Source organism: Arachis hypogaea, chromosome 15 (assembly GCF_003086295.3).
Source record: "Arachis hypogaea cultivar Tifrunner chromosome 15, arahy.Tifrunner.gnm2.J5K5, whole genome shotgun sequence".
NCBI classification, from domain to species: Eukaryota; Viridiplantae; Streptophyta; class Magnoliopsida; order Fabales; family Fabaceae; genus Arachis; species Arachis hypogaea.
Genome location: NC_092050.1, coordinates 5,187,956 through 5,330,558, shown reverse-complemented (window position 1 = coordinate 5,330,558; position 142,603 = coordinate 5,187,956). Strand labels below are relative to the sequence as shown.

General features: G+C 31.6%; 14 protein-coding genes and 1 non-coding gene across 33 annotated transcripts; 5 read left to right on the top strand and 10 right to left on the bottom strand.

Moving 5' to 3' along the window:
* Positions 1–14,091: 14,091 nt before the first annotated feature.
* LOC112747863 (uncharacterized) lies at positions 14,092–17,740 on the bottom strand. Of its 2 annotated transcripts, none has more exons than XM_025796069.3 (5): positions 17,445–17,740; positions 17,136–17,197; positions 15,417–15,507; positions 15,010–15,112; positions 14,092–14,934 (listed from the first exon to the last, which is right to left on the bottom strand). In XM_025796069.3, exons 1-5 carry the CDS (start codon positions 17,579–17,581, stop codon positions 14,221–14,223), a joined length of 1,107 nt encoding a protein of 368 aa, XP_025651854.1. In that variant the 5' UTR covers positions 17,582–17,740; the 3' UTR covers positions 14,092–14,220. The 2 variants fall into 2 exon arrangements, with proteins under 2 accessions (XP_025651854.1, XP_025651855.1); XM_025796070.3 differs by having other exon boundaries at positions 14,092–14,916.
* Positions 17,741–22,423: 4,683 nt separating this feature from the next.
* LOC112747861 (probable serine/threonine-protein kinase PBL19) lies at positions 22,424–24,901 on the bottom strand. The gene is made up of 4 exons (XM_025796066.3): positions 24,342–24,901; positions 23,992–24,252; positions 23,593–23,715; positions 22,424–23,341 (listed from the first exon to the last, which is right to left on the bottom strand). The coding sequence occupies exons 1-4, from the start codon at positions 24,897–24,899 to the stop codon at positions 22,958–22,960; spliced, it is 1,326 nt and encodes a 441-aa protein (XP_025651851.2). The 5' UTR covers positions 24,900–24,901; the 3' UTR covers positions 22,424–22,957.
* A 23,056-nt stretch (positions 24,902–47,957) lies between these two features.
* Positions 47,958–52,197, bottom strand: LOC112747854 (novel plant SNARE 11-like). Its single transcript, XM_025796059.3, has 10 exons — positions 51,876–52,197; positions 51,505–51,597; positions 51,275–51,368; positions 51,141–51,178; positions 50,959–51,047; positions 50,529–50,608; positions 50,393–50,449; positions 50,202–50,294; positions 50,028–50,102; positions 47,958–48,265 (listed from the first exon to the last, which is right to left on the bottom strand). The coding sequence occupies exons 1-10, from the start codon at positions 51,950–51,952 to the stop codon at positions 48,161–48,163; spliced, it is 801 nt and encodes a 266-aa protein (XP_025651844.1). The 5' UTR covers positions 51,953–52,197; the 3' UTR covers positions 47,958–48,160.
* Positions 52,198–62,881: 10,684 nt separating this feature from the next.
* Positions 62,882–67,375, top strand: LOC112747767 (SNF2 domain-containing protein CLASSY 3-like). 2 transcript variants are annotated; one of them, XM_029293192.2, is made up of 3 exons: positions 62,882–64,435; positions 64,529–64,708; positions 65,158–67,375. In XM_029293192.2, exons 1-3 carry the CDS (start codon positions 63,230–63,232, stop codon positions 66,973–66,975), a joined length of 3,204 nt encoding a protein of 1,067 aa, XP_029149025.1. In that variant the 5' UTR covers positions 62,882–63,229; the 3' UTR covers positions 66,976–67,375. The 2 variants fall into 2 exon arrangements, with proteins under 2 accessions (XP_029149025.1, XP_029149024.1); XM_029293191.2 differs by having other exon boundaries at positions 64,526–64,708.
* Positions 67,376–67,913: 538 nt separating this feature from the next.
* TRNAE-CUC (transfer RNA glutamic acid (anticodon CUC)) lies at positions 67,914–67,986 on the bottom strand. Its single transcript has one exon. It is a non-coding gene; the product is annotated as a tRNA-Glu (tRNA).
* Positions 67,987–68,025: 39 nt separating this feature from the next.
* Positions 68,026–69,011, top strand: LOC112747849 (large ribosomal subunit protein eL43). The gene is made up of 5 exons (XM_025796055.3): positions 68,026–68,156; positions 68,255–68,294; positions 68,452–68,540; positions 68,631–68,713; positions 68,805–69,011. Exons 1-5 carry the CDS (start codon positions 68,154–68,156, stop codon positions 68,866–68,868), a joined length of 279 nt encoding a protein of 92 aa, XP_025651840.1. The 5' UTR covers positions 68,026–68,153; the 3' UTR covers positions 68,869–69,011.
* Positions 69,012–70,599: 1,588 nt separating this feature from the next.
* LOC112747847 (casein kinase II subunit beta-1-like) lies at positions 70,600–73,567 on the bottom strand. The gene is made up of 5 exons (XM_025796053.3): positions 72,873–73,567; positions 72,375–72,593; positions 72,132–72,241; positions 71,876–72,041; positions 70,600–71,118 (listed from the first exon to the last, which is right to left on the bottom strand). The coding sequence occupies exons 1-5, from the start codon at positions 73,123–73,125 to the stop codon at positions 70,988–70,990; spliced, it is 879 nt and encodes a 292-aa protein (XP_025651838.1). The 5' UTR covers positions 73,126–73,567; the 3' UTR covers positions 70,600–70,987.
* Positions 73,568–75,280: 1,713 nt separating this feature from the next.
* LOC112747841 (putative casein kinase II subunit beta-4) lies at positions 75,281–78,296 on the bottom strand. Of its 6 annotated transcripts, none has more exons than XM_025796045.3 (4): positions 76,992–78,296; positions 76,797–76,906; positions 76,427–76,592; positions 75,281–75,803 (listed from the first exon to the last, which is right to left on the bottom strand). In XM_025796045.3, the coding sequence occupies exons 1-4, from the start codon at positions 77,389–77,391 to the stop codon at positions 75,673–75,675; spliced, it is 807 nt and encodes a 268-aa protein (XP_025651830.1). In that variant the 5' UTR covers positions 77,392–78,296; the 3' UTR covers positions 75,281–75,672. The 6 variants fall into 6 exon arrangements, with proteins under 6 accessions (XP_025651830.1, XP_025651834.1, XP_025651831.1 ...); XM_025796049.3 differs by having other exon boundaries at positions 75,281–75,823; positions 76,430–76,592; XM_025796046.3 differs by having other exon boundaries at positions 76,430–76,592.
* A 6,898-nt stretch (positions 78,297–85,194) lies between these two features.
* LOC112747836 (NAD-capped RNA hydrolase DXO1-like) lies at positions 85,195–90,216 on the bottom strand. Of its 2 annotated transcripts, none has more exons than XM_025796040.2 (13): positions 89,725–90,216; positions 88,597–88,853; positions 88,177–88,242; positions 87,992–88,070; positions 87,760–87,842; positions 87,633–87,656; positions 87,358–87,482; positions 86,856–87,072; positions 86,699–86,752; positions 86,548–86,594; positions 86,231–86,315; positions 85,874–85,937; positions 85,195–85,713 (listed from the first exon to the last, which is right to left on the bottom strand). In XM_025796040.2, exons 1-13 carry the CDS (start codon positions 90,098–90,100, stop codon positions 85,610–85,612), a joined length of 1,581 nt encoding a protein of 526 aa, XP_025651825.1. In that variant the 5' UTR covers positions 90,101–90,216; the 3' UTR covers positions 85,195–85,609. The 2 variants fall into 2 exon arrangements, 1 of the variants encoding a protein (XP_025651825.1); XR_011872738.1 differs by having other exon boundaries at positions 85,554–85,713; positions 86,102–86,315.
* Positions 90,217–95,428: 5,212 nt separating this feature from the next.
* On the bottom strand, positions 95,429–97,913 carry LOC112747831 (calcineurin B-like protein 1). The gene is made up of 8 exons (XM_025796036.3): positions 97,642–97,913; positions 97,014–97,148; positions 96,721–96,803; positions 96,561–96,620; positions 96,367–96,475; positions 96,212–96,264; positions 95,880–95,960; positions 95,429–95,743 (listed from the first exon to the last, which is right to left on the bottom strand). The coding sequence occupies exons 2-8, from the start codon at positions 97,093–97,095 to the stop codon at positions 95,564–95,566; spliced, it is 648 nt and encodes a 215-aa protein (XP_025651821.1). The 5' UTR covers positions 97,096–97,148; positions 97,642–97,913; the 3' UTR covers positions 95,429–95,563.
* Positions 97,914–103,610: 5,697 nt separating this feature from the next.
* On the top strand, positions 103,611–105,984 carry LOC112747828 (serine/threonine-protein kinase SRK2A). 9 transcript variants are annotated; one of them, XR_003174970.3, is made up of 10 exons: positions 103,611–103,888; positions 103,984–104,112; positions 104,201–104,275; positions 104,353–104,454; positions 104,539–104,592; positions 104,708–104,800; positions 104,906–104,998; positions 105,126–105,235; positions 105,323–105,421; positions 105,555–105,984. XR_003174970.3 is itself a non-coding variant. In XM_025796031.3 (10 exons), the coding sequence occupies exons 2-10, from the start codon at positions 103,990–103,992 to the stop codon at positions 105,574–105,576; spliced, it is 714 nt and encodes a 237-aa protein (XP_025651816.1). In that variant the 5' UTR covers positions 103,611–103,888; positions 103,984–103,989; the 3' UTR covers positions 105,577–105,984. The 9 variants fall into 9 exon arrangements, 8 of the variants coding, with proteins under 8 accessions (XP_025651816.1, XP_025651811.1, XP_025651818.1 ...); XM_025796031.3 differs by having other exon boundaries at positions 105,126–105,230; positions 105,375–105,421; XM_025796026.3 differs by having other exon boundaries at positions 105,126–105,230.
* A 142-nt stretch (positions 105,985–106,126) lies between these two features.
* LOC112747829 (uncharacterized) lies at positions 106,127–109,341 on the top strand. Its single transcript, XM_025796034.3, has 5 exons — positions 106,127–106,809; positions 107,549–107,656; positions 108,160–108,204; positions 108,446–108,583; positions 108,844–109,341. Exons 1-5 carry the CDS (start codon positions 106,435–106,437, stop codon positions 109,180–109,182), a joined length of 1,005 nt encoding a protein of 334 aa, XP_025651819.1. The 5' UTR covers positions 106,127–106,434; the 3' UTR covers positions 109,183–109,341.
* LOC112747830 (protein TIFY 10b-like) lies at positions 108,200–110,921 on the bottom strand. Of its 2 annotated transcripts, XR_011872737.1 has the most exons (5): positions 110,671–110,921; positions 110,178–110,557; positions 110,037–110,094; positions 109,578–109,736; positions 108,200–109,271 (listed from the first exon to the last, which is right to left on the bottom strand). XR_011872737.1 is itself a non-coding variant. In XM_025796035.3 (4 exons), the coding sequence occupies exons 1-4, from the start codon at positions 110,772–110,774 to the stop codon at positions 109,631–109,633; spliced, it is 648 nt and encodes a 215-aa protein (XP_025651820.1). In that variant the 5' UTR covers positions 110,775–110,921; the 3' UTR covers positions 109,426–109,630. The 2 variants fall into 2 exon arrangements, 1 of the variants encoding a protein (XP_025651820.1); XM_025796035.3 differs by lacking the exon at positions 108,200–109,271 and having other exon boundaries at positions 109,426–109,736.
* Positions 110,922–132,482: 21,561 nt separating this feature from the next.
* LOC112747825 (DNA repair endonuclease UVH1-like) lies at positions 132,483–137,592 on the top strand. Of its 2 annotated transcripts, none has more exons than XM_025796022.2 (9): positions 132,483–133,541; positions 133,953–134,176; positions 134,384–134,466; positions 134,668–134,835; positions 135,023–135,742; positions 135,917–136,027; positions 136,106–136,366; positions 136,732–136,955; positions 137,186–137,592. In XM_025796022.2, the coding sequence occupies exons 1-9, from the start codon at positions 132,673–132,675 to the stop codon at positions 137,394–137,396; spliced, it is 2,871 nt and encodes a 956-aa protein (XP_025651807.1). In that variant the 5' UTR covers positions 132,483–132,672; the 3' UTR covers positions 137,397–137,592. The 2 variants fall into 2 exon arrangements, with proteins under 2 accessions (XP_025651807.1, XP_025651806.1); XM_025796021.2 differs by having other exon boundaries at positions 134,381–134,466.
* A 2,579-nt stretch (positions 137,593–140,171) lies between these two features.
* Positions 140,172–141,919, bottom strand: LOC112747822 (light-harvesting complex-like protein 3 isotype 2, chloroplastic). Its single transcript, XM_025796018.3, has 3 exons — positions 141,451–141,919; positions 140,820–140,957; positions 140,172–140,728 (listed from the first exon to the last, which is right to left on the bottom strand). The coding sequence occupies exons 1-3, from the start codon at positions 141,767–141,769 to the stop codon at positions 140,478–140,480; spliced, it is 708 nt and encodes a 235-aa protein (XP_025651803.1). The 5' UTR covers positions 141,770–141,919; the 3' UTR covers positions 140,172–140,477.
* Between the last annotated feature and the right edge of the window lie 684 nt (positions 141,920–142,603).

The following is a 142,603-nucleotide window of genomic DNA, read 5'->3' as shown; positions in this document are numbered from 1 at the left end:
CCATACTTGCGAAAAATCTTATCTCCATAGGTTTGTTGGAGAAAAATGGTTGCAAAATAGTTGCGAAAATTGGGGTACTAAAAGTTGTTCGTGGTTCTTTGGTAGTGATGAAGGGAGTTCGTCACGGTAATCTTTATTCTCTTTTGGGGACAACAGTCACAGGTGAGTTAGCAGTTGGAATCGGTGGAAGTAGAGATCAAACAAATTGCACAAGAATATGACACATGCGGCTTGGACATATGTCAGAAAAAGGTCTATCATTGTTTTGTGGACAAGGTTTGCTGAAGAATATGAAGAAACAACAAATGAAATTTTTTGAACATTGTGTGTATGGAAAGGCACACAGGGTGAAATTTTCTACAAGCAAGCACAAAAGTAGAGAGTTGTTAGACTACGTGCATACTGATGTTTGGGACCCGTCTAAAGTTACTTCAAAGGGTGGTTCCAGTTATTTTGTTACTTTTGTTGATGATTATTCCAGGTATGTTTGGGTTTACTTCCTCAAGCATATGAATTAGGTATTCGACACTTTTAAGCGATAGAGAGCAATGGTTGAAAACCGAAAAGGTAGAAAGCTAAAAACTCTACGATCAGATAATGGCACAGAGTACATGGATGGTGCTTTCAAGGAGTTCTATGATCGAGAAGGCATTGTGAGACACTGGACAATTAGAGAAACACCACAACAGAATGGAGTCGCAAAATGACTGAATCGTACGCTACTTGAGAATGCACGGTGTATGTGCTCAAATTCTGGGTTAGGCAGAGAGTGGTGGGCGGAGTCAGTTGCTACAGCTTGCTACTTAGTGAACCAATCCCCACATTCTTCTTTAGATGGAGACACACCTTATAAGGTGTGGTCAGAAGAACATGCAGATTACGAGAAACTCAGAGTTTTTGGATGCACAACCTATTATCATGTCAAAGATAATAAGCTTGATGATAGAGCTAAAAAGGCAATCTTTTTGGGGTATCCAAGAGGGGTTCAAGGGTATCATCTTTGGAGCATAAATAATTCTAAATTTGTAATTAGCAGGGATGTTATCTTTGATGAACGAATATGGTAGCTTTGCCTAAAGATACGATGCCAGATGATGGTGATGTTAGAAAAACTTCAAATACTCAAGTGGTGAAAATAGAGTCTAAATACCAACAAACAGATTCTAATAATGTTCAGGTGGAGCATCCTAATGCTACTCGAGATGATGCTGAGGATGAACTTGATCATGAAGAGATTCAGCGAGAAAATGCACATGCATTACAATAGCAGCAGCATGATTCTTTGGCATCCACTAGGCCAGAGAGAAATTATAAATTCGTTCAAAAGTTTGAGTTAGACAAGCCTCTGAGACATTATGGTCAGGTAAACTTGGTAGATTATACAGTCTCGGTGGAGGATGATGAGCCGGTCACCTTCAAACTTGCTATCAAAGATAAAGATAGAGAAAGTTGGTTGGTCTCCATGGAAGAAGAGATGTAATCTCTTCATAAGAACAAGACATGGGAGGTGGTCCCGTTGCCCATGAAAAGATTGCAATTGGTTGTAAATGGGTGTATAAAAGAAAAGAAGATCGTACTAAGTCAGATGGTACAAGATTCAAAGCTAGGTTAGTAGCAAAGGGATTTGCACAAAAAGAAAGTGTTGATTACAACGATATATTTTTTCCTGTGGTGAAGCACACTTCCATAAGGGTGCTTTTGAGTCTTGTTGCTCAGGGTGATCTTGAGTTGGAACAGCTATATGTAAAGATAGTTTTCTTGCATGGTGACTTAGAGGAAGAAATTTACATGTATCAACCTGAGGGTTTCAAGGTTGAGGGTAAAGAAAATTAGGTAAGTCACTTAAAGAAATCGCTATATGGATTGAAACAATCTCCTCGACAGTGGTATAAGCGATTTGACTCCTTTATTTTAAAACAAGGTTTTTTCAGAAGTAATTATGATCGTTGTATATACATTCATAAGCTTTCTGGAAGTGATTATATCTATCTTCTATTATATGTGGATGACATGCTTATTGCTTTTAAGAGCAAAGCGAAGATAGATAGGTTAAAGGTTCAACTTGGTAAAGAATTTGAAACAAAAGATTTAGGTGTTGCACGAAAAATATTAGGCATGAAAATTAAAAGAAAGAGATCAAACCGAAAATTGTTCTTGAGCCAGAGAGGGTACATTGAGCGCGTTATTGAAAGGTTCGAAATGAAAAATGCTAAGCCAGTAGTAACACCGTTGGCTCCACATTTCAAGCTCTCTAGTAAACAATCTCCCACAACAACAGAAGATAAGGCTTATATGGAAAATGTACCTTATGCTAGTGCAGTCGGTAGCCTAATGTATGTTATAGTGTGTACACGCCCAGATATTTCACAAGCAGTCAGTATTGTTAGCAGGTTCATGGCAAATTCGGGTAAGGCACATTGGGAAGCAGTCAAGTGGATATTAAAGTAATTGAAGGGTACCATTGACATAGGTTTATGCTTGAGTAGAAAATCATGTCAAATCAGCGGCTTTGTTGATTCTGATTATGGTGATCTAGGCAGAAGACGTTCTTCGACCGGTTATGTATATAAAATACAAGGTGCTCCAGTTAGTTGGCGATCGATGTTACAAGGTACAGTGACACTATCCACTACAAAGGCTGAGTACATGGCTGTAGCAAAAGGGGTGAAAGAAGCATTGTGGCTAAGGGGTCTTCTAGATGATTTGGGGTTTCAACAAGATTGTGTGAATCTGAGTTGTGATAGTCAAAGTGCAATTCATTTAGCTAAAAATCAGGTTTATCATGCTCATACCAAGCATATTGATGTAAGATATCATGTCGTGCGTGATATTATAGAGAAAGGCAACATTTCTCTTGTAAAAGTACACATAGATGAAAATTCTGCAGACATGCTGACTAAAGTAGTGTCAGAAAGCAAATTCCAACACTGTTTGGAATTGGTCAATATTGTTTCATGTTAGGCATGGGGATACGAATACCATACTTTGATCGTCTAAATTTTGAGTAGATTTCAAATTGTGACCGAGGTGGAGAATTGTGAGAATAAAAGAAGGATAAGAGTAATTTTAAGAAGTAAAATAATTGAGTTTTAATAGGAGAGAACTCAAAATGTTTAGTAAGGAATTTTTTTTGGAGAATTTTATTCTTATTCGTTGAAGTTATAGCATAGAGATACTATATATACGTCTCTAGAATTGTAATAGAATAACAATAACAATATCCTTATTCACATCATCTTATATATAGAGTTAGTTAGAAGAAATCTTTCATGTTGTTTTTCCTCTTTACAAAATATATAGCGAGTGCATTATTGTGAGTAGTGTTCAATTTCATATTACTTTATATCTATTAGAAGTCAAAATTCCGCTATAGACTCAACAACAACATGCATATTAACTATTTGTAAAAATGTCTCAATACATCCCAAATTGGGTTCTTAGTCTTTTGTGTGATTTGGTAAAATAAAGATGGATTTGTTAAACTAATATTTATTTCATTTCACAATTTTTTGTTAATTAAAGGAATTATTTTTGTATTGAAATATAACTAACAGCATCATTCCAAAATTAACATTTGGTTAAAATTATCAAACAGAACCAAATTTTGATGGTTACAAAGTTAGTTTAAATCTTCAGTAATTAATTTTATCAGCGTTCAGATCTTTTATGATTAGAAATAATTATTTACTCCTCATTCTATTCGATATATGTAACTTATTCACCTACTTTAGCAAACCAATCTTAAAATTAAAGCACAAAGAGAGTTGATACATTTAATCATAATTTTAAAGATGAGCGATGTATAATTAGTAATAGTAGTTCGTCTTAGTGTTAACATATACATCAACCGTTTGTGAAAATGTCTCAATGTATTTCAAATTTGGTTCTTAATTTTTTGTGTGATTTGGTAAGACAAAGATGGATTTGTTAAACAAATATTTATTTCATTTCACAAATTTTTATTGATTAAATGAATTATTTTAATATTGGAATGTAACTAACGCGTCACTCCAAACTTAACATTTGTTTAGAATTGTCAAACGGAGTTTAATTTTGATGATTACTAATAAAATTGTGAAAGAATAGGAAAAGAAAAGATGATGAAATTTTATTGATTGTTGATTGATTGAATTGTATTGAAGTGTTGTAAACTATGAGAGTAAAACTAAATATATATAGAGTATTGTCGTATGAAAAATAAAAGTAAAGATAAGATAAAAAGAGAAGATAACATAAAGATAAGATAAGATAAAATAATAAAGATTAAAATTAGAACTGAATTTATGTATTCTATTGGATTGAATTTGTAGACCACAAAACTTTTTTATTGTTGTCATGGACTAATATAAAAAAGTAGTTTAATAATTACAAAGTTAGTTTAAATCTTTGGTAATTACTTTTGTAAACGTTCAGGTCTTTTATGATTAAAAATAATTGTTTATGATATGTGTAACTTCTTCACCTACTTTAGCAAACCGGTCTTGAAATTAAGGCACAAAGAAGATTGATATAATTAATCACAATTTTAAAGACGAGCAATGTATATAGATACAATGTATTATCATAGTAATTTTCTCCTTCTCCTTCTCCTTGGTGACAGTAAAAGTTATAGCAACAACAACAATGACGACAACTTAGAAGTCCCCACCAGCTTCATCTCTTTCTCTCGGCAGCTTCTTCCTCATTTTCTTTCATTGGCTTCCTCCACGCTGTTAGGGTTTAGGTTTCGCCACCACCAATGTCCTTGTTTTGTTTTGTTGCCCTATTTTTCTTTATTATTGAATTTAATGGAGAAGCTCTTTGTTGTTATTTAGGTTGAATTTAAAAGATTTAAAGTATGATATTGTTGGTATTGATAACCATAGAGAGAAGGGGAGAAAAATGCAGTGGATGCAACTAAAATAAAACAATGAGTATTTTTGTTATTTAAAAAGTTATTATATTTAAAAAATATTTTAATATTAAATGTGACGTTGATGACCATTTTAAAAAAATTATGAACGATTTTAATTTTGATTTCAAATTTTAAAAACTAAAATAATATTTATTCCTATTATATATGAAATATATATTTTTTTTAAATAATTTTTTATTATTTTAAATCAACTATTATTTATAAAAAATATCAAATAAATTCAATTAGTTTTTTTTATTGTTTTTTTTCTACCGATTCTTAATAACTATTCTTTTCCCTTAAACCAAACTTGTCTCATTTTGACTCGATCCAATTCTCAAAACTATACTCAATATAATATAATTTTTTAATGTCACACTTCCAAATTAACGCTAAGGTAGCTTTTAAAAAAGAGACAGAGAGACCGAGAAACTGAGAGATTAAGACGGAGAGATAGAAATTAAAATAAGTCTCAAGATTGTATTTGGTATAAAATAAGAGATAGAAACGGAAAAAAGAATGAAGCTTTAATTTAATTAAAAAAAAGATAAAATTAGAATTAATTGAAATGAGGTATTTTAGATATAAAATATTATTAAATTTTCAGTCTTCATCTCCAAAAATTTCAGTCTCCTGTGTCTCCACTTTTTAGAGAGTATTGAAATTTTAGAGATAGAGACTAAAATTTTAGTACCAATTTTTGGACCAATAAACATAATACTGAGTCTCAATCTTCCAATTTTTGTCCTAATACCTCAAAACAAACGCTATCTAAACTCCTCCATTTCTAACAATGCACTTGTAGTCAACAAATCCAATAATATTCTCAGCTACACACTTCTGTAAAATAAACTACTATTTTTACTTATAAATTTTTTTATAAATAAATAAGATTAGTTTTGCACTAATAATTCTCTATTTGCGTCACAAAAATATTCAAATATTAATTTTATTATGAATAAATTTATCAATATTTTAAATATTTTATAAATAAAAATACTAATTTATTAGTGTTAAAAAATTATTAATTTCTTAATTTATTTATGAACAATACATATATCAATTATAATTATAAATTAAATTATTTTACACTAAATAATTTATATAATTGTGATTTTATTTATTTAAAATTACTTTTAGACTTTATAGTTTAATAAGTGTTACATTCAAATAGCTAAGGAGTTATAACTCAAATGGCATAATCTTCCCATACTCACTTAAAAGTTGTTTCAACCCTATAAAAAAAATATATAAAAGACTTTGATAAAAAAAAAAAAAAAAACAAATTCTTTCAGTTATACTCGCAATTTTAAGAATCCTAAAATTTTCGACCATTAGACCTTTTTAAATACAAATCTAATTTCATTTATTCATGATATGTAAAAATGGCAATCCATTCCTTCCAAGTTCAATCGTGTTAATTAACTTTGGCAAAGTAGGAGGACGAGGCTCTCAAAATGAAGTATACTCAATTTTCTTGATTTTTTTCTATTTTGACTCTTAACTTTTAAAATCAAGAGACAAACATATTTGTTTTTCAAAATGGTTCGGTACAAACTCGACCTAAAAAGGAAGAAACAAAACCAATTTATGACAGTTATGTATCTTTTCGACATTGTCATAAAAAATAACAAAACCTTTAAAAAAAATTCAGACAAAAAAAAAAAAAAACAGAAACTTAGTCTAACAACAATAAAATCATACATCTAAAATAAAACATAATATAATAACAATCAATTTTATTTTTTTGTCTCCAAATGATATCATGGTACCATTGCTATAATCGTCAAATAATTTACTATAAAATCGTTAATCGTGACTATATATAACAATATTGTATGCCATTATTTATAGAAACACAAAGTAAATTGAAGCAATAAAGCAAGTAGTACTAGAGAGTTCCTAGAGGACTCTAAAAAAATGAGAAATATCAGAGAGAAAAACAAAGTTGAAATGCCGATAATATCCTTTTCTTTTTGCATTGTCGGTGTTGGACGGTCATCATGAGAAGAAGCCAATAATAAAGGTAGGGCTATGTTTCAATAATTTTTTAGTAGCTAACATAAACCTTGTTCGTTTCCAATTTCAGGTCATTTAATTTTCGTGAAAATAAATAACTTAATCAAGATAGGACCTACGTAGAACATCCATGGATTATTCATGGGATAACTCATAACATACATATTAACATATATAACCATAAAACTTACACATATATTTGTTTTAAAAATAAATAAATAAAAACATAAAAATAGGGTTAATACAATTAATCAAAACTTTAAAGATGAGTGATGCATGTAGATACAATGTATTATCATAGTAATATTTAAGTTACCCAACTTCTATTATTCCATTATTTATAACAAAAAAAAAAGCTAATAATTATGCATAAAGAAATTCAAATATTAGACATGTATATAATGAATTCATCTCAAGTAAAAGAGTTTAGCTAGAACATTAATTATTTTTCAGTCATTATCAATTTTTTTTTCAGATTATACTTTTGTTTTAAATCTTAATTTCTAAACTCTAAATTTTAAATCCTACACACTAAATTTTAATACTAAACTATCCAAAAAGTGAGGGTCAAAAAGCAATAATTTTATAATAAAAAAGTTAATTGGTATTAACAGAATAGTTGCAGCAAGAGTATGAACAAAAGCAGAAAAGAAAAAATAGATTGCTAAAGAAAGAAGAAAGTTATTGGAATTATCACTGAATTGTAGAATACAAAAGCCTACTTATGCCTAACTATTATGGTGCTTATTATATAGGACTAAAGAATTGCTACAAGAATCACTAACAAACCATAACTGACTCAATAGATTCTTGTTTCTTGAATGCTATGTTACTACACTAGCTAATCTGCTAATGGTTCTAATCTAATTCCATTATTAAATATTAATTATAAATTAAAAAAGTCTAGTTTTTTAAGTAAAATTAATGAAACTTGCTTTATTTATAGTATCTTTTATATATAATTAAAAATAAATCAGTAATATTAGAGAAACAATAAAAAAAATAATTACAACTTATTTTATTTGTCATTCATTCATTATTATTAAAATTAATAAATATTAAATAAGATTAATTCTCACCATTTTTATTTAATTTTTTTTATTATCAAATATTTCATAAAAAATTAAAATGACATATATGTTAATATTTGGGGTGCCCTTATTTTTTATTATGATTATGCATGTGTACGAGTTGGATATTTTTTCAGGACATTATTACTACTGAAATTATATATGGAGGTGACAGTTCTTGTGCATAACATGTGACTAATACGGAACATGGATTCCAAACGCACTATATGTACAAACTTCTGGCCAGATCAGAACAGGGTACATTATTATTATTATTATACTTAATGTTCGTCTAATTAATAATATTTACTTTTGACTTTGATCAATGATTCATCCACACCAACAGTTGCCTTTCTTTCTTCTTTTTTCTTTTAATAGAATAGTATAAGATTTTACAAATAATTCCTATGAGTTTATAAATTAATTTACTAAGAAGTAGCGTAGACCATGACATGCATTATTCTCAATTAGAAGTATATAGTGATGAATAGAGAATGCATATCCACTCATTTATGTGATGGAACTTAAACTATATAGATTCACATTACAATTACAACTAATTAACTGAATAATATATATTCCACACTAAGCCTTGAGCATTAATCTGGAGAATCTTGACATATCTAGCTAGTCCATTATATCGTGCCATAAGAAGAATAAAAAATTAAAAATAGATAGAATGATTGAGTACTTTATTGTATGCACGGTTAGCTTAAAAGCATCATTCCAATATTAGTGACTGAAAAAACAATACACAAAATTGTCTAGTTGCTCCAACTCGTGCAAATTCTTTTTAACTTAAAGGGTGTTGCCAAGTCGTTATCTCAATCCAAACATCATAGCTTGCCAACTTTTTTTCTTTTTTCTCTTTTGTTTTTGATGTACAAATAATTCAGGTTTGATTCTCTGTAGCTAAAGTTAAAAACAACCAATTCTCTTTATAGATAATAGATCCTTAATTAATTCCTTTATGTTTCTTTAATTAATAAAAATATAATTCCTTTTTGTAATTCATAAGACATAATAAACATCGAGCAATGATACGGTTAATATACGCAAATTAAAGGAGAAAGAAAAAAGCTTAGAGAAAAGAATGAACTTGGAATTATTAGATTCAATGATGTCATTATTGCCATAATATCTAGTATAGATTTGTGTATGTCTCCGATATAAAATTAAAGGGATATTGATGGTGCCATTTTCTTCATTTGGACTAGGTAAAAAAAAAATTGTGAAAGCTAAGGTTGAATTGTGCTTGGAATTTCTTGAAACATTAGATATATCGTGATGAATAATAACGATGTGTTTCGTGGAATGAGTTTTCTAGTGCTTAATATAAGTCGCCTTCTTTGACTTAACCCCTCAACTCCTCGAGCTTTAGGCTGGGGCAATGAAGAATATATATATTTTGATAAAACTACGAAAGAATGAGATAAGAAAAGATAAAGAATATTGTATTTTTTTTAAGAAAAAATCTATTTGAAATAGAATGGTATAAATATAGAAGTTAAACTAATTGTTCCATTATATATAGTTATAATTTTAATAGCATAAAAATTTAACTATTAGTTATTAACACAGATTCGAACACATCACAACACTTAAACATTATATAAATCTAGAGCTTAAGATATGAAAAAAGCGAACTCTAAAGCCACGATCGGCATTGACTTTCACCATTCCCTGTTGTTCTTGTAATCGTCGAAGGGTAAGACCACATTGGGTTTTTTTTTGTGGTTTGGTAACAACAATCTCGTTGTGGTCGACGCTGCTATCACGACGATCCTTCGTGATGCAGCCACTGGACAGTGAAAACTTCGATAGCTTTTTCTTATTAGTAGTTGGACGTGGACAGTAGCATAATTTTAATTTGATAAAGAACTTTTTCATCTTCAAACGTGGAATTGAATTGTTTGTGAACAGTAGCTCTGATACTATGATAAAATTATGAAAGAATGAGATAAGAAAAGATGAAGAATATTGTATTTTGTATTTTTTAATTGATTGAATTAAATTGAATTGTATTGTAACTTATGAAGGTAAAACTAAATATATATAGAGTATTGGCCTATAAATAAAAACAAAAACAAATAAAAATAAGATAAGAACACATAAATATAAGATAAAGATAAGATAAGATAAAAGAATAAAAACTAAAATTATAACTAAATTTATGTATTCTATTGGGTTAAATTTGTAGATTACAAAAATTTTTTATTCTCATCATGGGCTAAAACTAAAGAGTAGTTTAATATATATATGTCAATACACCAAAATATTGTATATATAATGATCATTGATATTTGATAGATATGATTAAGCCATCAGCCACTGTTTTTTTTAATACATGTTTAGTTGTAACTGTTCGAGGGTGGTAGGGTATATAGTTGGGACATGAATGCAATTTAATGATATGTAAAATAAAAATTTTTGTTGAATATACTTTTTAATTTAAACTCATTAGGTTTGGGTTATTATTGTCTTCCTCTAAGTCGTTATTTTCACTTAAAAAGAATGATGGCATGGTTAACAACGATAAATACGTTTTTCTTTATACGTATTTATTCGTAATATAAAAAAATTAAGTATTATTTAAAAATTATTAAATTATATTTTAAAATATTTAATTTAATTTGATATATTTATTTTTATTTATTTAATTATTAAATTAGACTTTGTTATAGGCTTAATTTTTTTTAATTTTAATTTAATAAAAAATTATAAATATCTTATAAATTATGGTAGTCGATTCAGAGATTAGAGATGTGAAAACCTCCCTTCTGATTTCGTGATAAAACCATAGTGTGGACAATAGAGGTTGAGTGAGTCCCTCTCTTATCTCATCGGAAAATTGAGTAAAAAATTGAAGAGTCCTTTCGATTCAATTCTTAAATAAACTATGGCGTGTACAAGTTAGATTGAGGAGTCTTTTTTTTATTACGTCAAAAAATTGGATAAAAAGTAGAGTGATTTTTTTTGTATTTAATTTCAATATATCCATTTTAATTTCTATTACAGTTTCAATTTGAATGTATTTTTTTTTTAATTCGGTTTGAATTCCTATATTCTTGTTTACCCTCTTTTTCTTTATCATTCCCCCCCAAACTACAAACATAAACAAATTTGAAGAAGTTTGGCTCAGTTTGGTTGGAAACAAATATATACTTCAGGATTAGGTTAGGTTTCTTTTTTAAAATGTGCATTCCTAGATCGGTTTAGATTTAGTTTAATTAGTATGGTTAATTTTTTAGAGTATTCTTATTTATGAAAACTATGATTTTTTTTTCCAATTTTATAAATAAATTAAAAACAAATCCTAATTTTAAAAGTCACTTAGTGTAATGTTTTAAGTGCCCACTTCACAAAATAATTTAGTTTATATAGAATGGGCTATTTTCTTTTGTTATTGAAGATATCACTATTTACAGCAAGGGCAAATTTATAAAATGAGTCATCTTTTATTTAATAATTTATTAAAGGATAAATTATTCTATTTAATATTCATATGTATTATATCTAAGATTAGAATAATTTTATCAAATATTATTCTTATAGTTTTTGCTTGTTGAAAATAAATTTGAATAATTTAGGAAATATAAAGAGTTCAGCAACTATAGGGAAATTAAAAAACATATATCTTTAGCAAACCAAACCATTATGCTGAATCATAAGTTTCAGTATTCTTCTACAAGCATATACTTTCAATTGGTTCTTCATCATGATTGTGACTTACATATATAACATTGAACAAAATCGTTCTGACTTCCTAATCACAAAAATGATGAACAACAATTTATATGTATATATAAAGAAATTAAAACATGTTTGTAGTTGAGAAAAAAAATATAGAATACAATTAAAAATTAGTTATGAATGTAATGTAATAATGTTTACCAGCTATGCTTATACAATTAAAAATTAGTTATGAATGTAATAATGTTTACATATATAAGCATTGACCCATTTTTCTTTAAATGAAACTTATGCAATCATACCTCATCATCTGGTTTCACAAGTTGATGTATCAAATCCTTCAAGTTCGATTAAATTTAAAATATTATTTGAACATAATATTCCATTTTTCTAAAAATTAATATTTATCTAATTTGTAGATATTATTATCTTGGTTTAGTTAAGACACATGATAACAAATTAAAAAAGTCTTTATTTAAAATGATGTCAAATTTAAATTCTTAACATATTTATTATGTATTTATTTAAGTAAAATATTTATCTATTATGCTTTTAGGACACATATTACCTAAACTCTATTATCTTTGACGTGTGTATCTTAAAAAAGTTTTGATATTTAAGTCAAAACAAAAATGTCATAATAACAAAACAAATCACATAGCCAAATACAATTATAAGTCTATAATTGATATTGCTTATAGCATGTAAAAGATGTTTTAAATTAAGCAATCAATTATATATATCCTTTGAGTGACTACATTAATTACGATATTAGATTTCCATTCATTCATAATTTTTTCTTAAATTATTTTATTTTCTATTTAATCATCACCCCCCCCCCCCCCTTTTCTTTTGGTTTAATGTGAAAGCTAAACTACTGGCTGTGTTTTGTTTGACCAGATAATAGTGTCAGCATCAATCACAGTCCTAACACACTAAGACTTTACAAATCACAATTATAGAGAAGCCATGATTCATATATGAACAAGACCCCACGATTCTTGGCTGCACCATACACATGGGACTGACATGTTCATCAAAAGAGGAATATTTATATATTAACCAAACCATGATGCTCTCTCTACTGAATCCCAACTCTTATTATCAAAGCCATACTTTTAATTAATACCCTCTTGGGAAAACACCATTTCCATGTGATATGCTTAACTTTTCCTCCATCACTATCGATTTATCACCAACATAATCATAGTTTTGTGGAAGCAAGATGCAAAGTCCTAGAGAGGGGTGGAAATTGAATTTTTAATTAGATTTATTTATATGTATTTTTGAATCTTAAGAATTAAATAATGTGATTGGAAGGGTGACTACTTATGTATGTTATTTTTGCACCACACATCATATTACCTATGTTCAAAAGTAAAATAAAGCATATATTATGTCAATTACGTGATGAACACTTAATTCCCACTTTGATAGGCTCCTTTACTTTCTTTTTTGTGTAGGTTGATGAATCAAAGTCTTATCAGAGAATCATTATCATCACAAGTTAAAGGGGATAGAGAAGCATTGAGCATGATGAATAGATTAATTAGCAAAAACTACAAAGTTGACATTGAAATGAGTATAGCCATTGAAGCTTATTAATAACATTGAGATTTGAGTCTATTGAAAGCCTTGCTTTAAGGGGAAAATGGGTTACATTAACAAGAAAGTTTATGCCACCTCTCAAGAAACCTAACAAAAACTTGTAAACATTTGTTTGGCTGCGGGAAAATGATATCTTCTCCTAATCACAATAGCGATGGATGAATAATAATTAATCATATTAAAACTCATAGCTCTTAAGTGAAACACACAAAACTTGGTTGCTTAAGATTCTATGTATATAATTAAATCTTCAAGAAGAAACATAAAGACCTGCCTAACCCTATCTAATTCCATTTTGAGGTAATTGACAACAGTTCAAATCAATTGATGAAGTCTTTGATTCAAAGATAAATTGTAAATAGGATTATCAACTTCAATAGGTAGTTGAAACACAAATTTCAAGTGAATCAAATTAATATGCTAATGTAAACTATAATCTGTTTATCAGTTGTTAAACCACTAAGCGTTGAGTGACTCATGCATGCTGTTTTATTAAGCATTTTATCACCAAAATATTCTTCTCTTTAGTTATATCAGTTGGAAGTTGGATGCTTATTGTTGCCGGAATAATAATTTACTAATTAATGAAAATGATATCAAGGGAAAGAATATATACGATTTGGTTTCTTCACTGATAAGGTGGTGCATAGTGCAATAAATTTATATGGCAGGAATATGTACCTGTATAGTTCTTTTTCTTTTTGGTCAATGGCTCTGATATTCCTTAGAAATCTGAGGAATGTGTAACTATCAATTGTCATTCATCTCATAAACACATTAGCGGATAAGAATAACTTGCACAAAATATAGCAAGAACAATTATATATAAATAAATATTGCTGTCTGATACAAAATGTGGAAGCTGCATTCTGTCATTGTATAATCAAGACTCACTAAAACAACAGAACATATAAATTTATATTGATGTCAAGAACCTCATAACTCTAAATACTCAAGGGAAGAAAAATGATTGTCGATGGTGTTTAGAGTTTCTTGATCAATATCAGTAGTTCCAACCAATTTTGGTAAAGAATATTCCAATTCTTCTCCTGATGTTGAATCACCTTGATCAATTTCTTTTCCATGTGTCTCGTTGTCTTGAGGTTGAGGGTCTACTATGCTGGAGCCCCCATCCATATTGAAGAGTTGGGACTTTATCTCCAAGCATGACTTCAAATCCTCCTCACTTCGGGCCTTGTTAATTTTATCGATAAGATCGCTTATAGCAGACAACCTTTCAGTCCTCAAACTTTTCGCTGCTCCTGAAGTGTTATTGGGATCTTCACTAAGTGCTTCAGTGGCGGCACCATTGACTGCAGACATCTTAAGCTTCTTTAGTCCCCTGTCTACAATTTGTTGCATTCTCATTCTCGCAGCATCACTTCCCACGGAGTTGGATCGTATTTGCAATTTTAGCTTTGTTATCATTAGATCATTGTTTGCCTCCATTGACGAAGCATTTGACTCGGACTCAGAAGACACATTGTCTTCCATAGACTTAACTGCCAATACTTCCTCTAGTAGATCTATATTCTGCATGTATCTGTCAAATGTTTCATTTTCCAGTTCAATATTTCGTTCCTTGTATTCCTTTAACTTTGAAAATCTCCATTCATTTATAGCTGCAGCATCCTGTAATAACTCCCAACACTTTCACTTTCACTTTCACGAAAAATGATATTCAAAAAATCACTTTAAACAACCATTGTTTGTGTATATCTTTACCTTTCTAGTTAGTGGTTTCCTTGAGCGAAATGAAATGTTCAAATTATTGAACTGGGCAAAACTGTTGGAAAGTTGTCGAAGTGATGCAACTCTACTTGCCGTTCTGAAATACATGACTAAAGATTAATGACTATTTGACGTAATACTTTTACAGTTTTAGATGAGACAAAACACGAATAAACAATTGTTCACTACAGAGTTCACCCCTGTTTCTAGAAGGAAACAGCAGACCTATTTTTAGAGGATAAAAATCCTGCATCTGTTTGTCAAAAAATAGACTTTAAATAACTTTTTTGTTTGTTCCTTCTAGTTTTAAGTTTTTAAGTTTGAAAGAATAAAACTGTGAGATGATCAGATGAACAAGATCAAAATGTGGAATGATTATCCTTGAAACTTATATAACTCACGATGATTGAGATGGCTCTACAGATTGCTGCTCAATTGGAGTAGCACTGGAAGATGGTGCCTTGTCAGGCAAAGTTGTACTTGTCTTCAAAACTGCATTCACCATAAGACACATAATATGGGGCTTAGAATGGAGTAAAAAAGATGTTAGAATCTTCACATTATAGACAAATTTAAGAAAATTAATAGAATTATACATAGATAATCTCAAAGTTATCAAATGAAAAACGCATTTATGCAACTAGTTTTGTGCCTTCTTTCAGCTTTTCAAGTAGTGGAAAAGAGTTTTTATTAATGATGCAACTGGTTAGTAGTCCTTGCACAAAATCAAACAAAGAACTTAACATGAAACTCATTGAACAATATTTTTGTAATTAAGTTATTCTATCATATTTAACATATATACTAGAAAGAAATCACCACCAAAGATGTGATTAAAATTTTCCGTTTTTCCTTTGTCTTGTAGAAAAAAAAAACTTGTTAATTGTTTAATTCAACTTTAGAAATTGTATGTATTGTACAACTTAGTTAATAACTTAATATAAAACTATTATAGTTAAACAACAACAACAGCAACAACAAAAATTTTTTTTTTCAGAAAAAAAAAAACAAATATATGTCAATCATATGTTTGCATTGGGATTTATGACAAGATAATATGACATTGCCTAATCCATGTAACTTATCTCACCAAGTGAAACAAGGCTTAGATATTTGATATGTTCCACTGATATCATCTCCCAAAAAGAAGACCGACCTCACCAATAGCAGGAATTGAAAAGGAAAGGAAGAATAAATAAATCTTTTACTCTCAACACCAAAATATACATGCATTTGCATTGTTTCTCAAATACTCATTTTAGTCATGGTTTCCCTAGGAAATGAAATTGGAAACCTATTTCCTAATAGCATAAACAAGTGACAGGAACTTCTAAGGTTTCTGAACTAGCTAGACTAGTCCAAAAAATTTTAACAGGAGAGCTTCTTTGCTAGAGCAGAACTGTAAGGCTTCCATTTGACCTCTTCTACGTTGAATATGTTAACAGTGAAGGATCTTAGGATGTCAATAAACTTCACTCTTTCAAATTGAACATCAAACCTAGTACGGATGGACATACTATAGAATATTACTAGTACAAGAAATCAATGCCCAAACCCGAACATAGCAATTTTTTTCGTCCCCAATTGTTGGGCCTCTGAATAGGATAATTGAATTCCTAATGTGTATTTTACTATTTACTATATTCTTTTCTTCTATTTATTGAACAATTTCTTCTAGACTGCTTCTACATGAGCACTACTAATACTGGCAAGTTTTCAAGAACTCTAATGTCTGCAAATCGCTATGCTCGAAACAAAATATGGAGTAATATTTTAATATCACTCAACTAGAAAGTTTTGCGAAGGGAGAAACTATTCTATCTATTTAGCTGGAATCCTTAAGTTACAAACTAACCTGTGGTCTAACCGAGGATAAATAGTGAATGAACTAAGCCAAATATATGCTCCTTTTAAGTAGCTTAAGAGCATATTAATTATAGGGCTCACAACATAGCGATTGAACTTCATTAAAGCATCAATTTTTTTAACCTCAAAATCATGAGCTAACAATGTGTACACAAGTAAAAGGAAGCTCTCAGCACACAAAAAATCAAAGGAAAACGGATACAAAAAATATATTCAAGAAAATCACGAAATCAGTGTTTGAAAAGTTAGCAGACCGTGAATATGGCAGGGATTTTGATTCCTTGAACAGCAACTCTTGCATGATTCGAACGGACACCTGCAATATTTGATTAAACACAAAAATCAAAATCAATACGAATATGACGCACGAGATGCAGTACATGGTAGAAACCCTTTTGTAATTCCCAAAAAGTAACTAAATTTCAGTTTTTTAAATAATTTTCATTAACCTACCAGAAGAGCATACATCATCAACAACAACAACAAAGATTGAGAGCCATAAAAGCGAGAATAAGAAATCAATAAACAAAGAAGATGATAGGAAGAAAGGAGGGAGAAGGAACCTAGAGCGAGCAACATTGCCGCACTGCTTGCACTTTGGCTTGTTCTGACCACGTTGCGATTTTGGAGGGTTTGCTCCACCGCTCAACGACACTGCCTTCTGGTTGTTGTTGTTCGGCGCCGGCGAAAGCGCCGCCATAGCTTGCCGCACTTCGTTATTCGAGTTCCGATTCGATGGAACCACGCGGATTTCAGCTCAAGAAGCGCCACTGCTCAAGTCCCGAGCTTTTTCTTTCTTCTTTTTTTTTTTCTCTTTCTTTTTTTCCGACGACTTTTCTTCGGCGTAATTTCCTTAATTTTGATTAATACGGTAGATATTTATATTGGGCCGAGCCTGATTCAAAATGCGGCCCAACTTCTTGAAGATAGATTGGTATTATTTATTGGTCCATAGTTTTGAGCCCATTCATTTTTTTCTGCCTGGGTGGACTTTGAAAGAACGATGGAGATCCATGCGCTAGAAAAGAGAACGATGGAGATTGTCCTGAAAAAATAACAACAATAGAGAATTTTGGTCCAAGAAAAGTTCACCAATTAAAATAAGGTTATAGCCAGGTCCAAAAAAAAAAAATGAAAAATTAGGGTATTGCTAGAAGCTATAATATGATCATTTTTAAAAAATAATTATAATTAATGAACCTAATATCAAACAATATATATATATACACTCCAAGTTTTGTGATGCTAACTGCTAAACAAGTCAAACCTTTTATCATTATTTTATTGGTCTTTTTTTTTTCCCCACATGGGCTTGGATTTGTGTTTTCAGTGTTGAGTTTTGTGTCTGGACCAAGGCACCTAGTCTTAAACGAAAAAAAAGATTTTTTAGACAAATTCTTTTAAGATAAAAAAAAACGAATTTGAGTGTGAACGATTTTATCCATCAAATATATAAATTAATTTGATAATCACCAAAAATTGTATTAATTTGAAAAAACATAAATCTAATCTTTTAAGGATATTAAGTTATTTAATATTTTTCTATTATTAAATTATTTGCATTGAAAATTTTATGATAAAAATAATACTTTATTTTAAGAAAAATTTTCCTTTCCCTTTTTTGTAAAATGCTAAAATGACACTCTCCTCTCTCTATTTATAAAATATACATTCTCCTCCCTTCTAACTTTTAAGAAACCTCCTCTTTAATCCATTTTAAATTTTTTGTATTAACTAATGTTAATTTTATCTATTTTTCAAGAAAAATAAATTATTTTTTAGAAAAATATCCTTTAGAGAAAATTTTATTTTTTTATCATTAAATTTTTCTTACCAATTTAATAAATTATTTTTTTATTAATTAAATTGTATTTTTACCCAAAATATTTTTAAAACATTTAATAATTAAATTATTTTTTTCTAAAATACCTTTCAATAATTTTTTAATTAATTATGATTTTACCAAAATTTTTGTTAACAATTTTTAATATTTTACTATTAATTTTTTTATATCAATATATATTATTTTAATATTAAAAAAATCTTAGTAAGATTATTTTTCAATATCAATATATATTAATTGTTATATATATTAACAATGGTAAGATTTTTTTATTTAATGTTAATATACATTGATATCAAAAAATTAATAGTAAAATATAAAAAAATTATTAACAAAAATTTTGGTAAAATCATAATTTAATCATTAAAAATTTATTAAGGATATTTTAGAAAAAAATAATTTAATTATTAAATTTTTTATAAAATATTTTTGTAAAAATATAATTTAATCAATAAAAAATAATTTATTAAAGGATATTTTGGTAAGCAATATTTAATAATAAAAAAATAAATTTTTGCTAAAGAGTATTTTTGTAAAAAATAATTTTTTTAAAAAAAATAGATAAATTTAACATTAATTAACACAAAAGATTTAAAATAGATTAAAGAGAAGGTTTTTTAAAAATGATAAGGGAGAAAAATGTACATTTTATAAATAAAAGGGAGGGGAGTGTCATTTTAGTATCTCGTAAAAAAAGGGAAGTGGAATTTTCTCTTATTTTAAAAATATAATTATTTTAGATATATACCAATCAAATTTCGGCACTAATAAACAGAAATATGAGAATAAATTTATGCTTGGCAACAAAAAAAAGCTAAATAAACATATATGGTACTATCCATCTATCTCAACACTAATTTAATAGTCTTGTGCTACAAATTAAAACCTAAGTTATTTATATTAATTATTGTAACTGTAATATATTATGAACTTGCATTATTGCATTCATAATGCATAGAAGTGGCCACATTTTGGAGCAGTAACGATCGAAGTAAATTGCAAGAAAATGGATGAGGGTCTGTGTCTTTAACCATCTCTCTCAGATTTGATATTTACCGGAAGATAAAAATAAAATTTGCTTGTTTGAAAAGGTGGTCCACTTTATGCCTTCGAATAATTAGTCATTAGGTTTCCGCCTTAATAGATACCCTGGTGTAAACAAAAAAAATTGCAAGAAGCTCAGCATATTTATTTAAGGCCAAATCATCGATCATTGCTAAAAACAAGTCATTAACACTAAGAGTTTTCCTCCCTTCAAAGATTTGTGCATGTGATGGTAGAACCTGTCGCATGATATCTACCACCGTATTAGGTGGCAATAAGCATTGATCTTCTTCACTACGTGCATTATTATTATCATTGTTCTTGTTTGAACCTATATATACAGCAATAGACTCAATAAGTTTGTGTTTGTTAATTAGTACATAGCTTTTTAAAATAAAAGAAAAGAAGTGTATTTATGTTTTCGTAGTGGCCTTACCAGAAGAATTTAATTGCTTCTCGTTGCTGGAAATTTTGAAAGATGAAACGTCCTTGACGTTCCATTATACCTAACTGAAAATAATTCAATGAATCAATGCAAATTTAAGTGACTTATATATATTCATTAGCTTTACACACTGTTCTTGATATATATATATATATATATATATATATATATATATATATATATATATATATATATAGTTCTAATAGCACGCATGAGTGAAATATATTTAATTTATATCGATTTACTTGCAATTTATTCTTATTATTATGTGGCAACATGATTTGGAATAAATGTAAATGTAACTAAATGCTGTTAAATATATGTATTGCAATAATTTACAAGGCATTTCAACGGAAATGCTTACGATGGAATCCAATTTAACAGATTATTTTTTGTATAATGGTGCCTAATGAATTTTGATAACATGTATGCATGCATCGTAATACTATTCCCTTTTTCTCTACTTTAAATTTATTATTGAGGAACAATTGGTGACATTATACAGATAAATTAGGGTGGAGAAATCCTGAGTGCATACCGTTAGGGTGTGATTTAATTAGTCCCTGTTCTTAGAGGAAGGAGCCCCATTCAGGTCTACTCTGATTACATGAGGGGCTTCCATGGCACATTCAGAGATTAATTATTTGGGCAGTGTTATCATTGTAAGCAGGACATGATACATGCATGTATGTTGCCATGTTTTTTGAACAAGTTCTAAAACAATAATTCAAATTTTGCAGGAAATTCAAGTTGGGTTGGGTCCTTGAGGGGAACTGGAGAATTCCAATGCTATATCATAAGGTAATTTATAGGTGATTCGAATTAAATACAAATATTTTCGTATGAAAATGACGTGAAAAGAAGAATACTTCTTCTTTTTAATTTGAAGTCAATAAAAATAGTTAGAAGTTACAAGTGGTATAAGTAGAGTAAGTTAAAATTCGAAGAAAATTAAAGAATGTTATAGAATTTTAACTAGAATCGAAGTATGATACCATAACTTGATCAACTTGAAGACGATACATATATATAATATATGAAAGTCTAGAATATCTAGTGATAATTTTTTATTATAGTTAAAATTAGATAAGCTAGCTTAGTTGCAATCTTTAACTTAGTCAAAAAATAAATTGTTACCTAATCACGTGTTGAAAACAAGTGGTAATTTATTTTTTTTCTAGTATTATAATTTTTAAAAAGCTATATACAGATGGTTAAGGTATTTGTTAATGTATGTCATGTATCGCATAGAATTAGTAAATAAAAATAAAAAAAGTAAGATTTCTTATATATGTAATTTCTTTGCATAAATTTTCATAATATATAAAAAAACATCATAAATTTTTCTATATATTTTAAGAAATTGTAATTTCACTATTTTATTATATTATTTTTACTATTGTCTAAATTCTTGTTCATATCCATCCATTTTTCGTCGACAAATTTTAATTGCGTTATTTTGTCCAAATTAAATCTAATACCATACAAATAATAGTTAACAATTATTTTACTACACCGTAAATTTTCAACTATTATTTTTACATTAATAAAACTACATGTGAAATTTTTTTCTTACTTTAAATATATCTAGTTTCTACTCTGGTATCTGTTGGTTAAAGGCGGCCCCTATAACCAATACCCTGAGGAAACTGATTTCTTTAGAAGAGAATGAAGATGGAACTCAGAATACGCCAAAGGAATATTCCAAGAATCCCGAGTTTCATTGGCATTACAAGACAAGATTTCGCGACGGTTATGTTCCAATAGCTAAGATGCTAGCAAAGCAAGAACGGGCAGGGGAGAATGCATTGGAGAGATATGATGTTGAAAGTGCATATGAACAAGTAGGTCTCATTGTTCCATGGCGAAAACTGAAGGACACAGAGGCTTCCTTATGATGATTCCAATGGAACTCATGTTTATGTTGCCCACAACAAGGGGTTTCTCTTGTTTCAAGTGAACACATTATATATTATATAAGATTGAAGGTTCATGAAAAAATAATTTACTTATTCAGAACTTATTCAGAACAATTAAAAAAAAAGAATCCTACATAAAGGAAAGACAACTTATTCAGAACAGCTGTCCCAAAAAAAAAAAATTTCAGAACAATCGCAGTCTTGCCTCAATATCTAAAGTTGAAATCTTATCAAAAGCTTTTTCTATCTCAACTCCAGTGGTTGACCAAAAAGAAGTCAATGCAAATATGCTTTCAAAAAATATTCAATTCAATTAATGGACTTAAGACTTCAGAGACAGTGACAATTAATTCCTTAGAAATTCTGAAGAATCTAATCTCAACTCTCATTATTAACTACAAGTCTACAACCAAGACTTTAGTAAGAATAAAGAGGTGAAGGGTGTGGCCAAGATGAAGTTGAAAGGTCAAATTAGACCCCAAAATATTGAAAGCCGTCTTAGGCAGTGGTGGTGATAGATTTTCAAATGGCATAATCTATCAACACTACTTTCAGGCTTTCAGCAAAAAAGGAATTGAAGAAAACAAAAGAATAAAAATGTTTATGTTCCCCTTATTGCTTTACAAGATTTTAACTTTCCACTTTACTATTTCTGATCAAAATGGACTGCTACATATTCCAATTTCCAAACAACTTTAGAAAATATTGACAAACTATAACACATAACTCTAAATCCCTCAGGTTGACCTCAATATAACACATAGATTGTCAAATTGTTGGTCCTACAGAAGGTCACTAAATTTGGCATTTCCTGAACTGCCTCTATTAACCTTTTTGAAAATTGTTTGAGGTTTCTGAAAGCTGCAATGCTTGCTTCAAGCTTTCCACTATCTCACTCATGGATGGCCTGTCCTCGGCATTCTTCTTCAAGCAATTATCTGCCAACTTGGCGATCTTTCGAGCCGAAACAAGGGAGTATTGGTTCCTGAGGCGAGGGTCTACTATGGTGCTGAATCTGCTAGTATCAGCAGGGTACTTCTTGACCCACTCTAGAAGCTTCTGTTCTCCTGTGGGACGATCTCTTTCCAGTACCCTCCTGCCTGTGAGAATCTCGTAGAGCACCACGCCGAAACTCCATATGTCACTCTTAGCTTTGAGATGTCCTGTTCCAACATACTCCGGCGCTGCATATCCCTGTGTTCCAACTACCTGATGATAAGAGAATTTTTAGAATGTTAAATTAGTTCAAGAATGCTGATTGTAAACAAAGAACCAAGAATGCATAATCCGCTATGTATCAAAGAATCCAATCTAGTTGGCAAACCATGGAAACTTGGATTTTCAATGATGCATAACAATTGCTATATGAAAAGCCATGCATTTAACACTTAAAAGTTGTAATGTTGGAAAATACATAAACTAGAGATTGAGAATAAATAGACTGTCTGAAATCAACTTACTGCAGTAGATACATGAGTCTGATCACCGGTTGGGCCCTCCCTAGCTAGACCGAAATCCGAGAGCTTGGGATGGAAACTTTTGTCCAACAGCACATTTGAAGATTTGAAATCTCTGTAGATCACCTACAAAATGAAATAAATGTAATGATCATCAACCATCTATATACAGAATCATCTGCATAATTATTTTTAAGCTTTGAATTGCCATTTAATTCCCCATATTAAGCAAGTTGATCTAAACCTTTACATAGCATATTCTATACACATTCTTTAAGTACTATGGATATCTTCATAACACAATAAGCAGGCTCAAGTGAACATATTATTATAGAAAATGACATGTAGATAAACTAATAGATATTGTCAACAAAATCCGAATCCTTTGCCAAGACAAGGTACCTGAACTTCCAATCCCTCATGTAAGTAATCCAATCCTTCAGCAGCACCAAGCATGATCTGCAATCTAGTTTTCCAAGGCAAGTGAGGTAAAGAATGGTTGAAAAGATGATCCTCTAGGCTCCTATTTGGCATGAATTCATACACCAATAGCCTTTGAATTCCTCTCTCGGTGTCTACAGAGCAGTATCCCAATAACTTAACTAAATTGGGGTGGTTAACGATGCCGAGAAATTGAACTTCAGCAAGCCATTCTTTGTGCCCCTATACAAGGAATTAGAGAGCAACAACATGAGAACTTAGCAAAAGTGTGACATAGCTATGGATCCAAAACCAAAAGCATAAAAAGTTACCTGAAAGCCACGAGTGTTGAGCTTTTTGATAGCAACGAGAATTGGATCCTCATGTCGATGTAGAGGTGGAATGGTTCCTCTATAAACACTTCCGAAACCACCTTCACCGATCTTGAGCGTTCTATTGAAACCATTGGTTGCATCTACGAGCTCCCTGAGAGTGAAGACCCTGAAATTGTGCTGGTTCTCCTTATACAATTCATTAACACTCCTTGGCGATGGCGATAACGATCGCGAGTTGGTGGACTTCACCTTGCTGTTCCTGGTTGTTTTTTGCAGCTGTGGCTCGGATTTGGATTTTCGTTTGAAGAATAAACACATCATATTGTAAGCATGAATTCGGTTGAACTTAACCGAATATTCTGAAGAATGAAATGATGGATGAAAAAGGCGCGTGGGAAATGGTGCAAGTTGCAGAAGAGAAATAGAAAGAGAAGCCGCGTGAATTCGTTGCAGAAATAAATATTTTATAAAATAATGGATAGAAATGGACAGAAGTGAGACCCAGTTGTCATCAGTCATCAGCTCACGTAAGACATTACACCCATTCATATTCATATTTAGATTTTGTGTGCCTCTTAATAAACCGCATTCGGTTTGAAATATAAGCAGGTTAAGATTTTATATAAAAATATAATTTGTATCAAAATTAATTATTAATATAAAATATATACTAAAAATAAATTTAATAATAAAAATATTATTTATACATAAAAAATCAAACATTATATATTTATATTAATTTTAATATATATTTAATATAATTAATTAAATAATATATATTTATATACAAATTTATTGATATTAATTTTGATATATAAATAATATTTTAATAATTAACATGTAAGATGCACTAACTGTATTAGTTGTATATTAAAATTTGTTATTAACGTAAAATATATATTAAAATATAAAATAAATATTACAATTAAATTAAATTTTATATATTTATATATAAATAAATAATAATTAATTTTTTGAGTAAATAATTCTTTTAAAAATATATTATATTAAATAATTTAGTTAAAATTATTAAATTATTTAATAAATTTTATTTTGACAATGGAAAAAATTCACTAACAACGATGTATATACATGAAAAAGTATATATACATGTGTTTACACTCATATTTCAGCTAAATTACTTTTTGTTCATCATGAATTATTCTGATAAATAGCCCCGGCGATCTAATTAGCAACTAACAACCATATAACTGATAAAATTGATAAACTCGAAATCAATGTGAAATGGAGAAAATAGTTGGAAGTCATTTATTTTTCTTTCCCTTTGACGGGCTTTATTTTCCCACGGTGTTTCTTTGCATTATTTTTTGATTTGGTCATAAACCTAAGCATGCATTTGAATTCCGCATCTGTCACCAATAGCATCACATAAGCGTCACACTTATTATCTTATTTTTTAATTTAGGTCAACGTGTAATATCCTTGTAAGACTATGGTGGACTAATGCTGGTCAAAATAATGTTGACGATAATGTACAAAAATAATGCTAATTGTTTGCCGATGAAAGGAACATTTCATCCATATGTATATAGCCATAGATAAGGATTGCTGCGTTGATTAAAATAGTGTTACCTTTAATTTCTATGGAATTATATATTTGTATGTATGTGTGTTAAAATATTTTATTCACTTACGGTGGAACCTGCACATGCGAATGCGATTCGGTATAACTAGGGTTTTCAAGTTTCAATATTTCATTATGTTGACCAGAAAAGGTTTTCAACGTAACCCTTGCATGCATAATTCGACTGGCATTACATCACTCCTTTGTAAACTAGTAAGAATAGAAAAAAAAAATTTAGAGATGCTAAAAAAGAGGTTCAAGAGAAAATTTTTTAAAGATATAAATAGAAGAGTATATACATTTCACAAATAGAAAAAAAAAATCATTTTATTAGTATTTTTGAGAAGAAAATAGTAAAATTTTCTCTAAGAATATTATTAAATCAGTCTATAATAAATTCCTTTATTTGTATCTCTTCATGGTAAGAAAAAATTATATGTAATATTCATGATTCTTTGTATCATATAATTTCTAAAAATATTATTTACACATTAAAATCAGTTATTAAAATTAGTTACTAATATATTTGTATATGAATATATATGTAATTTAATTTATTTTTAACATGTATTTTATACTAGTAGTCGAATTTAATAACTAATTTGGTGTGCATGTAACATGGTCGTATAATTTCTTTTGTAAAATGAATGCTTAGCTTTAATAAAAAATTATTTGACAAGAATATAGTTTAAAATAGATATAATTACAATTAATAAAAAATATATTTTCCGTCACTTTTATTTAATATGTATATAATATCTGTCATTCCTTTTTCGTGTTTTGCTGGTTGAAATAAATTAGAATGATAGTTTATTTCAAAAAAAAAAAGGAATGATAGTTAAAATTTAATTTGACTTAGTGAATTATTTGATTTATATAGATTAATTTATTATATCTTTTGGTCATCACTTTTATAACAAGTACAGTGAATTAAATTAATCAGGTGTATTTGTTATTTTTTTATATGTTATACAAATTTAAAAGTATTATTTCCTTTAAAATAATTATTATATTTTAAAAATATAATGTTTTTTATAAAAAATCAACTATTATGTATAAATATTATTATTTAGTCTTTTTTCTATAAATTCAAATATAATAATATAATATTATTGTAATGGTATCGGTAACTCAGAGTGTTGTGTGAGAGAGAGATGGAGCTTAGATGAATGAATAAGGGAATGAGAATGTGATTATTGTGTAGCAGTTACAGCTGATAAGAGTTTATATACATATGTTGAGACACGTGACTTGCTGCACCTGCTACCACTAATTAGTTGCTAACTAATTGCTAAGTGACTCTAACAAACTTCTGTTATTCTGTTCTATTATCCTGTCATCCCCCCTCAAACTCAACGATTGAGGTTGCTCAATCTTGAGTTTGGATTGAAAAGTTGCAAACCGTGAGGAGCTGACTGCCTTAGTCATGACATCGGCAATTTGAGCATCTCCAGGGATATGATGAATCTGGACTCGCCCTTTGGCTACATGGTCTCGCACCAAATGGAGATCAATCTCAAAATGCTTTGAGCGAGAATGAAGCACAGGATTTGCGGACATTAACACAGCACCTGCATTGTCACAATATACTTTGGGGGTAGGTACAAGAATGTGAATTTCACCAACTAGATTTCGAATCCAGAGCAGCTCGGCTACCACATTGGCAATGCCACGGTACTCAGCCTCTGTGCTGGAACGAGATACTGCAGCCTGCTTCTTTGAGCACCAAGAAATAGGGTTCGGCCCAAACATGACACAATAGCCAGCAGTGGATTTGCGATCCTCAATGTCTGAGGCCCAATCAGAGTCAGTATATCCTGTAAGGATCAACTCAGTAGGTTTGCGCAGATGAAGCCCCATGGTCCTTGTGCCTTGCAGATACCTGAGGATACGTTTTACCGCCTTCCAATGCTTGTCCAGCGGAGTTTGCATAAATTGGCAGACTTTGTTGACGCAGAACGCAATTTCAGGCCTGGTGACAGTGAGGTATTGGAGGCTTCCAACAACAGATCTGTACAGACTCACATGCTCAAATGGCACACCATCTGTGGATGTCAACTTCAAGTTAGAAGTCATAGGGGTAGCAGCAGCCTTAGAGTTTCCCATGTTAGCCTTCTTTAGCAAATCATTAATGTACTTCGTCTGGGACAGTAGTAGGCCCCCACAAGATGTTCGAGTGACTTCAATGCCCAAAAAATACTTTAATTCTCCCATATCTCGAAGTGAGAACTTGGAGTGAAGTTGTTGCACTAATTTGGCAATGGCCTCTTTTGAAGTTCCAGTCACGATAATATCGTCCACATACACAAGGAGGAACACTATGGCTTCACTGGTGTGTTTGAAGAACAGGGAGACATCTGATTTGGTAGAGGAGAATCCCAGAGTGTATAGTGCTGCCCTTAGAGTATTAAACCAGGATCTGGGTGCCTGCTTTAGACCATAAAGCGACCTAGTTAGTTTGCACACAACCTCCGAGCCACCAATTTCAAAGCCTTGCGGCTGTCTCATATATACTTCTTCTTGCAGGCTTCCATTCAAGAATGCATTATTCACATCAAGTTGAGTTAGGGGCCAGTGATTTTGCAATGCTAGAGTGAGAATAACCCGAATAGTGACTGGCTTGACAACAGGGCTAAAGGTCTCCTTGAAGTCTATGCCTGGCCTTTGATTGAAGCCCTGAGCAACAAGTCGGGCTTTAAATTTGTTGATGGAACCATCTGGATTCTGTTTAACATGAAACACCCATTTGCTACCAATTGCACGCCTGTTCGGAGGCAGAGCAGTGAGCTGCCAGGTACTGTTCTTCATCAATGCTGCATATTCGTCTTCCATTGCTTGTCGCCAATGTGGTATTGTCATGGCTTCTTTGGCTGTTTTGGGTAAAGGGAAGGAGTGTAGTTCAGAATTGAAGAGTTTTGGTTTGGTGATGCCGTTCTTGGCACGGGTAGTCATGGAATGAGTGTTAGATGGTGCAGAGAGTGTGGAGACAGCTGCAGGTCTTGAAGGGTTGATGGAATTAGTGGTGTTGGCATGTGAATTGCTGACTTGATAGGCCAAATCTGTATATTGGGGATCTGAGTTAATAGATTGGTGAGGAGGAACTGAACTAGGCAAGGTGGAATGAATGAGAGGGATAGTTGGGAGGGTGGAGGATAAGGGTGATTTTGGAGAAGGTAATGAACGAGGAGTAAAGCCAAGAGTTGGGTCTTTGAAGGGAAAATGAACTTCTTGAAATGTGACATTTCTTGTGATAAGAATCTTGCCATCTGTTTTGAGGCTTTTGAACCCCTTGTGGTGAATTGCTGGGCCAAGATAGACACAGGGCTCAGACCTGAATTGCAGCTTGTGTTTGTTGTAAGGACGAGTGTTAGGGAAGCATAAGCAGCCAAATACTTTCACCATTTGAAGAGAGGGAGCTTTGCCAAACAATTTGCAGCTTGGAGATTAGAAATTTAACACTGGTGTAGGTAGTAAGTTTATTAAGGTTGCAGCAGTCATGAAGGCATCAGGCCAATACTGAATAGGCACTGCTGCTTCTGCCAACAATGTGAGCCCCATGGTTGTGATGTGCTTGTGCTTTTTTTCTGCTACACCATTCTGTTGGTGAACGTGTGGACAAGAGAACCTATGCACAATTCCTTCAGACCTCAAGTAGTTAGATAAACACAAAAATTCTTTTGCATTATCAGATTGTAATGCTTTTATCCTAGTACCTAATTGGAGTTCCACCATTTTCTTAAAAGCAAGGAAGACAGAATAAATTTGTGATCTACTTTGAAGAATATAAATCCATGTAAATTTGGAAAAGGCATCAATAAAGTGAATGTAATAACATGAGCCATTTATTGAAGGGACAGGGGAGGGACCCCAAATGTCTGTGTACAACAATTCTAAAGGCACAGAAAAAATTGAGGAAGAAGTGGGGAAAGGAAGCTGTTGGGATTTCCCCATACAGCAAGAGCTACAAAGTGATGAGGGAATTTGATAGGGTATTTTACAATTATTAAGAATCTTGGACAGAATTTGAGAAGAAGGGTGACCTAATCTCCTGTGCCACAGCTTGAAGTTGGATAATTTTTGCACATGGGCAGTGAGTGCAGCTGGGCTTAGGCTTTGTGCTTTAGCTTGGCCAAAACTATATAGACCCTGCTTAACAGTTCCTTGGAGGAGCGTCTCCTTGGAATCCTGACATTTCACCAAACACTTGTTAGGATGAAATTCAAGCCATACATTATTATCACAAACGAATTGATGAACACTTAAAAGATTCTTCGTGAGTTCAGGAACGTGTAGCAATTTGTTTAGCGTAAAAACGTGCTTTGAAGAAAATGGTTTTAAGACGGAACTTCCAATATTAGATATTTGTAAGGCATTACCATCACCCACAATTACTTGCTCATTGCCATTGTAGCATGTAAATTTAGAGAAGATGCTTCTGTCAGGAGTCATGTGGTGTGTTGCACCAGAATCCAGGTACCAATTTGGGTCATAAACTGTTGCTTGATCTAGAGGAATGTTGCTCGTAGCAATATTAGCACTAGTTCTGCCAGTTGACTGAGTGCTTCCACCTCCACTACTGTTCTGATTATTGTATATATACCAACAATCACGAGCACTGTGACCTGCCTTGTCGCACACTTGACAGACTATTCTATCATAATTTCTTCCATAGCTGCCATAGTTTCCTCTTCCTCGTTGCGGATTTGCTCGACCAGAGTTCATTCTGCCATTTCCTCGTCCTCTTTGCAAGAAACTGCCTCTATTGCTTGAAAAATTCCTATATCCTTCTCTATCACCATAGATAGATTCAGAATTGTATCTGCGCTGTTGAGACGGATGAAACTGTGCAACATTTGCCATCATTGATTCTGCTTTCTTGAATTTCTCTAACCATTCTTCTTGTGCCATCAGCATTGCTTCTAACGCTCCAATTTGAAGAGGCGTGTCTCTAATGTTGATTGATGTGATAAAGGAGCTATATTCTTCAGAGAGGCCTTCAAGAATGGCTTAAACATGTGCTGATTCATCAATTTGAGCTCCTACTGACACTAATGCATCCACAGTTTTCTTTATTTCTAACAAGTAATTTGCCATTGTACCTTCTTTCTTTGTGTTGCTGAGCTTTGCTCTCAATTGCCTGACCTTGGCTTTCATTTGTGCAGCGAAAAAGCCCTGAAGTCTCTGCCAGATCTGATGAGAGGTTGTATATCCTACCATTCTTGCTGCAAATGACGGAGTCATTGAGGCTAGGAGCCAGGTTTTCAAGAAAGAATCTTGCCTCTTCCAGATCTTGAATTCTGCAGTTACTATGCCATTTCTTTTATCTTCTTCTGATCGAAATTGTGTTGGAACATTCACTCCATTGATGAAATCCACAAGCTCATGAGCTTCGATGGAGGCTTCAGCTTGATCCTTCCAAGGAAAATAGTTTTCCTCATCTAACTTGATTGAAATCGGAATTGAAAAATTGTGCACCACTGCTGCTGGTTGATTTATTGCAATGCTTCCACTTACTGGTGGTGGAATAGCCATGGCTTGAGACGTTTCTGCCATTGAACCCTAGAGCTCTGATACCATGTAATGGTATCGGTAACTCAGAGTGTTGTGTGTGAGAGAGAGAGATGAAGCTTAGATGAATGAATAAGGGAATGAGAATGTGATTATTGTGTAGCAGTTACAGCTGATAAGAGTTTATATACATATGTTGAGACACGTGACTTACTGCACCTGCTACCACTAATTAATTGCTAACTAATTGCTAAGTGACTCTAACAAACTTCTGTTATTCTGTTCTATTATCCTGTCAATTATAATAACTTTATTTATTATTGTTACTAATGATTTAATTTTTATAATACGCGTTCCTTACAACATCCGTACGATCTCTGTGCGATTTTTGTACATCGCACGGACATAGACACTAGTTAGTAGTTACATGATAATAATGAAGTATATATGAATCTAAAATTTTATAATATGTATTATTCAAAATTTTTATTTTTTTTGTTACTAAAATACGGAGATTCAAATTTGTGACCTCTTAGATGAATATTGGGAGACTATGCTATTTGAGTTGTAACTTATTGGGCTCAAAATTTTCATTCAAGACTTTATAGAAAAAAAAAATTAAAACATTGAATCTAAAATTTCGTAATATGTATTACTCAAAATTTTCATTCTAGACTTTATAGAAAAAAATTAAAACATTTTAGGAAGTTATATTAAGTTTTACTTTTTTCGTGGTTTCTACTGTATTGACTGCTATGTTATTATGTATGGGGTTTCAAGTTACGTTCACGTTAAGAAATAATTAAATCAAAGTTATAATAAGGTGAATTCTAGTATGTTTATTATTTAGTATTTAATTTTTATTTAATTTATTTTTATATTTTTAAAATTAAATATTAATTTTTAATATTTTTTATAAGTTAGACAATATTTTTTGACATTATATTAATCACCTCAAACTAATAATAGTTACCAATAATGTATCATTTTCCACGTTGCACAGTTGTTGTCGTGTTTGCATTGTGTGTCTTCATTCAACCTGGGATATTGAAAAAGTTAAAACCTATATTGAATTGCATCTCAGATTAAGAGGAAGCAACATACTCTCATCAATTCGTATATTTTGGAGAAGTTTTTCTCTTGATACATTGTCTTCATTCTATATAAAGGTATTTTATAATTTATTTCTTTTAATTATTTAAATCTTTAAATCAAATCGATTATAACTATTTAATAAAGTCAATTAATTAATATAATGAGATATTTAAATCTAACACAATTAATTGTACAAATTAATTAGTTTGACTACCTTGATCAATTATATCAATTATTTTAATTAATCAGAATAAATAATTATATTAACGGCTAGTTATGTGTTTAGGCCTCTAACATTGTCGTCGTCTCCTCCTCTTTCACATCCTTCGTCATTTCTTAAAGTTATTCGAGTAAGAATAAGAAAGAAGCGTAGGAATTGTCTTGTGAACATTAGTTTTTGTATATTGTACAAGATGTCGTTGGTACGGCCGGGTTGTGAAATAGATCGGGGACTCGTTGGCCAAGGGGGTGATGGGATCGAACTTCTGGAGCGACAAAGGGTGACACCTGCAAAGACACTCCGATACTCAAGTCAGAATGAGTCTAAAAGGTGAAAGTGGGAATTGGGAGTGAGTAATGTACATGAGGGAGTTGGCTCCCTTTATATAGTTTGTCATGCCTATCTTATCTTATTTAGTTGGCTATTACTAGTGGTTTGTGGTTATTGGGCCTATCTGGGCCGTGAAGGTGGCCCAAGTCCGGATAACCGAGTTTGGTGGTTGCTTCGAAGAAGGACCCGGAGATCGGGTCCGGAACAGTTGCCCCTGAAGCGCGACAGGAGGATCCTTTGACTGGTCATGCGGCCGTGTGCTTGGTGTGTTGGGCATCGTCTGGATTCTACGATCGAGATTGGGAAACCGTGGAGTGCCAGGACATCCCATCACTTGTTCGTTGCTTTTTCCGAAGGGGATTTCGCCAGTTGCAGTACATTTTTAATGCAAGGAAAAGTTTGGATTTTCTTTCCATTTTTGCCCTTCGACCCTTCGTGTTTTGTTTGAAACGTTAAGGATTTTATTTGTAACCGCCTGTCTTGTTATATATCTCTTTTGCTCGTAACTCCCTCTTCTTCATGTGATGCTTGCTTTTTTTGCTGGTTCATCCAGGCGTTGTGCGCTCGCTCATCCTGCTTTTCGTGCTGCATTTTTCTCTTTGCTTACTTCAGACAATCAGGTTGGTGTTTGCTCTACCTCTAACGCATATTTTACTTGTCTTTTCTCTGTTTTTCTTTCGATCGTCTTATTTTTGCATTTGTCTATTTGGGGTTTTTTTCTGGGTAGAAATGGTAGAAAATTAGGAAGTGTGCACCACTGTTTTTGGTGTAGCTTTGTGATTGTGCTTGTGATAGATAGATGGGGAAGATGCCATAGTCTTTTGGGTTTCCTTTAGGCGCGTTAGTGAAAATATTTGCATCGCTTTTCCTTTTCCAGGGAGTGGGCTAATGGTGGTGTCCCCTTTTCTAGGTTTGGTCCGACGTAGAAGTAAGGGTGCTATGGCTCTCATTGTCCAGACCGACAGCGTCCCTAACGCTTACTACTATGTGACTTCTGATGTGTGGGGGACGCCGTCCCGAGTTATGGAGGCAGACCTCTAAAGACTCCGTAATGAAGGGGCGATTTACGGGGGTGGTGAGACGGAGTGTCAATACAAGCTCGTGATCCCAGGGGGGACGAGAGGATCTGTTATATAAACCCTGAATCCCCCTAAGTTGCCGATCGGATGGGGTTTATGAATCCATTTTCACATGAGTGGGGATGCGGTTCCCGTTTCCAGAGTATATGCAGACGCTACTTAATTGTTGTTTGGTAGTGTCGTCTCAGCTGCATCCCAACACTTAGGTGGCCATACCTTTGAATTGGTTTGTGATTATTTGGAGCTTCCAGCTCAGGTGGAAGTTTTTCTCTTTTTCTTTTTGTGCACTCTCCCTACTGAGGAGGTGAAGCACAAAATGGGTTATGTATCGTTTCGGACCTAGCCAAATCAGCAAATTGTTGGGCTATTTGAGGATTCTTTTAATGATTTTAAAGGGGAGTATTTCAAGGTGTGCCATGCTCGGGGGCACCATCCATTCTGGCTGACTCTAGAGGGGGAGAATAGGTTTGCGACATACTGAAATTTTGGGGCCGGTGCATCGTATTTGACGTGAGTTACTTACAAGGGCCTGTCTTCTGAAAAAAGACATTACTGACGTTTCATGGTCGGTTTTCGGAGATCGGCCATTGAATCCTTGGGACATCATGGGTGATCTGGGGACGTGCCAGAGTTATATTGGGTGTATAATTTGGTGTTTCCTCTATTTTCTGTTTTATTTTGTTTTGCGAGTTTGAGACTTGACATTATCCTCTTCTTTTTTTCAGTCTAAATGGCCGGCGATTTGACCATCCTAGCAAGGTTGAACGCTGCTATGTCCCAGGATGCTGGGAGCGAAGGTGGTGGGGCTTCACTATCAAGACCTCAGGTCTAGCCTTGCTCAGATTCCCGAACCGTTTCTCAGGACATGGTTTTGACTGGGGCAACCGACGTTGGGGTTGAAGAGGAGGTTGTGGTGGTCCCGGCCCCCGACGCTAGTTAGAAGCGGAGGAGGGTGGTGGAGGGGAGCAGCGGGGAGAACATGGAAGAGGAAGGACTAATGCCGTCCGTGATGGACTAGAGTTTTGACACTTCAACCTTCATTGACCAGCACCTTCTCCTAAGAATGGAGGAGTTCTTTGATGACTGTGATGTTGCTGGTCAGGTGAAGTTCATGTATCGGGCTCATTTTCATTCCACTGTTATCGTCTGTAAGGTGGAGCCGGTGCTGACTCAGGTTGGGCTTTTGGATGGTAAGCTCTGTTAGTCTCAAGCGGAAGCCAGGAAGCTGAAAGAGAAGTTGGAGGTAGCAGAGACAGCTCGTTTGAAGGCCGTGAAGAATGCTAAAGATTCCGGCACCGAGATTCTCCGTCTTTCCGAGTAGGAGACTTTGCTTCTCTTCCAGCTTTCTGGCGAACGCAAGCGATCGTCCGATGTCGAGTCTTCGGCTGCTTCTCTGCTAGCCAGGGCAGGGACTTTGAGGGCCGAGGTAGCTAAGCTGAAGAAAGAGAAGGAGGAGTTGCTGAATGACGCCAAGGCCGCTATCTCGGCTACTGAGGAAACCATGAAAGCCCATGTCTGTGTGTTGGCACTCGAAGTGAATGTATCAGTTATGCAGGCTTTTCGGACTGCTAAGGATAGAGAGATCATGGACGTGGAGTGGATTTTTTATATTTTTATGTGGACATTTCCCTAAGTTTGTAAGCGTGTTTGGCATAACATTATTTCTTTTGGTTTGCAAGCCATCTGTTTGGTAAGTATATTTTGTGAACAATTTTCTTTTTGAAACTGGCATACCATTTTCTCGGCTTTTTGAACGATTTTGTGGTCTCTTGGTGGGCCATTTTGTGTATGAATAGTTGGCCTCTTGGTGGGCCGCGTTAAATACTTTTTTAATTTTATGGATATCTGTTTGCATTTGCCTCGAGGGTGATTGGCCCCAGTGTAACCGTTTATATTCTATTGTACCATGTGTTTGGTGAGGGTGCGAGGAGGGTAACAAGATAACAAATGTTAAAGTGATTTTTTATTGAAGGTTAGGTCTCGTTAAAACCTCTATTTTTGGTAGGAAAGAGTGCCTGAAAAACAAGAATGTGAAATAAAAGAAAGAGGAATACCGAAAAAGAAAACTAAGAGAGACTAAACTAAGAGATTAAAAATTTGACAAAGTTACCAAACTGGTGAGGTTTCCTTACGAGTAGAAGTGTCATAGGTTTCTTGCGTTCCATGACCTCGGTATCTCGTCCCCGCTAAGTCGTTAGAGCTTGTAAGCTCCTTTTCCAATTACTGATTTGATTTGATAGGGCTCTTCCCAGTTAGGTGTGAGTTTCCCTTCTCCCAAGGTAGGGGGCCATGTCGTTGCGTCGCAACTAGGTCTCCCTTTGAGGTCCCATTTTACTATGCCTTTTATTGTACCTTTGGCTCATTCGTTGTTTCAAGGCTAGTTCTCGTAGGTGGGCTATGCTTCTAACCTCCTCCGTGAGGTCCCGTTCTGTGCCCTCCAACGATTTTTCGTGGGTTGGGATGTCTGACCTCTACCAGTATGATGGCATTCAGGCCGTATGTTAACCAAAAAGAGGTCTCTTTGGTTGAGGTTTGAGAGGATGTTCGGTACGACTAGAGGACAGATCTAAGCTTGTCGGCCCAAAGGCCTTTGGCCTCGTCTAGTCATTTCTTGAGGCCCTTCACAATGATCTTGTTGGCTGATTCTATTTGTCTATTGGTTTAATTTGCAGGTGTTCCACTGACCTTAACCGCTGGGAGATACCGAGGGCTTCTAGAAACTCCTTAAATTGTTTGTCCGCAAATTGGATTCTTTTGTCTAAGATTACAATTTCGGGGATTCCGAAGCGGGTTATGACTTGCCTGTAGAAAAATTTTTGGCATTGAGTGGCCGTAATGGTGGCCAGCACCTGGGCTTCAATCTATTTTGTGTAATAGTTGATGGCGACTATAAGGTATCAGAATTTGGCTTTGGCGATCTTAATGGTGAATTGCGCCATGAACTTTATGGAGATATCGTCAAAACAGGCGATCGAATCATTCGGGAGAGTGTTGAACCACTTGATGACTGGGCCGACTATCATTACCGAAAAAGTCCTGCATCGAACTGCATCGACAGCTCCTTCCAGGTTCATTCCGGCCTCAAAGGCTTGAACGAAAAAATCCGACAGTGATTAATTATCGGCAAAATTTATACCGTCAAATTTATTTTGCCGCTAAATTCGATAATAAATCCGACGATATTCAACATTTTTCATACAATAAAAATTACGTATAATATTCATGATTTGCATCACATAATTTCTTTTGTAAAATGAATGCTTAGCTTTAATTAAATGTTAATTGACAAGAATATGGTTGTTTAAAATAAATATATTTACAATTAATGAAAAAGTATTTTTCGTCACTTATTTAATATGTATACAATAACTGTTATTCTTTTTTCATGTTCTGGTTGAAACAAATCAGAATGTTAGTTAAAATTTAATTCGACATAGTGACTTATTTAATTTATGTAGTTTAATTTATTATATCTTTTGGTCATCACTTTTATAACAAATGCAATGAATTAAATTAATCAAGTGTATTTGTTATTTTGTATATGTTATACAAATTTAACAATATCATTTAAAATAATTATTATATTTTAAAATATAACTTTTTACTATAAAAATTAAACTGTTATTTATAAATATTTTTAATTAATTTTTTTCTATAAATTCAAATATAATAATATAATGTCATAATAATTTTATTATTTTACTAATGATTTAATTTTTATAATATGCATTCTGTACAATGAATTATTCTCCACATCCAAACAATTTTAGCATTCAAGTTTATCCAAGTAATTTAGAGGCATGCGCTTCTTCTCTCCTGCGCTTCTTCTTCTTCTCCTTCTCCTTGTTTCAAATCTACGTACGCGTGGAGCTTCTTCTTCTTCTTCGCCTTCTTCTTCGTGTTCCTTCTCCTCCTCCTCATTCTTTTTCGCATTCCTTCTTCTTTACATGTTTTTTTCTTATCGTCATTCTTTTGTTGTTGCTGCTGTATCTTTTTTTCTTTTCCTCCTTTTCTCCTTGGTGAAGAAGCAGTAGGAGGTGAAGAGGAAGAGTTTTGAATTATACAAAATAGAAATAAACCAAAATTATATTTAGAAATGAACTGAAATTATAAGTAGAATGAACTGAAATCATTAAGTAATTTCAGCACATTCTAAATATAATTTTAGTTCATTTCTAAGTGAATTATTTTGTTATGATTCTTCTTATTTCACTATCTTGAGAGGAATAAAACCAAGAAAGAGAGAAGAAAAATCAAACAAAAAAAATAAGAAGAAAAAATTCCTCAAAACTTCTTATCATGTTCTTCTTTTCTTGTCTTGTTCATCTAATCAAATAAAGAAGAAGAAACACATAATGCTGTAAAATCACTTGATGGATTTGAATGTGTGTTTTGTTCATAATTCAATTTTGTTTGTGTGTTTGTTTTCGAATTAAGTTTGTGTGTCGCAATCATTAAGTAATTTTGATTTATTCTGGATTTAAATAAGGTGCATTTTGTCCGTGATTGTTTTGAAACGAGTTTACGTTCTGAATTTAATTTTCAATTCATTCTAAATATAATTTCAGTTAATTTCTGAATATAATTTTGGTTCATTTCTGTTCTACACAATTTAAAACTCTTCCTCTTCACCTTCTACTACTTCTTCACTAAGGAGAGAAGAAAGAAAAGAAAAAAAACACAACAACAACAACAAAAACAAAAATGACTATAAGGAGAAATATGTGAAGAAAAAAGAATGCAAAAAAAGAAGAAGGAGAAGAAGGAATGCGAAAAAGAAGAAGCTCCGATCCGTGCGTAAACAAACGTGAGAAGAAGAAGAAGAAACGAGCGTGAGAAGAAAGAGAAGAAGATGTTGGAAATAAGTAGTATGACCACAATCCAATTAATTACGTGTCAAATAATTTGTTATTATTATTATATTAAAATATTAATATAATAAGATCCTTGATTAAATTTAGAAATTTATCATTGTGATAGTGATCATAATATTGGGAGATAAATCTTTTATAATTTAATCTAAATTGTTCTTGGTAATAGGATTATTAAAAAAAGACATTAATAATCCGAATATATATATATATATATATATATATATATATATATATATATATATATATATATATATATATTGGTCTTCATTGGATGAAAATTAATAGATCTCATTTATTAAATTATATATATAGATGGTGCATATAGAGATATAACCATTGAACTGACTCACTCTGAGAATTCCTAATGGTTATAATTACCGCATATTTGTCAATAGGATATTCTCAAGATGAACATAGTAATAGAGTTTTCTTTGACCTGTGACTATCATAGTAATTAACAACGTATTTGTTATACTTTGATTCCGGACACCTAATACCCTAGGGTGCTAGTTGAATGGATATTGGGTATGATTTAAATACTTGTAGAATTAATGATTAGTCAATAAGGAATCCGTTAACTCACGATAAAGAGTTTGAGCTCTATGATTATAATGACCGAGATGAATAAAACCTTGGCCAAAGGGATTGAATGAATAAAGAAATGAGTTTCTTAGGTCATTTATAATTCATTATAATAATGGTAACAAGTTAGAGTTTGACAATTAAATCATACTCTAAGGGTTAACCAAGAGCTGGAAAGATGGAAGGAATTATACTTTGTTCTTCTAAGGTTCTTAGTAAAAATATGTTACTTCATACTATCGGGTCGTTGAGGAGTGTTACTAGACGCCAACCTTAATTAGTAAATTTAGTACGACTAATTTACTACCCGCTTAGTATTGAACCTATGGGGTCACATATTAACGAGTGTTCTAATATTTGCTATAGAATTATTTAATTATTATTTTGATTTGATCAAATAAATAATTATATTAATTTAAATGGAATATTATTATATTCTTTGCTAGCACCAAGAATATAATAATAGTATGATAATTGAGAATATTAAATGAGATTTGAGAATAATTAGTTATTCTATTTCTAAATTTGGATGAGATCCTAACTGATTCTGTTTCAAATTGAGATATGATATGATTCATAAATTTAAAGGATTTAGATTTAGAATTTTAAGATATGATTTAAATTTAAATTGAGAATCAAATTTAAAATCAGTAACAAATCTCATACTATATATATATATATATGCCAAGAGTAGAGGAAAGTGACGGAAAAGAGAATAACACACAAGGGTTGGATTTTATTCCTTTACCTCTACACACATAAACATATGTGAGCCTAATTTTTGGAGAAGAATTTTATGGCGTGCAAAAAGTTGCAAGAGTTTTCTCAATTTAGATCAGATGTCCATTGGTCAAGGAGTTGACAGCAAAGATTGGTCTCGGTGTGGATACGCATAGCACCTTCGTACCATCGAAGGAGAAAGTAATTTTTACTAGCGTACACAGGTATTTAGACCTGATCTATATATTAAATTATTGGAATAAAATTTAAGCACAAAATTGATCTTTAGGATTACATTCTTTTCTTCCGCTGCGTGTTATGAACACATGGTAATCCTTCAGTGGTATCAGAGCTTTGGTTTTTTTTGTGTTTAAATTTTTATTCCTATTTTCTTAAAGTTTATGAATTAATAGGATTAATTCAAATTATTTTTAAGCATGTGATATATTTACTTCCATTGAGATGATTTTCTAATAAATTAATAGTTAATTTATTTTAATTATTTAATTGTGATTAAATTATCAATTTTTTAATATAAAAATTATATTTATAATCAAATATTTTATTTGATTTTATTTATATATTAAATTTTATTGTGATTTTGATCACAGTAAAAGGAATAAGATACAAAATATCTTTTATTTTTTTCTTATATATATAAGTGTATATACAAAGGTCAAATTTGATTTGATAATTTTTTAAAGCTAAACGTTAGTACATGAAAAATCAAATTTTGATTTGATTAATGTGTTTTAAACACTATAATTTTAAAAGATTAGTTTTTCTAATGTTCTTGATTATAAAGAACGGCCTGACAACCACGAGTTTTATTTTCAAGATAATAATTAGTATATATATTTGATGTATTAGGAATTTAATTTTATATTTTGCCTAGACAACTTGGGAGTATAAAATTTTATCTATGAGAACTGATAAAAATATTCTCTAACAATAGAGATAAGTCCTAAAAGTTAGGATATTGTCAAAAATAAATTTATCTCTTGTTTACAATGAATGATCTGACAACCAGGAGACTTGTAATCACGGATATAATTTATTCATGTATATGATGATGCATAAGGAGAATTAATTTTATACTTGAACCTAGACAACCTAGGAGTATAAAATATAATTCAGTTAAATAATTGTCTGACAACCAGATAATTATTTGGAATTATAATTGTATGTGATACAATTTAATTATATTTATTTGGAATAGGTATGAGTAACAACTTGACAACCAAGATACTCATCCTTGATTCTAAATAATTTTGCCGGAAATATAGATTTCTTAATTTACTTTCATGTTTTAAATTTTTAAATATGTCTATCTTTCGTATGACATACTTGAAAGTAATAAATTAGCTATACATTGAGAATTGTTCTTATGTATGAAAGAATTATCATAGACATGATAATCCTATTGAAATGATATTGTCCAATAAAATTGGTGATGGAATAGTCAGTACTTGTGAAGTATCTAAAATATTATTTTACTACAATATGGGTTGTTTTGACAACCATGATTTCTAATTTCAAAAGCATATACCCACTATTTATTACTGAAAATCTTGAGAAGATGTATGGTGCCTAAAGTAAGATAGTATGACTATCAAAAATTTTATTTAAACTAGTAGGAATATTGGGCAATATATTTTGAATTAAACAATTTTAGAAGTTGGAATGCCATTAGTCAAATGGTTTTAGCGAGAATTGTTCTTACAAGCATTTTTAGAGATTTATTTTGTTACAAGCAATTTATAATTGGCCCTAATATGATTAAAGTTTGTGGTCTTTTTGGAAAAGCTCAATATGAGTTTTGAGAATGCGTATCAAAATTACTCTTAAGGATTGGTTTGACCAATAATAAAGATATTGAGTATTTTTATTATAAGAACTTAAAGTAAAATCTCTAACATCTAATTGATATTCTATTGAATAGAGAATGAGATTCTCTCAATGCACAAATACTAGTACTTTGTGTACTCCATCATGTCTGAAGAAACATAAAATTTGATTTAGCCAAGGATCACTATTTGTTAAATATTTGGACTACATTTTAGAAATATTGCTAAATTAACAAATTTCTCACTAAATCAATTTTTTATCCATATGAAATATGGAAAAGACATAAGCTGAAACTTAAGAACATTAGAATTTGGAGATGTCTTATATGTGTTAAAAGATTGCACAACAATAAAATTGATATTAAGTCTGATAAATGAGATTTATTGGTTACCCTAAAGAAAGAATGAGATTATTTTTTATCACTCTTCTTATGACAAAGTGTCTGTGATAAGAGATTAAATTCTTTTTTAGAAAAGGGATTCCATCTTAAAGAAAGAGTGAGAGTAACAATTACTTTTATTAGAATTGTATACCACTCAATAGAGGATATACTTTATGAAAGTATAAAAGGTTTGATCGTCAAACTAACTTTTTCGAAAAAGTAGCCTATTTGTATAATGATACAATTCTATAAAGATAGATCTAATGATTTCTTAGATTTTTTATAATCATGTTCAGTAAGGATTGTCCTTAAAATAAAATTATACATTATTGTAGTGGGAGATTTCATGTTTTGAAAAAACGTGATATTTATTATACACTATGTGTATTTTACAAAAAGGTCAAGCAAACATACTCAAGAGCAAAGATGTTTAAGATCAAAAGAGTTTTGATAAACACAAATGTGCTTTGAAAAATTATACACATGAATGATTGGCTCTAGTGCAAGTGGAAGATTATTGTGATAATAGTATGCCCAATATCCAATCTATTATGATTGGCTCTCGTGCAAGTGGGAGATTATTGGGAATAAGTAGTATGACCACAATCCAATCAATCACGTGTGAAATAATTTGTTATTATTATTATATTAAAATGTTAATATAATAAGGTCCTTGATTAAATTTAGAGATTTATCATTGTGATAGTGATTATAATATTGAGAGATAAATCTTTTATAATTTAATCTAAATTGTTCTTGGTCATAGGATTATTAAAAAGGAGATTAATAATCCGGAAAGATCAATATATATATATATATATATATATATTGGTCTTCATTGGATGAAGATTAATAGATCTCATTTATTAAATTATATATATAGATGGTGCATATAGAGATATGATCATTGAACTGACTCACTCTGAGAATTCCTAATGGTTATAATTACCGCATATTTGTCAATAGGATATTCTCAAGATGAACATAGTAATAGAGTTTCCTTTGACCTGCGACTATCATAGTAATTAACAACGTATTTGTTATACTTTGATTCCGGACACCTAATACCCTAGGGTGCTAGTTTAATGGATATTGGGTATGATTTAAATACTTGTAGAATTAATGATTAGTCAATAAGGAATCCGTCAACTCTCGGTAAAGAGTTTGACCTCTATGATTATAATGACCGAGATGAATAAAACCTTGGTCAAATGAATTGAATGAATGAAGAAATGAGTTTTTTAGGTCATTAACAGTTCATTATAATAATGGTATCAAGTTAGAGTTTGACAATTCAACCCATACTCTAAGGGTTAATCAAGAGTTGGAAAGATGGAAGGAATTATACTTTATTCTTCTAAGGTTCTTAGTAAAAATATGTTACTTCATACTATCGGGTCGTTGAGGAGTGTTGCTAGACGCCAACCTTGATTAGTAAATTTAGTACGACTAATTTACTATCCGCTTAGTATTGAACCTATGGAGTCACACACTAACGAGTGTTCTAATATTTGTTATACAATTATTTAATTATTATTTTGATTTGATCAAATAAATAATTATATTAATTCAAATAGAATATTATTATATTCTTTGCTAGCACCAAGAATATAATAATAGTATGATAATTGAGAATATTAAATGATATTTGAGAATAATTAGTTATTCTATTTCTAAATTTGGATGAGATCCTAACTGATTCTTTTTCAAATTGAGTTATGATATGATTCATAAATTTGAAGGATTCAAATTTAGAATTTTAAGATATGATTTAAATTTGAATTGAGAATCAAATTTAAAATCAGTAACAAATCTCATACTATATATATGTATGCCAAGAGTATAGGAAAGTGACGGAAAAGAGAATAACACACAAAGGTTGGGTTTTATTCCTTTACCTCTACACACATAAACATATGTGAGCCTAATTCTTGGAGAAGAATTTTATGGCGTGCAAAGAGTTGCAAGAGGTTTTTCAATTTAGATCAGATGTCCATTGGTCAAGGAGTTGACAGCAAAGATTGGTTTATGTATGGATACGCATAGCACCTTCGTACCATCGAAGGAGAAAGTGATTTTTACTAACATACACAGGTATTTAGACCTGATCTATACATTAAATTATTGTAATAAAATTTAAGCACAAAATTAATCTTTAAGATTTCCTTTTTTTCTTCCGCTGCGTGTTATGAACACATAGTAATCCTTCAGAAAAAAAACAACAATGGGTATAATCACGTTCTTTTAAAAATAGTAATTTTGTTGTGTTGAACTTACTTAAATGAATTTAAATAAAAAAATACTGGAACATTAGTTACATGCTAATAATGAAGTTTAAATATAAAATTTTAAAATATGTATTATTCAAAATTTTTAGGCTAGACTTTATAAAAAAAATTAATACATTTTAGGAAGTTATATTAAGTTTTACCTTTTTGGTGGTTTATACTATATTGACGGCCATGTTGTTATGTATAGGTTTCAAATTATGTTCACGTTAAGGAATAACTAAATTAAAATTATACTTAGGTGAATTCTATTATGTTTATTATTTAATATTTAATTTTTATTTAATTTATTTTTTATGTTAAATTTAAATCTTTAAAAATTATTTATTTTTATATTTTTAATATTTTTTAATAAATTAGATGCTATTTTTTAAACATTATAACAATTATATTTTTAAAACATTGAGAATGTGTTACAAATTATATTAAATTGTATTTTAGATTGATTAAGAGAATACATCATACTCTCATTAATTCGTATATTCCAGAAAAAAATGTTTATCTTCTGGTGCGTTGTCTTCATTCTATATCTTAAAAATGTTTTATAATTTTTTTTAATTATTTAAATCTTTAAATTAAATCAATTATAACGGTTTAATGAAGTCAATTAATTAATATAATTAGATATTTAAAATTAATAAAATTAATTATATTAATTAATTGATTTGAATAATTTGATCAATTATATCAATTATTTAATTTAATCAAAATAAATAATTATATCAATTACTACTTGCATATTTAGACTTCTCATGTTGTCTCGTCGTCACCTCTCTTCTGTATTTTCTTCTGCCTGGATATCTGTCAGAACTTTCACTTTATTTTTTTTTGAATCTTCGCCTTTTTTTTTGTATTTTCTTCTGCAATTGTCATTTCTTAAAATTACCCCTTTAAGATTAAGACAGAAGTGTGAGAATTATCTTGTGAATGTCCGTCTTTAGAGAACTTCCCATTTATAGATATTGATGATGAAATATAGTGCAAGTCTAGGTGCATATATATAAATCGCATGTTTAAGAATAGAAAAAATTCAGGTTTATGTATGTATATATAAACCACATGTTTAAGAATAAAAAAAATTTCTACTTTTTTTTCTTAAAAAATGTTAAAATAACACTTTTATTTTTTTTATTTGTAAAATATACACTCTTTTCTTTTATAATTTAACGAGTTAGTATTATAAATTTCATTTTTAATTTGAATTTGAATCAATTTTATATGCACGCATAAAAATTACACACTTCAATAAATAGCTTACAATTGTACATGATTTTTTAAGAAAGATATTTGGTATCATTTTTTCTAATTGCACAATTATTGTCATGTTAATTTGCATGTCTTCATTTAACTTGAAAATTTTGAGAAAGTCTCATTAATTCATATATTTTAGAAAATAAATTTTTCTCCTGATACTAATAGGTTGTCTCAATTTCATATCTTAAAAGTGTCTTACAATTTATTTCTTTTGATTATTTGAATCTTTAAATTTAATCAATTAAAACTATTTAATGAAGTCAATTATTTAATATAATTAGATATTTAAATCTAACACAATTAATTGTATCAATTAATTAATTTGACTAACTTGATCAATTGTATCAACTATTTGATTTAATCTGAATAAATAATTATATCAACATCTACTTGTGTGTTTAGCCTCTGCCTCCTCTTTTTTGAGAGCCTCCTCCTCCTCTGCATCCTCCTCTACTAGAACTTTTACTTCATCTTTTGTCTGAATTTTTGCCTCGTCTTTCGCCAAAGTTTTATCCTCCTTCACATGCTTCATCGCTTGGACCTCCGCTAGAATTTTTGCCTCATTTTTGTCAGAATTTCTGTCTCTTTTTTTGTGAAATTTTTTGAAGTTATCCCAATAAGAATAAAAAAGAAGCGTAGGAATTATCTCATAAACATTAGTATTTGAAGAATTCCCATTTGAACATATTGATAATAAAATATAGTGCAGGTCTACATATGTATATAAACAATATGTTTAAGGATAAAAAAAATTATATTTTTTTCTTGTAAAAGATGCTAAAATAACATTTTTTTATTTGTAAAATATACACTTTTTTTATAATTTAACCACGGGCTAGTATTATGGATTTCATTTATAATTCGAATTGGAATCATTTCTATCTGCACGCATAAAAAATTATACACTTCAATAAATAGTTTACAATTGTACAAGAATTTTGAAAAAAAATATTTGGTATCATTTTTTTGATTGCACAATTATTGTCATGTTTGTGTGTCTTCATTTAACTTGAAAAATTGAGAAAGTCTCATTAATTCATATATTTTGGAAAACAAGTTTTTCTCCACTGATACTGATACGTTGTCTCAATTTCATATCTTAAAAGTGTTTTATAATTTATTTCTTTTGATTATTTGAATCTTTAAATTAAATCAATTAAAACTATTTAATAAAGTCAATTATTTAATATAATTAGATATTTAATTCTAACACAATTAATTATATCAATTAATTAGTTTGACTAACTTGATCAATTGTATCAATTATTTAATTTAACAAGAGTAAATAATTATATCAACATCTAGTTGCGTGTTTAGACTTCCCACATTGTCTTTTCCTCCTCCTTCTTTATCAGAGTCTCTGCCTCTTCTTTCTTGAGAGCTTCCTCCTCTGCATCTTTGCTCTCCCACCAGAACTTTCGCCTCATCTTTTGTCAGAATTTCTGTCTCATTTCTTGCCAGAACTTTCGCCTATTTTTCTTGTATATCCTCCTTCGCAGTCGTAATTTATTAAAGTTATCCGAGTAAGAATAAAAAAGAAGTGTGGGGATTGTCTCGTGAACATTAGTATTTGAAAAACTCCCACTTAAATATATTGATAATGAAATATAGTGCATGTCTACATATGTATATAAACAATATGTTTAAGAATAAAAAAAATTATATTTTCTTCTCGTGAGAGATGCTAAAATAATACTTTTTTTATTTGTAAAATATACACTTTTTTCATTTATAATTTAACGATAGACTAATATTATGAATTTCATTTGTAATTTAAATTAGAATCATTTCTATCTGCACGCATAAAAAATTATACACTTCAATAAATAATTTATAATTGTACAAGAATTTTGAGAAAAATATTTGATATATTCATTTTGTATCGTATTTTAAATCAATATAATGTAGAACAGACATATACGAGACAAATACAATAACGCAGCTATATAGCAACATGCATTGATAATATCAAATTTTGGCATCAAATGCTGCTTAATAAGAGCTGCATCCAACCATTTCACCATGAAAATTCAAGGCAGAGAATCATCACGTCAGAATTGCTCATTAACAATATGATCCCAAAGCAATCTTCTGGTCAAAGCTGGAGGGCCTAATCCTGGAATGTCACGAATGTCCTGGTTGTTTGGGTTGATAAGCTGAAATTTTGAAAGCCACAATAAGAAAAATATAATCATTTTGAAAATTAATAAATAAAAATAAATGTTTTAGTGTCTAAAAGATGGTGCTTATTTACTAAAAAGAGTTAAAAGTTATTATTTAATTTAAAAGATATAAAAATAAATAATTTTTAAAAAATCAAAACTTACTCAAATAATAAATTAAGCAAAATTTAGGCAAAAATTCAAGCACCATAAAATTGGCCATAAATAAAATAGTGCACAATGAAAATTTTCCACTTTAGACCCAGCTGTCGAGTTCAATATCATAACTTCTTGAAGGTTTTAAGACTTAAGGCATGCCCTTTATCCGAAAAGGTAAAATTTTAATAATTTTTTATCAAAATTCCCTCCAGATTCGTAGTTATAGAAAAGGGTGATAGAACGGAGTTGAAACAAAAGATACAAGTAATAGAAAATCAATTTGATTTTATATCAGACAGATTTACCATTGAAACTACATACTTACTAAGAATGATTATGGAGATGTATCGTAATAATAAAAAAAATCTACATAAATGTTTATTGATTTGGAAGAAGTGTAACGATAAGATGTCAATGGAGGTCTTATGAAAAGTTTTAGAAAAAAATGAGTAAGGATAACATATCTTCGTACAATTAAAGACATATGATGGAGTTACAACTAGTGTGAAGACTCAAGATGATTTGACAGAAGAATTTTCTATTGGTATTGGATTACAATCATCCTTAAACCCATACATTTTCACATTAGTATTAGAAGTACTCATATAGCATATCCAAGAGTTTATACCATGGTTCATGATTTTTGCCGATGATATCGTTCTTATATGAAAGTCAAAGAAAAACCTAAATAAGAAGTTTAATTTATAGAGAGAAGCTCTAGAAGCATATGGCATGTGCATAAGCCGTAGCAAGACAGAATATATAGAATGTAAGTTTTGCCGCCGAAGGAAAAACCCTAATATAGAGGTAAAGATTGGAGAAAACATCCTAGGAAAAGTTAAAAGTTTTAAGTATCTTGGGTGCATCATACAGGATAATGGAGAGATTAAACATGATGTAAATCATAGGATCCAAGCAGGTTGGTCAAAATGGCAGAGTTCGTCTGGTTTTATATGTGACAAAAAAGTCCCTTTAAAACTTAAAGGTAAATTCTATCGAGCTGCTATCAGACCGGCTATGCTCTATGGTACAGAGTGTTGGGCGTCCAAAAGGGAGCACGGACATAAGTTAAGTATGACAGAAATAAAGATGTTGAGATAAATGAGTGATCATACGCGATTGGATAGAATAAGAAACGAAGATATAAGAGAGAAAGTTGGAGTAACATTTATTATGGAAAATATGGTAGAATTGCGTTTCAATTGGTTTGAACATATAAGAAGAAGACCGACAGAGTATTCAATCAGGAGGATTGATGAGATGGAAAATGGATAAAGGGTGAAAGGTAAAGGAAGACTTAAGAAGACTATCTATGAGGTGGTCAAACGAAATCTACATGTAAACGGTCTCTTTGTAGACATGATACATAATAGAACTCAATAATGTCGTTTGATCCATGTAGTCAACCCCAACTAGTGGGACAAGACTTCGTTGTTGTTGTTGTTGTTGTAATAGTGTACAAGAATTTCTTATACTAGATTGTAACTAGTCTTGCAAAATTGATTTGATAATAGCAATATAACATTTTCTACTAAGCAAGTTAATAAGATGAATTCAAAGGAATATATGTCATTTGAATAAATAATGAGATTCTTACCTTTACAATAACGATAGCTATTACTCCAATGACAATAAAAAACAGTAGCATCATAATACATTTGTCAGTAGCAATCTATGGGCAAGAAAAGCAAAACAAACAAAAGGGTTAGTCAATGAATGATTTATACACTATTTTGGGTAGGAGAAAAAAGTTGAATTTTCAGAAATTGACCTGCCTACCAAGTTGCTTGGCCAATTTAGAGGCTCTCTTCATTGAAAAATGAATAGAATCCAACTCATCAACGACTCTGCTCATTTGTTCTGTCTATTAAGGAGAGATTACGGTGTTTAGTAGATAAGTATAATGATTTAATTTGATGTGTTTATTAATTAAAAGGTTAAGCAACATCATAAGTTACACACCTGAGACTTTAGAGTTGCTGCAGTCTCTGTTCCAATATTTAGTGTCTCTTGAACAATCTGTTATTAACAATGAACACGCCTAAGTAGCTAGCAACAATGAAATTTTGCAAGAATATCTCAAGAAATATATAATAACCTTCTTTCCCCTGTCAATAGCTTGGTCTGTTTCATCCATCATTTGATGTCCCCTATTAATTAGTTGTTCATTTGTCATTGCTGTAAAGGAACAATAGATGCATCATCATACATCTTCCACAATCCAACTTAAACAAAAATCATACAACTTAATTAGAAAGCACATTAAACAGATTAAGCTGATACACTTAGAAATCACATTTAAATCATGAATGACAATAATGTGATGCATGTTTAGTGATCTTATAACTCAAAACTGATTATTTGACTGTCTAAAATGAAAATATGATCGTGACTATTAGCATAGAAAAAAGGTAAATTATATTTTTTGTGCTTGAAGTTTTCTAAAAGTTTTAAAAAAAAGTGTAGCATCCACAAAAAGTGGAAAGCTGAAAAAAGAATGTGTTAAATAAATCCATGTGCTTGCTTACATGAAGCCAACAAAACATTTTCTTCTACTTGACCATCACTAGGTCCTTCAAAGAGCTCAATTCGCTTATTCTCAATATTTGTAGCATATCTGCATTGCAACAATGAATAATAAGTTATGAGCCTGCTAAGCAGATCACTAAAATTAACCACTTGCAAAAAACACATGATAATGTTAACTTACTTCTTTTTCAAAGCAACATATGAATTTAACTCTTTGATCTGCAAAGGGAAAAAAATATGCAAATGCTAGTTAGTAAGGTTGACTAGTTAAGGTATTTGGTATTTATTTGGTATTAGAGAGTTAAAAGATTTTACCATTGATTGCTTTTTATCGTTCAGCATTTTGTTGGTTCCTCTGTCAAGTCTATCCTCCAAAACCTTTACTTCTTTGTCAAATTCTTTTATAAGCCTGCAATGCAACCACCATAGCAGCATTCATTAAAGTTCCTCTTGACTTCTCAAATTGTATTTGTTGATACTTGATATACACGCATCAAGAGGAGCTTCAAGAACATGCAAGTATTCAAAGAAAGCCATGAAATTACCGCTTACAGTCGCGCATTTTCTCTGTAAGATCTTCCAACTGCCTGCTCTGCCTGCTAAATTCCTTAATCTTCTCCAGCTTTTGGAATCCATTTCTGCACCAACCATGCTATTAATATTAATAATTAATTATTCAACCATGCAACGTGTCCACTAAAATTAACTATTAAAATTGGTCATTAGTATAACATACATATTAAAATACAAAATGTATGTTGAAATTGAGTTAAATAATAAATATATTTGTACATAAATATACTGTTACTAATTTTAATAGTTGATTTTAATGTACAAATAATATTTTTATTAATTATTATTCATTAGAAAACTTAATAGAGCATGAAAAATAATAAAATAAAATAATAATTCTTACGATAAAGCACGAAAAACGTCGGTGATCTGTCCATCGATCTGAGCTAGGTCGTTGCTGATCCTTGACAAGTCATCCATGGTATATATCGTATTTATTGAAATCAAATGAAATCAAGTTTGAAATTTAGTGGAATGAAAGAAGAAGCATGGTTTAGGTGAAGGAAACACCAATCAATGTAAGGGTATTACAGTGTAGAATGATGTCCCCTCCTCCTTGGTCGACGGTTCTTTTGGTTATGTTAACGAGGAGTTGTTGCATGGGAAATCAGAGAGGAAGGGAAACAGAAACGGAAGGCGGGACCCACCAGGGTGAGTGAGGCCCATTGGTGGCACGAGTTTTCTTAATGTGATCCCGCTTTTTTGTCGGATTATTTACTATTTTAATGCCTCTTGATTAATGATTATACAAAGAAAACTACTCTTTATGCATGCTTATTTTTGAGAATAGAATAAGATAAGACAATAAAAATTAAGATATAAAAGATAGAAATATAAATTTTTATATTTTGTATTATATTTAGTAATAAATTATAAAAATTTAATTTATTTTTATTTTTTATTTAAAAAATTTTAAAAAAATATAATAATAAAAAATTAATAAATAAATTATATATTTTATTAGTATTTTTATTTTTTTTGTCAAAATAGATACAAAATATACTAATTTAATATTTTTTGACATATTATTTTTATTTATATCTCTTCTATCAAATACAATTTTATATCTCAATATTTTATCTCTATAAATAAATACATCTTTAATTACTTAATTTTCACGAGTTTTATATACTAATTTCTTGGATATGTCCATAGAATGATATTTAACTGTTTTGATATTTGATTACCATATAAAAAGACTTGAATATTTTATGGCCTTATAAAATTTTAGATATTATAATTTTAATAAAAATTTACGTACAGTTATTTTTATGTGAAACTAATAATTAATAATCGTTAGTAATAATTTAATTAAATTTATCAAATTATTTAAATTTTTTAAATATTAATTTCACATAAAAATAATTATTTATGTGAATTTTTAATTTTAGTTTAATCGTTAAATATTAATGTTTTATCTCATGGTTTAAAACCTTTTACCCAAAACACTGTTAAATAACTCTTTTATCCGTAAATCAAAATTAACATTTGTTCTTTTTTTTTTTTTGAAAAAAATAATAATATTACTTCAAACATAACTTTTATCTAGACTACAATTCTATTTTACTTACTTAATACAACTCTTCTCCGTTTTAACTTATTTGACCATTACTATTATAATTTGATATGATTTTTGTCCTATTTTAGCTATGTCAAAGTAGAATATTGGTTCATTACTAAGAGTGTGTTTGATAAATAAGTTGGAAAGCACAAGAAATATGTTCAATTTTCTTAAACGCGGTAACTTTTGTTTGACTAACTTTTTTCTTTTAAACGTGAATATAATTTCGAGTTTGAACTCCTGTTCACCGAAAGCAACAAATTATAGTTTTTTAGGTTTAGCTTTTGCTTTCACTTGATAAATTAAAAAATTAATTGACATTCTATCAACTATACCATTCAATTTCATTTACAATAATAGATATAAAAACAATCACGAGAGTTTTTTATTTTTTTTTGTCATGGCTGTGTTTTACAAACAAATATTTTTTTAATATTATTATTAGTACTCTTTGTTAAGTTTTTATTTTTATTATTTTTTATTTATTTTTCTTGTTAGTAGTATGGATATTTTTATTTAGAATTTTTTTTGTATATTTACTTATGTATATTATTGTATTTTTTAATAGAATTTTTAGTATTCATAGTTCATATAAATTTTTTAATTATTTTTATTAATATGTATTTTTTTATAGAATTTTATCTTTTTATTTGACTTTTATATTTTTTACTATGTGTTCTTAGATTAGTATATATTTTATTTATTATTGTTAATTTTTATACTATAAATTTTATTAGAATGATAAAATTAAATACAAAAAGAGTACTAACAAATTATAACTAAAAAAAACTAAATTTTAACACATAAATTTAAATTCTTTTTAAAATAAATTATAGTCAAGGAGTGTTAAAATAATATAGTTTTTAATAATATAAATTTATGTCTTTTTTAATAAATTTTGTCCAAATATAATTTTGAATGATATAATCTAAATAACATTCATTTTATTATAATGTATTTTGAAATAAAATTACCAAACATAAATCACGTTAACACTAGCTCTTTTTTTTTTTATCAAAATTAAGTTTGTGAAATTAATTTTATACAAATTCTTGTTTACAAATTCTAATCTAAACACACATTAAAACATTTTTATAAAATTACTTCTGTTAAAATTGACATTGAATTAGTTTTTTTGTTGTCTTATTGGATTAGTGTTTATGTTTAATAAATCTATAGAATGATTCGAAAAAAGAAAATTCTTGATAATAATTAATTGTTGCTATTTTTAGAATACTTGTTAAATACTTTAAATGATGTTAATTTTTTCTCTAGTTATTGTCTTGAGTCTAACCTATTGCATTTGCTGTTCTTTTATTGTTAGTATATATTATAGTAAACCTTTTTTTCTAATGTTGATTATGCTGACATATTTTTATTTGCACAATGTTATTGAAAACATGCTTTTGTTAAACTGTCTGTGTTTCAAAATAAATATAATTTTTATTTACAAATAATATTATATTAACATAAAATAATTTGATATTAAAAGTAAAACTTAATTTATTATATAGAGATTAAAAAATAGATAAAAATATACCAAATTTTAACTCAAATTTTTATTATTGCTGAAAAAATTATTCATATCACAAAAAAATAGAATTGATAATAGAGTTTAATTTTAGTATATACAAATAATTCACTAAAAATTTAAGAGTACATTTGTACTTCATATGCAAATTCGAATATAGTTTTGTCTAATTTTTTTATAAAGATAATATGATAATATGGAGTATCAATATTGTCTTTATTTTTATATAGTATTTAGACATGACCACAGAGTTTACAATATTATATGTAAAGGTATTTATTTTTCACTTATTTTACAAAATACATTATATTAATATTTTATACTAAAACATTTTTGTCACTAATAATTGAATAAAAATAATTTTTTAAAATAATTTTTAATGATAATGAATACATAAAAAAGTTAAAATTTTATAAAAATAATTTTAATAAAAGTACATATGGAGTAAGTATACTCCTTTCTATGCTAAAAATATTAATGATATTTTAATTAGAATTCAATCACATAATTAATTTTTTTAAGTTATTTTATTTTAAATTTTAAATATAAAGTATAAATTATAAAATTTTAACCTTAAATTATAAACTCTTCTTAAAAAATGGTTTTAAAAAAGATAATTTCATAATAAAAAAAATTAGTTAATATTATAATATCCGATTAAAAATTAAAAAATTTTTGGAAACCAATAATCTTTGATATTTTTATTATTATTTGATCAATATAAATATTAAATTATCCTTAATAAATAAATTTATTAATTTATGTGTACACATTCTAAAAATATGAGTATATACAGTATTAATTTATGCGTACAAAATTTTAATATATATATATATATATATATATATATATATGTATATATAAATTATATTATACTATGTGTATACTAAAATCAACTACCAAAGTTAACCACTAATATAAAATATATATTAAAAGTAAATTAAATTACATATATATTTATATACAAATATATTAATAATTAAATTTTATGATTGATTTTAGTGTGTAAATAATATTTTTTTATATAAATTATATATTTTGTATGTACAAAATTTTTGTTAAAAAAAATTCTTAATGACTGAGCATTACTCTAAAATTAAAGGATAAAGGAAAGTTGAAAGGTGTGTTATTGGTGGTTGACTGCTTATTGATGAAGTTGTAGAAGAACAGAGCAGGGGCACTTTTTGTTGATTGGTCTTCTTATTTCACTATTTACTATTTACTTTCTCATCCTGTTACTGTTACTGTTACTGTTACTCACACTATTCACTACTCTTTTTTTGCTCCTCACTAATATACACTTTCTATTTTTTCTCTGTCTTTAAGAAATGCCACTGATAATCGAAAAGAAATAAAGCAGTCCTTTTATCTTTTCAGAAAATGTCACATGAAAAATCAGAGAGCGAGAGAAATAGAAACGGAACGTTGGGACCAGCAGGGTGAGTGAGGCCCATTGGTGGCACGAGTTTTTTTAATGTAATGTCCGCACTCCTCTGTCGAGTTATTTGTTATTTTAAAGCCTCTTAGTTAATGAATATACAAAGAAAATCATTCTTTATCTATGATGATGTACAGATATTGATATGGATATGTAAGTTGGAAGTTGGAACAGACACAACATAAGATATGTAATAAGACATTGAATATTTTTAGATAAATTGTAATAATATTTTAATATTTTATTAATATTAAAATATAATTTAATTTTTTAATTATTTTTAATTTTTTATTTTAATTATGTTAAATATTTAAAATAATTTTTTATTTTAATAAATAATAATATATACTATATCTAAATTTATTTATATAAAACTGATTATTACTGATCGTTAAATGATAATTTAGTTAAATTTATCAAATTAATTTTAATTTACTCGTTAAATGTTAATCTTTTATCTTATACTTTAAAACTTTTTACCCAAAACATTGTTAAACAACTCTTTTATCTCTGGGTCAAAATTAACATTTGCCTTACTTTTTGTAAAAAAAAAAAATAATACTACTTCAAAAATAACTTTTACTTAGACTACAGCTCTATTTTACTTACTTATTGATATGACTTTTTTTTAATTTTAATTTATTTGACCATTATCACTATAATTTGGTATATTTTTGTCCTATCTTAACTATGTCAAAGTAGAATATTAGTTTATTATTAAAACATTTTTATTAATTTACTTTTGTTAAAATTGACATTGAATATTTTTTTGTTTTATTGAATTAATGTTTATATTTAGTAAATATACAAAGTGTAATTAAAAAAAAAAGAAAATTTCTCATAATAGTTAATTCTAGGTATTTTTAGAATACTTGTTAAATACGTTTAAATAATGTTATTTTTTTTCCTAGTTATTGTCCTTGAGTCTATCCTATTGTATTTTCTGTCTTTTTTCTCATTTGTATATATTATATTAAATATTTTTTTAATATAGATTATATTGACACATTTTTATTTGCACAATGTTAGTAGAAATATACTTTTGTTGAACTGCTATGTTTAAAAATAAATATAATTTTTACTTACAAATAATATTATATCAACATAAAACAATTTGATATTAAAAGTAAAACTTAATTTATTATATAAAGATAGAAAATAGATAAAAGTAAACCCAATTTTTCACTCAAATTTCTATTATCGCTGAAAAAAATTATTCATACCACACAAAAAATAGAATTAATAACGGAATTTTATTTTAGTATATACAAATAATTCACTAAAAAACTTAAGAGTACATCTGTACTACATATGCAAATTCGAACATATTTTTGTCTAATTTTTTTTATAAAGATAATATGATAATATGGAATATCAATATTATTTTTATTTTTATATATTATTTAGATATGACCACAGAGTTTACAATATTATATATAAACGTATTTATTTTTCACTTGTTTTACAAGGTACATTATATGAATGTTTTATACTAAAATATTTTTGTCACTAATAATTGAATAAAAATAATATTTTTAAATATTTTCTAATGATAACAAATACATAAAAAGTTAAAATTTTATAAAATTAATTTTAATAAAAATATATAAGGAGTATGCTTAATAGCAAACTCCTTTATATGTTAAAAATATTAATGATATTTTAATTAGAATTCAATTACATAACTAATTTTTTTGAGTTAATATCAATTAATGTTTTAAAGTTATTTTATTTTAAATTTAAATTATAATTTTTAAATTATAAATTATAAAATTTTAACCTTAAATTATAAACTCTTCTTAAAAAATAGTATTAAAAAAGATAATTTCATAATAAAAAAATTAGGTACTGCTAGGGAGTACAATGTGTAGTTAAATATTTGGTCCATGAATAAAAAATGAATATTAATTTAAGCTGATTTTGGAGTTCACCAAGAGTTGATCTTTCGGATCTAGAACTCTAATACCATGTCATGAACCCACTCATTCCAAAAACGTAATCTAATAGGACAATGTAACACTAATGGTCAAATCTCTAATACTTCCTAAACCTCCATTGTACACATTGTACGCTTAGGACATTGGCTCCTTATACTTTCTCTAAAAAATTAGTTAATATTATATTATCCAATTAAAAATTACAAAAATGTTTGAAAATCAATAATTTTAAATATTTTTATCATTATTTGATCAATACAAATATTAAATTATTTTTAACAAATAAATTTTATCAATTTATGTGTACAAATTCTAAAAATATGAATATAAATTATATTGATTTATGTGTATAAAATTTTAATGTATATAAATATAAATTAGACCATACTACGTGTACATCAAAATCAGCCACCAAAATCAACCACTAATATAAAATACATGTTAAAATATAAATACACATTAAAAATAAATTAAATTACATACATATTTATATACAAATATATTAATAATTAATTTTAGTAGCTGATTTTAATGTATAAAATTACAAATAATATTTTTAATATAAATTATATATTTTGTATGTACACAATTTTGTAAATATAAGACAAAAAAAGTTCTTGACGACTGAGCATAAACTCTAGAAACTAGAGGAGAAAGGAAAATTGAATGGTGTGTTATTGGTGCTTGACTGCTTGTTGGTGAAATTGTAAAAGAGCAGAGCAGTACCGCTTTGCGTCACATTTACCATTCACTCTCTCATCCTGTTACTGTTACTCACACTACTCACTAGGCTCTTCTCATTCCTCACTTATATATACTTTTGTTTTTTCTCCTTCTTTAAGAAACGTCATTGGTTATCGAAAATAAATAAAGCAATCTTTTCATATAATCTTTTTCTCTAATGAAATTATACTGACACATTTTTATTTGCACAATGTTACTGAAAATATACTTTTGTTGAACTATTTATCTTTTAAAGTAAATGTAATTTTTAATTACAAATAATATTATATCAACATAAAACAATTTGATATTAAAAGTAAAACTTGATTTATTATATAAAGATAGAAAAATAGATAAAAATATATCCAAATTTTCACTCAAATTTCTATTATCACTGAAAAAATTATTCATACCACGAAAAAATAGTAAAATTGATAACAGAGTTTTATTTTAGTAAATACAAATAATTCACTAAAAAACTTAAGAATACATCTATATTGCATATACAAATTCGAATATATTTTTATCTAATTTTTTTTATAAAGATAATTTGATAATATGGAGTATCAATATTGTCTTTATTTTTATATAGTATTTGAATATGGCACAGAGTTTATAATATTACATGTAAACGTATTTATTTTTCACTTGTTTTACAGAGTACATTATATGAATGTTTTATACTAAAATATTTTTGTCATTAATAATTGAATAAAAATAATATTTTTTAAATATTTTTTAATTATAATAAATTTAAAAAAAAAGTTAAAATTTTATAAAAATAATTTTAATAAAAGTATATAAGGAGTATATTTAATAACTCCTTTCTATGTTAAAAATATTAATGATATTTTAATTAGAATTCAATCACATCACTAATTTTTGTTGACTTAATATCAATTAATGTTTTAAAGTTATTTTATTTTAAATTTTAATTATAATTTTTAAATTATAAATTATAAAATTTTAACCTTAAATTAAAGATTATTCTTAAAAAATAGTATTAAAAAAGATAATTTCATAATAAAAAATTAGTTAATATTATATTATCCAATTAAAAATTACAAAAATGTTTGAAAATCAATAATTTTTAATATTTTTATCATTATTTGATCAATATAAATATTAAATTATTTTTAACAAATAAATTTTATCAATTTATGTGTACAAATCTTAAAAATATGAATATAAACTATATTGATTTGCGTATAAAATTTTAATATATATATAAATATAAATTAGACCATACTACGTGTACATCAAAATCAGCCACTAAAATCAACCACTAATATAAAATACATGTTAAAATATAAATACACATTAAAAATAAATTAAATTACATATATATATTTATACACAAATATATTAATAATTAATTTTAGTGACTAATTTTAATGTATAAAACTATAAATAATATTTTTAATATAAATTATATATTTTGTATGTACACAATTTTGTATATATAAGTATAAGACAAAAAAATATTTCTTAGCGACTGAGCATAAACTCTATAAACTAAAGGATAAAGGAAAATTGAATGGTGTGCTGTTGGTGCTTGACTGCTTGTTGGTGAAGTTGTAAAAGAGCAAAGCAGTGCCGCTTGCGTTGATTGGTATTTCTATCTCACATTTATTATTCATTCTCTCATCTTGTTACTGTTACTCACACTACTCACTACTCTCTTCTCGCTCCTCACTAGTATACAGTTTTTGTTTTTCCTTTTTTTTTTTAAAAACGCCATTGGTTATCGAAAAGAAATAAATCAATCTTTTTAATCATTTCAGGAGACGTCACATGAGAAATCAGAAAAGAAGGAAAACAGAAACGGAACGCAAAACCACCAGGGTAAGTGAGACCCATTGATAGCACGAGTTTTCTTAATGTGATCCCACTTCTTTACCGGGTTATTTGCTATTTTAATGTCTCTTTGTTAATGAATATATAAAGAAAATCACTATTCATCTACGATGATACACTGATACTTGATACTAATATGGATATGTAAGTTGGAACAAACACAACATGATATATGTCGACAGGTGAATTTTAAAATATTATAAGACACTGAATAATTTTTTAGATAAATTATAATAATATTTTAATATTTTATTAATATTAAAATATAATTTAATTTTTTTAATTATTTTTAATATTTTATTTTAATTATGTTAAATATTTAAAATAATTTTTTATTTTAATAAATAATAATATATATTATATCAAAATTTATTTATATAAAACTGATCATTACTAATCATTAAATGATAATTTAGTTAAATTTATCAAATTAATTTTAATTTACTCGTTAAATGTTAATCTTTTATGTCATAATTTAAAACTTTTTACCCAAAACATTGTTAAACAACTCTTTTATCTCTAGATCAAAATTAACATTTGGATGACTTTTTGTGAAAAGAAAAAATACTACTACTTTAAAAATAACTTTTACTTAGACTACAACTCTATTTTACTTACTTATTTATACGAATTTTTTTTTATTTTAATTTATTTGACCATTATCACTATAATTTGGTATATTTTTATCTGTACTAAAACATTTTTATGAATTTACTTCAGTTAAAATTGACATTGAAAATTTTTTTTGGATCTTATTAAATTAGTGTTTATGTTTAGTAAATCTACAAAGAATAATTCAAAAAAAGAAAGTTTCTCATAATAGTTAATTAGCTATTTTTAGAATACTTGTTAAATACGTTTAAACGATGTTAATTTTTTTACTGATTATTGTCTCTGAGCCTATCCTATTGCATTCGCTGTCTTTTTATCATTAGTATATATTATAGTAAACTTTTTTTTAACGGGATTATACTGACACTTTTTTATTTGCACAATATTAATGAAAATATACTTTTGTTGAACTGTTTATGTTTTAAAGTAAATATAATTTTTAATTACAAATATTATTATATCAACATAAAACAATTTGATATTAGAAGTAAAACTTAATTTATTATATAAAGATAGAAAAATAAATAAAAATATACTCAAATTTTCACTCAAATTTCTATTATCACTGAAAAAATTATTCATACCATAAAAAAATAGTAAAATTGATAACAGAGTTTTATTTTAGTAAATACAAATAATTTACTAAAAAACTTAAGAATACATCTATACTACAAATCCGAATATATTTTTATCTAATTTTTTTTATAAAGATAATATGATAATATGGAGTATCAATATTGTCTTTATTTTTATATAATATTTGGATATGACCACGGAGTTTACAATATTACATGTAAACGTATTTATTTTTCACTTGTTTTACAGAGTACATTATATGAATGTTTTATACTAAAATATTTTTGTCACTAATAATTGAATAAAAATAATTTTTTTAAATATTTTTTAATGATAATAAATATATTAAAAGTTAAAATTTTATAAAAATAATTTTAATAAAAGTATATAATGAGTATACTTAATAGCAAAACTCCTTTCTATGTTAAAAATATTAATGATATTTTAATTAGAATTCAATCACATCACTAATTTTTTTTTACTTAATATCAATTAATATTTTAAAGTTATTTTATTTTAAATTTTAATTATAAATTTTAAATTATAAATTATAAAATTTTAACCTTAAATTAAAGATTATTCTTAAAAAATAGTATTAAAAAAAGATAATTTCATAATAAAAAATTAGTTAATATTATATTATCCAATTAAAAATTATAAAAATATTTAAAAATCAATAATTTTTAATATTTTTATCATTATTTGATCAATATAAATATTAAATTATTTTTAACAAATAAATTTTATCAATTTATGTGTACAAATTCTAAAAATATGAGTATAAACTATATTGATTTATGTGTATAAAATTTTAATATATATAAATATAAATTAGATCATATTATGTGTATATCAAAATCAACCGTCAAAGTCAACCACCAATATAAAATACATGTTAAAATATAAATACACATTGAAAATAAATTAAATTACATACATATTTATACACAAATATATTAGAAATTAATTTTAGTGGCTGATTTTAATATATAAATAATAATTTTGATATAAATTATATATTTTTGTAGGTACACAATTTTTTTAAATATAACTATAAGACAAAAAAAAAAATAATATTTGTTAGTGACTGAGCGTTACTCTACAAATTAAAGGATAAAGGAAAATTGAATGGTGTGTTGTTGGTGCTTGACTGCTGTTGGTGAAGTTGTAAAAGAGCGGAGCAGGGCGCTTTTCGTTGATTGGTCTTTCTATTTCACCATTCAGCGTTCACCACTCTCCCATCCTGTTGCTGTCACTGTTACTCACATTACTCATTACTCTCTTCTTGCTCTTCACTAATATATACTTTCTGTTTTTCCTCTTTTTTTAAGAAAAGCCACTGGTTATCGGAAAGAAATAAAGCAATCTTTTCAGGTTGATCTTAGCATAAAGGGGCAAAATTCTCGTACTCGCTTCCTGCCATACTCTCAACAAAGCACATTTCTTTTTCTCTTTTGCAACCATGCATTCCAACACTATTCCTGTTGCCTCCAGAACTCGTTCAAGAAAGACCGCCACAACCACCATGAGCCTGAGTAGCTCCGACGATGACGAAGTCGTCGTTAAAGGGGAAACTCCCCCGAAACCTCAACCTGAACGCGGCAGCGCAGAAGGCAGCGGTAACAGAGACGGCGAGAATGTGAAGGAGGGCGAGAACAGAGAAGATATAACGAGGAAAAGAAGAAAATTTGGGGTTGACATTTTGATTGACCAGGGTCCCATCCCCGATGGTAAGAGTGTTGCACACAGGACTCGTTCCCATTTCCCGAAGAGCAAGAAGCACCTCCTTTTTGGGACTTTTAGTCAACCAATTTGTCTTGCTGATGATGATGATGATGAAGAACAAGAACAAGAACAAGAAAAGGAAGAAGGGCAAGAACCTGGGAAGCAAGGTGAAGATGATGAAGAAGAACATGTGGAGGAGGAGGAGGAGGAGGAGGAAGACGACGACGACGACAACGACGACGATGACGACGAGTCTCTTTATGAATCAGAAGAAACTGATTTGGAGGAGGAGGATGATGATGATGACGACGACTACAGCGTAGAGAGAGATGCATGTATGAACAATGTGGCCAATTTCGAAGGGAAGAAGCAAAAGCGGAAGCGTGTTGATGTGGCTAGCATGTTAAGGGATATGATGTTTGGCAAGGGAGAGGTGCCTTTGCTGGAATCTGTGGAAGAAGAATCAGGTGCAACTGTGGTGACCATGGACGTGCCAACAAGGTCCCCTTTCAACAGTGAGAAGCACGCGCCACCGGAGAAATCGACTGAGCAGGAAGTGCTGGATGCTATTTGGGCTGAGATGGAGCGTGGCTTCAGCTCTGATCCTTTTGAAGAGGAGCAGGGTTCTAATGAATTCAAATGCAGAGGTTCCAAGAGGGAAAAGGGATCTGCTTTTGAATTTACAAGGAAGAGAGAAGATCAAGATCTAAAAGGGTTTGGTGGGGAGTTTCAGGATTGTGTTGCCCAAGAGAAGGGTAAATTGTCTAGCAAGTCAAGCATTGAGGGGGGAAATTCATGTGTGGATTTTCCTTTCAAGTTTACTTTTTTAACTAAGGAACCGCCAGCGGAGAAATCCCAAGATGAGAAAGAAATAGATACGATCTGGTCTGAGATGGAGCTTGGTCTTCATGTTATCCAACAAGACTCTGCTTCTGCTCCTCAGGTTGGTTGTTTCCTTCCACTATTACAATTTACAGCAGTCACATTCTATGCTATATGATTATAGTGAAGGTAAATTATGTTTTCTCATCAGCAGGGTGAAAATAATGCTAATTCGGATCGTGATCAATTTCCGGTGGAAGGTGATGCTAACACACCCCCTCTTTTTCGCTGTCAAAAAGGGGAACACAATCTTGTTCTTGATGAGGAAATTGGGCTTATCTGTAAATATTGCTTGCATGTGGCACTGGAGATCAAGAATTGGGTTCCTCCTTTTGTAAGTCATTTGCCTTTGATCTAATATACATATTAGAATAGAGCCTGCTTGTGGATTGGTTGCAACTGATTTCTATGCTTGTGATTAATGAGTTAAAGCTTAGCATTTCTCAGATAAATTTGAGCATTTATATTGCTTGTTTCACAATATATTAAATTATTTTGGGCTACATCCTATCTAGTAAGTTTCTTCTTTAGCTCTAGGGATTACATACATCTTGCATGTTATATTCTTTACATGGTATATCACTTAAATAGAGTATGTGGTTATTGATTGTATTGCCATGCAAATGACTTTGGATATTAAGGTGGCTCTAAAGTTATGCAGTTAACTGATTATCTATCCATGTATGAGTGAGTGAGTATATAGAAATTATTTGTCATTCTACTCGTTACGTGCCATTTTCAACTAATTATTTGTGCGTTGATACGTTACCTTGGCGTATGCAGGTTGAAAGTCCATGGGAAAAATCTGACAGGAGAGATTATTATTATTATGGGGATGATGTTGACCGGTCTGTCTTGGATGAGCTTCATGATCGAACTTCTTGGAGTGATGATTATAACCTTGGTAATCACAAGGGGACAGTGTGGGATATGATTCCTGGAGTGAAGAAGACTATGTATCCTCATCAATGCGAAGCTTTTGAATTTCTCTGGAGTCATTTAGCTGGTGGAATTTTTCTTGATCAGCTTAAAGAAGAAAACACTGGAAATGGATGCGTTGTATCTCATGCTCCTGGCACGGGGAAAACCCGTCTTGCTATTGTATTTATCCAGGCTTACATGAAGTTATATCCAGCATGCTCACCAATGATTATTGCTCCTAAAAGCATGCTCCTTACATGGGAAGAGGAGTTCAAACTATGGAAGGTTGACATTCCCTTTCACAATGTGAACAACTCTGAATACTCTGGCAACGAGAATGAAACAGCTCGTAATCTTATCAATAAATTTGGTCGTAATGCTTCAACTCAGGCAGCAAAGCGGAATTGTCGTACAGCTAAGTTCTATTCCTGGAAGCTTGGCAAAAGCATCTTGGGAATTAGCTACAAATTGTTCGAGCTACTTACCCGGCAGGGCTCCCGGGACAAGGTCCTGAGGAAGTTCCTTCTTGAACAGCCTAGTTTGCTAGTTCTTGACGAAGGGCACACTCCCCGCAATAAGACATCTGCTGTATGGAAATCCGTCTCTGAAATTGAAACAAAGAGACGCATCATCCTTTCCGGAACTCCCTTTCAAAACAACTTTAGGGAGCTATACACCACACTGTGCTTGGCAAGGCCTAAATTTGCTGACTTGAATCCAAGAGATGAACATAGAGGGAGATGGCAATATCTTGTCAATTCATATGGAAAGGTTACTGATTCCAGTAGAAAATTAAAGATATTGAAAGAGATCCGAGAAATGATTCAACCTTTTGTTCATGTATACAAGGGAACCATACTGCAAGACAGTCTCCCAGGGTTGAGGCAGTTGGTAGTCATATTGAAGCCAACCCAGTTGCAGGAGAAATTGCTTCAAGATATTAAGAAGAGATTTGATAATGTGCTTAAATTAGAATACGAAGAGTCTGTAGCAGCGTTTCATCCTTCTCTTTGCGAGATAGCTGAAGACAAGGAGAAGATACAAAAGTGTAGATTGAACCCCAACGAAAGTGCCAAAACAAAGTTCTTAATGGAACTTATCAGGATCAGTGGAATTTTCAATGAAAAAGTTTTGATTTTTAGTCAATTCATTGAACCTTTGAAGCTTCTACTGAGCCAGCTGAAGCAACATTTTAGTTGGACCGAAGGAAGAGAGGTGTTACAAATGCATGGAAAACAAGAAGCAAAGCTTCGACAGGCTTCAATCCACACTTTCAATGATCCGAACAGCAAAGTAAGGGTAATGCTAGCATCAACCAAGGCTTGTTACGAAGGTATCAGTTTGGTAGGTGCCTCGAGGGTTGTTTTGCTTGATGTTGTGTGGAATCCCTCGGTTGAGAAGCAAGCAATAAGCCGTGCTTATAGGCTCGGCCAAAAGAAGCTTGTGTTTACTTACCATTTGATCACTAAGGGGACAACGGACGAGAAAAAATGTGGTCGACAAGCTGTGAAGGACCAGTTGTCAGAGTTCGTGTTCTTTCATTCCGAAGGTGGGGCTCAAAATCGTCAACTCTTTTCATCCGCTGAATTGGAAGATAAAATTCTGGAGCAGATCATTGAGCAAGAAAAGTTCAGACACATAATTGAAAAAGTAGCTATTAAGAAACCAAATCTACTTTGAGACATGGTTTCAATCCCTCTCTTGTTTGCCTATTTCTTGCTTGATACACAGCTTCACATGGCTGTTCTTGAGTACATAGCTTCTTATGGCTGATCTTCTGGGTACATGGACTCCTGTGGCCGTATTTTGGGTACATAGTTTCTCATGGCTGCTTATATAGCTTATGGCTTTTGGTATACAATGATAGCAAACTAGCTAGTGTACTTTCTTATGCTCTCTGCTTATGTAGCTTCTTGTGTCTTATGGTGTCAACTGTTTAGTGATAACTTTTTTTTTCCTTTCAAGGATAAGATGTATTTTATAAATGAAATGAACAGTACAAAGTGGACCATAGAGGGTGATCAGCAAAGTGAAACAGGATACCCAATCAAGAATTAGATTTACCATCTTTCACAGACCATTTTATAGTCCCTTTTCAGTCACCTTTCTTCCAGAATTATTCTCCATGCCCATAAAAGGAGGGTTCATAATATACTTGTTTTTGAAGACTGTGTGGAACAAGCAGTGTTCTAGCAACAGATTTAATTAGATAGCATACTTTCTTACCATTATAAAAAAGCCTGCTTCATACTTTATTAATAACCATGCAAAAAGTCTGGGATTTAGACCACTGGATTGTCTATGGAAAGCCAAGGAATTTGTCTTTAATTCCAGATTAGGAAGCCTAGAAATCTACCATAGTCTACTCTCTAGATTCACCTTCTAACCACTTGGATACTCATAAATTCCAGAATTTCCAGCGAGATATGACAATCCTGCTCAGAAACATTTATGATACGCTAAACCTATTTAACAAAATTATTTAATAATAAGAAATGCTAGGAAATTAATCTTTTTTGTGAAAAAGAAGAAAATTGATCGGTATTGACTTAGATTACTAATATTTTCCTTTTGCATTTAACATTAATGTAACAGAAGGGTTAAAATGCAAAAAGTGTTTCCATTGCCGGGACTTGAACCCGGGTCTCTCGGGTGAGAGCCGAGTATCCTAACCACCTAGACTACAACAGAATTACAATTATATCTGTATCATGAATTATTCATTATTACAAGAAAAATCCATGGCATGAGAGAGGAATTTTAGGGTTTCCGTAACGGCGCGCAAGTTATGTACTCCACTTTCGTTTGGGTGCGGCTCTCTCACTTTTGTTTGACACAGCGCCTTCGATCCAGAAGACATGGTATTCTCTCTCTTCTCCCTTTCCCGAATCCAATGCCTCGTCGCTTTTCTTTTCGATCATGAAGCTTATTAATTTACATAATCATCCCCTAATTGCAGACTAAGAGAACGAAGAAGGCAGGCATCGTCGGAAAATATGGTACGTTCCGTAATGACGCTTTCACTTAAAAACCTAAATGCGCTCTCTTAGTATACGCATAAGTGATGGTAGGTTTAAAATGAATAGTCAATAAGTGTATATGCATTATTTCTTTTGAGTTCGCAATTTTGAATTTATTGGATTTTTAATGTGACAGGTACCAGATATGGTGCTAGTCTGCGGAAGCAGATTAAGAAGATGGAGGTTAGTCAGCACAGCAAGTTCTTCTGTGAATTTTGTGGCAAGGTATGTAAGAGCGAAACACAGCAAAGGAGTCTTTAGAATATTAAGTGATTTATGATTTGATAATTTCTTTAACTGTGTTGGCGGTTGCAGTATGCTGTGAAGAGGAAGGCTGTAGGAATATGGGGATGCAAGGATTGTGGAAAAGTGAAAGCAGGCGGTGCCTACACATTGAAGTAATGTTCCATTCTTCCTTCTTTCTTTCTACTCAAATTGATATCTTTTTGTTCTCAAACATGCTCACTTTGTTTTGCTCTATTCTGGCAGCACCGCTAGTGCCGTCACTGTGCGGAGTACTATCCGGAGGTTGAGGGAACAAACTGAGAGTTAAGCATTTTGGTTTGTGCAAGCTTTTGGGCAATAGCTTTACGAAATTATTAGTTTATGTTTAGAGAACCGGATTGTTTGAACTGAATCATGTTATATCTGATTGAGATTTCACTCTGTCCAATTGCACGGAACTGTTTCTTGTTATTGGAGCAGCATTGCTACATAGTTTTATTTCTTTTTGTGGTTCTTTCGTCGTTGCATGTCAATCCAATTCAATTTGCTTCGTATTGATTAAGGTGATTGCGCCGGGTGGCTAAAAGTATTTGCCTAATTTATAAAAAAAATTAAAAATTAATATTTAATTTAAAAAGTATAAAAATAAATAATTATTAAAAATATAAAAATAAATAATTATTAAATATTTAAAATTTGTCATAAAAAATAAATTAGGTCAAAATCAGATATTAAATTATAGGCATTATAGATTAATGATGGATATTGGGTAGCAAGAGCTAGACTTTCCTTTCATTGGTTTAAATATTAGCACTTTACAATAGTATCATGTTCAGTACTCAGTAGCACTTTACAATATGACCAATTTTTTATAATATAAAAAATAATTTTAATTTTGATACATTAATATATCCTTTGGTTCAAAGGAATATGAGAAAAAAGAATAAATAAAAAAAGACGAAAAATCAAAATTTTCATTATTTGAAGACTATAAAAAATTAAAAAGAAAAGAATAAATTAGTGTGGGATTCATCCAAAATTTTCTCTTCCATCATGAGATAAAAACTCATGAAGAACAAATAATGGTATAATTACAAATGTTAATTCATTGTTAATTTGTTATATTATTAATAATTATCAATACAAATTTAGTTTTAATAATTTTAATATTATTATAATAAAAATTTATATTTAAATATTATATGTATTAAATAAATCGTTTAAATTAAATATATAAAATTATATTTTATAATATTTATAAAATATAATAAAATATAAATAAAAATATTTATATTTTATTTCATTATAAAAATATTAATATAATTTTATACTATTATAATTTTTTTATTTTTCTTTACGACTAAATAGGAAATTTTTTCTATTTTTTATTTATTTTTTTATCCAAATAACAAATAACTTTATTTTTCTTTTTATTATTTTTTTCCTTCTATTTTCTTTCTCATATCTAAACAAAGTGTAATAGATCCCAAAATCAAATTCGCTTTTTTTAGAAGACCATTTTGTTCTTTTATATATTCGTCATTAGATGACCATATAAAATTATTTTATATTGACATACATTTGTTCTGGGGTAGTAGTACAATGTCTACTATGTCACTCTTTGATTTGATTGGATGTAAAAAGTTAAGATCTACAGATTTTGTAAAGAAAAAAAAGGGAAAATAAAAATTGAAAAGAAAAAACAATTTTATAATTTTTTTTGCAAAATTTTTAAAACAAAATACTAAAAAAAAAAATACAGACTAAACAAACTCTAGTATTCGCTCATATAAAAAGATTCGGCATACATATATAATGCGATTCAAAAGTGGTTCCAACTTCCAAATGTCAAACGAGAATAGAAAATAGTCAAAATTTCAGAGATCACATACAGACTAATGGACAAGGGGAAACATCTTATTCAAATTTCATACAATCATTAGTGATGTTTGACTGCTAGAAGGCCATAACATCGTAGAAATTGAATTATAAAATGTAAAAACAGATTAAAATGTGATTCAATTTGACGAAGGATAAATCAACAAACTCGAACGAGGCGTAAATTGAAGGGAGTAAATGGAATAAAACAATATAAAATAGCAGGGGATCAGTAATCTGAGATGATGATAAACAACATGAAGTGGGACTAATCGCAAGAATACAACTTTGATAAGCAATTAACAGAACACTTAAGCACCTAACCACTTGCTCATTGAACTTGAAGCTCACAGAACTGAACTCCAAGCTGAAAGTGAAACTAACATTTTGCATGACAGGTCTGCAATTTTCTTTACAATACGCTCCTAAAACAGATAAAATAAGCGGGTCTAGATTGTACTCATTTTGGAAAAAGCATACTATTAGCTGCATGTTGCAAGGGGACTGAAAGAATTATAAATAAGACTTGGGCAGGCTCTTGCTTTCGTTGGAAGCTTCAAATTTAAGCTTCATGGCTTGTGAAGCTTGAAGCCAAAGACTCTTGGAACATAGCTCTGTGATGGTTTCTGTGGCTTCAGTTGTCCGTAAGTCATCAGGAAGAGGTGAGGAAATGTAGTTCCAAAATAAGCTCCATCAATGTCTGGAACAAACTTAAGGAAAATGTGGAATATAAAGTATACGGGAGAATGCAGTGTGCCAATAAAAATTCAAGCCGAAATAATTATACTGCAAGACACAATTCATACATCCCAAGATTCATACTCATCAACATTTAATAAAAAGATGGCTACATAAAATGGAAGCAAAGCAAATATAGAAGGCAATCGAATTTGTACAACCAACAAACGGCTGAAAGTAAAATTGCAGCAGAAATTTTACTTGACAAGAACCCGAATTAGTTTTTGGATAAGACACAGACACTTCTCCAGATATCAGATATCACTTGTCAAAAGATCTCGATTATATGAATCCAGACAAGGCAAATTAAGTCATTCACTATCTAAATATTACTGCCATGCGCCATTACAGACCAGGTAGTTAGTGCACATTAGCAATGCATCCAAGTAAAAGATTTCTTTTCAGAAACCTTGATAAGGGATGGAACATTCTTATAGCTGTAAAAACTGCTTAAAATGCATTTGATCCACAATCACAAGTAAATTTGGTTTTTCAAGATTGCGGAAAACATTAACAGATAATGCATACAATGTAAGAGGAGAATTACCAAAAACCAAAAGTTACCCTAATAACTAATTTACTTGAATATGGGGAAAAATGAATCTCTAAACAAGCAAGCAGTGACATATGCGTGATATTAAAATAAAATTTCTGAGAGAAATGCTTGTGCAATCCACAAAATGGCACAAAAATCAACAATATATAATTAAAAAGGATACTGCCTTGATACTTGGACCGCGGATAATAAATGTCTTCACACCTTGGGCAGTATATTTTCACGGTACTGGACCTTGGAACATCTGACTGACCAACCGGAAGGCAGGGCTGCCCAGAGCAGTACACTCTTGGACATCTACCAAAATCATAGTTCTTGTACTTGTCCAGCTGGAAAAATCCCAAGTACATTAACAATGCCAATCTTCTGGAATCTAAAGCAATACAATGGTATTAACTAGGTTGGCAGAAAAATCTTACCATGGAGGCCAATCCTTTGCCTGTCAAGATATACCTGGCATGAATCAGACCATATAGCATCTCTGCTGCTGATTCAATTAATTCATTTTGTTCCTCTGTAAACATGTCACCTGCACACACAACCGATTGAATTCAGACTCTTAACATACATAACAATCAATTAAGTATTACACACCACAGAAATGGATAAGCACTGACAATAATCATGAGTCGCAATGTCGAATAAACATAACATAAGCTTACCATGAGAGGATTCAACATCCAAAATCAAATCAAGAGCGTAATCATAGTAAGGCACTTGACTGCTCAATCCACAAAGGTTGAAGTCATCCTGGATGTAATCATCATCCACCTCGCAGAAGAACTCGTTCCCTCTCAAATTGCAGAACCACGAGATCCACGACGTGTCATCTCCATCAGAACCACTAACATCAGATTCCTCGCTGTCAGTCTCAGATTCCTCTGCAGCCAATGCACATAACCAAAAAAGCAAAGTTACATCCCTAACCGCAAAAGACCTAAACCTTTACACTCCTTCACGTTTCAAAAACACGAAAAATACACATATCCTTCCTAGCTTTGTATTTAACATCGAATAACTCCGGACTGAAGCTATTACTACTACATAAGATGAGCTTCCCACAATTTCACATAATATTGGCAGAATAATGACAATAAAATCCGTAAAGCAAATTAATAGAAGAAATATTCGAAGAGATTAGAGAAAAAGAGGAAAAGTACCATCGGAAGCGTTAGAGTTCTTGGAGATAGTGGCGGAGGCGGTGGAGCGAGAGTCCCTGAGGGCGTGATCGCGTGCGGAGGAGGACTTGCCGGATAAGAGAGAGGAGGGCCTGTCCTTGCCGTTGATTGGCCTCGACGTCGACGTTGACGGCGACGATCGCTCCAGCTGCTTGTCGAGGACGTCGTTGATTCGCTTCCGATCAACCTCCGATTTGGTATTGGTACCTCGCTCTCGCTCTCTCTCTCTGTACATAACTATCTCTTTCTCTCTGTCTCTCTCTCTCTCTCTCTCTTTCTCCCTCCGATTTGGTTCGATCCGGTTTCTCTCTCACTGAATCATGCCGAAGCGGTTACCGGTTCTATTTTTCCTCCGAGCTAGCTAGGGTTTTCAGCTTCACTTTGCTGTTGTTCGGGGACGGTGATGATAACACAATCGCGATTTACAAGCACCATCACCATGCTGTTCCTATAGCTATGCTATTGCTACCACCATTTCTTTTCTTTTTCTAATTTTTTTAATTTTATTTTTAATTATTAATATTATCTCTCGTTCTCTCTCCTTATTTCTCTCACTCCTATTTTTTCCGCATTTGGTCCTTTTATTACGGGGAAGTTTTTTGGTTTTTTAATGGCACTCTTTTTCTTGTCGCATTATCGATTCCATTTTTTGTTATCGCTTATCTAATTGTTATCATAATTACAATTTCAGTGATACATAGTAAATTAAGATCATTTTTTTCAATTATTGTTAACTTTGTTTCTGATTTCTTTTACTCATGCTTTGCAATACGTGTTTCTTAGTAAAAAATAAAAATACATGGCCAAAATTGTTATTAACCCCCTCACTGAAATTTTAAAAGTAATTAGAAACTGTATAATCAAACAAATTAATTTTGTATTTACAAAAAATAAATAAATTACTGATTTTATCCATAAAATTTTAAAATACTAAAATTTATCTATAAATAAAATTAACGTATGAATATCTTTGTTGAAAACATTTTTTTGCAAGTGTGAAACTAATTCTATTCATTTATGAATCAATATTCTATATTTTTATAAATAAAAATAATTTATTCACATTTGTAATTTCTAATTCAAATAGGGTCAATATATGTCCCATTTTTGTTTCTCAATTATAAATGCATGCGTGTATGATCTTTGGACAAAAATACTTGCAAATCAGTCTTCAAAGTAACCTCACATTGACGATAAGAATCTTCTAGAACACAAGGTGATTCAATTGTGCCAAGTGCCATATACCCCAATATCTCCAGCTTAGCAAGGACGAAAATCCAACTTTGCAAAGTACCTAATTAGCTATTTGATTGTCTTCTTTTTGTTGTATAATTATTGTCATAGGCGGTATAAAACTCAAAACTCAAAAGTAGCTAAGCCTCCAGTCTGTAATAGCACTGCAGTAGGTGGCCTTTACTTAGTTCTTATCCAACATTTGCTGCTCCTTGCTGTCCCTATCGGTTTCATCTATCTTCCATGTCTCTCAAATGCCCTAATATAGGACACAGCATATCCATCTTTCAGTTCTCCATGTCCTTATTACCTTGTTCTTTTCTCAACTCAATACATAAACCAAACTATGCAATATGGAACAATAAAGTACATCTCTTAACACTGATATAACGATTCAGCTTGCACTACACACACACACACACAACCCTTAACCTCTAAGAAATTTTCAGGAAGAGGTAATATAATACAACACCACTTATGAAGCCAGCTGTAACCACCATTTCACCATTCTCAGTTCTTCTCCAATTTCTTTAGACAAGTTTAGATATTCAATATTTCATAATATTTTGGACACCTTTGCATTTATACTCTTTTTTCTCGTATAAAACCAATAAAGATGAAATAGCAAATACAGGATTAAATGAATTGTACCTAAATATATAACTGAATTGTAACCAAATATATAAATAAATCTCTTGACCAATTTGATGTTAAAACAACATCATTTTATTTGAATGAATATAGACAAACAACAAATTCTTGACCAATTTATATTTAAGAACAAATAAGTCTCTATTCATTTTATGTTGGCACTTGACATCTAACTCAGCTTGTTAACATAACATGTCAGCAACGTCTATTATCAGATGATAGTAGTACTAACAGAAAAATCGCATTGTCTGGCAGAGATCAAAGACGGAAACTGAAGTAGATTGTTTATTTTATCAGAAGACACGTTGTCATTCGGAGAAAAAAAAAGGAACTGGATCGGTACTTTACTCAATATAATTATACTCTCTTATCATATTAACTGTTCCTGTCCAAAAGTGTGGCAATAACATTTTTCCCCTCTTATCTCAAACTCCCTCGCCCATGGCTACAACACATGCCTTCGTCTAGTCACCAGAAAAGGAAACCCATCCTTCTTGTACAGTCAATAAAGGAAAACCCATATTCAATTCTTAATAATGAACTACAAGGAATTCCACCACTTCCTTTCTAGTGTGTACATAGTCCATAAAGGAATTATAATAAACAAAAGTAATGCCATTATAGTTGCATTTTCGTACCTAACCAAATAACCTATTAAAATGTCTGCAAAAGCTCGCTGAATTCAAAGCTGACAGCAAAATTGAACACTAATTGCCTTGCGAATCATGCCTGCATATACTTTACAACATGTTCCTAAATAAATAATACAGTGTGATGTAGATTGTATTAATTTGGAAATCTAGGAGGAGTACAACAGAGACAGCAAGCAAAACAAGGCATGTGGCGTCTCGTACTTTTGTTTGCAAGCTTTGAAATTTCATCCATCTTCAATTCTTCATCATGGCTTGTGAACTTTAAAACCAAAAACTCTTGGAACATAGCTCTGTGATGGCTTTTGTGGCTTCAGATGACCATAAGTCATCAGGAAGAGGTTAGGAAATGTAGTTCCAAAATAAGCTCCGTCGATATCTAGAGATGCAGTTAAGGAACTTCGGGTACAGGTTATAGTGTTCATCGTATAATTGAACCAAAAAATATGTGCAAAATAATGAAATATGAAATAACATGCAATCATTCCAAAGTTAAAAAAGAAAATATCCATGGATTAAAACCCCGTCCCCTGTATGATTCAGTGGTATGTTATACCAAGTATCTTTGTATATAGGAAGCATAATATCAAACAGCACATTGAGATATTGGTGCATTGCATTGGTGCTAATTTCATGCCTGAAAATGAGATCATGAACTTGAAACCCTATGAGGTGTTAGACGTTTGGAATTCACACTTTAATACATTCATTGATAGACATAAGTGTTTCTAAAATTCCTTATAATTGTTCACACCAGGTACGGAAAGGTTTTGCTGCTTTTATTGTCATCTAACTTCATTCATGCATTGGTTATCATCTCTTTATGCCTTCTTTCTTGTTGGTTAATAAAGAAGAACATAAAGTAAATTTAAAAACATGTGGAATTGGAAATTCCTAAAAGCCAAAATATGAATCAACAGACACATGCGTGGGAGATAAAAAACAGAGCTTGGCAACTAGGAGCTCAACACCAACACAAGACTTGAAACTACAAAAGGATACTACCTTGATACTTGGATCGCGGGTAGTAAATGTCTTCACACCTGGGGCAATATATCTTTACAGTGCTCGACCTAGGGATGTCGGACTGACCCACCGGAAGGCACGGTTGCCCTGAGCAGTAAACTCTTGGACACCTACCAAAGTCATAATTCTTGTACTTGTCCAGCTGCACATGACATAACAGAACATAATCCAATGAACTTGATCAATTACCATTACTAACTTCAATTCCAGCTAAGAGTAAACTACCATTTATAACCACAAAAAGATTTAAACTAACTGGATAGTCAATGCATCTTTCACAGTTAAAACAGTTGGATATCTCATGGTGAAGCTCAAGATAAATTAGAACAAGAAATAAGAATCATACCATGGCAGCCATTCCTCTGCCTGTTAAAATGTAGCGGGCATGAATGAGACCATAAAGCATCTCCGCGGCGGATTCAATCAACTCATTTTGTTCTTCTGTAAAGATGTCTCCTATACATTTAAGTATGAATCAAACAAACCAAATGCAAAATATGATTCAACATCAGAAGAGAAGGCGTGAGTTACAGTTAGTTACCGTGGGAGGAGTCAACGTCAAGAATCAAGTCAAGGGCATAATCGTAATAAGGAACTTGGCTGCTCAAACCACAAAGGTTAAAATCGTCCTGAATGTAATCATCATCGACCTCGCAAAAGAACTCGTTCCCTCTGAGGCTGCAGAACCACGCGATCCACGAGGTGTCTTCCCCGTCGTCGGAGGCGCTAACGTCCGATCCCCCGGTGTCGGTTTCCGATTCCTCGAGTGTGGCGTCGGAGTTGTTGGCTTGGATTTGGGCCTGGATTTGGGCCTTGATAGGCCTAGTAGAGGCGGAGGTTGAAGTGGAGGGTGAGGATCGGTGCAAGTGCTTGTCGAGAACGTCGTTGATTCGCTTCCTGCGATCAACGCCCGCACCGTCCGCCACTCTGTTACCGTACATAATAATAATAACAACAAGAATAATTATTATTATTATCACTATTGCTATTATTAATAGTGATAAACCAATACCTCTTCCTTTAGTTTATTTTCTTTGTCTACCGAATCATGAAGCTCAATTTCAGTAAACTAGGGTTTGGGTAGGTAGAAGAAGAAGTAGTAGTAGCTAGCCAGAGAGTGGAGAGAGAGAGAGCGCAATAGCAGAGAGAATAAACAGTGTGCGCCACAAAGACAAACTGCACTCTTCTCTTCTCTTCTGGCTACACAGAATAATCAGATATTTAATTTTGGAATGTGTTTACGTTTCATTTATTGGGGATGGATAAATCGGGGTTCTCACTTCTCACACTTCGCACTCCTTTAATTCTTCTATCTTCTCTTTTGTAAATTGGTAGCATGTGATTGGTGATTAGCGAATAATATTAAGTAATTAATTTTTTTAAATAAAAAATGTAAATGTTAATTAATTAAAAATTATTCGATATATTTTATTCTGATAAACATATTTGAGTGGGACTGTAGTCCACGTGTCTCGCTTATCATGCTTCCAACAATTTCGAACGGCGAAGGATCTGATAATAACACCTTGCTAACAATTAAGGTCTTTGAAGTTTGAACTATGGATAATACCTGAACTTCAATAATTTGAACGAGACAAAAACCGGTTTGTTTTTAAAGAAGTATTTGTGATTGAATATTTAATAAATCATTTATGATATTGACACTGAAATAATTGATTGTTTACGTAAAAAACTAAAAATCTTAAACATGCCCAAAGTTGAAAAAAAATCCACCTTTAAAAAAAATACATTTGCGTAAAATGAAGTTACGACCCACCTACAAGGTTACAACTAAGCCATCTTTCCTCTCTGATTTGTTGTCCTAATAATAATAAGGATAAGGACCATCTATCTCTCTTTATTGAAAGTATATATTGAGGCTAAATTTTTTTTTTAGTAGACATGAGATGGTTGATATATTTTATTATGATTTTTAGTATTTTTAAAATTATAGAAGGTATAGAAATTATTCTGATTTTTTTTTTGAAATGGAAATCAGAAAATTTGATTTGAGCAAAAAGAGGGTTTGATTTTTATACTTTTTAAAATCAGAGAGTTTGATAATTTGATTTTTATACCTCTCAAAAATTAGAAGGTTCAATTTCTGTATCCTAAACCTAAATTAAATAGTGTTATATTTAAAATTAGGATCCCACTAGAGACATAACGGATTATTTGTACAATGTGTATTGAGTTATAAAATGAACACGGATTATTTGTACAATGTGTATTGAGTTATAAAATGAACATCTCTCATACTATTTAGAATAATCATCCGAGTACTAGGAATAATAAACATCTTCCCAAAAAATTAAACTAATTTTGGGGTTCACCAAAAATCGAACTATTGACCTTTTGAATCTAGCGCTCTAATACTATGTCATGATACCACTCATTCCAAAAGTTTTAACTGATGAAAAAAGGTAACACTAATGATTATATCTCTAATACTCCATAAACCTCCATTATACACATTGTACAGATATTCCATTGGCTCCTCATACTTTCCTTTAGAATTAACACCTTAGTAATCTATAATCCAAAAAAAATACCATTATCAATCTAATATAAAAAATAAAAAATGCATATCTTAAATTACCAACAGAATTTATTATTTTTTTAAGTATTTTTAGTTATTAATCTAATATTTTTTTTAACAATCCAATAATATATTTTTAAATTATAATCTATACTTTTAAATATTATTAACTAAAAATAATAAATTTTAATAATTTTCTAATATTTCTCTTTATTCAATGTAGCAATGCCAATCAATGTGGTAGGAGAGTCAAGTATGTGTAGCAGTGTAGGTAATGGACAAGATCTTATAGAAGGCGAAGAAGATGAGGTGATTATGAAATCTTGTAGTTAGATCTCTTGTTGTTGACCTTTGGGTGACATTTTTGTGGTAACTAACTCATCATGACACTAACACCAAAGATTGGTATAAGTTATCTATATTCTCAAACACAAATATGGAGATCTCATCTAATTAGTTAAATATGACACAATTCACATGCAAATCTCTGCAATATTTAATTTAAAGGTTAATGTTTGACTGTTTGAGCACTTGTGGAAAGCACATAGTAGTACAATAAAGTCAAAGAGTTCATAAGAATGAAAGAAACTAGCAACATTTTTAGGGTGTATTTGATTCGTGTTTTTGTTTTCAGTATTTTCTATTTTTTGAATTTTATAAAAAAATAAAAAATAAAATTTTTTTTATTGTTTTTATTTTTTTTATAAAATTTTAAAAATAAAAAATGCTGAAAATAAAAACAAAAACCAAATGTACCCTTAGAGCAACACCAACACTGAATTCCTTTTTTATTTTTTCTGATAAATTGAGTCTCCAATCGTTGGAGAGAGATGGAGTAGGTCCTCATACAATTTTTAATAGAAATGAATCTCTCTTAATGGAGACTTGGGATAGCGAATGACAAGTTATTATTTAAATAAATAATTATATAAAAATTTAATTAATTATATTAAATAATTATATTTTTATTTAATTAATAATTTATATTAATTATTTAAATAATAATTAAATCATAATTAATTTATTAATAATTATAATAATTAATTAGATTAAATAATTAAATTTTTATTTAATTAATAATTTATATTAATTATTTATGTCATAATTAATATTGAATATTATTTATGTTAAAAAATAAATTTAATTTTACACCTTACAAAATAATTGTTGGTTGGGTTGATTATTTTAAATTTTAAAATTTAAAATACTAACCACATTATTAAAATTAGCCATTGCAAAATTAGCCGTTGCAGAATTAGTCATTGAAAACTAGTCGTTACCATATTACCGTTATTATTAATAAATTAATATTTTGTTATTCTATATATACCACTTAGATTCACTTCTATTCTCACACTTTCTACTACTCTTCTTCATTTTCTTCCAAGTTTATGAAATCAAAGATCTGATAATATTTTTTTTTTGTTCGAAAAAATGGATCCAAACTAACGCAACTCTTTCTTCAATTACTTACAAAATTTTTCTCAAATTCCAAATATCCAACAATCTCAAACCTCAAACTCTCAAGTTCCAAATCAAAACTTCACACTACCGAATACATTTCAAAATCCAAATCCACAAAATCTTTCTAATTTCAATTTTTAAACTCCTTATAATAATCAATTTCCTATATTCCAACTGCAAAATCAAAATTCACAAACACCATATTTTCCATTTTCATCCATATTTAACCCCTCTATCGAAAATGTTACTCCAACTTCCTTGTCGTTTCTAACTCAATTCAGTGCATCAAGACGTAACTCATCTGGTGTTGGTGGCTCTTCTAACCCATCCTTTCAGACTCCTATACAATCTAGTCTAAATTTAGAATATTTAGATTTTGTCAACTCTCGTGGATTACACGCTATCGACCTCTCAGACTCCTATTCAATATTGGCATTGAAAAGAGGATGAGATGCTGATCAGTGCATGGTTAAATGTTTCAACTGACCCTATAGTTGGTATCGATCAAAAGGGGAAAACATTTTGGAGTCGAATTTATAGCTACTGTGTAGAATTTCGCTCCGACATGACAAGGGGGTAGTTGCATGTAAGAAACGATGGTATAAGATCAACAAGGCTATTGCACAATTTGCTAATTGCTATGATCAAGCTAGTCGAAACATTAGGAGTGGTTCAAACGCTGATGATATAAAGGAGTTGGCCTATAAACTTTATTCCACAAATTATGGTCAAAAATTCACTTTTGAGAAGCATTGGAACATGCTTCGGTTGGAATAAAAATGGAGAAGCCAGCTACCTACACAGAGTGGCGGCTCAAAGAGAACCAATGTTAGTGCAACTGGAGCATACTCATCCTCATCAAACCCAGAAACACCGTTGGCTAACGAATCTGGTGTGGACTCTCCCGTTCGCCCACAAGGATAAAAAAAAGAGCAAGCGAAAAGGTAAGGAAAAAGCACAAATATTTGAAGATTTTAGCGAAAAAAAATTATTTGTTGTTAAAAAATTATCTCTCATGGAAGATATTAAGAATGTTAGAGAAAAGGAACTAATGAATAGGGAAAAAGAAAGAGAAGAGGATAGGAAACGTAGAGCAAAGATTATGGCAATAAAAGAGAAAGAGTTATAAATTCAAGCGGCAATGAAAGAATAAGAATTACAAGCTCAAGCGGCAATTAAAGAACAAGAATTATAAACTCAGAAGTATATTAAAGAAATGGAGATAAATGCAAAAGAAAGAAAAATGGAAAGGATGGCTAAGGAAAGAGAAAGGAAAATGGATAGGCAAATACTTAATGCTGACATGTTTACAATGAGTGAAAAACGACGAGCTCTTCATGAGATTGCATGTGAGAAAATAATCGCTAAGTGGTTTACTTAATGGTTCCTTGAATTCGTAGAGTTATGTAGTATGTTCTTATTTTTGTGCTTATTACTAGTATGTGATGTAGTCTGTTTTATTTATTTCTGATGTAACTTTTCAAATTAGTCAATATTATTGTGCTGTTATTGTTCATGAAAGTGACCTGTAAAACTAGCTGTTTTAAATTTAGACAAAAAAAACTTGCCGTTAAATAGCCGTTGCAAAACTACTCGTTAAGTAGCCGTTGTAAAACTAGCCGTTGAGGAGTAGGTACTTATTGCAGACATACTTATAAATATCAACTATCAATGACTCTGCAACTCCACTTCAACTCTTGCTTCTCACCTCCAAAGAGAATTAAAAATTACATTTCTAAATACGGCTAGAAATTTTGATGATATGTTTAATGAGGTTTTGTATGGCAAAAGAAGACGACAAGATAACACACTCATAGATAATTGGATCGATGAGTGTTTACTCAAAGATTCAGAAGAAGAAGATATCGATAGAAACTCTATCCTAACTCCTCGTAGATGGATCAACAGAGATTGAAAAGCAAGACATGATCGCTTTTTCTAAGATTACTTTGCAAATGAACCGGTATATAATGCTGACATTTTTCGACGGAGATTTCGAATGAGAAGACATATGTTTCTTCGGATAGTAGACGGTCTCTCAAACGTTTATCCGTATTTCCAACACAGGGTTGATGCAATTGGAAGAAGAGGCTTGTCACCACTCCAAAAATGTACCGCTGCGATACAGATGTTAGCATATGGCGTAGCAGTTGATGATTATGTGCGCATAGGCGAGAGCACTACAATTGAATGCTTGGAAAAATTTGTTGAAGATGTCATTTTGGTGTTCGAAGATGAATACTTGTGAAAATCAAATCCAAATGATGTACGACGCCTACTACAAATGGCGGAGGGTCATGGCTTTCTTGGCATGTTGGGTAGCATTGACTGCATGCATTGGCAATGAAAAAATTGTCCAAAGACGTGAAAAAGGTATGTACATGAGTGGTTATCGTGGGGTTGCAATCATAGTACTTGAGGTTGTAGCATCTTCAGACCTTTGGATATGGCATGCGTTCTTTGGAGTTTCTGGTTCAAATAACGATATCAACGTGTTAGATCGTTCTCCAATATTCGATGATATTCTAAATGATCGTGCTCTGGAGGTAAATTATACTATTAATAGTAATAATTATACTATGAGATACTATTTAACAGACAGTATTTATCCTGAATGAGTCACATTTGTCAAATCAATCTCAAAGCCACAAGGGGAGAAACGCAAGTTATTTGCACAATACCAAGAAGGGCAAAGAAAAGATGTGGAGCGAGCATTCGGAGTGTTGCAAGCATGCTTTGCAATTATACGTGGTCCAGCTCGCTTTTGGGAAAAGAAGAAACTTGCCAACATAATGAGAGCTTGTATTATATTGCATAATATGGTTGTTGAGGATAAAAGAGATACTTATGCAGGAAATTTTGCTTAAGGTTTAGAGTATGATGATGTCGAAAATGGCTTATCACAACCTCAGTTGGGAGAAGAAGATTTTGCAATTTGCACCATACCATCAATTTCTTCAAAGAAATGCCCAACTTCGAAATAGGCAGCAGCATAAACAATTGAAAGAGGACTTGATTGAACACATATGGCAATTTCACAATGTTTGTCGTCAACTATAGAGTTTAATTATGTTTTTCTTTGTATTAAGTAATTTTACAAATTAGTGTAATCTCGAATTATATATTGTGTATTATTGTTATATATAAATTTATTTAATATTAATATCTTTTAATAGTGAATTATTTTTAAATTTATAAATTTAAATAATTTTATTAAAAAAATTAATTATATTAATTTTAAGTATTTTATTTAATTAATTAAGAGAGACCACAACAGAGACTAAAATTAGTTATTCTTAATGGAGAAGAGAGAGATGCTTTGAGTTCCTATTTACTGTTTATGACGCAAAAGCTGGTATGGAGTTACATTTTATGACAGATAGACTATAAATACGAATTGGGATGAGTTCCCTACTCGAGATGGTCTTAATTTCTCTCTAAATCGACAACATAGGATGATTCAACACTAGATCTCCATCATGTTTGGAACATGCGCTGGTAATGACCACGATAACCATTGATCAAAATACATCAGGTGGCATTGCCAAATGAAACATGCCATCACTGCATGCTACACCGCATTTACCAAGTGGAGTGGGTAAGATGAAAAGAAGAGACGAATTTGTAATGTGGATTCCAAATTCCGAATAGTAACATAATAAGAAGAAAGACAAGCTCAGAGTTCCCCGCGTGATGATTCTAAGTAGAGGAAGGGGACACCGATTGCTGAGCACTATTCGCGTTTAGTATGGAGATGATCAATGAATATATGCGAGTTAAATCTCAATTTGACTCCTGAAATTTAGTTCGATACTCAGAATACCTCCACAATTTTGTTGGCCCCAATTAGAACTCCTAAATTTGCAGTTGTGGCTCCAATTTGCTCCTGCGATCATCTCCGTCACTAGAATGCTGATTTGATGTAATTGCATGAAACGGTGGACACTACTTAAACAACGGCGCATTGGTTTCACGCCCAAATCTTTTGGAAACCACGTCGTTTCAGTTTTTTGTGGGTTAAAACTCTCTTTCTTTCCACTATGACGATCATAAGTTGCCAAAGAAACCCCTTACACTACGTGGTTTCCAAAGGGTTTGCGCGCGAAACCAATGCGCCGTCATTTAAGTAGTGTCCACCGTATCATGCAATTACACTAGATCAGCATTTCGGTGACAGAGATGATCGCAGAGACAAACTGGAGTCAATTATAAATTTGGAAGTTTTAATTAAGACCAACGAAATTGTGGAGGTCATTCTAAGTATCAGAACGAATTTCAGAAGCCAAATTAAAATTTAACTCAATATATGCATATTCAAAAACACTAATATACGAGTAAGGGTACTGTTACAATTTTTTATTTTGAGAAGTCATGAGGAATATGGAAAAGTTTGGACTTTGGAAGTTTGGAGATCCCTTGAGATTTTTATCTAAATATCAGGCTACAGATGATAAGATATCTTATAAATTTCGGATAATAGTGTATACATTAAGGTTGGCAGCAACTAGGAAAGCCGTTAGACCTAATTTTAAACATCAATTCCATATTTCATAGGCTAAATAAAGAAAATACAAACGATGTATAACCAACATCCTTTTCTTTCATTTATCTTGTATTTAACTTAACCTAGATAACTCTCCAATTTCTCTTCCTACTAAAAATGCTAAAGCCCTAGCATTCAATGTCACTTGGACCATAAATGGAGCATAGAACTTTAATTTAAATTTTCTACAATGATACATCGACAAATTTGGTTCTATTACCTCCTTCAAAACAACGTTTTCCCCATTCAAGTAGTGTTCTTAATATAAAGTGCATAAGAAAATGCTTTCCCAATATCCTAATTATTGTAAGTCAAGTCTTTCTGTTTCCAACAAGTTAAAAGATTTTTAAAGTTTTCGAAAGAAAGTTATTGAAAATATGGAGTAACCAGTTGGAAATAATGAAATCTGAAACTATTTTCCCAGTGAGTCAAGGCCAGCATAATGTCTTTTCTCGAATTGCTATCTAAAGATGGAATGCAATTCTCAGCATTCACATAGTATACCCCTAACCCAAAAGGTTCATGAACTGGGGGAAATTCCAAAGTTGAGGTTCCCCTTTTCTTCTGTATAATGAATTGTGTATATGATGATCACTGTAAGGTCTCAAATTGTTCACAACAAATCCAGATGACTAGTAATTGCATCTGGACAAGACTGAGCCTGCAAAAGCTCCAAACGGTTGAAGGGTGGAGCAAACTGCAATATATAATCTGCATCTGAAACAATGAAAATTAACACATTAGAAACTGGCATTGGAAGAAGTTTGTCCTTTATAACTGCTTTATGAATTGAAAGAAAGTTGGTAGAAGATTTACAAACATCATTTCTTTTATGTTTGCGCAACACCCTAAACATGAAGGGTCTAATAATACTCACTTTCTTTAACGGTTCCATACAGCCAGCATAATACCTCGTCAGCAAAAGCCAAGCAGACTCCCCCCTGCCAAGCAAAAAAAAAATTAATAATGAGGGGAGGTGAAGTCCTATTCAACATTTTTTATAAGCTGATTATGATTTTTGCGCTCTCTTGAGATGATTAAATCATTCTTAATTTTCTATGAAGAGTCGATTGCATGTACAAAAACAAAGTTTGCTAAAATGTGCCTTGATGTCTGAGAAGAAAATCAACATCTGGAAAATGCTAGATTCCTAGATACAAATGTCACTGCCAGGAGTTTACTACAACTCAGAAATCCATATCCAACTATGCATCTAACGGCAGCCAAAATGTACCTGCCAGTAGTTCTTCATTTTTACTCTCTGTGTAATATCTTTGGTTCTAAGTCTTTCTGTCCGAACAAGACGACCAGAATCATCCCTGTATCACAGCTACAATATGTTAAATTAAGATGAAAGAAGGCATCGATCACTTCCAAGTTGAATTTTCGTTAGTCAAGCATGCAAAGAAACATAGCACAGTTCATGTTTACATTAGGTAACATCCATTTCATCAGTTGTACTTAAAATGAGTTACTTTCCAGCACAACGTTTTAGTCTTAACTATTAAGAGAGATTAAGACTGTAATTATATGAATACAATAATTAATTACCTAAATCCTATGACAATATACGGAACACCTGCCAGGAATGATTGAATCTGCAAGCAACAAGACTTTCTTGAGTCCATAGGACACATGAATTTCTTAAACATGGAGATCAACTGATGACCGCATAAAAATTCAGGACATATAGGAGACATACCCAAAATTTTAACAATTTCTCTCTCTCATATTTTTCCTCAGTATGATATTCCAACTGCATCAATAGAAATGATAGATTCATGTTGTGAAGCCAACACAAATAGTACTTAAAAAGGAGAACAGAAGCTGTGATTGAAGTTAAACACAGGGTAGCCAACCTCGCGACTTGTCTTTAGCTCCACATAAAAATTCTTTCCCTCATCAGTCGAATCACAGCAATCCATCTCAGCACCCATCAAGATCCGGTGGGCCCCTAATTTTGTCTTAATCACAGTACAAAATTCAACATTGGCATTGACATGATGTATCCCCTCTCCATCATCTCTAGTAGGATCTTCAGTGGCAAGGCTCTCAAAACAATATCCCCAATAACATCTAATTGCCAAAACATATAAAACTTAACGCTTGTGCAATGAAAAATTCAAAGTAATTAGATCTTTCTAATCAGATAAAGTAGACAGAAAATAATAGTGGGCTATGAATGCATGCCATTACAGTCATTTCGAGATCAATGCTTCCCTTGACCAAGATCCTTTCCATTTCCCCTGAGCTAAATAATCATGTCTTTATTGTATATGGGCCTTAGTCTTTCTCCATTGCAATTCAAAATTAAATTTACACGGCCAAGCTTAGTAAAATATAAATATGTAAGCCCTGTACCTCCTGCGATCTAAATCACTTTGTGGTCTTTCTGGTAGTTTATGTACATCAAGATAGACAACACCATTCCTTTTGTGCACCCCCATTTCCCAAGGCTCATGTCGGATATATGCTGTAGCCATAATCTGCAAAGACATTAGCTAGCTCATTAGATCGTCAAGTACTCAGCTAACGTTGAAAACTCACAAGGTTATTACCAGTTAGCTCACCAATTTCCAAATAATGATATAGCAATACTCTGACTAGAAGCAAAATAATTCAAAATGAATAAATACCTTGTTAAGATTGTTGCGGAACGTCTGCAAAGAATGAAAATGAACATGAAGATTAACAGCTAACCTTCTGAATTCAGCAATTAATTTGGCTATAAACAAAAAGATTACGAGAAAACATACAACATACCACAAAATGAATGTTGTTTTGAAGTTGGATACCTTTGTCTCTAATGCAAGCAAGAAGGTCACCGAAGCCTTCTGACCCTAAGTCTGCTTAAGGAATAAAAGCAAAAGAAAAAGGATAACTAACATAAACAGAAGCATACATACTTTTCAGGAACAAATCTTCAGAGTAGCATTCGAAATTATTACTTTCAAAATCGCAAACCAGAGGTTAAATTTACAGATAAATCACGCACCTTGTTTGGGAATGAATGTATCATAACCTTCATTCAAATCAGCCCCAACATCTTCAGAGATAAGACGCTTAAAAAGCCTCTAAATAAACAGGAAAAGAAAGTACTCATTAGCATAATATCATCACAACCTATTGCACATTCAGTCAAATGGAAAGAATCAAACAGAAGAGCAACAGATGGCTCACCACGCTACGATCATCGAAAAATACTTGTCCACCTTCTACACGACTATAACAGGCAATTTCACAAGGCTATAAAAAAATAAGGAAAAAAATATTCAGAAATGTACATCAAGAAAGGGAAATTCATACAATTATACCAAACTAATGTCGTTAGAGATAAAGAAACAAGATATTGACTTCAGTATTAAATCGAACCTGATCAAGACTCAAAACTGTATTATGATCTTGCTGTCTTTTACAGTTTTACCAAACAAACTTCATTTTTCTTTTCTTTCCTCACCACTTTCAACATTGTGAGAAAATCTAAAATTGAGCTTAAAAAAATTATCTCAATAATGATATGCTCGATCACTAAGCAAATCAACCATTAAATTGTTCAATGCAACTGCGGTGAAATATAGGAAAACGTTGGCATTTCTCTACCTCCTGAAAAGCAATGCACTTTCTTGACAGAGTTTCTTCGCTCTTAGACAGCTTCATTTCAGAGACAAACCGTTCATCGTGGCGACCATTGGAAAACCTGTTTCCATACCCAAAATTTTGCCTCTGGGGATATGGTCCAGGACGAGGAAGAAGGCCGGCGCCTCTATCATTCTGATGCCCAGGCTGCCAGCGACCACGACCGCGGCCACCAAAACCCCCTCTACCCTGATTGTTCGTGTTGCGAATGGCAGGCAACACTGCCAGAGGAAACCAAACAAAGCAAAATCAGTACAAAAACAAGGAATTAATAGCTGGCTTAACTTTTTACAATTTTAAGATAATTTACAGAATTTTCATATCAACTGTTTATATGAAATCCTCAAGGCAATATTGATGTTACTCAAGAAGTTTAGTCTTATGTGCACTCCCAAGGACTTCTATATGTAGTGGTAAATAACTATATTTTTGTGGTTTTTTTTTTTTCCTTTTTCTCTTATAAGTGCTAAGTTGTGCTATCTTTCCCCCTCATTCAGTCATTCTATGTTCTCTGGTGGAGCTAAAGGAAAGGGGAAGGGGTGAGAAAAGGAAAAGGTCTTAGCTTGCACCATAAAAGCTAAATCTCCACCTTTCCTTAGGGGGGGGGGATCAGTTGCTAGAAATAATCCATAATCATTAACAAGAACTTTCTTCTTTTCCCAATTGTTGCACCCAAGGATCAGCTAATCCCTCACTAGAAGTCTAGCTAGATTATTTTCTTTAGATTGCCCCCACTTCACCATTAAAACAAATTAAGGAAACAATTCAATAATGCCAAGTTCTGTAATCCACTTTAACAATTTTTCAGATGCTGTAATTGTTAGGATGAGAACCCTAAAGTGCCTTCGAGTTGAAGCAAATGAAGTTACACTCCAAAGTCCCAACACAAAACATTTCTGAATCGTCAAAATTATATTTCTCACTTGGAATTATAATTTATATGCTCATTTTCTTTTTTCTCCCATCAAAAGGGATATAATAAGATAGTAGCGATAGTTAAGCAACACATGAAGAACAATTGAGCAACATAAACTTTAAAAGTAAGTAAAATAAAAATAAATAAATAAATAACGAAAACAGAGAGAATTATACCGGGAATAGGGTAAGGGCTTTTGACAAGGGTTTTACAATAATCTTCATTGTCAGAGCCAAACAGATCTTTATCTTCATACTCATCATCATGATCGTTATAATTAGCGTAAGAAGCCTTGTTACTTTGCTCCACCTCATCGCCGTTTTCGTCATCGTCGTCTCCAGCGGCGGCGCCGCTGCTTGCCGTTCTGCTGCCGGAGGAGGTCGAGTTGGCGCCGCCGCCGCCTTCACCTTCAGTGCCGTTGGAGGTAGAGGCAGAGGACGAGGATGAGGATGAAGCGGAAGAAGAAGAGGACGACGACGGCGACGTTGAGCGGGTCCCATCTTGTTCGTTGTCGGAATCTTCGCCGAACAGGTCCTTCTCCGAGAAATCCATTTCTTTTTTTTTTTTTTAACTATAGCTTCTGAGTTCTCATCTGTCTTTTTTTCAGTGTTCACACAGCGTTGTATAATTTGGTCATTGCAACTTTTTTCTGTTTTATTTTTGTCTTGTCATATGGGCCATAAGTGACGGGCCTAGCCCATTAAGATAATGCCTTTCTTCGCAAAATAACTTTTCTCTTGATAATTGGGCTAGTGAAGTGGTCAATTCACCCGTATATAATTAAACAAAGTGTTAAAATTTAGATTTGATTTTATAAATGCAATAATTTATTAATTAATACAAACTTTTAAACAATTCTAAGAGGGTTAACCACTAAAAACGTCTTCAAATTATTCAAACACTGACAAAAATACATCCGAATTTTACTATCAACAAAAATACCTTTAAATAATTTAAAAACACAACAACAATACCCAATAATAAATATATATTTTCAAAAAATACCTTAAAAATTAAATTTTGATGTAATTTTTTGCAAGCATGATTATAAAAATAATATATTATTATACATAAAAATTAGTAATTTTTTGTTAAGTATATAATTTTTTTATAATTATTTTTGTTAATAACCAATAATATTTTTAAAAAAATCATAAAATAATATATACTTAAAAAAATAACCAAATTTTAAGAATAATAATATCTTATTTTTCTAATTATGCTTGCAAAAAATTGCATCAAAATTCTATCTCTAGTGTATTTTTTTGAGATATACATATTTAATGTTAGTTTTTTTACAAGATTATCTAACATTAAATATGTATTTCTCAAAACTATATATTAGAGATTGAATTTTGATACAATTTTTTGCCAGTATGATTAAAAAAATGAGATATTAATATCCTTAAAATTTGGTAATTTTTTGTTGAGTATATATTTTTTTGTAATTTTTTTGTTAATAACTAATAATACTTTTAAAAAATCACAAAAAAATATATACTTAGAAAAAATTATCAAATTTTAAGAATAATAATATCTCATTTTTTAATTATTCTTGTAAAAAATCACATCAAAATTCAATCTCGAAGATATTTTTTGAAAATATATATTTTCAGTTGGGTATTGTTGTTATGTTTTTAAATTATTTAAAGGTATTTTTATCGATAGTAAAATTCGGGTGCATTTCTGTCGGCGTTTGAATAATTCGGGGACATTTTTGGTAGTTAACCCATTCTAAAAAAATTTTATTTGACTCTTGGTTGCACTCTGCGCCAGTAGGAGCGAGGGTTGAATTTTTTGATATCTGTGAGGCTGCTTTGACCATTGAAGATGTTTACCGTGATAAGTTTGGCATTTGGAGAGGATTTACTCTTTTATTCCTAGGGACTTAGGAGAAGACATTCTTAGTTTAGTACATATTTCGACTTCTAGTCATGATTTGGGTTGGAGTTGGGAGCACACTCTTTACTCTGCTAAACAAGGATATTTATAGTTAAGACTAAACTACCAAAAATAACCATGAAAGATTGATTGGCTGACAAAAGTAACCATAAAAGATCATTACTCCTCAAATACCCACAATTGATTTGCTTCGTTGGTAAAAAATAGCCAAGTCTGATGTAGCTTTAGTAGAGTGGCATACGTGGACTGTTTACTTTGACGATAACACGTATTAGTAGGCATACGTGTATTTAGTATCATTTAGAGTCAATTTGAACCCTAATTCTTCATTCTTTTTAGTTGGAACCCATTTTTTGCAGGATAAAATTATCCCGAGCACAATCATCCAAGGTAACTATAAGTGAAGAACCCTAGTTCTTGAATTAATTTATTCTCATAGAATTTGAGCAATGTCAAGGAGAGAAGTAACTACAAGTGAAGAAAGCAAGTTTTTTTAGGATCTTCACATTCAAAGATGAAGAAGAAGAAAATTACGCATGAAAGATGTCACTGTGATGAGTATGTTGTCTTGTTATAATTTTTAACAGTTACTAATTCTAAAAGATGGTTCATTCGTTGTCCCTTTTCGAAGGTATAGAATATTATTTATGATAATTAGACAAGTATAGGGTTCCTCTGCATCTCTGATATTTTGATTTTTTGACTTCTGTAGAGTTGAGATTAAAATTATTTTGTTTGGATTGATGAAATTGACGGGGATGGCAAAGTTTGACAAGGTGTTTGATTAGAAGACTCAATGAGCATGAATGTGGTGTTGCTAATCAAGATGTGATGATTGCTCCATCAGACCACACGGAGAGAAATGTTAACATACCCACAAAGGTTGAAAAATGTGGTGTTTGGCTATTTTTGACAAACGGAACAAATCAATTGTGGGTATCTAAGGAGTTATGATCTTCCATGGTTACTCTTGTCAGTGAATCAATCTTTTATAGTTACTTTTGGTGGTTTAGTCTATAGTTAATTCAGAATAAGTTGAATTGGGATAGGAATATCAATTGGCTTTGGCTTTGGAAGGCGCAGGTCCCTGAAAAGTTGAGGCTCCTAATGTGGCTTTACCTTCATGATGCTGTACCAACTCAATATCTACGTTTTCGGCGACATCTCTCCTCCTCATCCTTATGTACACGTTGCAATCAACTTTCGGAGACAATTCTTCATTGTTTTCGGAATTGTGGAGTGGTGCGATCAGTTTGGGTTTCTCTAGGTTTTTCTGATGTGAGTTTCTTTGCCTCTCACGAGGTACATGATTGGTTCAAGCATGACCTCCTCAATGAAGGTTGTTCTAAATTTGCAGCTATAATATGGTCAATTTGGCAAGACAGAAATATTGATAATTTTCAGGGAGTTTTTGGATCTCCTGGGTTAATTACATATAAGGCTCGCAGGTAGATAGTGGATTTTGAATATACAAATCAGAATCGAGTGTGTTGCGTCCAGGGACTAAAATCTCTGTCTTGGTCTCCGCCAAAACCTGGTGCTTGAAAGTTAAATTGTGATGGGAGTGTGAACTTGGGGGATGATTGTGCTGGTTTTGGGTGAGTAATTCGCAATAGCTCCAGTCAATGGGTAATGGGATGCTCAGGAAATTTCTTTAGATCTAGTGTCATCAAGATGGAGTTGTGGAGTATATGGAAAGGTTTGACTTGGGCTTGGAAGGCGGGTCTTAAGCTTATTGTCTGTGAGACAGATTGCACAGCAGCTTTTGAGCTAGTGACTGGTTGGCAAGTTTCACTCTGACATCTTGAAAAAGAAGTGATACAACTGATCTTTGAGTTGAAGTTAAGAAGGGATTGGGATATTTATTTTGAACTTATCTTGAGAGAAGCTAATGTCGTGGCAGATTGGTTAGCAAAGATAGGATTTGGAGGTAGCGGAGCTGATGAGGTTCACTTTTGACACCAACCTCCAGAGATAGTTTGTCCTCTCTTGCTGTTAAGAACTTGATTTCTTTTCTTTTTCTTTTCTGCTCTTTTGTTTTTTCTCTTGGTTGTTCACCAAAAAAAAAATATTCTTAAACAAAATTTAGATTTGCGATAAATTAATTTAGGTTTGCAGGACTCGAGAGATATCATAAAAAAAATCCTAAACCAAAAAAAACAATGCAAATACTCTTCTTTGAAGCACCTGGGTGACTGGGCGTGACAATTCATGATTTGATCTTTTAATAACTGAGATTCGAAGTTTGAATACACTTTGGGCACAAAAACATCTTATGGTCAGATACCTTAAGTGAATAAGAATAATACACGGCAAGAAGCCCCACCATTTGGCATAGGGGTGCACATGAACCGGGTGAAGCCGGATTTGATGTGACCCAAACTCGACCCGAAATATACATCGGGTCTATTTATTAGACCCAAACCCGACCCTAGACCCGATGAAACCAATACACTTTCGGGCCACAATTATACCGGGTAAAAACCGGACCGTTAACATTACATTACGTTGATACCTTCTTGTAAGCTAGCATGTAAAAATATCCAAATTTCCAAGACTCCAACCATTAGTTAATATGGTAAAATTCACTTAGAAAAATATAACAAGAATCAACCCTTCTTCAAAATTAAAGCATAACCACAATCAATACTAATATTGTCTAATAATACCAAATATTTAAATCAATACAAATAACACAATCTTATGTATTAGTCTAAAGTCTTATGCATTCTAAACATAAAACATTAACTTATAGTCTTATAATGACTAATAACACAAAATATTAAGGTTTACAATACTTAAATTCCACATAAGAATAGTCATGATCCATCACTAATAACACAAAATATTAATTGTGTATGATGACCAGGCCACCGGGCCGACTTCGGGTGACCCGAGCTATGGCCCGGACCCGACCCGAAATAATGACAGGGTATATTTTTGAGATTCGTACCCGACCCTAAACCCGATGAAATCACACCAAATTAGTCTCTAAAATGTTCGGGACCGAGTTGGGCCTTCGGACCGGGCCGGGTCTGTGCACCCCTAATTTGGCATTAGATGCTTGAGAAAACAAAAAAATATATTCTCTTCTTTATGCATGGTAGAATATATTTTTTTTCTTGCCGAAATTTTATTTAATAACCAATAAATTACTATATACATAAATTTAATTTTAATTTTTAACACTTGTTTAAATAAACAAATAAACTAGTTGGTCAATTAACTTAAATTGGTTAAGGAGTACATATTCTAATATACATTTATTTTTATTTGGGCCTAATCTAAATTTGAAGAGAAAAAGGACTCATGTTATTTTAGAATGAAAAATTTCATGTTAGTTCTAAACTAAGGAAAAACTTATTTATTTTATGTCATTTTTTCAACCCTTAACAAACTAATTAATGTTTGATTTATTCAGGAATTTTTTTAAATAAATAAATAAATGTTTTAATTACAAAAATAAATAATTTAAAAAGTTTTTATCGATCTTCATAACATGTCTTATCTAGTTCATATAATAAATAAAATAAATATAAGCGTATCTTATTTACAGTATAAACTATAAATGAGATAAGACACAAATTCAGGTCTCCGTATCACCTGTGCACAAAACGAACTCCACGTATCTCGTTTATACAGTAAACGAAATACATGCTAATATAAAACATTAATATCGTAAACGAGATAAGGCATATTATGAAAATTGGTAAAAACTCTCTAAATTACCTATTTTCATAATTAAAATATTTATTTTTTTATTTAAAAAAAATCCTCTATTCAGCAGTGTGGGATGATTTAATAATACAAAATAATGAAACTTTATTAAGATTAAATGAAATTGCACTTAATTCTTCAGTATTTTTAATTACGTTAACATTCTTTAATACTAATAAGCAGGTTCAATTTCTCTTAGACAATGAGCAATGAAAATTGAGAAATATGACTCGCAAATGACAATAATATACTGGGAAAGGCTACCTATAATCAATCATTATATTAATAAACGCTTGTTATGTTAAAATCACTCTCATACTTTTAGTATGAAAAATTAAAAATAAAATGCCGCTTTAATCAACAAATTGCATAACCAAAATTGTGTGCTTTGTCTCGTCAAGCACCAACGTTGTCATCAACCTTAGAGTGAAATACGAAACTTGGGAATGTTGTTGTTATGTCACTCAGGTATGGTAATGTCATTATTTTCAGCAATGATGGATTTTTTGTAACAAAAGCCTCCCATTCATTCTCGTCTATTTTCCCATCTTGGTTTGGGTCTGCCGCCAAGAAAGTCTAGTAAAAAAATATATATTATTTTATCAGAAATTTTACAACTAAAAAAATTAGAATCTGATCATTAATTTTCAAAAGAAAATTTTACCACAAAACAAATAAAAATAAAAAAATCTATACAAATTATTACACTCACCTTGTTTATAATTGTTTCTATCATCTCATCCGGTAGCTTCATTTCAGATTCAGTGAGAAGTGCAAGTATCATTTCCTTTACCTATCACAAATCACACAAAAATAATCAAATTGCTCATAAATTAAGCAAAATGAAAACTGTTAAATGCTTATGATGATTATGAGAAAGTGGAAACTCAGATGCAGTCACGTAAAATTAATAATTAAAAATCGTTAGATGAAAATTTAGTTAAATCAGTCAAACTATTTAACGTCTTTTAACTATTAACTTCACGTGAAGTTGACTACACCTGAATTTTCACCTTATGAAAAAATCGTTAGAATCTCCTTTACCTCATGGCGCTCTATAAAACCTGATTTGTCCAAATCGTAGAGTCTAAATGAAACTGCAAGAAAAAATCCCAAATCAATATTAGTGATTATTAATTAAAGCCATAACATATATCACATATCATTATATTAATATTTTAATTATATTATAAACTTACAATCTATCTTGACTTTTTGAGGTGTATGTGGGTGGAAAACATTGAGTGCTCGAACAAAATCGCCAAAGTCGATAACTCCTTTCTTCTTTACATCAAATAAATCAAAGATCTGCATACAAATTCTAATATTAATTCTAATCATAAGGCGCTTATTAAAAATTGTGCTCATATTTAATTAAATAATAAATACATACTCGACTTGCAAAGAGATTGTCTTTTTCCTTATTATTGAAAATCGCCAATATAAATTCTTCCTGCAAAGAAAACAACACTACATATTTATTAACCCAACAAGACCTAATAATAATTTAAAGAGGGAAAAATTAATTAATATACAATTGAAATGAAAATAACCTTGCTTATTAGTCCATCATCAATGACAGATCCACTAATACGTTTAAAAAGCTCAAACAGTGCTTCAACCTCACTAACACTAACTGAAAAAATAAATAAGAAATAAAATGTAATTTAAGTTTACATGAGCAAGCCAGAGAAATAGAACAATCTCCATGACAAATAAATTAAGTGGTAATCTTTTTGCTTTGTGCATCTAATTAACAGAGTAGGACTCAGAAAATAATTAGCACCTATTATTAAATTATTAAAATAAAAATTAAGGTAAACAAAGCTATGATTGATAAACTTACAAACTGTTTGCTTCGAAAGACTCATTGGATCTTCTTCTTCCACGGCAATTTGTTTACTTACTTTGGAGCAAAAACAACCCATTTTTTGTAAATTAAAGAGGGAAAATGCGCCGAAGCAAGATGCCACAGTTTTACCTGTTACCAATGACGAATCCAGAAAATTTTAAATGCAGGAACAAAAATAAAAAAGAAAAAAATCTAAACAAATTCACCGAACTATATTAGTTAGTAACATACAACTCATCATTCAAAAAATTGCATGCAAATTGGGAGGTAGTTTTGCCCTAATTATTCAAAATGTTTAATCATTCAGAAGATTAAAGAACACAATTTCACGTGATGCAACTGGTAGCCCCTAATTAGCGATTAAATCTGCTAATTCTAAAAAAACAAAATTGAGCGCATTTGAACTTTCGGATAACTAATAATGATGTATATAAATTATAACTTAACCTTGAAACATTCATCGTTAACCTATTAATGAATCAAGTCATGGAAAATGGGTGCAAAAACTAGAAAAATAATTCTCCTAACATATAAATCAAATTAAACCATAGCAATGCTAGTGTACAATTGCATGCATGCACATGAATGATTATTATTCAACATTGAAAAGAGAGAGACTCACAAATTGGAAATTGTTGTGGCGCAAGCACAAATTTGCGTGGAAGAATTTGTTGAAATTTTATAGAGAGAGAGGAATTAGGGCTTTGATGTTTGTTATTTTGGTTACATGAACAAGAAGTGCTAAGCTGGGAATATTCTAGTGTTGTACTATGTTTGGACACCCCAAATTTGGTTGTTCCTTTACACCGTTCCCAGTTCAGATTTGGAATGAAAACACACCTCAGAGGGTTTCCCAATTACAAGTTTACAACTACCCCCACTAGGAACAACAAAACATGCGAGGAACAAAAGGAAATATAAAAAAGTAAATAACAAATTCAAAAGCACGTGAGAATAATAAATAACAAATCCAAAAGCATGTGAGAAATATAGTCCTCATCCATTACTCAAAATGAGCTTAATTTAATTCGTTACTCAAAATGAGAATAATTCAATATTTATTGTATATATGATTAGTAATAATCTGACCTAATTCTGAGTTTATAAACGAAGACTATTATTAACTAAACCGTCATGATATTAATATTATTAGGGATGTCCGCGGATCGGATATGGCCGAAAATTTGATCCGATCTGCACAATTTTCATCGGATTGGATCGGATATGATATCTGCGCTTTTTAGTGTCAGATCCGATCCGATCCGATCCGCAAATGTACAGATCGGATCGGATATCGGATATATCCGCATAATTAAACCTTCTCTTTTTAATTATATTTCTACGTAAAAAAATTCAAGAAAAATATTTCTTTTATACTTTTAAACTTATTTATTTCTAAAATATTTTTAATCAAACTATTTCTGAATAACAAAATCAAATAATACAATATATGAATAATAATTACTAACTAAAACATACAAACAAGTAAATATAATACCAAACATATATATTTATTTATTTTTAATTATTATTGTGCGGATCTGCGAATCCGCAGATCGGATACGCGGATGTAGAGCAGATATCCGCGATCCGATCCGCAAATAGTGCAGATCGAATCCTATCCGATCCGATCAATTTGTGGATCGGATTGTATCCACAATTTTCGAATCGGATGCGGATATTTACCGCAAATCTGCAGATATAATCCGATCCATGGACACCCTTAAATATTATTTATAATTTAATTGTTACATAATATATTCTCTATCTCTTAATTAACACGGATAATAAGTTCTAAATTATTTTACTATTTTTTTTTGATGAGGAAACGGGGCCACAGGCCCAAAAAACAAAAACACTAAGAAGAAAAGCCTCTAGGGAAAGCTATCCCTCTTCTATCCGCTTTTAATTGCAGGGCAATGAAAGCTGGCGCATGGTTGCAACAATGGAGGCCGCGAGAAACTCTTTGGGCGTGCTTAGCCAGAGTGTCCGCTGAAAAATTCGCTTCTCGGAAGATGTGTCTAATTAGAAAGTGACCAGGTTTGGCTAGTAACTCCCTAATTGCACGGATAATAGAGGAAGCTGAATGCCGCTGGGCAGGGTGATTATGGAGGAGTTGCAGAGCGCATTTCGAGTCCGTTTCAACAATCAGATTCTGGATGTTGAGCTTCGAAGCAAGCTTCAGACCTATGTAGATTCCCCAAAGCTCCGCTTTGGTTATGGAAGTGTTCCCAATATTCATCCAAAAACCAGCTATAAATCGACCGTGGGAGTCTCGGATTAAGCCTCCACAAGTACCACTTTTGGAGACTGAAGAGAAGGAGCCATCCGTGTTGAGCTTGTATCTACCTTCATCTGGTAACTCCCAGCCAATGTGATGCACTCTAGTGGAAGTGAGAGTTTTCTTACTGGCTTCAGTTAGAGATATAACATCTTCGTATCTTTTGGCTAGGATCTGCGCTGAGTAGTCAATACTATTATCAGGGCTGTTTTCATAATTGAATATCAAATCATTCCTATTTCTCCATGCAGTGTTGCACACAGTGATGAAGTACATGGGCCAAGAGATCCCATTAAATTTTCGAGCTACCAAGTTCAGATTCTCCTCCATCCAGCTTTGAAGATCCTGGCTGAAGAAGTTACTTTGCAAGGTGCTATCAATGCTTCTTTCCCATGTGTCTCTGATGTAAGGGCAGTCCCTTAACACATGAAGCAACGTTTCATCATTTCCAGGGCATCTGGGGCAGCTCGCATCATTGGTAAGCCCCCTTCTTTGTCTTCTAGAATTTGTGAGTAGCGCTTTGTGCATAATCAGCCAAACAAATGTTTTTAGTCTTTGAGGGAATTTTTGTTTCCATATGTTCTTGACGTAGTTACCAGTAGTGTTATCAGTATCATAGAACTCTTCATAGGCTGACTTGATAGAAAATTCCCCATGCGATTCTGGTAGCCAGCTTAGACTATCAGGCCCAAATTCCCTTTGAGGAGCTTTCATAAGGCGAATGATGTCTAGGACATCCTCAGGAAGAACTTGTTGAAGCTTCTCCCACCTCCAATTACCATTATGATCAGCGAACATATTCACTTTTTCTTCAAGAGCATTTACCGTGAGGTTCCCCAAAGCAACAGTTTTAAGGGACTCAATACCTGGGATCCAATGATCCTCCCAAAAACGGGCTGTTTCGCCATCTCCTAACCTCCAAACAATGCTAGTCTTGAACTGGTTCCACACCTTAGCTATTCCCTTCCAGGCATTAGAGCAATTAGGCTTTTGGTGAATTTTAGGCATAGTATCACCACTGCAGCCATATTTGGATCTCATCACCTTAACCCATAAGGAGTTTGTGTTTGTAATTAAGTTCCATGCTAACTTCATGAGGAAAAGGCGGTTCGAATCTTGAGCTTTACGAAGACCTAGACCCCCTCTATGCTTGGGCTTGCATACAGCATCCCAATTAACCAAATAAATTTTTTTCTCGCCCTCACTAGCCCCCCAAAGAAAATCCATGCAAATTCTATCGATCTGATTGCACACTTCTTTAGGGATCTTCATGGTTTGCATGACATAAGTTGGAATGGTAGAGAGAACGGATTGAACAAGGGTACATCTCCCTGCAAAGGAAAGAGTCTTCATATTCCAAGAGTTGAGCTTATTACGCATCTTGTCGAGGATAAATTGGAAATGCTGCTTAGTACACCTTTCATGAATGAGCGGCACCCCTAGGTATTTTCCCAAATTGTTAGTAAGGTTAATACCTAGTTGTGAGCTTAGTTCATGCCTGATAGTGTGGTTTACGTTCTTGGAGAAGAAAACGCATGATTTCTGAAAATTGACTTTTTGTCCCGACCTCTCACAAAAAATCCTGAGAGTTTTCTTGATGACACGGACTTGCTCGTTGTTGGCTTGAGCAAAAAGGACCAAATCATCTGCAAAACACAGGTGAGAGATCTTAGGTCCACCTCTAGATAGGATAATAGGCTTCCATTCTTTATTATTGACAAGAGAAGTAATAAGATGGGATAATCTTTCAATACATAAAACAAAAAGGTAAGGAGAGAAGGAATCTCCCTGTCTGATGCCTCTGGTAGGATAAAAATCTTCTGAAGGGGAGCCATTCCAGAGAATATTCATAGATGGAGTGGAGATGCAATGATATATTATTTTACTATTATAATATACTTATTATACAGATTTAAATTTGTCTAAGCGTATCCACTCAATTTTTTTTAAAAAGTCGAGGTATATTTCATTTTCAAACAAGAAGAATGAAACTTAATTCCTTCAAGAGTAGAGATATACATGAAAAAACTTAAAAAAATTATCACTTATCACATAAGAACAAGTATATATTATCGTCTAATTTTTATTATGTGTGAATTTTATTACGTTAATTTAAAAATAATTAAATAATAATTTCACCAATCTTTTACTTTAGTAAATTCTAATAAAAAATTATAAATTCAAAATATTTTTAAATATTGTCCTAAATTAATATATTTAGCCATAAAATAAGATGGCATAACATAAGTGAAAAAGATAATACTATTTATACTTTTTTATTTTGGTGTCTATACTATTTGTACATTTAAGTTGGCAATTTTCTTTTATACACCAAAACCTAAAAATAAAAATAAATCGAGATTATAATCTAATAATTAATTATATAGTAAAGAAAAGTAAATTTTTCACTCCTAAATTTAATGTTATTAGTCTTTTTCTATATGGTTTACTAAATTATCTCTATGTTTATTATTTACTTTTCATAGTGATGACCCATTATAAAAGTAATTTGAGAATAATATATATAATAAACAAGGAATTTAATTTATCTAATTTAAAAGTGACTCTTAAATTAAATATTTAAAAGAGTAAATATTATTTTTATTTTTTATCATTTGTCTAAAAGACAAAGAGATATTTCATAATTTAAAATTTTTTAATATTGATCTAAATGATCCTGACACATCATTAAATTACTGTTTACGAAAATTGCTTATGCTAACTAATGAAGTAATTGTCAACAAGCTATAACTTAGATGGTATAATTTTTCTATATTCATCTAAAAATCATAAGTTTAAATCTTACTATTTGATAAAATTGTAAAAGAATAAAAAAAAGAAAGAAAGCGAACTTTTATTGATTGTGGATTGATTAAATTGAATTGTAAATTATGAAGGTAAAACTATATATATAGAACATTGTTTTATGAAGATAAAAGCAAATAAAGATAAGATAAGAACAACTAAAGATAAGATAAAGAAAATATAAGATAATAAAGACTAAAATTATAATGAATTTATGTATTCTGTTGAGTTGAATGTGTAGGTTACGAGACTTCTTTATTGTTGTCATGGACTAAAATAAAAGTGTAGTTTAATACTCTTAATTAAAAAAAACTAACTAATAATTAGAGATCAATTATAAATTTTTAAATTGTAAAAAGTTATTTTATTATTCAAACATATGAATTTTCCGTTTAAAAAAGAAACTTTAGAGAAAATGATTGGAGGTAACTCAAGTAAAAATTCGTAGAAGCGTATAAGTGTAGTTTACTCCAATTTTAATGATTGGGCATTTTCAGTGGCCATTCTGATAGGTGTTGGGGACCGAATGACACGCACGTTTTATAGTTGTAACTCTCAACAAAAGAAAGCGATCCATTACCCGACATGTACTAAATTAAAATATTAATTTTTTAATAAAATATTTATAATAATATATGAATTATATAAGTCAGTAAATTGATGTCATAATAAAAAATTGAATAATATAGAAAAACAATATTATAAAATCAACACTATAAGGACCAAATTTAGTCAATACTAAAACAAATTACTATATAAATATAATATAAATTTTATTAAAAATAAATTTTTGTTCAATTTAAAATTATTGTTTTTTATTAAATTCTAAATATTATTATTCTTAAAATTTTTAAATTTTTTTATGTTAAATATTAATTATAATATTAATAGTACAATATCAGCCATCAAAACTTTATGTCCGATATAACAAAACAAAAATAGATAAAAGAAAAATTTTTGGGGTTCAACGTTTAGTATGTTTTGTTATTATTTGATCATTATAAATATGAAATTATATTTAATAAATAAATTTAATTAATTTATATGTATAAATTTTAAAAATATATATACAAACTGTATTAATTTATATATAAAAATTTTAATAAATATAAATATAAATTATATATTTATTGTGTGTAAAATTTTAATAAATATAAATACAAAAGATAAAATATAACTTTTGTTTTTTAAATTTGATAAAAAATTTAAAAATATTCATAAATTTTATTTCATTTCAACTTTGTTTTAAAAATTTTTAATTTACATTAAATATAAATTATTACTAATAAAAAATAATAATATTTGTTGGTGATATAATATTGCTCTACATAAAATACATGTGAAATAATTGACAAAAATAGATAAAAACGTGTAACCCACGTTACGGTTGTTTTTCTTTTCTCTCTTTCTTTTTCTGTGGGTGTCAGTGTGATGGATGCTGTTAACTTTCTGTTGCAGCGCGTAGCGTAGAACTTAACTTAAAAGCGCGTACGCATCTTCCTAACGGAACGTTTCGGCTGCGTTGGTTTCTGTTCCCACTTCCCACTTTAGATTTTAGACAGTTACACCTTACATTACACATGTTCTCTCTCCGCGTTTCACCTTTGTTTCTTTTTCATCATTACTTACCTCCGTAAAGCCACTATTAAATAATAATAATACCACTTAACATTAATCTCCTAATACTACCACTATATACTATAGTTATTTTAAATTTTATTAGCATATTAACAAGGATTGAACTTTGAAGGACTTGAGTCTTCCATTGGTTTGTGTTACTCAGGTCAACTCTATATACGTACTTCCTTCCTCCTACTCTCTCCTTGTTTATTTTTATTTCATTTAATTCGTTGTATTTTTAATGTGTTATGTGGATAGTGGGATATGGAGGAACGGTATGAGCCAATCAAGGACCTTGGTTCTGGAAATTTCGGAGTTGCTAGGTTGGCTAAAGACAAGAAAACAGGGGAGCTTGTTGCTGTTAAATACATTCAAAGGGGTAAAAAGGTAAATTAAATCTTCTTCTTCAAAGATCTATCTTTTCTGTCTTTGCAGTTTGCATTATCAAATTCAAAGCAAAAGTTTCAAGTTTCAGATTGATGAGAATGTTCAAAGGGAGATAATTAACCACCGATCTCTAAGGCACCCTAACATTATCAGGTTCAAAGAGGTAATACTTTTTTTCATTTGCATCTAAATTTCACTGCATGTGCAACAATGTTGAATGTAAGATCTTTCTTCTGCAAGGTGTTTCTCACTCCAACTCATTTAGCTATTGTTCTGGAATATGCTGCTGGTGGTGAACTCTTTGGGAGGATTTGTACAGCTGGTCGATTTAGCGAAGATGAGGTTACAATTCAATTTTATTCATATCTTATATGTATTCAAATTTTGTAATGAAATTATGGTTTTCATTGATTTCTTACGTTACAGGCAAGATTTTTCTTCCAGCAACTCATATCTGGAGTTAGCTACTGTCATTCAATGGTATAAGATGAAATAGTTTATGGTTCACACTTCACATTTTGTTATTCTTACCATATTAAGCTTGTTAGTTCTTATTAGTTCTTATTTCAATGTATGTTGTTACCAACTGTTGTAGCAAATTTGTCATAGAGATCTGAAACTGGAAAACACTCTCTTGGACGGTAATCCCGCACCTCGACTTAAGATTTGTGACTTCGGTTTCTCCAAGGTTAATGTCATTAAAATCTCACCAAAATTAATCTCTTACTAGTGTTGCTTCGTTATTGCTGTTGTTTGTAGCAAATTTCTACTTAACCAATGTTTAAAATCGCAGTCTGCATTGCTGCATTCGCAGCCTAAGTCAACAGTTGGAACACCAGCATATATTGCTCCAGAGGTTTTGTCTCGAAAGGAGTATGATGGAAAGGTATTCAAAGTTATTTCTTTGGAATTCGCAAAGAGTAATATTAGGAAATTAACTTTTTTTTTTAGCATCAGCCAATTTTTTTTTTAAATTATCTTTAGTCTTGATAACTATTTTGGTGATTGTGCAGATTGCAGATGTTTGGTCATGTGGGGTGACTCTGTATGTAATGTTAGTTGGAGCATACCCATTTGAAGATCCAGAAGATCCTAGAGACTTCAGAAAGACTATTGGGGTCAGGTCTTATTCATAGCTTACAAGTTTTCCTTCCATGATGATTAACAGCATAAAGTGATAGTAAAGTTTAAAGTCTTGCTTTGTTGGCAGAGAATAATGAGCGTGCAGTATTCTATACCTGATTATGTGCGTCTTTCTTCAGAGTGTAGGCATCTTCTCACTTGCATTTTTGTTGCCAATCCAGCCAAGGCAAGTATTATATTAGTCTATAAATGTTGGATACTAATATACTATAGTTTGAGATCTTATACTCTAAATGTTTGATAGAATACTTGTATTGTATACTGATCATTAAATAAATTATATGTGATGGTTTTTAAAGAGGATTACTATTCCGGAGATAAAACAGCACACATGGTTCTTGAAGAACTTGCCTAGAGAGATAATTGAGGCTGATAGAAGAATCAATGAAGAAAGTGGGAAGGAGGAGCCACCAAGCCAAAGTGTTGAAGAAATCATGCGTATAGTCAAAGAGGCAAGGAAACCATATCCAGGATTAAAATTGGATTCTGAAGATGCTGAAGTTAAAGAGGGACTTAATGTTATTGAAGACTCTAAAAAACCTCTTTCATCCTTAACTTAATTGTTACTGTCTTTAATTTCTCTTGATTTAGGGTTGTGTTTTATAAGTCAATATAATAATTACTAATTACTATATGAATTGAATTTTGTGATGCTAAAAATGTCAATGTTGTAACAAAAAAAAATTAACATATTAGAATGCTTGATTAATCGAGCTATTATTCAGCTTACGGTATTTTGCTTTGTTGAAATTTTTTTTTTCTCTAATCATTGAGCTCAAATGCTCAATTATTTAGAATATTCTGGTTTTCTCTTGGAAACTATTTTATTTTATTTTAACAAATGGGTTCTTACAACACAGTCAAAGGTTCAAGTTTAATGAGACAGAAAACGACAAAATATGTGACTCTCTCTGTCTTCGATCTTGAACTACTGAACCGATCGCATGAAGAAAAAATTGGCAACTTGGCATCCCAATTCCTAACCCAATCTCTCTAGATTAACTAAACTCTTTCTTGTTCTGATTATTCTATATCTCTCTTCTATTTAGCACCACTTTCAACAACTAATCATCCTCCTCTTCTTTATTTTTTTTGTCTCTTTTTTTTTGGGCGGTCAACGCCCTATGTATTTTCCACTTCAACCAAATCCATCGCTTTCTTCTTCTTCTTCTTCTCCAAATGGGTCGCAAGCACGATGAAAAAAGTACCATTCTTTACAACCGTTTGATCCTTCTCTTGGTCTCCTTTGCTTCCTGTGGTTTGGTCTACTTCTTCGTCTCTGCGGTCCTCACCAAAAACTCGTCCATTTCTTTGTCTGGGTCGTCGTCGTTGGCATTGGTCGGAGAAGGAGGTGGTGGAGGGTGCTGCAGAGGGATTGAGAATTTGGAGCTATGGGGTGCTGCAGTGAAGTGGGGTTCTGATTTTAAGTTCAACAGCTCCGAAGATTGCTGCAACGCTTGCAAATCAATGTGCACCGGGAATGATGGACCATGCCTCTGTGACACGTGGGTGTTCTGTGGGAACCGTGAAGCTTGTGGATCCAAGTTCGGTGAGGTAATGTTATCTTTCTCAATGCACCTTTCACTCTGTTGTGTGTGTTGTGTTAGTTTGACTTAGCAATGTTTTGAAGATCTGTGTATTTGTCATTTGGATGGACCTTTTTTAGGGTTGATTAGATAGATAATATATTGTAATTAGATTATTCGTGTGCTGGAATTTAAAATTATTTCAGAGATTTATATAAATTCTATCTCCATGGATTATTCCATGCACTGCATAACATTTGGATGGTCGTTTTAATTCTTATGGTGTCAGTGTTTGAGTAATAGACTGCTATATAGTAACTTTCGAACGCACACATGGGAACATCCTAACTGTGGTTCTAGATTCAACATCAAAATGAGGAGTTTCACTTTCTAGATTCAACATTGAGAGTGACTTGATAGTTTTAATAAGAGGTCACAAAGTGAGAGAAGCAACTGATATTGTTGTGGAAGTTTGTTGATTGCAAGCAGGAATGCTAAAATAGTTAGGTGCAAAAATAGATACATTAGTCTGCCTAATCTAAACTCGCTGCAAGATTTTGGCCCTATTATGGCTTGTATTAGCAAAGTGGTTTAAACTTATGAGACAAATTTTCAGGAAGTTGTTTTTCTTTCATGGCTTTCTGCAAATTCTTTCTGAGTGAATTTATGAGCACCATAGTTAATTTTGATCAAGGGCTTTTATTCAGCTATTCTTGATTTTTGCTTCTGAGATTCAAATTTAAAATCTTTTAAGTTCATTATTTCAGTGTTGGTTGAAGAAGCAGAAGGACAGCTTAGCCCCTGAAAAGCAAGATGGTGGGCCTCCAGGGGAAGAAAATTATTGGATTTCTGGTCTCATCTTTGGAAAAGGAGAGGTAAGAGAAGTTGGATTTTCTTAATCAATGTTTCTTTAGTTATGAAAGTATTGTTTGTTACTTAGGGCTTAACCTAGAGAAAATTATGAAATATTTCCCTTCTTGGCCTCTGCACTTAACTTTCTCCAGAATGCAATCTTGGTTGTTTGTACCAAGCTTTGTTGCCTATTCTTAAGAATTTGGTTGGTTCTGTATTGTGATGTGTGCTACATGGTAAAATGAAAACATCAAATGTAGTTTCAAACATTATGTTACATATAAGCGGGTGATGGGATGAATCCAATTTGTACGAGTAACGCGTCAACTTTGTCATCTTTTGTGTGACCTGTGTCTTTATGATTAATTGGTAATCATCTTAAGTGATAACCTGTGTTTCTAAAATTGTTATCCTCTTTGTTAGTTTGTCTTTTCAATCCTTTTATTATGCATTACACTGTTGGGATTTAAACAACTTATGAAGGATTATCTTATGTATCAACATTTTTTCTTTATCTTTCTTTCAGGGTATTATTGCAATGGAAACTGAATTTGGAACTCTTCATATGAAAGTAAGTGATCATGCTTTCAGGACCTTTAATATACCAATATGATCACATCAGTTAAACCTTATGAAAGAACATCTGAACTTAGATTACAAGGAAAATGAAGTGTATGTTGTAAGCTTTAGAATGTTGTCTTTCTTTCCCAGATTTTTAAATATAATGACATGAAAGGATTGATTGACTAAACTTGCATGCTGCAATATGCCATTGTGAATGTTCAACTAAGTATATCATTTATTTGATGCAGCTTTTCCCTGACTGTGCTCCACACTCAGTTGCATACATTCTAGAGTTGCTGGCATTGCGCCACTGTGCAGGTTGCCAATTTTACCGTGCAGAGAGCCGAGGTGAATCATGGGATTCAGAAGGAAACCACATAAAAAATGTAAGCATATTTCCATCCAATGCATGATATGCATTTCCATCTATGTCATTCTGCAATTATCCATCCACATCAGATATATGCATTTCTGCATTGTAACATTATCATCTGCCAGTTTCGTTATCATGTAAGAAATTTATGTTCCTTTCATACACATTGTGATTTACTATCTAAGGTTATATATTATTCCCATGTTCATTGCTTCAATGCAAGCCATAATGTTAGTAGTACTGAATGATAGTAAATGCATTTTGAATTCCCAGGCTGCTTTTGGTCCCCCTTATGCATTGATTCAAGGGACACTTGAAGCACAAGGCACGACATTCAAGAAACTTCCTGCTGAAGATTGTCCCACAATAAGAAGGGGCTCAGTTGCATGGATTGGTCCTGGCCCAGAATTCTTTATTAGCTTAGCTAACCATGCAGAGTGGAAACATGAATACACTGTCTTTGGTTCTGTTCTTCCAGAAGACTTGCATGTTGCTGAGAAAATTGCTACCCTCCCTACAGCATCAGATGTTTGGAACAACATTAATGTCACCGTTTTGGAAAGACCTGTCCCCTTGTCGCTTGGTAGAATCAAGAAGAGGCATGAAGATTGAAAAAAGACAAGCCAAAGTTGCTATTGCATACAAGGATTGCAATTCTTTTTGGTTTGAAAAGCTCACACTTTTTTTTCTCCTTTCACATCCTGTGTATTAAACGTTTATGTAACTTAGTCACTTTTTTATATTAATATCAATATTATGTTATTGGATGAATTTGTGCTGTAACTCTAAGATCTTAAGTTTGATTGCATAGATGAATTTGAAGTGTAAAATAACAATACAAAAAGGCATGAGCAGTTCAACATTAATATCCGGGAACATTTTTCATTGAGCTATTAGAAGAGGTAACAGCATTAAATGATAGTCCTTTGTTTTTGCTAATTGACCATCATAGTAAGCATGAACGATAACATCAATGAATATATATATAGAGAGACATATATAACTACCTAGCATAGGACTAGTAGAGAACCCTATCAATAAGTACATCAAATGGGTAATACTACACTACACTGGAGCTAGTCTCAGAATTCTCCTGTGGTGATCTAACTACCATGGAAAGCCATGACATGGGGCTGCTTGTTTGATACGGTGATCTCGCAGCAATTCTGCAAATACACAACAAAATTTAAAAAAAAAAAAAAAGTCAATTTCAATCAATGGATCTTAAGAGAAAAATCAAGTCATTACATTTTTCATAAATGCCCTTTTTTTCAGCAAATTAGACAAATTTAGGTCTGAATCAGTTTAGATATAAATTGGATTCTCATATTATTCGAATTCCTTGCCACGTTACAGCACCAAATTAAAGAATTGAATTCCAAACTTGCGTTCAAAACCCTAATTAATTATTCAAATTCTCAGGTTCTATTAAGAAACAAAGAATCAGAGAAAATCATCTTTCTTACCTATCCTTTCTCTTCTCCAAGAATCGGTGTAGTGAAGCTTTCCTAGCAAGTGGTAGATCTGAACATGAAAGGAAATTCATGAATCACAAACCATGAGATGTAAAACAAGTTGAAGCAAAACCTAGAAGAAATTAAAATTACCAGAAACAACGGATCTGGAAGGTGGTTGAGGATGCTGATCCTTAACCGAATTGTTGGGAATGGTAGCAGGAATCATAAAAGGAAAAGGAGAAGTTGGAGGAGCAACACAAGAACTTGTATTCCGAACCACATCATTAGGTAGCGAAGGAAATGAACATCGCCGAGCCACTCTGTAACCGTAATTATTATTATTATTGATATTGTTTTTGTGATGGTTTGATTGCGAGATCGTTGATGATGAACCTTTGCTTGCAAGACACATCATCTCTTTCACTTTCTCCGCCTCAATATCATCGAACACTATAACTTCACCGCCATAGAAGATTGTCAACTGTGAACCTTTATTCTCGTTATTCGTCACAGGAACCTTCTTCATCACACTGTACAACATTCAATAGATTGATCCAATGAGAAAATTTGCGTAATTCTATGTAGAATTATTAGATTTATTACTAAAAAATTATACATCAAAATAATTAATTCGTATATATACCTGGAGTTTAGAAAGGTTGGAATTTCTTCCATGGTGAGGTGAGAATTACGGTAAGAAAGTTGTTGAGAGAGTAGATTCAAAGCAGGAAGGTTCTTTGGTTTCATTCTTGAAATTCAAATACACACAAGAAAGGGGGAAACAAAAAACAAAAGAAGAGGAAGAGGTGGGTGGTGAAGGGTAATGGGCAATGAAGCTTATCTTCATTTTTTTATATGTAAAGTGTGATGGGAGAATTAAAGCACGAGTAATATGTGGGGTTTAGGGTATGTTATTTAATTATTATTAAATGTGAAGAAGGCTACTTGTGATGGAGACTGGGCCAGTGGTGTTTTTAGAACAGTGGGTGTCCACTTGTATTGTCACATCGCCATTACTTGATTCATTGGTTCAGGACTATTTGGTATTGAAAGAAAATTGAGCACGTGTTATTTGCGTTGCTTAACATGGGGGGCACAAATTGTCCTACTCTTCTGTTTTCGTTTTCAAATCTACTAACCTAAAGTTTAAAAATAAAAGAAAAAAATAAATAAAAAAACTTAACGTTTATCACATGCGGACATGCCTGATGCCTCCTTCTTCTACTTGACGTGTCCGCATCACTTTACTATTTATGACTGTTACCCTAAAAATAATGTTATGTTATTAATGTTACTTATTATTTTATTGTATATTAAATTGACACATTTTTTTAATTAATATTTAGGTGGGTATCGAACATTATATTTACGTTTTAATTTGATCTTTAAAATTTTATTTTACTTAAAATAGTCTTTTAAGTTTTAACTTAGTATTTAAAATTCAGAATGAAAAATCAAGAGACAATTTCAAACTCCAATCAGTGATTGATGTTTTTAATTTCTTTATAGATGCTCACTCTCTTGTTGATTTGGGTATGGTAGGTAGGCCTTTTACTGGACTAACAGGCATAGAGAAGAGGCTCTCATTCAGAAAACATTAGACTGTGTGCTTGGGAGAGTTAGTTGGGTGACTAACTATTCGCATGCTACTGTTTTAAGATTGTCAAAAAGCGGTTCGGATCATGCTCCTATCCTACTTGATACTAATCCAGCCAGGGAGAAATCGAAAAAGAGATTTAAATTCTAAGAGAGATGGTGTCCTAGTCCAGAGGTTCGACAAATAATCAATGAAGCTTGGAAGGAAAGAGTTGAAGGTTCAGCCATATTTGTGTTGGCACAAAAAATTAAAAAATGCCGCCATAAACTGGTTCAATGGCAGCAGGGAAGCAACACAAACTCCAAAAGACGAATTGAACAAATCCAGGATCAGATTGAAGCTCTTCGAACAGAGGGTACCTTCGGGGGACAAGAATTAATTGAATTAGAAAGGCAACTAGAAATAGCATTTCATGATGAGGAAATGTATTGGAAAGCCAAGTCCAGGATCAAATGGTTACAAGCAGGGGATCAGAACATGCAATTTTTCCATTAAAAATTCAAAAATAGAACCAGGAGGAACAAGATCTGGAAACTAGAAGGAGATAATGGTGAAGTTGCAACCACTAATGCAGAAATAACCGAGGTGGCAGAGAGTTATTTCAGGGGCTATTTACTTCTAAATGCCAAGCCAATCTTGAACCATATTTTACAGACTTTGAGTCGAAGGTTACAGCTTCCATGAATCGTCGGCTTCAAAGACCAATCCCTATAGAGGAGGTCAGGAGAGCTACATTCAGCATCCACCCTCAGAGTGCGCCTGGTGAAGACGGTCTGACGGCTAAATTTTTTTAGAATTTCTGGGACATTGTTAATGGAGATGTCTTTAGAGCGGTTCAAAGTTTTTTCGTAAGTGGAAGAATTCTAAAAAGCCTTAATCACACTCAAATCTGTTTGATCCCAAAGGTTCTAGATGCCAATACTATGAATCAGGTGCAACCGATAAGTCTTTCTTCAGTTATCTATAAAATTATCTCTAAAGTCATGGTGCATAGACTTCAAGGAATGATGCCTAAACTAATAAGTCTTAACCAGAGTGCTTTTATTAAAGGTCAACTTATATCCGATAATATTCTCATTGCCCATGAATACATGCACTATCTGAAAACTAAGCGACAGGGTGTGGCAACAGAAATGGCCGTCAAACTTGATATGAGTAAAGCCTATGATAAGGTTGAGTGGCAGTTTCTATGGTTTATGCTAAACAAGCTGGGATTTGATGATATTTGGATTAACTGGGTTCGCGAATTAGTAACTACTGTTTCTTATTCTGTCGTTGTGGAAGGACAACCTTTTGGCTTTTTCAAGCCAAATAGAGGCATTCGCTAAGGCGACCCTCTATCCCCCTATCTTTTTTATTTTGTGCAGAAGGACTCTCCTTCTTGCTACACAAGGCAGAACAAAACAGTACTATTCAAGGAATTCAAGTCACTAGGCGATGTCCTAGAGTAAACCATTTATTATTTGCTGACGACTCTATTCTATTTTGTAAAGCTTCTATGGATAGTTGTGATAATATTCTTAATTTACTAGTATCCTATCAGAGCTTCAGCGGGCAGCAAGTTAATTTGGCCAAGTCGGCAATATTTTTTAGTAACAACACCCCGACCTCAGTTCGAACTCAATTGGCAGAGGCATTGAACATTAACCACATCGGGGTTCAGGACAAGTACCTTGGTTTACCCTCTATTGTGTCTAAATCTAAAAAGGCAACATTTAGTTTCGTTAAAGAAAAAGTTCGAAACAAGGTTCAAGGGGTGGATGCGCAGCCTCCTCTCGGCAGGGGGAAGACAAGTCCTTCTAAAGGCGGTGGGCGAAGCCATTCCAATCTATACTCTATCCTGCTTCAGACTTCCAGATAGTCTAATCTCAGATATTCACAGCATTCTCACACAGTTTTGGTGGGGACAAAAAGGGAGTCAAAGACGAATGGCTTGGATAAGCTGGAATACGATGACCAGACCAAAGAGGGAAGGAGGACTGGGTTTTAAAGACCTTAAAGCACAAAATCTAGCCTTACTTGGAAAGCAATTTTGGAGGATCCTAACACAACCTAATTCTCTTGTAGCCAAAATACTCAAAGGAAAGTACTACAAATATACAGATGCACTAAAGGCAGAGATAGAAAGCTCACCTTCATGGGGCTGGAGAAGCCTTTTAGAGGGGCGCTCTGTAGTTGAAAAAGGGATAACTTGGCGAATTGGCTCAGCATCTCAGCTACGTATCTATGAAGACCCTTGGCTTCCTCCTCCGTACCCCTTCACTATCACACGTAGCCTGCACCACCTAAACCTGGGATGTCCTCTTTTTTGGGTTAAAGACCTGTTCTCAGAGAACCAACAGTGGAATCAGACATTGATCTATGAAAATTTTTCGGCAGATGTTGCTTATAAAATATTGACTCTAAACATTGAACCTGGAGCTGATGAATTTCAGTGGGTACTAAACAAGGGTGGAACGTATAACACTGCATCCGGCTATTCGGTGGCATACCAATTCAATCATGATCCAATTGAGTTTTGTCCCCAACTGATGAGACAAAGAGGTGTATGGGTCACCCTGTGGAAGCTGGCTCTCCCCCACAAAATCAAGATTTTTCTTTGGAAAAGCATCCACCAAGGTCTCCCGGTTTGCCACCTCCTTCACCATCGCTTCCCATCAACATCTGCAATTTGCCCGTGTTGCTCAGAAGAAGATGAAACAGTGCTCCATTGCTTGGTGACATGCAAATATGCTAAAGAAGTTTGGAATCAAAGTCCACTCGCATACCTGCTAGCAACAACCCCTTCTGGTACCTTTACCCAATGGTGGATACCATCAATGGAAGCCCTCAAATCTAGCCCCAATCGACAGACCCACTCCCATTTTCTTGCTATTCTTCTCTGATTTTTGTGGAAGGAATGAAACTCATAGATTTTTGAACACAAACGGAGATCCCCCGTTGAAGTCCTCTCTTCAGCCTGCAAGCACCATGATGAACTCCTGCGACTTCCAAGCTCCCTTCTTACCTAACTTTGATAATATTGGTCCCTATTTCTTTCTTTATAAAACGCTAGTCTTTACCTTCAATTACTGAAGGCTTAGTTGAGTTATGACCCTATCTTCTTTCTTTTGGTCCTAGCAATAATGGACATCTTTACTTTTTTTTCTATTAATGAAAGTTTATATCTTTGGAAAAAAAATTTAGTATTTAAAACTCAAGTTACTTCTTAACTTTATTTTTGTCATAGAATCGCATTAATAATATACTAAAATGGAGTGATAGCTATCTGGTTAAACTTCTTAACAATTAAGGATATTTACAGATTTAAATAATCTGATTACTCATTCGAACACAACCTGAACCAATTAAATTAATTCTAAAACTGATAGATAATCGAGTATAATCAAGTATAAGTCACTTGATGACACCTGACTATAATTAGTCTAGGTATTGAAATTGAGGGAACGGAACATGAATCAAATTTATAAACCAAAAACTTTTTTATTAAATAAAAAATATAAGAGTATTACTCTAAATAGGTCCTCAAAGATTTGGCGATCCGATAGATTTTATCCCCTAGAAAAATTAACTAGGTCCCAGGTCCCTAACATTACTAGATATATGCCATATAAGTCCTTAAACCAGGTTGAACCAGTTAACACGACAGTCTCTCTCCTACGTGGAGGTTGTAGGTGTGACATGTCAGGTAAAGCAACATGTGTCACACTCAGGACAGATTAGTCCCTGAACACGTGGCTAAAACGACGTCGTTTTGAGAGGACAGATTCGTCCCCAACTTTGTTTCCTGGTTCTCGAAACTTCGACTTTCTAAAGTTAAATAGGTCCCCAAAAAATTTGTTATAATTCAAAAAGGTCCCTAAATTTATAGTATATATATCAAATTGGTCCCCTCGAATTAAGTAACTAGAACCATAATTAGAATCAAATCATGATGAAATTATCCAAAGTATGTCAAAATATGTAGGCTCAAGGGCATGAAATGGCAGATCTCAAGTATAATTATAGTTAAACAATTAGAATTCGTTAGTAGGTACCTTGTATAAAAAAAATGTATCCTCTCCCTTTCTCTTTGTAAAATTACAGGTATCCCAAACCCTCACCTAGATTTTATGACCTAACCCTTCATATTCTTCATTTCCATTAACGTTTATCCAAGTTCTTATGGTGCTTTGACAGTGTGAACAGGGACTTCTTGGTGGTGGTGTGTCATGTATATCACTATTATTCGAGATAAGTTAAGTTAGTTTTTGCTGTATTAAATTGGCAGTAAAGAGTGAAGTATGATGAACGTGCATGTGATGTATGTTTAGAGTAGATCAAAGACAGTTTATTGTAGGTATAGCTTAAGTGAGAGATGTGAAGTGGTTACGGATAGATATTTGATAATAACAAAAATAATATAGGTATTTGAATTTTTTATTCTATTATGATGTTGTTGTATTGTGTTGGTTGCTTGATTAACTTGTGACAGAGTTTTATTTTTTGGTATTTAGATGAGTAAAGACATGGTACTTGTATTTTACCGTAGTGAAAATTTTGTTAGAGACAACAAAGGAGTACTTGTGTACATTAATGGAGAAGTAAAAAAATTTCTCCCAATGGACGTTGACTTGATCTGTTTCTTTGACCTATAGGAATTTTTCTTGGACTTGGGTTACCATGACCACAAGACAATGTATTAGTATGATCTCCATTCTAATTGTTTGACTGTAATTATACTTGAGATCTACTATTTCATGTGCTTGAGACTACATATTTTGACATACTTTGGATAATTTCATCATGATTTGATTCTAATTATGGTTCTAGTTGCTTAATTCGAGGGGACCAATTTGATATATATACTATAAATTCAGGAACCTTTTTGACTTATAACAAAATTTTTGGGGACCTATTTGACTTTAGAAAGTCAAAGTTTCGAGAATCAGAGAACAAAGGTGGGGACAAATTTGTCCCTTCAAAACGGCGTCGTTTGACATTGTCCCAAAACGACGTCGTTTTGCGTTGTCCCAAAACGACGTCGGTTTAGCCACGTGTTCTGGGATTAATCTGTCCTGAGCGTGACACGTGTTTCCTTACCTGACACGTCATACCTACAACCTCCACGTAGGAGAGAGAGCGTTATGTTAACCGGTTCAACTTGGCTTGAGGACCTATATGGCATATATCTAGTAATTTTAGAGACTTAGGACCTAATTAATTTTTCTGGGGACAAATCTGTCGAACCACCAAATTTTTGGGGACCTATTTGGGGTATTACTCAAAATATAAATTAAAGTTAACTCTAAAGAGCAACCATTTCATCATTTCTTTCTCTCCCCCGAATTAAAGAACCCTAATAGAGCTCACACCCTCACTCACTCACGGCGGTAGTCACTCACTCAAGGCTTTTTTTTCTCCCCACGGTGGTTACTCGTTCACAGAGACAGTCACTCACTCAAAACAACAAATGTTCTTGTCTTCGACAGCAATCGTCCTCATTTCCAGCAGCAACCTGGTCTTCTCCATCAACAAGGTAGACAGTAACTCCAACTCGGCAATTTTCAAAGTCATCTTCTCTGATCTCATGCATCGTCTGTCAAGTCGTCAATAGTACTACGTGATTTTTGTCTCTTTTGGTCTATGGAGATCGTCTTCTTCGATCTATGGTGGTTGTTTTCTTTGTCATTGTCACGTTGATTTCTTCTCTTGTAAGCTTTCAATTTTTTCATCTTTTCCTCTTTTATTTGCCTAAATTTTTTTGTCTTCTCTCTTTTATTTACCTAACTCGATAAGTTTTTCTATTGTTAACTTGTTATAAAAAATTGGTCTCTGATTGAATTATGATTTTAGTTTTTGTTCAAGTGTTTGATCTTCGTGACATTTGTTAATTTCTTCAATTATATGCTATTTTTTGAAAGTCATAGTTCCTCTCTTGAATATACTTAATTGATGAGATAAATGATTATGGACTGAAGGATTTTGAAGGCTTATTACTACTCTTGCATTTAGTTTTCAAAATATTTGAATTTTAATGTGCTTATTATTTGATGTTTATTTGTTTGAATTTTAACGTGCTTAGGCTATAGGTTATGATAATGACTTATTTATTTGACTATAATTGTTGACTATTATAGATATTTTGTTATTATTAGAATATTATTGACTTCTTAATCATCATATTTATCATATTTACCTTATTTTTAAACGTTTTCTCTTTTTTTTTTTTAATTTCAATTTATTCAAGCACCCAATTACCTGAATTAAACTAATTCGGTGTTAATTGAATTGCTTTAGTTCGAGCACACTCACAAAAAATATATAATTGAACTAATTCAAAATAATTATAATTTAATTTGTTCGATTCTTATTTTCTTCCAAACCTAAACTAACTCAATCCATGAACACCTCTACAAACAACTATTTAAAATGAAAATGAAAATTTTTTATCTCAATTTATTCTCTAAGAAATATTTAAGACCCTAATCCTAATTTAATTTAAGAATTTTAAAGACTTCTTAGGAGCAAATTGAGGTAAAATATTTTAATTATTATATCAGATAACCATTAGGAAGTATAGCGTGCAACCATTACTCTATTTAAGTTCTCAATAAGTCGTTAATAGCTCTATAATGAAAATAAAATCAAGGACAAATGTGAGTGACAGATGCTGATACAAAAAAAAAATAAACAAAATGACATCAATTGAAATTGAATAAGAAAGATATATTAAAATTGAAATAGAAACAAAATATATAAGTTAAAATTGAATACAAAGAGAATCATTTTACTTATATTCAATTTCTTGATGCAATAAGAAATGGACTCCTTAACCTAACTTGTTAACATCATAATTTGAAAGTTGAATCGAAGGGACTCCTCAACTTTTTACCCAATTTTTCGTGCAACAAGAGAGGGACTCACTCAATCTTACTTGTCCACAGCATGGTTTCGTCACAAAACTAAAAAGTACTTTGGCACTTCTAATCACTCAATACGACTACAATACATAAGAAAGTATTTATAAATTCTTATTAGGTTAAAAAAAAGAGACCTAAAACCTACAAACATAATACACAATCTAATAACTAAATAAACAAAAATCAAAATATATCAAAATAAAGTATAAACTAATAACTTTTAAATAATATTTGATCTCTTCATATCATGAACATTTGAAACACATATCATTCTCATCCTCTTAAAAGAAAATTTGTCCTCGAGTCTTGTAGCTGAAAAAATAGTACATGAAAAGAAATAAATATAAAACAAGATAATTTCTTCTTTTTTTGTATGTTTCTCTTTTTTTTTGCATTGTATTTTTTTTAATATAAAATCAACAAGAATGACAAGATAATAATGAAATACAAACAAGAAAGACGAAAACATAAAGAAGGACGTGAGAGACACTTGACTCATTTTTTTATTTTTTTGGATACAAGAAGAACAGATATAGATTAATAAGGATTAATCTAATACCTGAATTCTGATGCTAAATGATATAAAAAAAGATAAACAAAATGACATGAATTGAAATTGATCAAGAAAGATACATTAAAATTAAAATATAAACAAAAAAGATAGGTTAAAATTGAATACAAAGATAATCACTCTACTTATATCCAATTTTTTTATGCAACAAGAAATGGACTCTTTAACCTAACTTGTCCACATCATAATTTAAAAATTGAATTGAAAGAATTCTTCAATTTTTTATCCAATTTTTCGTGTAACAAGAGAGGGACTCACTCAAACTCACGTATTCTCACCATGGTTTTATTATGAAACCAAAAAATGCTTTAGCATCTCTAATCATTCAATATGACTACAATAGTTAAGGAGGTATTTATAACCTCTTATTGGGTTAAAAAAATTCTAAAATCTACAAACATAAAGTCCAATCTAGTAACTAAATAAATAAAAATCAAAATAAATTAATAACTTTAAATAATATTAGATTTCTTTATATCACGAACATTTGAAACACGTATCAAATGTCGAATTAAAAAATTATATTAAATAAATTGAAACTTCGAAGACTAAATTGACCTTCCAGTAGATATTGATGGTATTCATGAGCCTGTTTCTGGATCTCTATTTTATGAAAACAATATTATTTCGGGTGCTATTATTCCTACTTTAGCAACTATAGATTTGCACTTTTATCCGGTATAAAAAGCGGCATCTGTTGATGAATAATTATATAATAGTAGTCCTTATAAACTAATTGTTCTACACTTTTTTATTGGTGTAGCTTGTTACCAAATATAATTTCAATGACCAACTTGAATAATAACTCCTTTTATTATTAATTTCATAGACAGGAGTGGAGTTAGAACAACTCTTAACAGGAACCAGTATAAAAATATAATTCCAAAAAAGATTAAAATTAAAGAAATTATTATAAAAATTAAAAACCTTTATACATTAAAATTTTTAAGTCGGGGACCATTGTCTCCTCTCTCTAGCCTACACTAGCCTCCTCCCTGTTCATAGGATATGCAATGTGTACAATAAAATAATTGACTAATGAAGTAGTTCTTATCCTTTGAATTAATTTTTGGACTGAATTAAATTCATTCAGTATTTTTTTAATATGGTATATATAAAAGTCATAGATTCAGAACTATTTAATATAGTATGGGAAAAATTTTAGATATATTAAATATATTGATATTCTAATATTTTAATAGTTGATCTCAACTATAAAAAATATATTTAATATATATTAATTAAAATTAATAATTAAGATTATTAAAATATTAGTGTTCTGAATATATTTAAAAAAATTTATAATATATATCTACACATATATCTAAACAGTTTATAGATGAGATATTTTTTATTTTTGAAGTGAGTTAAGTCTATTCAATAACAATTTTAATAATATATAAAATAAAATAAATATATAAATATTTTATTCAAAAATTAATTATATTAGGTCTATATTAAATTTAATTGTTAAAATAAAATATATATTAAATTACAAAATATATATTATATAAATAAAAATTTTGTGTACACATAATATTTATGCTGAAAAAATATATATTTGGTTATAATCCTAAATAGTCAACCATAAATATTAGACACCACGTAATTTTTTATATATATTATTTTATATATTTTTTAAATGTAGGTTATTTCATATAATTTTTAATAAACTAATCAACTGCAAAAATTATCAAACATTTTTATAATATTATTATTATTTTTTTTGTAAATATTAAATAAGTATTCTCATAATAGCTACTTTTTTTTATGTGTAGTATATGTAGTTGATATCATGTCAAAAGTCATAAATCCTGTTTATTCGTGGTCCAAATTTGGCTGTCATTATCATAGGAGATCGGCATTCTAATCGGTCCAAAAAAATAAAATTTACATTTGATTTTTTTCATTGTAAAAATATTATAGAAATAAATTATTATATATTTATGTATAGATATATATTATTTAATTTATTTTTAATATATATTTTATATTTTAATATATATTTTTTATGGGTGTTTAATTTAGTAATTAATTTTGTGTGTATATGTTTTTTTTTTCATTTTTGAGAGATATAAACATGGACAATTTACGCAAATAAAACAATTAGAAAGAAAACTTATCAGATTATAATTTTACAAAACACCATACGTAATTGCAACCTTCCAATTTGTATGTAAACTGCGACATCCTGGCGCAAATTCGATTAACACGTAAATCGTTACACCCTGTCGCGGTTTATGATCAGAAGCTGAGAGAATATAAACCGCTACACCCTGTAGCGGTTTATGAAGAGATAAGTTGCAAGGGTAATCCGCTAGACCCTGTAGCGGATTATGAAAGATGTGGCAGCTTTGAAAATGCCTATATATACCCAACAAGTTGTGTAGAGTGTCATTTTCATTCAAAACTTTAGAATGGAGAGTGAGGAGAGCTTTTTAGTGCTAGTGCATTTCTCTGAAAAAATAAAAGAGTAGAAATCACGGTGTAAGGTTTATCGAGAACCAGTGAGTGTTTTTATCAGGTCATCTAATACACTGTTAGTTTTGAAAACCAGTATATTGCAGAAGTTGGGCGTGTGTGGCACAAAGTGAGTGAAGAAGCTGTTCTACAAGATTCCTATTTCGGTTGTGTCAACGGGCATAAAATATGAAATATTTGTGATAGGATTCGATGAAGATATGTAGGTGTTGTTTCATTGTCGCTGGAATTTTTCGTAAGTGAGGATACACGAGTTGTTTGCGAAGTTAGAGCATGGCATCGATAGTTTGGGGCATCGATGCCAAATCCTCAGTCGACTACGATGGGGTGCTTCTACCTCGATGCCTGTCGTTGCACGTGATTGTTTGTTGGCTAATCGTCCTGCTGGTGCAGTTGGGGTAGTTATGTCAGCCCGTCCGATTCCAGATGTTGGACATGAGGGGAAACAGGATCGGGTTGAAAATGCGATGCGAGAGGATGATTCGGATGAAGAGCCTGCTGACATTAGTGGGGACAGTGACGATGATATTCCGACAAATCCAGCAACATGTCAGGTGTCGTCAAGTTCCGGCAGCAACATCATCCTCCACACTTCTCTACGCTAAACTTGGAAGCCATCGGCCAATCGCCAGACACAGTTCCAACCTTTGAGGGTCAAGAATTGCATGAGGGAAATGCTGCAGTTGAATTTCAAGTTGGCTAATCTTTCCAAAGTAAGGAGGAAGCTGTTCTGAGTGTAAAGGATTACAACATTCGCCGTGGTGTCGAATACAAGGTGATGGAGTTAGATCATCTTAAGTATCATGGGAGGTGCAAGGAGTTCGGTAAAGGTCGCACGTGGATGATTCACATCAGCCTTCGACCGCGAAAGAGTACCTGGGAGGTTCGACAGTACAACAGACCACACACATGCTTGCTTGGCTACATCGATATCCAGTTACCACCGATAGCTTGATTATCATGTCATATGTACGAAGATCTTTTCTCTGATTCAAGCCGATGCGACGTTATCGATAAAGGTGCTGCAAATTTTTGTCAAAATTTTGTCAAAATGTAAATTTTAAATTTCAATTAATAAACCCTACACCTTAAAAAATTTAAGTTTCAAATTTCAAAATTTAGATAATAATTACAAAAACTAAAAACAAGCAATAAATCTACATTTCAAATTCCAATCTTAATTTTTAAATATCTAACTTCAAACTCTCTACATTTATTTCTAAATTTTAAATTTTAATTTTTAAACCCTAAACTAAACTAAGGTTCTATTTTTCTAATTAATTTATAAGTTTCTTAATACTAAATAAATATACGGATATTATCCAAAAAAAAAAGAATAAAAAAACTTACCTCTTCATTCTCGATACTTAGCTTTTCAGTCAGGAGTCTGTTACAGTTCGGATCCTCTCAAAATTTCAAAGATTTCCTTAACTGTTAATTTTGAAATCTTCCAAAAGTAGAGAGAATCATTAAATAACTCATAAACCAGACCATCTCAGTAAACCCACATCCATTTTGAACTGAAAAAATGAGTCCCTAATAATATCAAAATTTAAAATTAAGCCTATAAAATGTAATTAAAATATATTTTTACATGAATACCATTATCATAAAAAAATATATATAAACATAAAATATCAGTCACCAATCTTTATAAAAGTAGGTATAAAATTGTAGAATGATTTCAACTCACTTATAATTAAATTTCAAGAATAGTATAATAAAATAAAATTTATATGTATTATCAAAATGCGAATAAAACTACAAAATGCCATGATGATCGATGGACAATTAATTTTTAGTATTCATAAAAAGTTTGGTCCATAGAAAACAACTAGAAAATATTTCTACTAGAAAAACATTTTTTAACTCATACAGATCAGTTTCTTTTTTTATTTTTTTTAGTTTCCTTATTTTTTACCTTTTATATTTATAAAAGTAGGTTTAGTATACTTTTAAAGGTGGTTCGTTTATCATTAATTTATTATTAAATTATAATTTAGCTAACATGTATTAAAGTTATTATTAGTGAAAAAGTTTGGTTATTAATATATATAGAACGAATATAATAAAAATATAAAATATCTATATTTTTCATAAAAGTGTCATAATTATTAATCTTAAAATGTAAAAGGTGTCTCCCTATTCCTCATCCATTTCACAAGGTCTAATGGTCTGCTACTGCTACAGCATAATGGAACGGAACCTACTCTCCTCCTAGTCTCAGAGTGTGGTCCTGGACTATAATAAAAAATTAAAAACTAAAACTAAAAAGAGGACAATAAACATTAAACAACGTGGAACACAGACTTCAAACCGTAATCGTGATTAGCGATTCCTATTTGTCACCCTTTTTAACATATAAGGATATATATTTTAAGAAATAATACTCTTAAATTCGAAATAATAAAAATATAAGAATTATCACATATAAAAATTACACTTTTAGATAAACATGGTAAAAATTGTTGTAAAACAACTAAATAAATAAATAAAGAAGATATAATATAAAATAAAGAAGTGTTGATAGAAGACTCTAATATTAATATAATTAGTTCAATAGAAATTATTCATATATTATAAGTAGTAACAAAAGAAAGAGAGAGAGAAACTATTCATAAAGAATAAAGAGAGAGAAAGATATTTTAGTAATATAAAGGAAGAGAGAGGATTTTATTATTGCTTGTGTGTTGTACGTAAGGCTATGAAGCCTTATTTATAGCTTTACAAATTCAGCTTTCATTAAAGTTGGTCTACATAATAATCTCATCTTTCTCTCTTGAAAATTTCAGCATTAATGGGCATCCATCTGTCATTCTTATCACAACACTCCCCCTTGGATGACCATTTAGGATTATTGCCTCGTTAAAACCTTACTAAAGAAAAATCCAGTGGAAAAAAACCTTAGTAAAGGAAAAAGAGTACAATATCCATTAGTGATGGGGACTGCCTCATTAAAAACTTTGTCAAGAAAAATCCAATGGGAAAAAAAACCTGACCAAGGAAAAAAGAGTACAGTCTCCCCCTCTTGTCGACATCATTTAATGTCTCGAAATCGGCGCATCCCAATCTCATGTACCAATCTTTCAAAGGAGGATTTTAGGAGTGACTTTGTAAATAAATCTGCCAGATTGTCACTTGAGTGGATCTGTTGGACATCAATTGTCCCTTGATTTTAAAGATCATGAGTGAAGAAGAATTTGGGAGAAATATGTTTTGTTCTATCGCCTTTGATGTATCCACCTTTAAGTTGAGCAATGCATGATGTATTATCTTCAAACAGGACAGTTGGAGCTATCTTATGATCAATCAGTCCACATGATGACAGAATATATTGGATCAAACTCTGGAGCCAAAAACACTCGCGACTTGCTTCATGAATCGCTAGTATTTTGGCATGATTAGAGGATGTTGCAGCAATCGTCTGTTTCGTGGACCTCCATGATATAGCTGTTCCACCATATGTGAATAGGTATCCTCTTTGAGATCTCCCTTTATGTGGATCAGACAAGTTTCCGGCATCTGCATAGCCAACTAGCTGTGACTTGGATCCATAGGGATAAAACAATCCCATATCAATCGTTCCATGAAGATATCGAAAAATTTGTTTGATTCCACTCCAATGTCTTCTGGTTGGAGAGAAACTATATCTTGCTAATAAGTTCACCTGGAATGATATGTCAGGTCGCGTATTATTAGCAAGATACATTAGCGCTCCAATGGCACTAAGATATGGTACTTCTGGACCAAGGATATCTTCATTCTCTTCTTTAGGATGGAATTGATCATTTTCCACATCTAAAGATCTTACAATCATTGGGGTACTTAATGGATGTGACTTATCCATATAAAATCTCTTTAAGATCTTTTGTGTGTATGTTGTTTGATGAATAAAGATCCCATCTTTTGTATGCTCGATCTGCAGGCCGAGATAAAATTTAGTCTTTCCAAGATCTTTCATCTCAAACTCTTTTTTTAGAGTTTTTATAATTGTTGGAATCTCTTCAGGAGTCCCAATGATATTTAAATCATCAACGTACACAGCAATTATAATGAACCCAGATGTAGTTTTCTTTATGAAAACACATGGGCAGATATCATCATTCTTGAATCCGTTTTTGGCCAGATACTCAGTAAGACGATTATACCACACTCGTCCAGATTGCTTTAGACCATATAAAGACCTTTGCAATTTGACTGAGTATAGCCCTTGCGAATATTCACTGGATGGTTTAGATATCTTTAGTCCTTCAGGGACTTTCATATAGATATCCGATCTAATGAGCCGTACAAATAGGCTATTACCACATCCATTAAATGCATATGTAGTTTATGATATGCAGATAAGCTGACCAAATAACACAATGTTATCGCATCCACTACGGGGGAATACGTTTCTTCATAATCTATACCGGGCCTTTGTGAAAAACCTTGTGCCACAAGTCGGGCTTTGTAGCGCACAACTTCATTTTTCTCATTTCGTTTTCTCACAAATACCCATTTGTATCCAACAGGTTTTACATCTTCTGGTGTACGGATTACAGGTCCAAAGACTTCACGTTTTGCAAGTGAGTCTAATTCAGCCTTCATGACTGCTTCCCATTTTGGCCAATCATTTCTTTGTCGACATTCTTCAACTGATCTTGGCTCAAGATCCTTACTTTCATGCATGATATTTAATGCCACATTATATGCAAATATTTCATTGACAATTGTCTTATTTCGGTCCCATTTCTCTCCTGTAAAGACATAATTTATCTAGATCTCGTCATTTTCACAATTTTCAGGTACTTGAACGTCTTCTGGCGTTATATCGGAATTTTGGACAACTGCAGGTGTCTTTACTATATCTTTTTCAATAGGAATCGTATTTACCTCTTTTCTCTTTCGAGGATTTTTGTCTTTGGAACCGACAGGCCTGCCACGCTTCTGGCGTGTATTTGCTTCAGTGGCTATTTGTCCTACTGGGACATCAATTCGAATTGGGACATTTTCTACCCTACCACGCTTCTGGCGTGAATTTGCTTCAGTGGCTACTTGTCCTACTGGGACATCAATTCGAATTGAGACATTTTTCGCTGGTATATAAGATTTGGTAATCCTCTTTGTATCGGAAAATGCATTAGGCAATTCATTTGCTATTCTTTGCAAATGTATAATCTTTTGAACTTCCAGTTCACATTGTCCTGATCGAGGATCTAAATGCATCAACGATGATGCATTCCAGTTAAGTTCCTTTTCAGGAAGCTTAGTCTCTCCCCCTAATGTTGGAAATTTTGATTCATCAAAATGACAATCCGCAAACCGGGCTTTAAACACATCACCAGTTTGTATCTCAAGATACCTCACTATAGAGGGAGAATCATATCCAACATATATCCCCAATTTTCTTTGGGGTCCCATTTTGGTGCGATTAGGTGGCGCAATGGGAACATATATCGCGCACCCAAATATTCTTAAATGGAAAACATTTGGCTGCTGGCCAAAAGCTAATTACATAGGAGAGAACTGATGGTAACTCGTTGGCCTCAAACGAATAAGTGCTGCGGCATGTAAAATAGCATGCCCCCAAACCGAGGTTGGGAGATTTGTTCTCATAAGCAAGGGTCTAGCAATTAATTGGAGGCGCTTAATAAGTGATTCTGCTAACCCATTTTGTGTGTGAACATAAGCTACTGGATGTTTAACACTTATTCCATTAGCCATACAATAAGCATTAAAAGCTTGGGAAGTAAATTCACCAGCATTATCAAAACGAATTGCTTTGATTGGATTTTCTGGAAATTGTGCTTTTAATCGAATAATTTGAGCCAGTAATCTCGCAAACGCCAGGTTGCGAGAAGATAATAAGCACACATGTGACCATCTCGAAGATGCATCTATTAGGACCATAAAATATCTAAAAGATCCACATAGTGGATGAATAGGTCCACATATATCACCTTGAATCCTTTCTAAGAATTCAGGGGACTCAAATCCAATCTTTACTGGTGATGGCCTTAAAATTAACTTCCCTTGAGAACATGCAGCACAAGAAAATTCACTAGATTTAAGAATCTTCTGGTTCTTTAGTGAATGTCCATGAGAGTTTTCAATAATTCTCCTCATCATGGTTGTTCCCGGATAACCCAATCTATCGTGCCAAGTTATGAATTCATTTGGGCTAGTAAACTTCTGGTTTACAGTGGCATGTGATTCAATTGCACTAATCTTGGTATAATACAACCCAGATGAAAGTGAGGGCAACTTTTCTAATATAACTTTCTTATTTGAATCATGAGTTGTGATACATAAGTACTCATGATTTCCCTCATTCATAGTCTCAATATGATATCCATTTCGGCGAATATCTTTAAAGCTCAACAAGTTTCTTCGAGACTTGGTAGACAATAGTGCATTATTTATTATGAATTTTGTTCCTCCAAGAAACAAAATTATAGCTCTTCCGGAGCCTTCTATCACATTGCCCAAGCCAATAATAGTATTAACATATTCTTCTTTTGGCACAAGATGGGTAAAATATATATCACTTTTAAGAATAGTGTGCGATCTTGCACTATCCGCAAGGCAAATATCTTCAGGATATGTCCTTGCCATTTTTCTTTAAAGACAAATAATAATAATAATAAAATGAGTAGAAATACATACACAGTAAAAATTATTCACATGAATACTTAACAAACATATACACATATCAAACTATTCCATCATTGATCAAATAGCCAATATTTCTTTCAAAATCCTTAAAGAAATTAGATACATCATAATGAGTGGTGGAATTTTCATCATTTGTAACAAAAATTTGTTTCATTTTCTTTGTCATCCTTTTTAAAAAATGCTTGATAAAGATCAACTAGGTGCCTTGGGGTACGACAGGTACGTGACCAATGGCCCTTTCCACCACAACGGAAGCATTTATCCTCAATTGATATACTTTGCCCATTGTTTCTTTCTTTATCCCACTTCTGGTGAGATCTTTTCTTGTGAGCATAATTTCTTTTCCTTCCATAATTTTTCTTGTTATCAAAATCTTGTCATTTACCTCTTCTGGGGTTATAATTTGCCGCATTTGCTTCAGGAAATGGGGCGGCGCCAGCTGGGCGCGCTTCATGATTTTTTAAGAGCAACTAATTGTTGCGTTCAGCAACAAGAAAGCAAGAAATTAACTTAGAACATTTTTAAATTCTTTTTCCCGATACTGCTGCTGCAGGAGCACAATCAAGATATGGAAGGTCGAGAAAATTTTCTCTAACATATCGGGTTTGAGGAGGTATAACCGTCTTTTGATTATTGTACATTTCTTCAAGGTCTTTCCACAGATCTGCAGGATCTTTTAATGTGGGATATTCATTTTTCAATCATACGTCAACATGACGACGAAGAAAAATCATAGCTTTGGCTTTATCCTTCTGGGATGCATTATTTTCAGCCTTAATGGTATCTCCAAGATCCATTAAATCAAGATAGATTTTAACATCTATATCCATGATAAATAATTATTTCAAAATATATCAAGAACATTAAATTTAAGATGAGAGAGCTTCAACATAATGAAAATTTGTTACCTGGAGTCTTCCTAAAATTTCATTAGAGTTTCGTGCTGATAACGTGTTGTAAAACAACTAAATAAATAAATAAGGAAGATATAATATAAAATAAAGAAGTGTTGATAGAAGACTCTAATATTAATATAATTAACTCAATAGAAATTATTCATATATTATAAGTAGTAACAAAAGAAAGAGAGAGAGAGAAACTATTCATAAAGAATAAAGAGAGAGAAAGACATTTTAGTAATATAAAGGAAGAGAGAGGATTTTATTATTGCTTGTGTGTTGTACGTAAGGCTATGAAGCCTTATTTATAACTTTACAAATTCAGCTTTCATTAAAGTTAGTCTACATAATAATCTCATCTTTCTCTCTTGAAAACTTCAGCATTAATGGACATCCATCTGTCATTCTTATCACAACAAAAATTGCACATTATAATAAACTCTTAAATTAATATTATTATTTATTTTCTCTTTAAAAAATTTAACTATTTTTCACTAAGCCCGTAAGAAGAAGAAAACAGGAAGAAAAAATTTTGGTTGTGGCAAAAAAGAATGACTATAAGGTTAGACAAAGAAAGTGAGATATGTAATGAAAAAAACGTGGTGCCTTATATATAGATAAGCTTTTTTTATATTATTAACTAACCACAAGTGTATTTTTTAACGAGTAATGTTATATAGCCAATAAATATTATATTTTTTGTCAGTAATAATTTGTATCTATATTTATAAAATTTTATATATAAAAAATATATAATTTATATTTATATTTATCAAAATTTGCACACATAACAATTTAATATTTATGTTACTTATATTTACCAAAATTTACACACATAACAATTTAATATTTATACTAATTAAATAATAACAAAAAATATTAAAAATTGATGATTCTCAAAATTTTTTCTTTAATTATTAAATATTTTAAAATTTTCCTTATAAAAAATCGTAACTAACAATTTACTTTTCAAAAATTTTTCTCTATAAAAATCGTTACTAAAATTTTTTTTTAAGAAAAATTTTATCCTTAGGAATCGTCACCTACAATTCCTATTTGATTTTTTGTCCTTTTTGAAATTGATACTCACGATTTATATATTTACACTAACTATCCCTCTTATTTACGTATTACACAAAAACATAATAATATTAATATAAATTACACCTCATTTTAAAGATGATTTTTTATAAATATTAATTATAAGAATAGTTTTTTATGAAACTATTTTAAAATTTAAAATAATAATAAATATAATAATAGAAGAATAATTTAAAAATTGATTATAAGATAAGATTATATTAAACAATTTAATTTTAAAAATATAATCTATTTTAAAATATATTTGAAAAATAATTTAATTCTTAAACAACAAACACAAACACTTAAACATTTTATTTTACTAAATACAGATTAATAATTAATGCTTTAAAAAGTTCAAACATTTTTTTAATTAAAAATTCAAGCATTTATTCGATAAATCTTACCAAATCCATTCTTAAACTCATATGGGCTTGTCTTCCTTTTTTATGTAAAATACTTAGGTCTTCTTTTTGTTTTGGTCATTTAGGGCTTCTTAATTTGGTTAAGTAGTCATCCTTTGTTTTACTGTTTATTTTTTAAATTATAAATGGAAACATATTTACAATAAGACAAACAGGATCACAAAACTGGTAGCAGACTGTATACATTGGGCAACCCAACCAAAAACCCAAACTAATATGTGTAAGGTAGACATTTTCAGGGTCTTAGGGCGAGGACAGCCATGACCCCCAAAAATTATCCGAGGCCAGGTTCCAGACCCAAAAAAAAAAAAGAGTTTAATTTTTTATTTCTTAATTTTTACTTAAGGAGTTATTTCTGTTATATTTATTAATATATTAATAAGAATTATTATAAATTAAATATATAATAACAAAAAATAATCGAGATGATAAATATTTAATATTCTAAAAAAAGTTTTGAATTGGAATCGTTAAAACAATAACATATACATTTTATATAAATTATATATAATAAAAAATATTTTAAGAAAAAAATTGAATATCAATTTTTTCTTATATCTTCTTTATATAATAGATAAATAGATATTAAATTTTCAAAAAATCTCATTAACAAAACTCATTATTTATTAATAAGTAATTTTATATGTATAAATATTTTGGTAATCAAATTTAATTAAATTATTATAAGTATATATAAAAAAATGCGTATATGTATTATTACTTTTTTTTTCACGTTTTTTCAGCACAACAAATTTTATTAGAAAGTACAAAAATTTATCAACATAGCACAATTTTTTTTCGTAACACACAAATTTTTGCATATAACAAAAATTTTATCGAAATAACAATTTTTTTACGTAGCATAAAATTTTTTGCATATACCATCAGATTTGTCATTGAAAAAGAACAAGTAGAATATGCTTTCGAGTAAGAGTGAAAAACTGACGTAATAGAAGTAGAAGAAATAGAACCAAATAGAAATAGAGTGAATGCTGACGTCAGGACAAAAGCAAGAGGTTACAGATGTGAAAGGTGTGGACCAAAAGTCAAAGAAAGATGCAGTAGTAGTGGTGAACTGGTAGAGAATGCTATCATCCTTGAACTCTAAGAGACAAATGGCGCATTGAGCGTACTTCTTTTTCTTGTGGAGATTCTTGACGAAGGAATAAGAGAATGTGGGAAATTCGTCAAGGAGGGAACGGGTGGTAATGTGGTGGCAAATTAGGGATGGTGGTTGTGGTGATGGTTTATGAAATTAGGAATGAGAAGAGATGTATGAAAAGATGAAGACGCTATAGGAGTTAGTAATAAAAATTTGGATTCTCTAAATTTTGAATTTTCACTTTAGAGAATAAAGTATAATTTTTTTGAATTTTCACTTTAGAGAATAAAGTATAATTTTTTATTAATGAATAATTTTTCTTTCATATTTTTTTTGTCCTACCTATAAAATAAATGGTAAGAGATCACACTTTACTTACTAAATTAAAGAGTAATGCTAGAGGGCCAGCAATTTTTCTGATTGTTAGCCATTAACTAGCCATCAATGATGATTTGATGGTGTGAGATTGATATGAGATTTTATCCAATGCCTTCCTCTGCTGGTTACATGCTGGCCAAAATTCAATAAAACTGCTGGCCCCCTAGACTTTTCCTAAATTAAAATTTAAAATTTAGAAGATCTAAATCCTAGTAATAATATAGTATTATTGATGATGTCACATAATATTAGTTGTGTCACATTAACAGTTGACTCACGATAAAAATAGGCTAAAAGATTAATATATCATTCGAAAATCAATTTAAAAAATTAAATTAGTGCAATCAAATTTTAAGAGGTGAAATTTGTGTACGAATTAAATCTAAAATACTATTTTGTAGAATTAGTGTAGTTTATTAACCCTTTCAAAAAAGAAATGTACTAGTTTAGTAACAAACTGTCAAGTTGAATTTGGCGCTACCAACTTCCGCGCGAAAAACCCTTCTTCACTCTCTTCTGTTTCCCCCGTGCCCAAAAAGAAAAAAGAAAAAAAATGGTTCAATTTCACGAGCACGTCATCACAGAGCTTCTAGAAGATATCAATGGCGGATTGGTGGTGCTCTCCTCCGGTCTCTCGCTGTCGAAGCTGGTGTCTTCCCTTCTCCTCCTCCACACTCATTCAGAGGGAACACTCCTCATCCTCTCCCCTTCTTCCGCCACTCTTAGGTCCCGAATCACCTTCAATCTCAAAACCCTAAACCCTCAATTCACCCAAATCCCCTCCGAGATCACCGCCGAACTCCCCGCCCACCACCGCCACTCCCTCTATTCCTCCGGCAACATCTTCTTCATCACTCCCAGGATTCTCATCGTAGATCTCCTCACCAACAAGATCCCCACATCCATGATCTCCGGAATCATCATCCTCAATGCGCATTCTCTCAGTGAAACCTCCACCGAGGCCTTTATCATCCGAATTTATCGATCACTGAACCGTGGCGGTTACGTCCGGGCTTTCTCCGATAAGCCGCACGCGATGATCTCCGGGTTCGCGAAGGCGGAGCGGACAATGAAGTTCTTACATGTGCGGAGGCTGCACCTTTGGCCAAGGTTTCAGGTCTACGTGTCGCAGGAGCTAGAAAGGGACCCGCCGGAGGTGGTGGACATCAGGGTTCCGATGAGCAGGTACATGGTGGGGATCCAGAAGGCCATTGTGGAGGTCATGGATGCTTGCTTGAAGGAGATGAGGAAGACCAATAAGGTCGACGTGGAGGATCTGACGGTGGAGAACGGGTTGTTCAAGTCGTTTGATGAGATCGTGAGGCGCCAATTAGACCCAATTTGGCATACTCTGGGGAAGAAGACTAAGCAACTTGTTTCGGACCTTAAGACATTGAGGAAACTGTTGGATTATCTTGTCAGGTGCAGTTCCTCTGTTAATTATATGTTTGATTGCATGTACTCTATTCATACAATCGTGGAGGTCTAAGATATAAGAGAAAATGGGAATACCAAATGGGAAATCAAAATGGATACTTGAATAAAAAGGATAAAATTAAGAGAAAAATTGGTTCTTAGGGTGAGGTATTCCTACTTGTTTCTATGGTACAAAAATGGGATATACTCAGAATATTTTTAACAAATGGGTACTAGTGAGGATTGACATGCTATTTAGGTACTTAGTTATTTTACATGAATGACGATGAAACAGTCTATTTGCAATATCTTTAATTTATGTTGCAATTGAAATCTTTAGGATTTTATTTTATTTTTATATATCTGAGGATTATGTTGCTTGTAATAGGAACTGATTGAGTAGCTTCCATTTGGTAGGTATGATGCAGTAACTTACTTGAAATACCTGGATACGCTAAGAGTGTCCGAGAGTTTTCGATCTGTTTGGCTATTTGCAGAGGCAAGTTATAAGGTTTTTGACTTTGCAAAGAAACGTGTTTATCATCTTGTGAGGTCGGACGGTACAAAAGTAAGTGAAGTGAACAAGAGTGCTAAAAACAAAAAGAGGAAGGTTAAGGAGGATAACAAAGACAGTGAAGAAGGTAAGAGATTGTTGGGTTGTGTTGTTTGTTTCTTCATTCCAGCATGGATTGTGTCTCTGTTATAGCGCTTCATTGCGCACCCACAATAACAATCATTATAACATGAAAAGAGGAAGAGAGAAATGTGATTGAGGTTTCCCCATTCAAACTTACGAAGGTTGGCTTTTTCTTTTGTCATAAATTTCTATGTGATTGCTTTTACAGCAGATGATGGGACTTCTTCAAGTTCGAATGCCGGCTTAGTTTTGGAGGAAGTCTTGGAAGAAGCACCAAAATGGAAGGTCTTACGTGTGAGTCAGTGAGTTCCAATTCTAGAAAGTCTTTGGGTTATATACTTATATTCCTTTTTACTTGATTTTATAACCGAGACCGACATTAATTTATTGTTTCAAATTGGATAACCTGAAGTAGTTTAAAGAAAAGTAGTTAAATTTCATGATCTTTTCTTGGTGTTGGGATTTATGCTGAATTTTAGTATCCTGTCATTATAGGAGATTCTTGAGGAAATAGAAGAAGAAAGGCAAAAGCAAGGCGGGTTAACAGAGGAATTATTGGCCGAAGGTAAAGAAGACACTGACAATGGCATTGTATTGGTGGCATGTAAGGATGAACGATCATGCCTGCAGATTGAAGAATGCATTTTCAAAAGCCCACAAAAGGTTGGTCCCCCACCCACCCCCACTTCTCTTCTCAGTCATATGTCACATTATCAAGTGTATTCTCTGTTGCAATATTTCTACCAGTTCATTTTAATATAATGCTGATATAAAAGGTTGATAGTTAGTAAGTTTTGATGAAGCTGACTTTGTTATCCTATCTGCCACTTGTTTTTCACTATCTGTGAAGTTCATGAGTGAAGAATGGAAAAAGTACTTGCTAAGCAAAGTACAGCTGCGTGATATAGTGCATAAGAAAAAGAAGCCAAAAGATCCCAAAGGTTTTGGGATTCTTGATGGAGTTACTCCCATAGCACCTGCTCAGAATGCGGAAACCAGCAGCATTAGTAAGCAGGAGCATGATGCACTTCTCGCAGCAGCATCAGGACTAAGAAGTCTTGCTGAAAATGACTTTGAAGATCCTCCTCAGCCAGATTTGGATGGACGGGGTCGTGGAAAAGGAAAGAGAAAAGTAGGGAATAAAAAGGGTCCAATCATTAATGATGTCTCTGAAGTACAAAGTGGTAGTAGAGAGGCTTCCACTAGTTATAAAGCTGAGACATCTGTAGACAACATGGTCCTTAGAAAGCATAAAAATCCTGATACTACAACAGCAAATGCAAATGCAAAGCCATTACCACCAGTACAGTTTTATGCCTTAGAAAGTGATCAGCCTATACTGGATATATTAAAGCCCTCTATAGTCATTGTTTACCATCCAGACGTGGCCTTTGTTAGGGAAATAGAAGTTTACAAAGCTGAGAATCCCTCAAAAAAGTTGAAAGTATATTTTCTATTCTACGAAGATTCTACTGAGGTTCAGAAGTTTGAGGCGAGTATACGTAGAGAGAATGGAGCATTCGAATCTTTGATAAGACAAAAATCTATGATGATGATTCCAGTTGATCAGGTTTGTTTAGTTTTTCTGTGTTTCCTTTTTCTTTTCTCATGTTGATTCTTGGGTCCACTAGAAGCGGTTGCCTTCAATAGAGCTGGTGGCAAATTGTCAAATACTTGATTTGCTGATTGCATTCCTGTGTTTTCCTTTCTTTTGTGTCTGGGCATTCTGCATGCTGTCAATCAGGGTGGACATTGTTTGGGAATGAATTCTACTTTTGAGTCAGATTTAAGTACTTCTCAAAATTCAATGACCAGAAGAGCTGGTGGGAGAAAGGAGGTTGATAAAGAAATGCAGGTTCGTGATCTTTATTTATTTATTTTGGTAGGATGTATGATCCATGTCTAAAAAACTTAAAAGTTGGGAATCTAACAGGTCATTGTGGACATGCGAGAGTTCATGAGCAGTCTTCCCAATGTTCTTCATCAGAAGGGGATGCGCATCATTCCAGTGACACTAGAAGTTGGTGACTACATCCTGTCACCATTAATTTGCGTGGAAAGAAAAAGTATTCAAGATCTCTTTATGAGCTTCACATCAGGTCGTCTATACCACCAGGTGGAGACAATGGTGCGATATTATAGGATTCCTGTTCTGTTGATAGAGTTTTCACAGGATAAGAGCTTTTCATTCCAGGTTTGCTGACCACAAAACAACTCTATCTGTTCTGCTTTTTACTGGTTTCTTCTTGTATTCCCATTTCAAAGAGTGCTTGGTAATCCTGACAAAGACCAATTTCTGGGCATGGAAGATCTTCATTGGCAACAGAAAGTATTGTTGATTGATGGTATCTTTGTATACAATAGATAGCTATCAACCACGTATAATCACATCATGAAAATTATTTGACATAATAATATAGTTGCTTCAATGTAAACATTTTAATTTAACATGTATAAAGATTAATCTCATTTAAATATACAGTAGTCCACTCATACTTAATAGATTACGCATTGTTTTGTGGATTCATGCATTATATTTATTCGTGGATATATTTGCAGTCTGCTAGTGATATTGGTGATGATGTGACACCAAATAACATTATATCAAAGCTGTCATTGCTTGCTCTACACTTTCCACGGCTACGAATTATCTGGTCTCGAAGTTTGCATGCAACTGCTGAAATATTTGCTGCACTGAAGGCAAATCAAGATGAACCGGATGAAACAAAAGCTATGAGAGTGGGTGTCCCCTCTGAAGAAGGAATTGTGGAGAACGACGTAAGGTAAGTTGCTTTTCTATATTTGAATCTTGAACACTTGATGGGAAGTGGTTCACATAGATCTCCAACTTATAAATTCTGGTAATTGAACATAGCAACTTGCTTTTTACCATAATAACGAATACATCATTCTATGCATTTATACTTAGTAGTACATTAGTGAGTTGGTATATGCTGGTTCATTTTATATTTATGTGCACACTGGAATTCTTTTGTTGATTGCTGGGTCACAGAGCTGAAAATTACAACACGTCGGCTGTGGAGTTTCTAAGAAGACTGCCAGGCGTTACAGATTCAAACTACAGGACCATAATGGATGGATGTAAGAGCTTGGCTGAACTTGCGCTTCTTCCTTTGGAGAAGCTAGCCGAATTAATGGGTGGTCATAAAGCTGCTCGGACTCTCAGAGAATTTCTTGATGCTAAATATCCAACTCTGTTGTGATAATTCATTTGTACAAAGCTTTCAACAATTTTATTCAAGTCGGTTTGTAAGGTCTTTCCCATTGGTGGAAAATGGGTCATTAAATTATTAAAATTTTTCTCGTTCTTACTCGTGTCATGTTCATTATTCGATTGTAATTTAAAATATTGTATTACTTAAATATTCTATTATAATTCTGTTAATAATTGTTTGCTTAGTTCCTTTTGGACAAGTGATATGATCATATGAAATCCTACAAGGATCAACCATATAGACTCTAAGCCCTGACTTGTGAAATTCCCTACCTTCCCCACCTACCACAGCTGGTATCAATAACTATCTTCCTTAAACAGTCATCCGGTGCAAGATCCTTGAAGGCTAAAGCTTACTCATGGTGTCATAACTCATAATCATATTGCTTTCTATGAATACTACTTTGCTTGTTGCAGCTATATTATATAGGGTGTGAAAATTGTGAATACACAAGGAACTTTTTATATCATTTATAGTACTCATAGGTGCTGAAATTACATAGATTTTTTACTAGTTATATCTCTAATATGAATACAGTATTTATATTTCACACAATGTACGTACATATGCATAAAGAGATGTATGTTATTTATACTCATTTTTTCCCTCAATTATTAAGTTCATATATACCTTTAGCTAATTTCATTATTAGATATAGTATAATATTCAATAAATCACATTCTATTTAATATACAAAATACTAATTTGTACGTGCTACAGCTACATTCTTTTTTTTTTTTTTTTCTGTTTTTGCAATTAAGTGGCAACTAATTGATGTAATTAATAAGTGTGCTTTATTCCATCGATCACTTCAACCAGAGACCACTTGAATTCCTGCCTTGGTTTGTAATTCTAAGTTGCAAGTGCCTGAATTCACTTATCATCACTTTCAACTTTCTCATTCTCCTCCTAATGATAAGTGTTATGAATACCATAGAGAACATAGAACATGGTAATAAAACATGCCCATATAGCAAACCTTTGGTAAGATAGGATCTTCAATGTGGTCATTAGGAAAACATTAAGGAAGATTGACATAGCAGCTGGCCAAGGCATAAATGGCAAATACCAATAACAATAATCAACATGGTCGCATGATATGATGATGATGGCACCATGTTATTGTTATTACTTATTACTACTATTACTATTATTCATCTTGTGTTGGAAAACAATGGAAGGCCCCACCATTGGTGGTTGAATTTCCATGAAGTGTAAGAAATTATTTTGCTTACCCAAAAAGAGTGTGGCGGTGGAAGGGTGCACTTTGGCTAACCAAGAAGGTAGCAAACGAGTCCTTGCTATGACACACAAATATCTGGCTTGTCCTAACATGGCTACCACCACATCCTATCCTTCTCAGTGCCATTGAATATGATGCTTTATCTGATATCTAATTAAATTAATTGCTACATTTCTAAATCAATCTAATTAATCTCATAGTTGTAGCTAGCTAACCTTGTTGTAAGGAAGCATGAAGCAAAGAGACAGAGCCATTAGGCAATAAAGCAATAGGGAGGCTCTTTGAAGCGTCTTTGATTTCTTCTGCCTATGTAGCTGAAGTACACTATAGCAGCTCCATCAATAACACCTCTTACACCAAAAGGGTCAATATATAATCATCTAATCTGATTTGTAAACCTGTTCTCACAATAAACCATAACATAATTAATAAAGAAAATAAAGTGTAGAAATTTAACTTGAGAATATATAGGGTGGTCCATCATAATATTATATTATTACGGATATATATCCACTTGTCACAATGAGAAACTAAACCTCATAATCCTAAATTTAATTATAGAATAGTAATAATTAAGAAGCAGATTAATGTAGTAATCCAAAAGATTCATTAGCATAGACATCATCCTTTAATAATGAGACGTGCAAGCATCCTATTTCAGATTTCATCTCTTTGGATTCCCTGATCACAGATAATATCCCAAATGACTTGCTTAGCTTGTTCACAAAACAAGATGATGTTCTCGTCATTTTTTCTTCTTTTGGTCGATAACCTTTCTGTTATTGGTCACAAGTACTGACAACCTCAAAATATGACATTATGCTTACTATTAAGTATTGACTACCATATATAGTCACAAGTATCTGAAAGTCTATTCAGTTGGCCATTGGTGTGTTCATACAAGAATTTCCCTTTCCTACAATTTACTTCTTACCGATTTCAGGTGAGTTGAAGTATATGAATTAAATAGTGTCATTGTGTTTTATCATATATCATATTTATAATGAAGTCTATTATATATGAAACTCTTTTGATTATTTTGTATGTTATCTTTTTAGATCTTCTATTTTTCATTGCATGTTATATAATCTTTTTTCAATAATAGATACTGTCCTAATTTTCTTTCTTATATTTCCATTCCTTATTCATCCGTATATTTAATTGTTCATCTTTCTAAACATCACATCAACATGCCTAAATATCTTTACTTATGATAGGATGCTTTATTTAATTTTCACTTCTGTATTAATATTTCCCCCCCTCCTACCAAATTTAGGTTTCATATATTCTATCTTAATGATTAGCATTGAAGTGAAATAAAAAGTTTTTTTTTTCTTGGTTCAATATTTCCAAATCCCCCTCCCAAATAAATTGGAGAAAGTACATATTGCCAGTTCACTCAAAGATTTTCCCTTTTGCCGCTATTCCTTGACTACAAGAACATTTTAAAATTATACAAGAGATTTACCTAAATTTTGCATGGTGTTGAAGGGAAAATGCTGCTTATGTAGAAGTGTAGATTATAATAGAAGCAGCAAATGTTCTCATAGATAATGGAAGATTACAATAAAAGTTTAGCTTGCTGTTTAGTATGAGATATGTATGATATGCTGAAATTCTAATAGACAATGCAATTTGTTTGTTAATTAGTTTTGCACATGTCTAAGAAAGGAGTCACTCTATTACAAGAAACACAGATTTTAACTTGAAAACACAGAAACATGCTTCACTCTTCTTCATTAAGATGAAAAGTAAGAAAACAGATCAGAACAGTACTGCATTAAGAAAAACATGAGACAAAGGGAACTGCAAAAGAATCAAATCCATTAATCTTGTTTGAGAGTGTTTGAGTTCTGATCCTGCCAAGTTGCTTGCCATTGTTTGTCATAGAATGTAGTCTCTTCCCACAGCTTCTTAAGAGTTTCAATGTCCTCATTCTTTCGGATCAGAAGTACTCCGGAAACGGCTACGAACAAAAGAGTCTTGCAAAAGAAGTTATTCGTCTGGTCGACTAGGCCAACTCCGGTCAAGCTATCGACGAAATAGGCCATAAAGAATCCTATCATTGCAGCGCGACCTGCGTGAAACTCGGAAAAGCAAAGATTTCTATAATCATGCTGGCTCAAAAAACTTCTTTATCCCATCGAAATCAAGTGCTAAGTACTAACCATTAAGTTGCTCAGCTTCTGGGAGATGGAACCTTTTCATCCATGCCCACCAAGGTATAATGGAGGTGTCGAAAACTACAGGGTTATCGTTACTGGATGACTCCGGATTGTCCTCAAGCCATTTCCTCCTACTAGCCTCTGAAAACAATTTATTAGAAAAAAAAACTACAACATATGAACACCACATCTTCTATCAAATTGCGAATCTTAACAAGTTTCTGACATGTATATATGACAAGGAAACTCCAATTCTTATGGCTAACAATATCATTCTCAAAACTCAAAACATGTTTACATATGATCTTGTTTGTTATAGTCTAATAGATCTCCAATGCTTCAGAGTAATCTAGAAAAAGGACATATTAGACATTACACAATCTTTGAACAAGTAGTATCAGATGTTACTGAAAAAGATTCACTTGAAAGATGTTACACAACAAATTGAAATCAGATTCTACTTGGAACCCAGCAAAAGAAAGTATTGACTAGCAGATAGAAATTTCAGCTAGTGATCCAAATTCTTTGCAGTTGGCAGCATGCATTGGAGGAGAATCATGAGGGTCATTTAGATTTCAGCATTTAACAAGTCAGAGTTATGAAACTAACTAGAAATTAAAATTGATTAAGTTACCAGCATCAATAACAGAGTCCCAATCAGTGTTGCCATTCTTCTGAAACTGGGTGAGGTCCCACGTGCCTCCAACCCATCTTGGGTCTCCAAAAGGATTCACTTCCGGGACCTTTGTGGTGGTCGGCGCTACTGCAGCAACAGAGCCATTGCCCTGCTCCGGCGACGGGGATGGTTCAGTGGCAGCTTCACTGATAAGTGAAGACTTGAAGGGAGAGAAGTTGTTGGTGTGTGAGAGAGTGGTGAGGAAAACGGGATTGCGGCGGTTGGTGAGAGTGGAAGTTGTGGCTGGGAAGTGAGTTGGAGGAGAAAAGGAAGCCATTGCAGGTTGCAGGTGTGAGTGAGTGTGAGTTTGTGTGGCTATGCTCAGCCTTACAAATACAAATTCTTACAAGCATTTATTTTATTTAGGTAATTAGGTGGCTGTTTTTTTTTTTTTTTTACTCGAAAAAAGGATAAATTGATGCTGAGATTTTAGTTTGCAAACATTTAAATATTTGAAAATTTTTAATTTTTTTAAAATTTGAATATATAAATTTTTGAGTTTAATTTATTCTATTTTAAAAAATTTTATATGTGTGTATTCGTATCAACTAGAAATCACGTTTGATTAACATGAGAAATCGATATGTTTAAATTTTAAAAAATTAAATATTTAAATATATTTTTAAATTTTAAAATACTTAAATATTTAGAGATAAAAAGATCAAAGATTTATTTATTTATTTATTTTATTTAACCATGAGAGTTTGATAATTTTATCAAGAGTAAATTATCAAAAACATTCTTTATAATTTCTTTGCCATTATTACAAGAGAAATGTTCAAAAAATTTTAAAACGTAAAAGTACTTTGACATTATCTAAAATCTATTTTTGTTGTGGTTCTTTTGCTATATCTGAAATTTTTTATCCTATAAATCTTTAGGGGCATTAAAAATGGATTATTTTGATAAATAAGTTCATCAAATAAATTTTTTATAAGTATTGAACTTAGTTAAAAAATATTATTTTTTTAATTTTAATTATTTTATAATAAAAAACAAAAATCACCCTAGCAAAAACTACAAGAATTACCATTAATCAATGAACTCAGAAAAGCCGTTGGTTTGCTGCCTACAACCGCTAGAAGTAGACAGGTATAAATGAGTTTGGCAT

Excerpts from the sequence above, each read along its gene's own strand:
- LOC112747863 (XM_025796069.3), bottom strand. The coding sequence starts at position 17,581 with ATGGCGGCGCTTTCGCCGGCGCCGAACAACAACAACCAGAAGGCAGTG. Across the intron at positions 17,198-17,444 it reads GGCAATGTTGCTCGCTCTAG|GTGTCCGTTCGAATCATGCA; the intron begins GTTCCTTCTCCC and ends CAAATATTGCAG. Across the intron at positions 15,508-17,135 it reads AAATCCCTGCCATATTCACG|TTTTGAAGACAAGTACAACT; the intron begins GTCTGCTAACTT and ends TGGTGAATGCAG.
- LOC112747861 (XM_025796066.3), bottom strand. The coding sequence starts at position 24,899 with ATGAATATGAATGGGTGTAATGTCTTACGTGAGCTGATGACTGATGAC. Across the intron at positions 23,716-23,991 it reads ATGAGGGATTGGAAGTTCAG|GTGATCTACAGAGATTTCAA; the intron begins GTACCTTGTCTT and ends TTCATTTTGTAG. Across the intron at positions 23,342-23,592 it reads AGACTCATGTATCTACTGCA|GTAGTTGGAACACAGGGATA; the intron begins GTAAGTTGATTT and ends TCTTATCATCAG.
- LOC112747854 (XM_025796059.3), bottom strand. The coding sequence starts at position 51,952 with ATGGATGACTTGTCAAGGATCAGCAACGACCTAGCTCAGATCGATGGA. Across the intron at positions 51,179-51,274 it reads ACGATAAAAAGCAATCAATG|ATCAAAGAGTTAAATTCATA; the intron begins GTAAAATCTTTT and ends TTCCCTTTGCAG. Across the intron at positions 51,048-51,140 it reads TATGTTGCTTTGAAAAAGAA|ATATGCTACAAATATTGAGA; the intron begins GTAAGTTAACAT and ends GTTGCAATGCAG.
- LOC112747767 (XM_029293191.2), top strand. The coding sequence starts at position 63,230 with ATGCATTCCAACACTATTCCTGTTGCCTCCAGAACTCGTTCAAGAAAG. Across the intron at positions 64,436-64,525 it reads ACTCTGCTTCTGCTCCTCAG|CAGGGTGAAAATAATGCTAA; the intron begins GTTGGTTGTTTC and ends TTTTCTCATCAG. Across the intron at positions 64,709-65,157 it reads AGAATTGGGTTCCTCCTTTT|GTTGAAAGTCCATGGGAAAA; the intron begins GTAAGTCATTTG and ends TGGCGTATGCAG.
- LOC112747849 (XM_025796055.3), top strand. Across the intron at positions 68,541-68,630 it reads TCTGTGAATTTTGTGGCAAG|TATGCTGTGAAGAGGAAGGC; the intron begins GTATGTAAGAGC and ends TGGCGGTTGCAG. Across the intron at positions 68,714-68,804 it reads GGCGGTGCCTACACATTGAA|CACCGCTAGTGCCGTCACTG; the intron begins GTAATGTTCCAT and ends CTATTCTGGCAG.
- LOC112747847 (XM_025796053.3), bottom strand. The coding sequence starts at position 73,125 with ATGTACAGAGAGAGAGAGCGAGAGCGAGGTACCAATACCAAATCGGAG. Across the intron at positions 72,594-72,872 it reads GAACTCTAACGCTTCCGATG|AGGAATCTGAGACTGACAGC; the intron begins GTACTTTTCCTC and ends CATTGGCTGCAG. Across the intron at positions 72,242-72,374 it reads GGATGTTGAATCCTCTCATG|GTGACATGTTTACAGAGGAA; the intron begins GTAAGCTTATGT and ends TTGTGTGTGCAG.
- LOC112747841 (XM_025796045.3), bottom strand. The coding sequence starts at position 77,391 with ATGTACGGTAACAGAGTGGCGGACGGTGCGGGCGTTGATCGCAGGAAG. Across the intron at positions 76,907-76,991 it reads TGACGTTGACTCCTCCCACG|GAGACATCTTTACAGAAGAA; the intron begins GTAACTAACTGT and ends TTAAATGTATAG. Across the intron at positions 76,593-76,796 it reads GCAGAGGAATGGCTGCCATG|CTGGACAAGTACAAGAATTA; the intron begins GTATGATTCTTA and ends TGTCATGTGCAG.
- LOC112747836 (XM_025796040.2), bottom strand. The coding sequence starts at position 90,100 with ATGGATTTCTCGGAGAAGGACCTGTTCGGCGAAGATTCCGACAACGAA. Across the intron at positions 87,843-87,991 it reads TACATTCATTCCCAAACAAG|ACTTAGGGTCAGAAGGCTTC; the intron begins GTGCGTGATTTA and ends TTCCTTAAGCAG. Across the intron at positions 87,657-87,759 it reads AAAACAACATTCATTTTGTG|ACGTTCCGCAACAATCTTAA; the intron begins GTATGTTGTATG and ends CATTCTTTGCAG.
- LOC112747831 (XM_025796036.3), bottom strand. The coding sequence starts at position 97,095 with ATGGGTTGTTTTTGCTCCAAAGTAAGTAAACAAATTGCCGTGGAAGAA. Across the intron at positions 96,621-96,720 it reads ATGATGGACTAATAAGCAAG|GAAGAATTTATATTGGCGAT; the intron begins GTTATTTTCATT and ends TTTTCTTTGCAG. Across the intron at positions 95,961-96,211 it reads GTTTTATAGAGCGCCATGAG|GTAAAGGAAATGATACTTGC; the intron begins GTAAAGGAGATT and ends GATTTGTGATAG.
- LOC112747828 (XM_072217557.1), top strand. The coding sequence starts at position 103,967 with ATGTGTTATGTGGATAGTGGGATATGGAGGAACGGTATGAGCCAATCA. Across the intron at positions 104,113-104,187 it reads ACATTCAAAGGGGTAAAAAG|TTTCAAGTTTCAGATTGATG; the intron begins GTAAATTAAATC and ends TCAAAGCAAAAG. Across the intron at positions 104,801-104,905 it reads GTGACTTCGGTTTCTCCAAG|TCTGCATTGCTGCATTCGCA; the intron begins GTTAATGTCATT and ends TTAAAATCGCAG.
- LOC112747829 (XM_025796034.3), top strand. The coding sequence starts at position 106,435 with ATGGGTCGCAAGCACGATGAAAAAAGTACCATTCTTTACAACCGTTTG. Across the intron at positions 108,205-108,445 it reads TTGGAACTCTTCATATGAAA|CTTTTCCCTGACTGTGCTCC; the intron begins GTAAGTGATCAT and ends TATTTGATGCAG. Across the intron at positions 108,584-108,843 it reads AAGGAAACCACATAAAAAAT|GCTGCTTTTGGTCCCCCTTA; the intron begins GTAAGCATATTT and ends TTGAATTCCCAG.
- LOC112747830 (XM_025796035.3), bottom strand. The coding sequence starts at position 110,774 with ATGAAACCAAAGAACCTTCCTGCTTTGAATCTACTCTCTCAACAACTT. Across the intron at positions 110,558-110,670 it reads CCAACCTTTCTAAACTCCAG|TGTGATGAAGAAGGTTCCTG; the intron begins GTATATATACGA and ends AATGTTGTACAG. Across the intron at positions 109,737-110,036 it reads TTGGAGAAGAGAAAGGATAG|AATTGCTGCGAGATCACCGT; the intron begins GTAAGAAAGATG and ends GTGTATTTGCAG.
- LOC112747825 (XM_025796021.2), top strand. The coding sequence starts at position 132,673 with ATGGTTCAATTTCACGAGCACGTCATCACAGAGCTTCTAGAAGATATC. Across the intron at positions 133,542-133,952 it reads CTGTTGGATTATCTTGTCAG|GTATGATGCAGTAACTTACT; the intron begins GTGCAGTTCCTC and ends TCCATTTGGTAG. Across the intron at positions 134,836-135,022 it reads TTTTCAAAAGCCCACAAAAG|TTCATGAGTGAAGAATGGAA; the intron begins GTTGGTCCCCCA and ends CTATCTGTGAAG.
- LOC112747822 (XM_025796018.3), bottom strand. The coding sequence starts at position 141,769 with ATGGCTTCCTTTTCTCCTCCAACTCACTTCCCAGCCACAACTTCCACT. Across the intron at positions 140,958-141,450 it reads GGACTCTGTTATTGATGCTG|AGGCTAGTAGGAGGAAATGG; the intron begins GTAACTTAATCA and ends AATTGTTTTCAG. Across the intron at positions 140,729-140,819 it reads AGAAGCTGAGCAACTTAATG|GTCGCGCTGCAATGATAGGA; the intron begins GTTAGTACTTAG and ends AGTTTCACGCAG.